At 39.1% G+C, this 121,498-nt stretch overlaps 1 protein-coding gene across 13 annotated transcripts; it reads right to left on the bottom strand.

Moving 5' to 3' along the window:
- Positions 1-10,987: 10,987 nt before the first annotated feature.
- On the bottom strand, positions 10,988-114,931 carry HERC1 (HECT and RLD domain containing E3 ubiquitin protein ligase family member 1). 13 transcript variants are annotated; one of them, XM_075764898.1, is made up of 78 exons: positions 114,792-114,931; positions 94,430-95,385; positions 93,788-93,883; positions 93,279-93,473; positions 91,386-91,697; positions 90,636-90,732; positions 89,576-89,719; positions 87,988-88,115; positions 86,961-87,105; positions 86,695-86,866; positions 85,388-85,522; positions 83,424-83,589; positions 82,514-82,639; positions 81,059-81,280; positions 79,700-79,852; positions 79,365-79,497; positions 78,670-78,861; positions 77,264-77,485; positions 76,228-76,401; positions 74,600-74,714; positions 74,376-74,496; positions 72,063-72,234; positions 69,665-69,971; positions 68,175-68,295; positions 67,843-67,894; positions 61,618-61,889; positions 61,078-61,293; positions 60,872-60,992; positions 59,673-59,910; positions 58,484-58,677; positions 56,002-56,157; positions 55,665-55,771; positions 55,313-55,423; positions 55,055-55,231; positions 53,867-54,106; positions 53,577-53,660; positions 51,962-52,482; positions 49,037-49,812; positions 47,730-47,928; positions 46,651-46,811; positions 44,944-45,060; positions 44,522-44,753; positions 43,226-43,350; positions 42,726-42,946; positions 41,388-41,656; positions 40,832-40,884; positions 39,339-39,539; positions 38,551-38,725; positions 37,531-37,801; positions 36,487-36,700; positions 35,499-35,758; positions 34,819-34,946; positions 31,085-31,212; positions 30,364-30,564; positions 29,381-29,511; positions 28,127-28,326; positions 27,528-27,642; positions 26,834-26,980; positions 26,189-26,290; positions 25,036-25,209; positions 24,410-24,703; positions 23,581-23,646; positions 23,337-23,462; positions 22,564-22,702; positions 21,870-22,051; positions 20,959-21,114; positions 20,343-20,465; positions 19,926-20,028; positions 19,275-19,444; positions 17,726-17,864; positions 17,274-17,443; positions 16,734-16,903; positions 16,362-16,527; positions 14,970-15,046; positions 14,286-14,538; positions 13,895-14,047; positions 12,594-12,899; positions 10,988-11,648 (listed from the first exon to the last, which is right to left on the bottom strand). In XM_075764898.1, the coding sequence occupies exons 2-78, from the start codon at positions 95,357-95,359 to the stop codon at positions 11,463-11,465; spliced, it is 14,646 nt and encodes a 4,881-aa protein (XP_075621013.1). In that variant the 5' UTR covers positions 95,360-95,385; positions 114,792-114,931; the 3' UTR covers positions 10,988-11,462. The 13 variants fall into 13 exon arrangements, 12 of the variants coding, with proteins under 12 accessions (XP_075621013.1, XP_075621014.1, XP_075621022.1 ...); XM_075764899.1 differs by having other exon boundaries at positions 35,499-35,755; XM_075764907.1 differs by having other exon boundaries at positions 35,499-35,704.
- Between the last annotated feature and the right edge of the window lie 6,567 nt (positions 114,932-121,498).

Here is a 121,498-nt window from a genome sequence, read left to right as displayed (position 1 = left end):
CTCTCTCCCTATAAAGGCGCGCGAAGCGCGCCCGAGTAAAAAAGTGTCGCGAGCCACTCTCTCCCTATAAAGGCGCGCGAAGCGCGCCCGAGTAAAAAAGTGTCGCGAGCCACTCTCTCCCTATAAAGGCGCGCGAAGCGCGCCCGAGTAAAAAGTGTCGCGAGCCACTCTCTCCCTATAAAGGCGCGCGAAGCGCGCCCGAGTAAAAAAGTGTCGCGAGCCACTCTCTCCCTATAAAGGCGCGCGAAGCGCGCCCGAGTAAAAAAGTGTCGCGAGCCACTCTCTCCCTATAAAGGCGCGCGAAGCGCGCCCGAGTAAAAAAGTGTCGCGAGCCACTCTCTCCCTATAAAGGCGCGCGAAGCGCGCCCGAGTAAAAAAGTGTCGCGAGCCACTCTCTCCCTATAAAGGCGCGCGAAGCGCGCCCGAGTAAAAAAGTGTCGCGAGCCACTCTCTCCCTATAAAGGCGCGCGAAGCGCGCCCGAGTAAAAAAGTGTCGCGAGCCACTCTCTCCCTATAAAGGCGCGCGAAGCGCGCCCGAGTAAAAAAGTGTCGCGAGCCACTCTCTCCCTATAAAGGCGCGCGAAGCGCGCCCGAGTAAAAAAGTGTCGCGAGCCACTCTCTCCCTATAAAGGCGCGCGAAGCGCGCCCGAGTAAAAAAGTGTCGCGAGCCACTCTCTCCCTATAAAGGCGCGCGAAGCGCGCCCGAGTAAAAAAGTGTCGCGAGCCACTCTCTCCCTATAAAGGCGCGCGAAGCGCGCCCGAGTAAAAAAGTGTCGCGAGCCACTCTCTCCCTATAAAGGCGCGCGAAGCGCGCCCGAGTAAAAAAGTGTCGCGAGCCACTCTCTCCCTATAAAGGCGCGCGAAGCGCGCCCGAGTAAAAAAGTGTCGCGAGCCACTCTCTCCCTATAAAGGCGCGCGAAGCGCGCCCGAGTAAAAAAGTGTCGCGAGCCACTCTCTCCCTATAAAGGCGCGCGAAGCGCGCCCGAGTAAAAAAGTGTCGCGAGCCACTCTCTCCCTATAAAGGCGCGCGAAGCGCGCCCGAGTAAAAAAGTGTCGCGAGCCACTCTCTCCCTATAAAGGCGCGCGAAGCGCGCCCGAGTAAAAAAGTGTCGCGAGCCACTCTCTCCCTATAAAGGCGCGCGAAGCGCGCCCGAGTAAAAAAGTGTCGCGAGCCACTCTCTCCCTATAAAGGCGCGCGAAGCGCGCCCGAGTAAAAAAGTGTCGCGAGCCACTCTCTCCCTATAAAGGCGCGCGAAGCGCGCCCGAGTAAAAAAGTGTCGCGAGCCACTCTCTCCCTATAAAGGCGCGCGAAGCGCGCCCGAGTAAAAAAGTGTCGCGAGCCACTCTCTCCCTATAAAGGCGCGCGAAGCGCGCCCGAGTAAAAAAGTGTCGCGAGCCACTCTCTCCCTATAAAGGCGCGCGAAGCGCGCCCGAGTAAAAAAGTGTCGCGAGCCACTCTCTCCCTATAAAGGCGCGCGAAGCGCGCCCGAGTAAAAAAGTGTCGCGAGCCACTCTCTCCCTATAAAGGCGCGCGAAGCGCGCCCGAGTAAAAAAGTGTCGCGAGCCACTCTCTCCCTATAAAGGCGCGCGAAGCGCGCCCGAGTAAAAAAGTGTCGCGAGCCACTCTCTCCCTATAAAGGCGCGCGAAGCGCGCCCGAGTAAAAAGTGTCGCGAGCCACTCTCTCCCTATAAAGGCGCGCGAAGCGCGCCCGAGTAAAAAAGTGTCGCGAGCCACTCTCTCCCTATAAAGGCGCGCGAAGCGCGCCCGAGTAAAAAAGTGTCGCGAGCCACTCTCTCCCTATAAAGGCGCGCGAAGCGCGCCCGAGTAAAAAAGTGTCGCGAGCCACTCTCTCCCTATAAAGGCGCGCGAAGCGCGCCCGAGTAAAAAAGTGTCGCGAGCCACTCTCTCCCTATAAAGGCGCGCGAAGCGCGCCCGAGTAAAAAAGTGTCGCGAGCCACTCTCTCCCTATAAAGGCGCGCGAAGCGCGCCCGAGTAAAAAAGTGTCGCGAGCCACTCTCTCCCTATAAAGGCGCGCGAAGCGCGCCCGAGTAAAAAAGTGTCGCGAGCCACTCTCTCCCTATAAAGGCGCGCGAAGCGCGCCCGAGTAAAAAAGTGTCGCGAGCCACTCTCTCCCTATAAAGGCGCGCGAAGCGCGCCCGAGTAAAAAAGTGTCGCGAGCCACTCTCTCCCTATAAAGGCGCGCGAAGCGCGCCCGAGTAAAAAAGTGTCGCGAGCCACTCTCTCCCTATAAAGGCGCGCGAAGCGCGCCCGAGTAAAAAAGTGTCGCGAGCCACTCTCTCCCTATAAAGGCGCGCGAAGCGCGCCCGAGTAAAAAAGTGTCGCGAGCCACTCTCTCCCTATAAAGGCGCGCGAAGCGCGCCCGAGTAAAAAGTGTCGCGAGCCACTCTCTCCCTATAAAGGCGCGCGAAGCGCGCCCGAGTAAAAAAGTGTCGCGAGCCACTCTCTCCCTATAAAGGCGCGCGAAGCGCGCCCGAGTAAAAAAGTGTCGCGAGCCACTCTCTCCCTATAAAGGCGCGCGAAGCGCGCCCGAGTAAAAAAGTGTCGCGAGCCACTCTCTCCCTATAAAGGCGCGCGAAGCGCGCCCGAGTAAAAAAGTGTCGCGAGCCACTCTCTCCCTATAAAGGCGCGCGAAGCGCGCCCGAGTAAAAAAGTGTCGCGAGCCACTCTCTCCCTATAAAGGCGCGCGAAGCGCGCCCGAGTAAAAAAGTGTCGCGAGCCACTCTCTCCCTATAAAGGCGCGCGAAGCGCGCCCGAGTAAAAAGTGTCGCGAGCCACTCTCTCCCTATAAAGGCGCGCGAAGCGCGCCCGAGTAAAAAAGTGTCGCGAGCCACTCTCTCCCTATAAAGGCGCGCGAAGCGCGCCCGAGTAAAAAAGTGTCGCGAGCCACTCTCTCCCTATAAAGGCGCGCGAAGCGCGCCCGAGTAAAAAAGTGTCGCGAGCCACTCTCTCCCTATAAAGGCGCGCGAAGCGCGCCCGAGTAAAAAAGTGTCGCGAGCCACTCTCTCCCTATAAAGGCGCGCGAAGCGCGCCCGAGTAAAAAAGTGTCGCGAGCCACTCTCTCCCTATAAAGGCGCGCGAAGCGCGCCCGAGTAAAAAAGTGTCGCGAGCCACTCTCTCCCTATAAAGGCGCGCGAAGCGCGCCCGAGTAAAAAAGTGTCGCGAGCCACTCTCTCCCTATAAAGGCGCGCGAAGCGCGCCCGAGTAAAAAAGTGTCGCGAGCCACTCTCTCCCTATAAAGGCGCGCGAAGCGCGCCCGAGTAAAAAAGTGTCGCGAGCCACTCTCTCCCTATAAAGGCGCGCGAAGCGCGCCCGAGTAAAAAAGTGTCGCGAGCCACTCTCTCCCTATAAAGGCGCGCGAAGCGCGCCCGAGTAAAAAAGTGTCGCGAGCCACTCTCTCCCTATAAAGGCGCGCGAAGCGCGCCCGAGTAAAAAAGTGTCGCGAGCCACTCTCTCCCTATAAAGGCGCGCGAAGCGCGCCCGAGTAAAAAAGTGTCGCGAGCCACTCTCTCCCTATAAAGGCGCGCGAAGCGCGCCCGAGTAAAAAAGTGTCGCGAGCCACTCTCTCCCTATAAAGGCGCGCGAAGCGCGCCCGAGTAAAAAAGTGTCGCGAGCCACTCTCTCCCTATAAAGGCGCGCGAAGCGCGCCCGAGTAAAAAAGTGTCGCGAGCCACTCTCTCCCTATAAAGGCGCGCGAAGCGCGCCCGAGTAAAAAAGTGTCGCGAGCCACTCTCTCCCTATAAAGGCGCGCGAAGCGCGCCCGAGTAAAAAAGTGTCGCGAGCCACTCTCTCCCTATAAAGGCGCGCGAAGCGCGCCCGAGTAAAAAAGTGTCGCGAGCCACTCTCTCCCTATAAAGGCGCGCGAAGCGCGCCCGAGTAAAAAAGTGTCGCGAGCCACTCTCTCCCTATAAAGGCGCGCGAAGCGCGCCCGAGTAAAAAAGTGTCGCGAGCCACTCTCTCCCTATAAAGGCGCGCGAAGCGCGCCCGTTAAAAAGTGTCGCGAGCCACTCTCTCCCTATAAAGGCGCGCGAAGCGCGCCCGAGTAAAAAAGTGTCGCGAGCCACTCTCTCCCTATAAAGGCGCGCGAAGCGCGCCCGAGTAAAAAAGTGTCGCGAGCCACTCTCTCCCTATAAAGGCGCGCGAAGCGCGCCCGAGTAAAAAAGTGTCGCGAGCCACTCTCTCCCTATAAAGGCGCGCGAAGCGCGCCCGAGTAAAAAAGTGTCGCGAGCCACTCTCTCCCTATAAAGGCGCGCGAAGCGCGCCCGAGTAAAAAAGTGTCGCGAGCCACTCTCTCCCTATAAAGGCGCGCGAAGCGCGCCCGAGTAAAAAAGTGTCGCGAGCCACTCTCTCCCTATAAAGGCGCGCGAAGCGCGCCCGAGTAAAAAAGTGTCGCGAGCCACTCTCTCCCTATAAAGGCGCGCGAAGCGCGCCCGAGTAAAAAAGTGTCGCGAGCCACTCTCTCCCTATAAAGGCGCGCGAAGCGCGCCCGAGTAAAAAAGTGTCGCGAGCCACTCTCTCCCTATAAAGGCGCGCGAAGCGCGCCCGAGTAAAAAAGTGTCGCGAGCCACTCTCTCCCTATAAAGGCGCGCGAAGCGCGCCCGAGTAAAAAAGTGTCGCGAGCCACTCTCTCCCTATAAAGGCGCGCGAAGCGCGCCCGAGTAAAAAAGTGTCGCGAGCCACTCTCTCCCTATAAAGGCGCGCGAAGCGCGCCCGAGTAAAAAAGTGTCGCGAGCCACTCTCTCCCTATAAAGGCGCGCGAAGCGCGCCCGAGTAAAAAAGTGTCGCGAGCCACTCTCTCCCTATAAAGGCGCGCGAAGCGCGCCCGAGTAAAAAAGTGTCGCGAGCCACTCTCTCCCTATAAAGGCGCGCGAAGCGCGCCCGAGTAAAAAAGTGTCGCGAGCCACTCTCTCCCTATAAAGGCGCGCGAAGCGCGCCCGTTAAAAAGTGTCGCGAGCCACTCTCTCCCTATAAAGGCGCGCGAAGCGCGCCTGAGTAAAAAAGTGTCGCGAGCCACTCTCTCCCTATAAAGGCGCGCGAAGCGCGCCTGAGTAAAAAAGTGTCGCGAGCCACTCTCTCCCTATAAAGGCGCGCGAAGCGCGCCCGAGTAAAAAAGTGTCGCGAGCCACTCTCTCCCTATAAAGGCGCGCGAAGCGCGCCCGAGTAAAAAAGTGTCGCGAGCCACTCTCTCCCTATAAAGGCGCGCGAAGCGCGCCCGAGTAAAAAAGTGTCGCGAGCCACTCTCTCCCTATAAAGGCGCGCGAAGCGCGCCCGAGTAAAAAAGTGTCGCGAGCCACTCTCTCCCTATAAAGGCGCGCGAAGCGCGCCCGAGTAAAAAAGTGTCGCGAGCCACTCTCTCCCTATAAAGGCGCGCGAAGCGCGCCCGAGTAAAAAAGTGTCGCGAGCCACTCTCTCCCTATAAAGGCGCGCGAAGCGCGCCCGAGTAAAAAAGTGTCGCGAGCCACTCTCTCCCTATAAAGGCGCGCGAAGCGCGCCCGAGTAAAAAAGTGTCGCGAGCCACTCTCTCCCTATAAAGGCGCGCGAAGCGCGCCCGAGTAAAAAAGTGTCGCGAGCCACTCTCTCCCTATAAAGGCGCGCTTCGCGCGCCCGAGTAAAAAAGTGTCGCGAGCCACTCTCTCCCTATAAAGGCGCGCGAAGCGCGCCCGTTAAAAAGTGTCGCGAGCCACTCTCTCCCTATAAAGGCGCGCGAAGCGCGCCCGAGTAAAAAAGTGTCGCGAGCCACTCTCTCCCTATAAAGGCGCGCGAAGCGCGCCCGAGTAAAAAAGTGTCGCGAGCCACTCTCTCCCTATAAAGGCGCGCGAAGCGCGCCCGAGTAAAAAAGTGTCGCGAGCCACTCTCTCCCTATAAAGGCGCGCGAAGCGCGCCCGAGTAAAAAAGTGTCGCGAGCCACTCTCTCCCTATAAAGGCGCGCGAAGCGCGCCCGAGTAAAAAAGTGTCGCGAGCCACTCTCTCCCTATAAAGGCGCGCGAAGCGCGCCCGAGTAAAAAAGTGTCGCGAGCCACTCTCTCCCTATAAAGGCGCGCGAAGCGCGCCCGAGTAAAAAAGTGTCGCGAGCCACTCTCTCCCTATAAAGGCGCGCGAAGCGCGCCCGAGTAAAAAAGTGTCGCGAGCCACTCTCTCCCTATAAAGGCGCGCGAAGCGCGCCCGAGTAAAAAAGTGTCGCGAGCCACTCTCTCCCTATAAAGGCGCGCGAAGCGCGCCCGAGTAAAAAAGTGTCGCGAGCCACTCTCTCCCTATAAAGGCGCGCGAAGCGCGCCCGAGTAAAAAAGTGTCGCGAGCCACTCTCTCCCTATAAAGGCGCGCGAAGCGCGCCCGAGTAAAAAAGTGTCGCGAGCCACTCTCTCCCTATAAAGGCGCGCGAAGCGCGCCTGAGTAAAAAAGTGTCGCGAGCCACTCTCTCCCTATAAAGGCGCGCGAAGCGCGCCTGAGTAAAAAAGTGTCGCGAGCCACTCTCTCCCTATAAAGGCGCGCGAAGCGCGCCCGAGTAAAAAAGTGTCGCGAGCCACTCTCTCCCTATAAAGGCGCGCGAAGCGCGCCTGAGTAAAAAAGTGTCGCGAGCCACTCTCTCCCTATAAAGGCGCGCGAAGCGCGCCTGAGTAAAAAAGTGTCGCGAGCCACTCTCTCCCTATAAAGGCGCGCGAAGCGCGCCCGAGTAAAAAAGTGTCGCGAGCCACTCTCTCCCTATAAAGGCGCGCGAAGCGCGCCCGAGTAAAAAAGTGTCGCGAGCCACTCTCTCCCTATAAAGGCGCGCGAAGCGCGCCCGAGTAAAAAAGTGTCGCGAGCCACTCTCTCCCTATAAAGGTGCGCGAAGCGCGCCCGAGTAAAAAAGTGTCGCGAGCCACTCTCTCCCTATAAAGGCGCGCGAAGCGCGCCCGAGTAAAAAAGTGTCGCGAGCCACTCTCTCCCTATAAAGGCGCGCGAAGCGCGCCTGAGTAAAAAAGTGTCGCGAGCCACTCTCTCCCTATAAAGGCGCGCGAAGCGCGCCCGAGTAAAAAAGTGTCGCGAGCCACTCTCTCCCTATAAAGGCGCGCGAAGCGCGCCCGAGTAAAAAAGTGTCGCGAGCCACTCTCTCCCTATAAAGGCGCGCGAAGCACGCCCGAGTAAAAAAGTGTCGCGAGCCACTCTCTCCCTATAAAGGCGCGCGAAGCGCGCCCGAGTAAAAAAGTGTCGCGAGCCACTCTCTCCCTATAAAGGCGCGCGAAGCGCGCCCGAGTAAAAAAGTGTCGCGAGCCACTGAGAGAAACCTTCTGATAACCGTTAAAAAAGTGTCGCATGCCACTCTCTGCCTATATTTTTGTACTTTACCTGTTTGTGCAGAAATGGTCAGTTATAGTGCTTCGCTGTTCTCCTCCTTGATTGCTTGGGCATATTTGTTCATGACATTGTAAAACTTCAGCACAGTTGTTCAAATTTTTCCAGCATCAATATGAAATGTTTTTCTGTTACTGATCCCATTTGAAGATTGAGTATATAAGACTACCTTTGAATTAGTGTATCAGACAGCGATGAAAGCACGTCAAGAGTTTTATTTCCAAGCCATTTGAGTTTTATCAGAGTTTTCTTACCTTTACGGAAACATTGTTTGCTCGTCACAGTCCCTAATTGTCACTTACCAGGTATGGAGGGCAGAAGGCTCGTTATCTATCATTTCACGGAAATCCTAAAAGAAAGGTGACGTAAAGTGAGATGCGTGCTCCAAAGCCGCATCATGGTATCGGATCTAAGCGGGAAACAAGACTCTGTTATCAAAAGTTTGCGCCTTTTCTGGCACCGTAGAGGCAAAGCGACGTCCAGAAGCACCTTCGGATTTCTGTTGCGATAACGTAGCTCAGCTTGGCAATAACGTAAAAGGAAAGTAAGTGGAATCCTGCCACACGGTCGCAATCGCTTCCTCGCTGGCAGCGGTACTTTTTTGCCGTTAAACTTCGTCGCTCGGTGAAAAGGGCCAAACGATAGGTTTAAGTCAGACTTCCAGCCCTGACCTCATCGCTTGTGTACCTCTTCTCTGAAGAATACTACTGTTCGAGAGCACATTCTGCCCTTTCTGGTCCCCTCCGAGTGTGACCGAGAAGCGTTCTGCCTACCGCTACGTTCCAGCTCCGTCAAATGAAGCAATGCTACTACCGCTAGCTCCGGAAACAGTGAGGCGACACCCAGTTCAAGTAACTTGCCTGTCTCTAGTCTTCGGAACCTGCTGTTCATCTTCTGTCTGTTGTAGCGTGCCTACCTGTTTCAAAGGGCCACCCACCTGTCCGATAGCCCAAACGGCTAGGGACAAAGTTCCCAGGTGGGAAAGAAAAAAAAAGTAGAAACTAGCGGTTGGAAACACCAGAGGCGGTAGAGAAGGTAGTATCTACTCTCAGGGTGAAAAACAGGATACAAGAAACAGAAAGTATGGGCTTCGAAAAGCAACAGCCTTACAAAGCAGAGAGAGCGAGCGCTTCTCCAGTTATTTGACATGTAAGGAAAAGGTTAGGTACTACTCACGTACAGCAAAAAACAAGCAGCAAGAAATAGCGGTTACATTCAACAAGAGACAGCGAGCTTTTGGCACCTACGTGCTTTCCTATATAATACCGACCTGGCATGTTACTTTCGTGGCTAAAGCTTTTGCAGCTGTTTTTCTCTAGTTCTCTTCAGAATTTAACAGTTCTAAGCTCACTGTGCCTCCGTGTCTCCTATTAATAATAACATTACGATGTTTGGAAAGAGCCTGCAGCCCACTTTGCCACAGCCGATCAACACCGCTGCCGCTGGAAGGCTTGTTACAAGATAAAGTTGCGTTTTTTTTCTCTTTAAACAGCTGCAGAGATGACCTACTTGTACTACAAAATGCAGACGTACGCTGGTAATATTTATTCCCCTTTCTATAGGGAGATGTTTGCATACATCAAAAAGATGTATGAGACATCAAGGTACGACTTTCTCAGAGGGTCTCCAACAGTAGGATGTCATCGGTGCCGTACATTCTTTATCTCTCTATGCGATTCTGCTTAAGAAGCATTGCGCGAGAAACTAGAACATGATTCCGGTCTCGCTCGGATGCCCGAGATGCAGAAAAATGTCAATTGGCACATTAAAAGGAATGCATGCGCAATGTAATTACGGTGAAAACAAATCGTAGGATAAAATAAAAAAGAACTATGTGCTTGATAGCTTTAACGATGCTAAGATAGAATATTCAAAAGGAAAGCATAATCGAAAACAAAAGTCTCAATTCCAGCAGTCGAGCGCAATCCTTTAATTGACATCGGTATCTACCGACATCGACATCCTCTTTCGCTTTACTGTAAACTGCCTCCAAAAATACCTTCATTACCCAAGAAGCCAACTGCATAGTCCGTACAAAACTGGAATCTTTAGGCACGGTTCTCTTATTTTCTGTGCCCGATTCAAACAGGCTGACAAATTACTAGCGCCGACTCGGACACATAAATGAAGTCTACCGCACGATAATACGGGACTTGCCGTAGCAGTTTCTCCTTTTATTTGTAACCTTATAACTGTTCTGTATTACACCCCTGACTTTAGACCGCGATGTGAATATACTCCCCCGCTACGTAGCCACAGGACATCAAAATCTCGGTCCGGTTTGGAACCGTAATACAAAATAAGGCGGGAAACTAAGCCTGCATCATTTCAGAGCCCCGCATCCCTCCTTCCCCAAAAACTGCTGAAAGCTCCCTGCTAGATGTTTCCTGTTAGTCTGGTCCTTGGTCCTAGCTCAAGAACCTTCTGTCTTTTTCATGAGCCGACGACTACTCCTAACCGAAAGGACTTCACCAGATAAAACCCAGATCTGCCAATTTTTACAGCTTCTCAAGTCAGCCTTTCGACCGCTAGTCGCTCGCAGCGATAGGTCGGTTCGGCCTCGGACAACCTGCAAGTTTTATGTCGATCCCTGCTAAGGTACAACAAGCGCGGGAGGGAAAACCGATGGAATTTCTGCCTTCTCCTCCAGACTCAGACGGACCGCTCTTGTCCCAGGTGAGATGAAGTGAATACGTTTTCTCGCTAGCCCAGGGGCTAGCCCTGGGGCCCTGCAGCATCCTTACCGAGGAGTTCAGTGAGAACGAGGCGGGGGACATCAGGGCAGAGCAGCGGTGACTCACCTGGGGACAGACTCCACCCTTTTCCTCAGCCCGGTTAAATCCTGCTCCTCAGCACCAAGCAGCGTTTCTAGTTCGACAGAAATCGTGTCTTTGACAGAGACGCTGCGGAATTATCTGTTCTTCAGTACTTCCCCGAGACACAGAACAAAAATTTCTTTGTACGGTACGTTACTGTCCTAATCAAATACGACCGTTACGGTGTAAGCCACGCCCTGCTGATCATAATACAATTACAGCTGTGACAAAAGGAGACCGAACGCGTGACATTTACTACAATCAAAGACGTAAACTAGGAACGTACGTAAAATCCATCGCCGGGCCGATTACTACCCTGTCGCTTTCATTTTAACTTTTTTGCACTCCGATCGAGAATCAGCTACATCGATCTGTATATTGAAAAGGTGGTTGGTTTTCTTGGTTTGGGGGGGGGGTTGGGTCTTTGTGGGTTTTGGGGGGTTTTTTGTTGGCGTTTGTGGGGTTTTCCTGACAAAATATTTAAAGGTTTCTGACTCGAGGTGGCAGGAATGCCGTTACTGTCAACGACCGCTACTCTGGAGGAGAAAAACGTTTACGTGAAAATCGGGAACAAAGTACGACGTTAACTTGTATTGCAGTAGGAGGAATATGTAGCGGCATATCTGAAAAAGCCAGTACCTCAGAGACATTCACAATTAAGAGCACAGTACTACGCAACAGGATTGTCAAAGAGAAACATTTTGAGATGCTTCAAATGTTACGTCCTGTCTACAGACTGTAATGCTATAATTTCCTGAGACAAAAGAGAAAAGTATTAAGACTGAGTAATCCAATCACAGTTCACAAATGCATACAAGCAACCGATTCTTGAATTTGCTTTATTTTTCTCTGCATAAGGAACCCTGCACAGGCAATTCAAATTAAAACAAAATAAATATGTGAATATTCATGTAAAACTGTCCTTGCTAATGAACAATTATACACAATGTACAACTCTTCGTGTTCACTGGGAGGGCTTACAAATGTACTATTCCCAACAAAAATGCACCAAAATGTCTCCATGCAAACTTATCAAAAGTGACCAAAAAAAGGAGAAAAAACTTACTGATCATACCTTTTTTGTTTTCCTTTTTCCTTTTTTTTCTTTTTTACAAACACAAAAAAATAAAAACATCTAATTTTTTGTTACGCTTAGAGTAACTAAAATGTGGCCACTGTCTATAACATCTGGTTTTATGCTCCTCAAACATCTAGGGTTACTGTAAAGTTATGTCAACGATGAATTGGACTTGGGGCGCTATTTGTAGTAAAAGGAAGATGATTTTGTTCACAGAACGTTAATAATCTGTGTCTGAGCCCTCTGCATTGTCCACGTTCCGTGAGAGCATGTAATTGTCCATATCTATAGACCTGCAGTTATTGATTGCATAGCGCAAACGCTCTGCCATGATTAGTTGACTGGAGTAAGGTGGGAGCCTCAGTTGAAAGAAACAAGTCTGTGAGGTAGGCAAGCTGTCGTAAGGCTGTGGAAATGGATAAAAGGTGGGACACTGTTAAGTCGTGAATGAAGCAAAAAAAGCAACATATCCATATTTCATTGCTCCCTCCCTTCCTTGCCTCAATCGTTCAGCATTTGCACATTCTACCTCAAAATTCCTTTGAAGAAGGAGGCTGCCCTCCCTTGTTTACATCGCTCGTTTCATCCGTAAGTATGTGCACAACTCCTGCCGTATCACCTGCTCTAACAAAATTTCAACCCGCTAACAAAATTCCGCTACTTGAAAAGTTGATCGCGCTACTATTTAGCGGCCCGCCGGAAGATACCAAACGACGTTCGAATTACGTACCGTAGCGTGCCTTCACATGTGGCAATTTCAGAGACGCCTAACCGATGATGACGGTCAAGCCACTGTTAACTTACATTTTGCCAAGTTTTTGATTCATGTAGTTCATAGAGAACATGCTTTCACTGCACAAAACCCAAAAGTACTGCCAAATGAATGCATCCTGTATATAAAGTAATGTACTGTAAACTCATTACAGTGGTTTTAGGACGTTAGAATTCACTAGCGGTCTTCGTGTTGCCACTTATGCAGATTTAAAACTTTAAAAAAGTTTCAAACTTTGCAAACATTATCAAATTAAAAAAGGGATTGGAACAGAGAATTACTGTGGACGAGTCACAATACAAGGAGGTCTGGTTCTTGTCCGAGAACTTGTCTTGACCTCCAGTTGTGTAACTATAGTAAATGTACCGAGTGAATTAAGATGCAACTCGTGCAGTGTACGGACTTCTACACAATTACAATGTTTGAATAGCTCTGAGTGTATCCCACCCCGTACTTTCTCTCTAACTTTTACGATTATGGAAACCTGCCTCCTATTGCCAAAGGACAGACTACGCTAGATAGGAATCATTAAAAAAACCCCAACCAAACCCCAACCAACAACCAAAACCAGTGTCTTACCCTATCAACCTTCATTATTTGGAATCGCTGAGAGATATCAGCTGTGTTAGCTGGCAGTCGAGATCTTCCTGACACAAACCTCATGAAAAGGACTCTCTCCTCATTTGAAAACTCTTCAAGGGTATGCCAGAACCACTGTACTAGCTGATGCTGCTCATCAACTTCTCTGTATCGCACAACTTTCTTCAGAACTTCAACCGATATTTCTGGCATTCCACAGACCATTTGCTCCAGCTGCTTGGCAGTCAGAAGAGACAACAAAGGAACCGGAACAATCCAAGACATTCCTTCTCTTACTGCAGCCACCTATTGCCCCAAAAAAGAAGAGACATTTGAAGTGCAATTGCCTCGCCTCTGCCGCTCACTGCACCATCCCGATGCAAAAGTAACGTGTCAGCTGAGAAATGGGATAAAGAGATACAATTATAGAACATCTGCCATATACAACGTCCCACACGTGCAGCTGTAAGGTCTGTATCCTCTCTCAAAATCCCGGAGAACAGTACAGGTATTTTTAATTGCAATTGCACATTAAAGTACGTGTTTTGCTACAAAACAGAGGGACTGAAGAAAAGTACAAGTTAGCAGCGCAAACGATGACGGCTAAACCGAAACACGGCGTATATGCTGTACGTCTGAGCTGGAACGGTCGTATTTGTAAGACGCCCGTACTTGTTCTACAAGATTCGGGATTTGGTACCTCTGAAAGGAAAGTTATTTTTCTAATGCTGATAATATCGTGCGTGCATCTGTATCTTGACAAAAAGGAAAAGTTTTTTCCTAGCATCTAATCAGTATTCTGTTTTCACAAGCTTCACTATGCCGATGACAAAATACACAAAACTATGCAAATAGGTAATTAATCCTTCTCAAAACATAGCATGAAATACATGTGCTAAAGCAGAAGAGAAATACCTTCCAGTTAAACAAATGTTTGTCGATAATACTTACTTTAGCTAGCCTCTACGTTGCTATAATGTCTGATTACGGTGGAGAGCACGCACAATTGCAAGTTATTTTCTCAAGCGGGGCTGATGGTTGCAGTTGGGCTACTCTAATGAAAGACAAGTTCTGGTTTCTAATGCTCCTTTGTCAACCGAGCAATTACTAAGAAAAATAGGACTACTTTACAACAAAACCTCAAAACAGTTTGACGGAGGCGGGGGGAAGCCACGGGGAGCCGGGTGAGATGCAGAAAGCCAAGCTTTTCTTATTCCCTAATAAATAGGAACGGACACTTGCAAAAATCAAAACCACCGTCCCCGCTAACGATGCGGATAGCGTCGCAATGACGTTCTTACCTGACGGTCCATTTCGTGCAGTCTGTACTCAATTGCCCTCTCCACATATTCTTTCCTGTTTGAAAAGGTAAGTGGGATACTGTTCCCTCCAGGAATTATGGGAACCATTTTACCATCAGCACTTTGGCCAACGAAAGAATCTAAAGGAATCATCTGTTATGCAAAATGGGAAAAGTATGGTCAGCGTAAGTCACTACAGTGATCTAAGTTTCCTACTTTACTATCAGTCACCTACAACTACAATCAGATCACAAACTATTCCAAATACACATAAAGTGCTTGTTATCCCAATAACGGAGACATTGAATTATATAAATGCTGATGTTAAGGTCACTCTGATAAAGTACCCGTTTTGAGAATAAACCTAAAAGCTCCAACTTTCCCATCTTACCTCATGGAAATTTTCTTCAGTAATCCCACTGTCTTCAATGTGAAGAATGCTGTTGAGGGTCTGCACATAGAGCAGATCTACCTCCTCCAAATCCTCCAAGATGAGTGGGATACAACAAAGTTGCTTCCAGACCATTGGAGCCAAATGAAGATCTAATGGCTTTTTTGTACGAATAGCTACACCCATGAGAATGCCCAAGAACTTAAACTGCATCAGATGTTCATCTAAACATGCTGAAGGGTTAAAGAGAAACCTGAAAGAACAAAGAATCAGTGAAAATACTCTAGTATCATTTCTGTGCTACTTCATTAGAAATAAAAGACAAAACATTACGAAGCACGGCATAGTAACTGTCAACACAATTATCAGCAAGGGATGTCCAAATAAGAAGATTATCGTTATCTTTGACCGTTAAAACCATGGAGGCCGAGACAGGCGGAACTAATCCTGACCGCAAAGGCTGGCCTTCTTGGTATTACTCTGAATTCTGCCATCAGCAATCCAAGAACTTCACGTTAAAACCGTACCCTCTCCTTCACAATAAAGTTGCACCGCAACCTCAAGGAAACAAATATATACTAGAGACAATTGTGAAGTCTCATCATGAGGTACAAAATAAGTAATAGAAGATTTTAATCCTTACCCGCTAACGTCTGCAAGAAAAGCAAATTCTGGACAACTTACCTATCCCTATTGTAGCCTACTTCAGCTGTAGCATTTGGGGAAGGAATAAGCAAGTCTACTATTCCAGTTTCCAGTTCCTTAAAAATCAACAACAAAAAAGCCTTCTTAGACACAGGGATAACAAACCTGTTACAGAAAAATTATGACATTATGGCATTACAAGACAAGATATTCCATTAGAGTGGTGATTACTTCTTACAAATTTCTGTGAAACCTTTAAGAGAAAGTTAACACGATAGGAATGATTTTTAGTAATAAAAACGCGTTTATTTCAAGACCTGCCCCTACAACAGACTATAATGGTTATTTTACTGTGACTGCTCTGTGATACATTCCCAGTACCCATTTCAGAAATAATCGGAAGCTGTAAGCTATACATACCCTACTAGTGCAGCTTTATTCAAGAACCAGAAATGAACCAAATTTTTCAATGGGTTCTGTTCTGAACCTTGATCATACCTCATATTTAATGTAAACCATCTAGGAAAGAACCCAAAAATTACACCTCAAGTCCTTACCTGAATCAACCCCAGCCTAGTCTTACAGGTTTCAGAAATTCCATTAACAAACACAGTTCTTCGGCTTCTTCCATCCTGCATCCTATCTCTAACTCCAATGACAGATCCAGCACTATCCACAGCTGTTGCCCTGCCTCAGATCAAGCAGATATGCTGATTATCCCCACTAATCTGCAATCCTTTGGGTTTTGAGGGTCCTGGAAGATTAAGAAACAACTGAACTTCTCCAGCCAGTGTTGTCTTAAATCCTTCTCCTGACTACAACCACAGTAGCATCACATGGCTGAGATACACCTTTAAAACTATAAGCAGTACACATTAGCATTGACCTGTTTTCTCTTAGTCCTGACAGTCTGAAGCCTTCAGTTTCCAGGTGAATCTGAAAAGACAGCTACTTGACAATTCTAACAATATCCTGGTTACAGACTGGCAACAATGTGCACTTTCTGCTACCGATCTTCTTTCCAGCACTGACCCTGAGAGGTGACACATCTGAGAAACACCTGCTTGAGGTGTACTGTAAGCATGGAAGGTACTGTAATCATGGAATGCAGTACTGCTTCTGTTATCAAAGCTACTGGCTGAAATGGGGGGGCTGCAAAACGCTCCCATAACGTGTAGGGGCCATCTCAGCATTCCAAGGGGCCTGTTGTAATACTTGTTACAGTGTGGCCTTATGGCATCTCCTTGCCACAGTCTAGGAAGATTTCTTTATCCTCAGAGACATCCCTACGTCGGCAGCTCTAGCACTGTGGCTCAGGACTGAAGAACAAGTATTTGCTAAGCTGCAAAAAGGAAACATGGAAAATACTAAAAGACACCAGAAAGAACACAAACTCTACTCAGGCATTTTGAACTACCAGATGTTTCATACCTGGCACATTTCTGTAATAGTGTCATCAAACACTCCGCCCGCATCATCAGCTCCTTCTCCAACCAGTTTCACTTTCCAGGCACGGGAAGGTAGGCGAAGGTCTGATGCGTTCAGCTTTACCACTTGTCTTGCTATCTGTACAAAAATGGGCTTGCATTTCCGACCTCTTTAAAAAAAAAAAAAAAAAAAAAAAAGACGACACAGCCATACAATGTAACTCATAAACATGAAAAGGGTACCGAAGTCACTTGATTAACAAAGTTGTACAAAGAGAGCTCGGTATGCCACAAGTTAACGTCTGAAATATAAAACACGTCTGAATATAGGTATTTGTCTGAGGTCTAACACAATGCTTGTGAAAACAATACTGACCTGGTTGATATCCTTTTCACAGTAATCTGTGGCCCATAGTTTTTCCCCTGAACCATAGTTTTTCCTATAGAGCGTACCATGGGCAGCGTGTATACTCGTGGTGCTAGCAAGGGCCTCAGCTGTCCTTGAACTATTCCCCATGTTCCAGCATTGTAATGAGATGTACTGTTCTGCAATAAATCGGAATGAGAATAAACAAATTAATAAGGAATATTAATTCCATTCTTTACAGAATATAAATCTTCATACTAATCACTAGCACTTCAGTGTTTCAGGAAACAGACAGGTTAGCACTTTTTGGTTTTAGCTTTGAGGCTAGTAAGCTTTTGGAAAAGCAAAAATATATAACAATACTTTGACAAAGTTCGGTTTTATCTGGATTTATATTTTCTTTTATTTATATCAAAAAATCTATAGAACCTGTTACTAAGACCCATCCCGATCCTGGTCAGAAACTCTCTAGCGACATGGCATAACACAACACAGCTAAGCTGTTGGGGTTTGTTTGTTTGTTTGTTTATTTTTCAAATGGAATTTTACCTGGTTATTGGGACTGAGGTTAAGTAATCTCCAGGAAGAGTACATGAGGTCAGAAAAATGGTACAACAGTCTTAGCCTTGCTCTTACTGTATGAATGCTCACTTCTTTCAGCGCCCCATACTGTGGTGGAATGGCATCAGGTAAACCAAGCTGTAAAGGCACTGAAACACCTACCACAGAAAAAGAAGAAAAAGCATTATTTCATAAAGCATAGCTGTACTGCTTTTGGCTGGGGTAGAGTTGATTTTCTTTGCAGTAGCTTAGGCGGTGCTTAGCTGGCTACTGGAGTTAAGCCACGGCAGTTGCAAAATTAAGAGACTAAGACCATTTGAAAATCTGCACGGATATAAAACAAATTTTGTACCAAACCTTCAGAAGTTCTTCTTGCATTCATCCTCCAGGAAGCACAAAGACTACATCAAATCACCACACAAACAATCTCAGCTCTTTACCTGGAGCTCTTGGTGGAACAGGCGGAGCTGTCCAGGCAGCACTGTGGCAACGTCCTGCTGAAATCTGTCGAACGTTCTTTCCTTGCAGGACTGTTACTAGGGTTGGTTCTCTGACGTGGTTGGTATGGCCCAGTCCAAGCTGACGATTTATAACAGATGTAAAAGGAACAAAGAAGAATCAACAATTGATGATACTGCTAAAATTCTCTAAGCAAAAATTCAGAGCAAATGGTAAACAAATGGTATTAGTCTACAGCTTATAATGGCATACAAAAATATTTACCATATACATATTATTATGCTACCATTTACCTTTTATTTCCAATAAAACATTGCATCCATACTCAATGGGAGTAGCAGATCCAGGTGTCAAAGAGACCTTAAAACAGCTAGATGTTTTTTGCAAGCTCTTTTGCAGACTGAGGAACTAATCTATGACGCTAAGTCATCTATGTTGCTCGGTCTCTCATGGAGAGTGAACGTGGGTCATATGTCTCTTCTGTGCCATTTAAATACATTTTTTGTACTAGCACATAAATTCCTAAAATAGTTTATCAAAACACAATTTGTGTAAAGAGAAAGTTTACTGAAGCTGACTTTTTACTGATGGTTTCATATCATAGTCTGATTTCATATTCTAACCATGAAAATTTCATATTACAAAAATATAATTTTTTTTACCCCTTCATATAAAACAAATTTTTTGCACTGCAAGGAAAAATCATATAAAACAGGCTGTCAGAACAAAGTTTCTCTCAATTTTTTACCCTAACATTTTTTTCTCTTCCAGAAACACAAAGTAAGCACCCTACTAAAAACAAAACAAAAAAACTTTGTTCTTTCCGGTTCCTCTCTGCAGTTATTTGAAACAACTTGCCCGACAATCCTTCTCAAAAACTTAATTCTGAAATACCAGAGGACAAATTGTGCCCAAACTTCCTGAAACACCAACAGCCAATGAATCGAGAGGTTCTTTCTTATATTTGTAGTGTGCAAATTGTCAAAAAGCTGAAGTGGTTTCAAAAATTTGAGTTAATACATGGGATGAGGGAGGAAAATGGACTTTTAGGGGCAGGGATAGAATTAGGTTCCCAAAGAAAAGAGAGGATTTATTATTTACTAATTTTTTTCTTGACTTTAAAACATCACTAAAAAAAGTGATTTTGTATTTTCTTTATGAAAAGCATCTACAGAGTTCGCAAATCTGATTGATATCAACCATAACTGTTATCATGTTGAAAAAGCTGATGACAGCTCAAGATTTAGGTAAAAATTTGTAATTTTTTAAAAAAAACTTCAGTTATAATACATTGGGTAGAATGTTTTCAGTGCTTTCCCAAACTACTACCATGTAAGAGCACAGGAAATAAAAAAAGACAATAATGGAAATGCCTAAAATGTTGTTATGGCTGGGGGATGAGGGGGGAGGGAAGGAGGAGAACAAAAATAAAAGCTTTCTTTTCCACAAAAGTAAAGGTATTCGAATCACATCTGTAAGGTATAATTATAGCCTTACAAAGGTTAGAAATAAACAGGGAACAGTACATACCTGCCCTTCAGAGTTGCTACCCCAAGCATATACATCCCCTGTCGATGATAAAGCTAGCGTATGCTCTGCTCCTACAGCTATGTCTTCAATGAAGATTCCTGACAGCACTGGAACTTGTTGGGGTCTGTTGTGATTTCGAGCTCGACCTTCTGGCAAACCTATCAGGCGATCTACAATTGCAAGCACACATCTATATCTTTCAAGAACATTAAAAAGTTAACTTTAGCTGCAGGCAGAGGTCAAGGAGGGACAAAAAGGAATTCTACACACTCTTGGAACTGGGACAGAAGTGCAATTGGTTAGAGAGAAATCTAGCATATGTTTCCTACAAAACAGTGCTCCCCACAGCGCTCGTTAATATCGCTAAAGCTGTTATTTTCACCTAAAGTTTGAAACAAGATCAAATTCTATTAAAACGAGACTTCTAGATCTCACTGTATGGTTTTATAATACATATGAATTAACTGACTCGAGAAGTTTGAACACGTTTAATTTGGTGCAATGCTGAAGTTCCAAAATTCAGATTAGGTCAGCACAAACCTAAAAAGGAGCATTAGGTCAGTCTTATAAATAGGTTTTCATATTCTTCCTTCTCACTTGCAATACACACAAACCTACAAATGGAAAGGTCTAAATACCAGATTGTCCTACCTTGTCCAAAAGTATACACATGACCGTCTTTTGTCAGTGCAACAGAGAACTGGGTTCCACAGGCAACTTTTTTTATTCCAATTCCACAAAGAATATCCACTTTCTAAGGGGTAAGAGAAAGGAAAAAGAGCTACGGTATTATGAGGATATAAACAGAAAGCAAACGTGAATTTAATCTGTGACTCCTGCTTCCAAAAAGAAATTTTATAATTCCCACAACGCCCACATTACAGGATTACTCAATGCTCCGCATAACGTATCATCAGAATTATTTATGCTAGATTGTATTAGAACAGTATAATTTATATTACACAGAATTAATAATTTAACTGCTGCAAATTACACTCTGAACACTGTGTAATATGCTTAACAACATTGAAAATTTATGCAAAGGACAATTTCTCTATGAATTCTAACCTGTGGTGAGGATTTTGCAGTGGAATTTCCCAAACCGAGTTTACCATAATCTCCATCTCCAAAAGCCCAAACCATTGAGCCATCTGTTGACACAGCTACAGTATGATTGAGTCCACAGGCCACCTGGTTGAGAGAAATACGTTGTTACCACAGTCTTTGCTAACTTACTATTAACTCAAACACCTCAACTGCCTTAAGAAAACAAAAATTGTGTTTTAAAAAATAAGTATCCTTTTAAAACCGTTAAAACCTCCATTGCTTATTACAGTGTTTTAAAGACATTTAGGACTACACTAGTATTTTTTAGGTATTTTCTTCCTCTCAGCTCCTAGAACCAAACAATAGTATTATGCTATACATGCTCATAGTTTAAGAATACAAAACAGCTCATGAATTCATGCTTCAATTACCTAAATCACGACATGTTAAAAAACAAGGGCACTTTTTCAGAAAGAGCATGAAAAGAGTCAGGAAAGTAATTATTTCAAAAATCCAATTAAAAGCCAAGGTTAAGAACCAAACCAAACCAAAACCAAACCAAAACCCAGAACACTTAAATATGTCGAAAACATCAGCTTTAAACCAAAGATACATTGTTAGTTTTAGATAACCGTGCCTGTCCTATCTGGTAACCTTCCAGCGCTGTCACTCTTTCTGGAAGTTTCTTATTGGAAGTATTTCCAAGTCCTAATCGACCATAGTCACCGTTTCCAAATGTAAATAGTTTGCCATCTGCTGTCACCACAGCTGAGTGTTTGAAGCCACATGACATCTGGAAGCAAAATAAACATAAGTTTTACATACGTTAGAAATTTTGGGGCGGAAATTATACTAGCTATTACATGTAAATATGTAATACCTTTTCCTTCCCTAAATCATATTCACTTTATAAAGAGTTAAAATACAGATATTTTACTATTAATGATTTCTTCAACAAACTGTCTCTTACTCTTCTAAACAGTAACGGTCAGGGGGAGGACAGGTGGGTATTTGTGTGAAGAAAGGCTTTCAGGTGTTTCATTTGTTTGTTTACTTTTACCAACTGCTGTTTTCTGCAAACAGATTGCTTTTGCTGTGTGAATATTTTATATTTTTGTACAGAAACCTCCAGTCAAAGCCAAATACGCTTTTGTGCTTTGTTATAATGAACACTTAATGCTTAGGAGGTGGTCTCGGTGACTAGTTTTCTAGGTCAAAGACACCTGACAAGGATGAAGGGAAACTTCTAAATCGTGTCTATATTTTGACAATTTTTAGGTCATCTCTGTCTTCCATGCTCTTTCTAATTTTTAGTCCTCTCCAGTAATAACTGTCAATTAACATCACACCTCAACATGAGCTCTGTGATATTAACATCCTTCAACTGGAAATTATCACTTGGTTCATAAAGCTCAGAGAAGTAAAAAGTTGCCTGTTTTCATTCAGTATATGAATTCAAACTGTCAAGACTGACAGTGGTTCTGGAACGTTCCTAGCACAAGGTTACCATGCCTGCAGTTTGTAGGAGACAAAAAAATATTTTGGAACCTGCACCACTTCTTCTCCTTGCAGAGCCTCTATTTGTCTAGGCCTGCGCTGTCTGTCACTGTTCCCATGTCCCAGTTTGCCATAATCTCCATCTCCCCAGCTGAAGACTTCCCCGCTTTCTGTTAAAGCCATGGAATGTCCATCAGATCCACAAGAGGTCACCAGCTGTGTTACAACAAAGCCTGGTAAAGAAAAATGAGAAAACACAGTTTAGAATACATTAGAATAAACTCTTAATGTACATTTATCCAAGTGCCCCTAGCGGTAGCCACTTAAGTCTAGTGAAAGGAACCAACCACAGTAACAGTTTTCTTGTTACAACAATTTATTTGTTTTTATTTTGAACAAACTCTTCATCTTCTCATGTACAACCTACGCTTCTGGCCTGCCATTAGTTTTGAAATGAAACGTTCCTACCTTGAGCAAACAACTTTTCCCTGAGGCCTTCTTAAAATTAAGGAATTTTAACATATTACTACTTCAATCTTACAGAGAAATAAACACTTAGTTTATTTGCTCAATTTTTTAATTAAAGACTATTAAAGACTTTAATTAAAGACTATTAATTTTTAAGGACTATTATTTTAACGTGTGAATCTGCAAAAATAGCATCAATACAAAGAATTATATAAACTACCTAAATGCTTATTTGTGGGTTTTTTCAATTGACTCATATCAAACCCAACAATTTTACCTTGCAGTGCTGAAATGACTGTTAACACATGAAGATCATCAGAATTTCCTTGTCCCAGTCGCCCATAGCTCCCTTCTCCACAAGCCAAAACCGTGCCATTAGCTTGAATGACAAAAGTACAATTCTGACCACAAACCACCTATTTTAGGAAGACACAAAGGAGTTCTAATCATTTCTGTGTTAGATGCAGCAACGTTGCAATACCTGTATTACAATGTACAATCTTCTTTCTTCATTTTTTTTTCTTTGTAATTTTAGCAAGACAACCGACTCTTTTGTCACACCACAAATAGCTGTGTGACAACCCAATTAATGTAAGACTTCACTCACCCCATGCTTAATGGCGTTTAGTTACCCAGTCACATCATAGTAAAAATTACTTGCTACTAGTTTTGGCAAACCTTCTTCCAGTGAGAGAAATCACAACATACTTCTACCTGAGATTTTGTTTTGATGTTTCCATGCTGAATGTCAATGTTATTTCAGGGGGGAAAAAAAAAAAAAATTGGCACATGTATTATATTAAAGCTGTGCAGGTATTTTCCAATCATGCTCATAGCAAACAATTTTGTCAGATTTCAGCAGCTTCTTGGTTTGCATTTGTCAAATAATTAAAGAATTCCTCTTCAGTGAAAACGCATGTTTTGGGGGTACTTTATAGTACATTCAAATAACAAATTGAAAAGACATTTAGAGAGATTTTGACAAATTGTACAACGAATACATGATACATCATTAAAAATAAAAGCACATGGCTCTTTTTAAATGATCACCTGCTGAGCCTGAGAGAATGAAGGTGCTGCTACTGGTATCATGACATTTCTACCAGCTTCTGCTAACTGTCCGTGTCTTCCTGCTCCCCACAGATACACATCACATTTGCCTCCCAAGTGCCAATCCTATGAAATAGCATGAAACAATGCTTTAGAAGAAGAGTACTTTCAACAGCTTACAACGTTTTTAAAAAAAAAAAAAAAAAAAGTAAAAAATGGCCAAAGCCACATCAATTTTACTAACCTCTGGCCTTGATGTTGCCCATGACATTATCTGTTCATCCATACCATTGATCCATTTACTGTTATCCTATCCAACAAAAGCCACAGTTACTACATTCAGTTCAAGAGATGCACATTATTTTGCTGTTATGTAATACATATTATCCTTTGTAGCTAAGAACACTATTGACATTCAAATTATTCTAAACAGTACAGCAGTAAGAATGAATGTGTGCCAACTCAAATATTTTCTTTTTGTCCATAGGCCAAGTTTGTTTCCTTACTACACCTATCTAGCAATGATACCGTTATCCGTGACTTGCAATCAAAATAAAAGAAGAAAAAGAACGTTCATGATGAAGTAATATTTTCCTATTTACTGATGCTTAGGGCTTTTTGAATTTTTAATTGCAAACACTGGCTTAAAATGTTATAAGCTTGCCAATAAAAAAACTCTTAATCTAAAATTTCTACTTTGGTTTACGTATCACAAGTCATAAAGACAACTGACAGTAGCAAAATAATTTGGTGTAAAAACGTACCAAAATGCTATGCTAAAAATAGCATTGTAAAGCTCTACATTTCTTGCTTCTGTCATATGAGAATTACTGTCAGAGTTTTGGGTTGTTTTTCGCTTTGTTTTTTAACATGCAACTGAGTTGCACTCATGACTCCACATACAGGGAGCAATCTTTACAGTATATTCCAACCAGTTAATTAAAAATAAACTTAGACTTATTGTTGGTGCTGATTTTAATGAGTATAAATCTTTACAGTTCAGAGATGTTAACTGCATCATACCATATGCTCAACAACACGCTTCACTGTTGAGATAATATAGCACACTTTACCATTAGGAAAGTAAGCTCATCCTCTGGAACAGGCTCCAGGTCCGGAACAGTAAAGGATTCTGGGAACTGTGCTCCCTTGGCCAGAGCTTCAGCAGCTTTTATGGTAGTAGAGAAACACTCTAGCCAGGCCCATTCTGTGGGATTCCAGGCTGAAGGATCAGGGAGGCAGTGCTGGTGATGAGGTGGTACTGGGGGATTGCACAAGAGCTGATCTAGGTGAAGGCCCACAGCGAGTGATGCCAAGCACTGCATATAAGGACTATGAACAAGCTGGTCTCCACAAACAACATGGGGCTAAAGGGAGTTGGGGAGAAAAATGGAACAAGCAAAGTCAGAAATATATATTAATCAACTCACGAACAGGAGTCCTTCAAAGCTAGTCCTGTAGAAAAATACCTTCCTCCATCCTTAATCAAAGTTTTTCTAAGATTTTAAATATTCTCAAATTAGGAGACTTTTGAGAAAGTCTCCAAAGTCTTATTATCTTTGAGAATACTGAAAGACATTTGCAAACAGGATGTAGGAAAACTCTTCTGGGTTCTCTGTGGTGAAAGACTGAGACCAGCTGAGATTCAGTGATCCCACATCAGACATGAATTTTAAATGTTCGCATTTGCTCTTCTTACCTTTTCGTAAGCATACTGTTCCTGAAGCATTATTGGCAAACGTTCCAAGAAAGCTCGCATGCAAGGAGCCATATTTAATCCCAGAACTCCTTGCTGTTTCAGTGCAGTCCTACACGTTGCAAGGACGTGATTGGAAGATATCCACTCTGACGTACAGTTCACTACCAACACATCCTGTTTAACAGGAGTCACAAGACACGTTAGGAATTAAAAAATCATAAAGCAGGACTATTCAGCTCCCTTGATTTATCACCAATTGTCTTAGTTTCCATAGGGGCCAGAAAACACACAAGCTTGAACATTTTTGTCTCCGTTGGTGAATAATCTGATGACAAATGCTACGGAGTAGCCATCTCCATTTGCCACTTCCTCACATTCCCATGGCAATACTACGATTAACACTCCAAGGAAGAATACAAACATGGCAATAAGCAGAGTTCATTTCAGTGAATGCTGTAACCTTAGTTTAGTATTCAGTTTATGTGTAACCTTAGTTTAGGATTTGCCTTGTAATATGACCTCCAACATTCGGTCTGAATTCAGAAAAGACTTTCAAAGAATCCCAAAATACTTAGAACTACATGCGGCGTGACTCTACTGACAGGAGTCATAACTTGTGCCATATTTATCTTCATTCACAAATACCACCATCTTTTGGAATAATCAACTGTTATCAAGCTTCTGTTCGGATGCTAGCAGTTTCTGACACAGCAAACACTGCAGTAAATTCTGCTGCTCCTTAACAACTTCTGAGGTTCAGGCTGCTTTAGATTAAGTTAGATCACTGAAGTATCTTAATTGCTATGGGAAATGAAACATTTCTTAGTGCTGCACAAAGGAACAAAATAACAGTATCGCTGCTGCCATTAAACAGATAAGCTCATCTAATTGGTGTGCAGCAGCCTTTATAACTGCTGGTTCACAAGGATTTCACCCTGCCCCCCCCCCGCCCCAAATTAAGTATGGGATATTATTAAAAAAACCCCAGTCTTTTTAGGGTCAGGTGATCGTTGAAAGCCAAAACAATGTGCCTTGAAAATATGACAGACTTAGACTGATATTTCTATCTGCATATTTCTAGGAAAAATATAGACAGACAAATGGCATTTTCTTTCAGGAAAAAAATTGAAAGAACATTAACAGATAGTGTCACCTTTGATCTGTTAGAGCAAGCAGCTACTCCAACTTCAGGTATCCATACTGCAGTCTGAATGGCTCCCGAACCTATCACAACACTCTGTAATACTGAACCATCCTAAGGAAAACAGCATTTCGAGTCAGTGTGTATACACAGCTACTTTCCTGTTTAAATGCATACAATCACACGCCTAAGGGATGATATTCTCCCAAGCTGTTCAATAACTATTTAAAAATGGAAATATTTATACTAAAAGCAAAAAAAAAAAAAAATCTAGCATTTTTATCATACTAAGGAGATAACACAACTAAGGATTTAGAAGTGTTTAATAATCTACCCTATCTGACCCTTGGAAAAGTTCTCAAAGTAAGAGAATATCGTTCCCAACTTTAAAGAGAGAGTGGCTGGCTCCACAAAGCCTAAGATGACAAAGTCTACAGTATGAATCAATAATAAAACCATAAAATATAAAATATTTCAATGTTAAGTACCATTTCAATTTATATTTTATTATTTGTAATTTTATACCACCATTTTATACTATGCCTTCTCTAACGTTTCTAACATACTGGGGAAAAAAAAGAAAGCTAGTCTGATGCCTTGGCCATTTCAGATACTCATACTAAAAAAAGAATCATGCCACATCAAAGATGATCTTACCCGTAAAGACCAAATATTCATGAGACCACCAAGTCCACCAGATACTAATGCCAGTCCATCAGGACTGAATGCAACAGTCCGAACAGGAGTAATATGTCCTCTCAGCTGAAATACACACTTGACTTCAACTGCTTTTCTGTATCCATCCTGCAAATTGTTTCATAGTTATGGAACACTGTGAACTATTTACAGAAAACGCAATAGCAGAACAGCTTCTGTATTCTGCAATAAATACTGATCATCTGTAGAGATGGGGTCATTTCCATAGGATAATAATAAAGACCAATACTATGATCATATTTCATAAATATCTTTATCACATTATCTTTTCTCCCCTTACAAAATGCCATCAAGATCAAAGACCACATTACAATTTACATAGGTGAATTTAATCTTGACTTAATTTTATCTTCAGTTTTAAACTCTTACTACATTTTCGTATAAATTTATCCACTTTTTAAAAAATGAAAACAGATAAAAATATACTCTTTAGCCAACTAAAATTAATTTAAGCCTGTGAGTTTTCATTTCCCATTCTGAAAATGCCTACACATACAAACGCAATATAAGCTTCTTTTAGCAAATGTCTTTTCTCAGGAAATGTTGAGATTTCAGTAACTTGCTTACTCTTCTCCTCTCACAATTTCGGAACGAGCAAAGAGAATTTCTTAAATACCAACTTCACTCCTTTTACCTTGGCACTTGTTTCCTGGTCCCACCATCCTTCTGAGCAAGTTGAGCTAGACTGCAATGTGATTACTATGTCCTGGGGAACAGTCCAGACACACACCAAACCATTGTGGCATCCTCTAAAGGAAGGCAGGATAAATCAGAAAAACAAAGTAAAGCTATTACCTAACAAAATGTCAGTGGTCTAGTATTAACTTAAAATATCAGTAGTCTTCACCATCTTCCACAAAACTATATTGTATCAATTAATCTAAAGTGGAAAGTTGTGTTCCCAATGAATAAATGCATTTTTCCCTATTCCCCCCACCTTGCTTTTCAATTTTTATTAACACCATATTCTCAGAAAAAATATTTGGATGAAACAAAAAAACTTCAAGCAGGACCACCACACACAGGTCTCAGGGCATGGAGAAACTAGCTGGTAAAATGATTAGAGCCACTCTTTTCATTTGAATTTTGAAGCCTTATGGATCTCATGACAAGTGGCTTACTGAATTAATGTTATTTACAAAAAACGACCAACTTTTTATTTATTCTGGACACTAAAGACTGGTAGAGAAGACCTGCAAAAGAGCTGTAACAACAATTAAAAAAATCACATACGTAGCTAGTAAAAGCTGCAACTTGGATCCTTTTCCTGGAAGAGCACACCAGGCAATGCCATTCACAAGAGCCAGGTGGGATAATGAATGCAGACATCTCCAGCATCCTCCCATATATCCCCAGAGTTTCACTGTTTCTTCTTTGGCACATGTCAGGAGAATCTTACCAGTTGGATCCCACTTCATACTAACAATCATATCCTATGGGATTTAAAAACATCAGAAGTCGGTATGAAGTCACACAGTAAGAACAGAGAAAATTTAACTCTCAGAGCTAATGTAATGTTTAATTCTTAATAACAAAAAACATTTTATTCTCAAATAAATCGTTACAGAGACAGTGAGTTGCAACTATGAAATCATAACAATACTATTCAGAACTGTCAAATTAAGATAAAATCCTAGGATCCTGAGAGAACCTAAAGGAAAAGCATAGAAAAAAAGAAAAGTTATCTTCTCATTGCACACTTTTCTTGAATTTTTTTCCGCCCTCCCCAAAAAGGTAGACAATTTTTCCTTCTTTATATTATGAAATTACAGTATGAATTACCTTAATGGTATATTGTTCATAAACACACCAGGCAGCTGCCCAGATGTAGCTTTGAGTCTAACTAAGGTAGCAAAGGAGAACAGCCTATAGTGGAAAAGGCAAGCATAGTTGTATTGTCACAGCATGCTCACTTCTGTGACTACCAGGCTGCAAATACCACGACCAGTTCATGGAAGCACTACACCTACACTTGAGGAATTCTCCTCTTAGCCCAACAAATCACTTACAGACTATTAATGACTTATTATTGCATACTAGCCAAGCAAAGGATCTAAACCTTTGTGGCTGCATATTTAGAAAAAAACACCTTTTGCTTTGCACAAGAATTTCAGCTTTACAAAAGCATGTGACATAACCAAAATTAAAATTTAATTATGAGCACTTTTACAAAATAAAAGAACTACAGTCTTTTAAATCCAGACATGCATAGTTGTGCCCTTAATACACTTCTGTCACTGTATGTACATACACTTTACAATCTCTATTAGCAAAAAAGGCTATTAAATTTATTTTTCCTTTTTTTTTCCAAATTCAGTAGACAGTTCCTTCAAAATATATTGTGTTTCATATGTGCATCTGAAATAGGTATGTGTTCTTAAAATAATCTGCATTTGACTTTATAAATAGATTTCAAATACAGAAAATAGCTTAAACAGACCTTTACCTACAAAAATTATACACGAGTTCTAAAAAGACTACCTCTACCTTATGTGCATCAACTAGAACGATTCCTCCTTTTTCAAGTGGTTCCTTTGTTCCTATTAGCAATTTTCCATCTGAATAGCCAACTGCAAATGGTCTGTCTTCACTGAACCAGGCAAGGCACGTGACAGAAACTACGTAAACAGACAACATGAATATTAAGCTAAATTGAACTTCACTCCTGCCAAAGAAGTTTTTGCAGTGCAATTGTCTAAAATATGAAGTGCGTAACAGCTTCCCCCACCACAAAGGCTACTTAACATATTTTGAGTCTGACAGTTTTCTGGAATTTGTATGGTAAAGTTAAAACTGAGTGCCACTGTAATGACAGCTGTTCAGATTATTTTGTAATAGTTTTTTCATTCTTCTTCTTTTTATTAAAATAATTGAATTTATATTCCCAACATGGTGAAAAGAGCTATGCTAGGGAAAAGAAAAAAGTAGACTGAATCCTATACATGTGTCTGAGATAGGGATGCTTCAGAGAAAAGCACAGAAAACTGGAGCCTTTCTTAGCACATCAATATTGCCTCACTTGATTCTGCCAGAAAATCTGCAAATTTCCTAAAGAAGCAATATGCAAAACTTCACAGTGATGTCCTACTTGATGTCCTCTTGGACTGGAACTACAAAGGAAAAATGGCAATAATTCATTAATTCAAATGACATGGACTACACGCTATCTGTAGACAGAGCAGACACTGCAGGGAATCTATATTGATTTTATATGATAGCAAGGAATGTCACGATTTCACTAGGTTGCTACAAACTGTTTCCCTCTGCTGTAGGGGAATCAGGGTGCAGATGGAGATCCCACAGACTTTCCTCCTCCCATGAACGCAAGTGGATGATGCTTGCAGGTAAAGTACCAGAAGTCATATCCCATGAACAATAACAAAAGATTGAGATTATATGCTTGCTTAATAAAAAAAAAAAAAGGGGGTGGGATTTTAAATTTCTACTTAAATACTGATACAGTCACCTACCATCCTTTCTGTAGCAGTGTTCCAGTTCTAGCCGGTGCATGGTTGAAATATCTACAACTTCAATAAGACCAAGAGATCCATCCATACGACCGATTAATAATAATTCTGGAGCATCTCCTGTCCATGCTGCAGCTGGCCCTTCTTCTGGCCAAGCTAGAGCAGATACCCAGTGAGGCTGAAGATCTAATAATCCTTTTCCCCCTAGGAGCCCAAAAAGTCTTTTAAAACTACTTCATCTTCATAAAGAAAGGAAAACAACAAAAATACTTTCCATGGGAAAATATCAAGAGATCCTATTTAGAGCTAGGACATACTACAAATTCATGTAACTTACAAGCCTATGAAGCAATGGTCCACTAATCTATGCAAACACAAAATCTAGCTAACAAATCTCAATTACCAGCAAAGTTACATAGTTTTGTTAAGAAAGGAAGCTACATTCTTCAGTACTCAGGAAATCTGTACTTCTGTTGACTGCCTATTAACATGGGCAGTGTAATTGGTGGTCTTCAGAAGTACAAAACAAGAGAATGAAGTTTCAGAGATTACAAATGACAAAGTGATTAACAGTCTTCCTCTCACAGAGTTCTAAAGGTATTATGCTGGATTAGTCAATTGCAGTGCAAATGTTAAATACCTGGGTAAACAAATATTCAACAACATAGCAGCTTCCCTAGAAATATGTTGTATCATAAAGTGTCACAGGCAGCTAAGAGCGTACCATTGACTTGCCATATGTTCACCATCTTCTCCGTAGCTCCTGCCAGATACTTGCCACTGATGCTCCAACAGACAAGTGACAAACTAAGGTCACTGGGTGATCCCAGACTTTCTTCAGAATCACCTTCTCTACAACAGATTAAAATAATGCAATTAAAAAAGGGCATTTCCTTTAAGCAGACAGGAAAACACAGAATTAATGAAATATCTGAATTAAAATCTGGAGTCCTCCTGCCATCACTGCAGATTCACATAATATTTTTTTCTGCTTATAGTTCTATTTATATTTAAAACCACTTCAAATTATAGCATAGGGATACCAGTTATTTCCACAGTAAGAAATTTGAAGTTAGGTTTCAATTAGAAGAAGTAGATTAATTATCTTTAACTTTACCTATTTATATCTCAAATTTAACATCTTTGTCAAGGGCTAAACCTTCTGGGAAGTCATGAAATGAAAGAGAACGGTTTGGACAAAAGAAGTGAACGAGGTACATCTTGCTCTCAATTCTAGCTTAAACTCTTCCTGCTGTTACAAAGCTGTTTCACTGTTCTAAAATTGTATGTTAAAGTTTGCTTTGGCTAACTGTAACGGCACAACTGGTATGCTTTATTGCCCTTAAGGTCATACATGACAGGCAGATTTTTTAGTGATTTCAGTAACGGGAAAATGAAGACTACAACATTGCCAGGATCCATGTCGTAGGCCAAATTCTATATCAACCCTGTATTTTTGAAGATACAGGAGACATCCCTTTGGTTTGTTCCTGCTTAAGCAGGAGATGTTTAATTTGTGAATACAGCAGGTCATAATGGCTGTTGTAGCTATTATTAGCAACCTTAAGTTACTAACGTAACACATGCAAATTACTAACATAACACATTGTGTTGGGTTTGTGTGGCAAGGTTTTGGTAGTGGGGGGGGCGCTACAGGGGTGGCTTCTGTGAGAAGCTCCTAGAAGCTTCCCCTGTGCCTGACAGAGCCAATGCCAGCCGGCTCCAAGATGGACCCGCTGCTGGCCAAGGCCAAGCCAATCAGCGCCTCTGTGATAACATATTTAAGAAAGAGAAAAACAGTTAGAGAGAGCTTTTGCAGCCAGAGAGAGGAGTGAGAAGATGTAAGAACATCTGCAGACACCAAGGTCAGTGAAGAAGGAGGGGGAGGAGGTGCTCCAGGCGCCGGAGCAAGATTCCCCTGCAGCCCCTGGTGAAGACCATGGTGAAGCAGGCTGTCCCCCTGCAGCCCATGGAGGGAGGATGAGGGGGTGTAGAGATTCCACCTGCAGCACGTGGAGGACCCCACGCCGGAGCAGGTGGAGACACCTGAAGGAGGCTGCGACCCCGTGGGAAGCCCGCGCTGGAGCAAGCTCCTGGCAGGACCTGTGGATCCGTGGAGAGAGAGAGGAGCCCACGCCAGAGCAGGTTTGCTGGCAGGACTTGTGACCCCGTGGGGGACCCACGCTGGAGCAGTTTGCTCCTGAAGGTCTGCACCCCGTGGAGGAGACTCACGTTGGAGAAGGCTGTGAAGGACTGTCTCCCATGAGAGGGACCCCACGCTGGAGCGGGGGAACGACGAGTCGTCCCCCTGAGGATGAAGAAGCGGCAGAAACACCGCATGATGAACTGACCGTAACCCCCACTCCCCGTCCCCCTGTGCCGTTGGGGGGGGGCGGAGGTTGAAGCCGGAAGTGAAGTTGAGCCCGGGAAGATGGGAGGGGTGGGGGGAGGTGTTTTAAGATTTGGTTTTATTTCTCATTCCTCTACTCTGTTTTGCTTAGTAATAAATAAGATGAATTCCCTCTCTAAGTTCGGTCTGTTTTGGTCATGATGATAATTAGAGAATGATCTCTCCCTGTCCTTATCTCGACCCGTAAGTTTTTTTTTTCATTGTACCTTTTCTCCCCTGTCTAATGAAAGAGGGGAGTGATAAGAGTGGCTCTGGTGGGCACCTGGCCCTCAGCCAGGGTCAACCCACCACACACATGTAACAACAGTATAGAAACTTAGCATAACAGGTAGTAGTATTGTATCAGGGAACAGTAATCTAGTAGCATTTAAATTATGTACCTCCAAACTCATAAAACCAAAAAGTATTCTTGCAGAAAGAGGAGATTGTTGGTTGAGTAAAAGCTCAATATGAGCCAGCAATGTGTGCTTGCAGCCCAGAAAGTCAGCTGTGTCCTGGGCTGTATCAAAAGAAGCATGACCAGCTAGTTGAGGGAGGTGATTCTTCCCCCTATACTCTGCTCTCATGAGACCCCCATCTGGACTACTGTGTTCGGCTCTGGGGCCCCGAACATAGGAAGGACAAGGAGCTGTTGGAGAGTCCAGAGAAGGGCCACAAAGATGATCAGAGGGCTGGAGCACCTCTCCTATCTGAGACAGTTGGGGTTGTTCAGCCTGGAGAAGAGAAGGCTCCAGGGAGACCTTATAGCCACCTTCCAGTAACCAAGGGGCCTACAAGACAGATGCAGAGGGACTGTTTAAAAGGGCAGAGAGCAATAGGACAAGGGGCAATGGCTCTAAGCTGAAAGAGGGTAGATTTAGATTGCACAGAAGGAAGAAATTCTTTACTATGAGGGTGGTGAGGCCCTGGCACAGGTTGCTCAGAGAAGCTGTGAACGCCCCATCCCTGGAAGTATTCCAGGCCAGGCTGGATGGGGCTTTGGGCAACCTGGGCTAGTGGAGGGTGTCCCTGCCCATGGCAGGGGAGTTGGAACTAGATGGGCTTTAAGGGCCCTCCCAACCCAAACCAGTCTATGATTCTAGGTGACAATTCTATCAAAAAGAAGGGATAATGCCTTTTCATCTGCTCATCTTTAAGGGCTAAAAAAAATAAAAATCTACCTTTAAAGATGAACTTGCACTTACTCACTGCAATAAAGAATGCAAATAGATTTGCATTGCATTTGTGCTTAGAGTTATTATTAAGTTAGCAATGAAGCCCATGAAAGTACTGCATTCTGAATCTACTATACAGGAAGTACACTTTTCTGCCGCATCAGTAATATTAGATCTCTGTTAAAGGAAGATGGTGCTCTCATTACTATCTTGTGAAGTCAAGTTACACCATTCTGTTTATTCCTTTTAAGGCAGTATCTAACAGTAGCAAGCAAACAAGAATGGAAATGACCACTAAGAAATCATCATGAAACAACCTTCTAGCTCACTATTGTTTCTTCATTCTCCCAAGTTAAACTCACCTAAGTTGTACTAAAGAATTAGATTTTAATCTTTTCCTTTTTTTGGTCTTCTTTTTTGGACACATCCAAATGACACAGAAGTACTTCCCAGACACTCTCATGAAGAAGAAATACACTCAGATGCTGAATCCCAGAAGTGACAAATGCTTTCTTCACACTTGACTCAAATGACCACACTTGTCATTCTCATGTTACACATTGAAACTGTTCACTGGAACTGACTGAAGGGATATTCACATTTTTTCCATATGACAGTCCCTTACAGTTTTTATTTTACCCATTTCTCATTATATGAATTAATTAAGAATATCTTTAAACAGCTTTAATGTGATCTCTTTATACTGACCCTTATCAGCTTGATATTTAAGTTCTGGAAAAGTTTTAAGCTATTTAATTTACTTTGCCTGCTGTAAACACAGCAACAGTCCCAGAGAAAAAATGAGAGAACGTCTGTGCAGGGTTGGCTCTTTTCACTATCTTGCACAGTTACAGCTTCAATTAAATATCTGACTATTACAAAGAATCAACTCACAGCTTGTTGAGCACACACGTTTGTTGCAATGAATACTGCTTCTTCGTAACATTCCACACTCTTATGGTGCCATCATTTCCACTAGTCGCCAGAAGTCCCTTTTTATTGCACCAAACACATGTCATGACCTACAAATACCAAAGTGATCATGGCAAAACAGGAATTTAAATCTGAAGCTTAAGTATGTTTGTTCACTAATATTAAGCAAACATCAACTGAGGGGACAGAGCATAGCTACATTATTGGAATACATTCTAACAATCAAACAATATAGATTTTTCTATTTCTACAGTACTGTATACTGTAATTAAGTATGCTTTATAAGGATGTTACACTTTGTTCAGAGCCATGTTCCACAGGTCACTACTGCACAGAATACTGAAGACGTTAACAACTATGACAGAAAAATTAATCCAAATTACAATCTAGTCTAAGAAAAGATTTAAGGTGATTCTGCTGACTTCACATACTGTGGGAATACTATCATGTCCCCTTAATGTAAGCTTCAAAGAAGCTAGGTATTTTTCTGCATCTGAGCAATAACTTTATCACCAAAAAATTACTTCTTGTGGGAAATAATTTCAGTCAGTATATTTGTAAAATAATAGTATTTTACTTTTTCTGTATTCTACAAAAGAGAATGTTAAAATTCATGCAATTTTGGGAGAAATCACGCTTACCCTGTTCTGATGAGCCTCTAATTTTATGAAGGAACATTTGCGTAAGTCTCCCCCCATATCAGCGAGGGTCTGAGGAATAGTTTGATTATCTCGATCGTGTGCTGCAAGAGTTCGCACCAGCTGCTGAGCAGCCCACTGCCTATGTTGTGAAGATAACCTTGACGAGAGGCAGCAAGCTGCTAGTGCATTAGCCAGCTCCAGAGGGCCTACAGCAGAAGGATCATAGGAAGGATGGGCATACAAATGGGCAATTAAACCTGCTTAAACAAAACAATGAGATGATGCCTAGATGAGTACCAAACAGAATTACACAAATGAACACAGCATTAGCCATAATTTCCCGAAAAAAAGAAAAAGATTAACAAACATCTTATAAGAATGTTGCAATCATGTTAACTATTAGGAAAAAAAACTTCTTCTGATACTAAGAGAAAAATAACCCCCTTTAAAATTTCACAAAACCTCCTTAAGAACAGAATTACGAAGTCTTATTCCCACCATATGGGAAACGGTTGTTCAAAGTGCAAGTGCTTTCTGAACAGGAAAATGCCTCCTCTGACAGAGGACAGCAACAGCCTGGTGTTGAGGCACAGCAGCTGCTTTTGGCTCCCTGACCTCTCACAGCGGAGGCAGCACAACTCTGCCTCAGACACGAACAGTACACTTTGGTGGCAGTAGTCAACTGTTATTCCCTTTAATTTCATTAGGTGGCAACACCGAGGCTAAATGTCTTAGTTATATGGCTTGGAATACACACACGTTCAGGTGTTTTTTTTCTTTGAAGTGGCAAAAGATGCAACTATGTAATAAGATCACATTTCTAAGTATAATTTGTGTTGTAAACTATAAGATTACTTTGATTAAATCAAGTTTTGTACATTTTTGAGACTATAGTTATTTGTACATTATTCTAGGAAGTCTCTCCTTAAATATAAACGAGAAATTGAAGATTTAATAATTAACATTTAAAAACAAAGCTATATCATACCTTTCTTTTCTATTTCTGCTTTATCATAATTTGGCCTCAGTTTGGCCCCTTTGTCTGCCAACAATGCTACAAGTGCTTGAGTAACGACAAAATTCGGAGATGTGACAAGTTTGTTTTCTTCTGCAATTCCTCTTAAAAAACTTGGCAAAAATTTTCGCTGAATTGGATCATCAACCGTTGTCAAGTTTACACCAGTTGCTGCAGAAATCAGATTCTAAAAATAAATAATTAAAGACAATAAATAACCAGAAAAAACCAGAAAAATCGATTTTGGGAACCAGTTTTAGTTGAACAAATCATGCAGAGTTTTAAAGACTTTTATTTTAACAGGCAAAGATCATGTACTACATGGAATTTCAGTCTTCTGCCCTGGGGAATACTTGATCCTAATGGAACCAACTACTCAGATCCAGGGATTAAAAAAAAAAAAAAAAAAGAAGAAAAAAAGAAAAAAAAAGTATCAAGTAACCAAGAATACCAGCAAGAACTAAGGAGCTCATAGAAGAACTTGTTCTAAAGTTCTGCACCTGGTGGTAGGATAAAAAGCAGTAACACACATAACAAAATTCTTTATCCCATCCAACACTTGCATTTCTCCACAATTATATTTCAAACTCAGAAGAACAAAATAATTACTCTGATTGCTTAGAAGTTTCCTGATACATATGAAATCCTGCTGCATGTCCACAGCTGTAGATCATCTCTTTCTAAATATAAACAATCTGTGCTCCACAGAGTTGGGTCAATTAAAAAATACAGAATTTTAACAGAAAAACCCCATCAATACAAAAAGCACATCCATTTTTCTCCACATGAAGAGTACTCAGCAAAAAAAAAAAAAAAGTTACTTGATTTGTATCAACAATAAAACATACCCTTGTGCAACGCCATAAACAAGAACTCTAAGGAGATTCTCAAACTGAGGGCAGTCTCATCACAGTTCAGAAGATAAGAGCACAAGTTATCAGCATGCACAAAATGGCTTGCTTCATCTCATATATAAGTAGTTTAATATAAATATTTTTGTTGAAATAACAGTCCTACCTGTGTACATAACTGTACCAGCAGTTTTGCAGCACTAGGAGTGTTTGATGCCAAACAGCCTACTGCGGTACTCAGATAGGCAAGACAAGATATAGGCTTGCTTGTTTTGCTGTGTATTCCTCTAGATCGCTCTGTTGAACTTGACACAGTGGATGGACTCGTTGAGAGGCCTGCTCTCCCTGCTGCAGCGAGGCACATTAAACGAACCAAAGTTCTGATGTCGGTTAATCCCAAGGATTCTAGACCAGCTGCCAGGCTACAACTGGAACCGCTGTCAAAAATGAACATAAATACTCTTGGTTTTGTTAGTATGTTTTAAATGAAAGTTGTGTTTGGCTAGAACTGTTCCTAAACCACTAGCGAACGCTGCCTATTTGTTTAGCTGGATGTTGTTACCATGCCGGGGGAAGGGGAAGAGACAGAAATGAAGCTGCAGCCCCTCCACTCATTTTCTTTCAAGCTGAAGATAAAACCACATTACAGACTTGCCCTAGCAAAAAACCCGTGACTTTACCTGGAATCACTCATGAACAAAGTTGTATGGATAATTCACATTTAGAGTTATGCTATGACAATATGCACACGTACATGTCAGATCTCTGCAATGTATTCATAGTTGCACAAGTATCTTGTACAAAGTCAGTTTTTAAATCCTCATATCCCTTAAATTCCTTCACTTCATCTCCTTTCCTCTAATGTTTACTTCTAAGTTCTAATACTTGCCTTGAACAAAAACTCACTGATGAACACAGCATCTTTATGTTCTGAATGGCTGATACTACTGGACTCCACTTTCCATATAAGATGTAGAACTTACTTTCATGAAGTTTGAAGGTAGGATTCAAAAGAACAAAATCAGCAGAACTTTTTTCTCTTAACAGTATGATGTTACAGATTTTATGTAAGTACATAAAATGAGAATCACTTTCCCAAATAGCTTAAAACTGCACCCCTATCAAACAAAACTTGATAACTGGTTCCATATGGAAAGGTGAAAGTGTTGCCAAGGATGCCACAAACCTGACAGACAGAAGCGAGAGCGCTCTCATAACCATAGTTCTTGCAAGGAGGACTTGGGCGGCAGCTGTCACTCTTCTTAGAGCCATAACACGGTCATGTGGATTTACTAAGGCAGCTGCTTGTTCTCCTAAGGTTATCCTGCCAGAAGAACTTTTTTCTATAGAGCCATGACAGCCTTGGAAATAATGATGATTTGCGTTAGTGCTTAAAGAAAAACAAAGCATTATCATATAGTAATAAGTGTAGAAGCAAATTTGGCCGGTTTGCAAATCACTCATTAATTTTTCAGCATTTCATACACACAGAACTATAGTGATAATGACTGAGAGGAAAATATACTGAAATACACTCCATAGTTTAATTATTCCTCATTTTCAAAGATAGATGAGCACAACTGGACAATACTCAAGTTAATGTTAATTCCTCTGTTTCCCTTTTCCATTAAAGGGGCCTACAATCTTACATATTGATACTGCATTTCAATAGGCTGGTCAATAAGTCCCAACTTAAACCCATGAATCCATCTTTGAGTTCTGCAAAACACGCTAGTGACATCCACTGTAGGACTATGGTGACAGTTTTATTAGTAAATCAAAGTGTAAAGCCAATATAAATGCCTCACAGTCCTCTCTCTAACTCCCCTATAATAAAAGGACAATTTAGAACCCTGTCTTCACTTTCTCATGGTGGAGGCAGGGAGGACTGTCAAAATATTTCTGCATTGCCCCTATAAAATCACACCAAAGGGGAGGTACTTGTTCACTGAATGAAACTTATTTCAAATGTACCTATTTGCATCAATGTTTCTTCCATACTGTTGGTGGCTGTCACCATTGCAACTGAGGCACCCAGAGGGTCACTGTCAGGGAACTGTACAGGTTCAGGAACAATACGTCGATCATTTAACCCAAGAGGTCCAGCCAGTAATTCAAACTCCTCTTCTCCTGTCAGCTTTTCATCTTCGTCTACATCTAACATATCCCAATCTTCTAGAGGTGAAGAAATATAATTAGACTTGGTTACGAAAGCTAAAATATTAAATAATTCCAATTACTTAAAAAACCAATACAGAATATAAAACATAGATTGTAATCTGCAACATAGTACTCTTAAAAACTCATCTTCCAATATTGACATAGACACACAACATAGTAAATCAGAAAACCAAAATCCTACTCTTGCCCCTCTCCATTAAATTTGATCTTAATTTCTACTGCAGAGAAGTTTCAGGGAAGATTCTCTGAAGCATTAAACTAGCTGGTTTTTTTACCACGCAGAAATGAGAGGTCATCATATCTAGCACAAGACAACTCCAAATCCTGCAATATTGTGAAAAAGTGTAGACATACAGTTGTGCTTCAAATCATGGTAACAGGTGCATATTCCAAAGGACTGAATAGTGAAGACAGATACTAGAAATCTCTAGTCTTCGTATTTATCAAAAGCATGCGTGAGTTCTTAGGTCATAATTGTACACCCAGGCTTTTGCTCCTCCTTCCTAGTGGAATCCCCGACACACCTCCCACCCCAAAAAAAAGAAGACAAAGAGAAAGCACTATAATTGCAATTCCGTTCTGCGTTCCATTCATTGCCCAAACAATTACACAGATGTTAACTTACATTTACTGATCCCACTCACTCTGTCTCACTCCCCATACAGTCAAATCTGAACACCTTTTACCTACTGGAAGATGGACTTGCTGTTAAGTTCTGGAGCACTCCTTTACCTCATTTACTCTTAAATAGACACATCTGGTAAATCATACAATTGTGATCATACAAGCTACAGAAAGACCCAGAATCAGAGAAACATCTGGGAAAGGTTTTCTACAACCACTAGACATAATCTGTTTAAAGTGAAAGCCATCCTCAGGACACTCTCAAGTAGTACAGAGGGAGCAAAATTAAGAATAAGCCTAATGGCAGACTTTTGAGACTCTAATTTATGCTAATTAACTTCTACAAAGGCAGCTGAAGAAACGTATTGGAACATAAGGCTCTGTGCAGCTCTGGATATAACATCTACCCACAATATATTATCACCAAAGTTAAGTATTTGCCATTTCAGCTACTTAGATGAAAGACATGGGAAAAAATGTCACTGGTTTTCTTGCCATGTGAATTAAAAAAATACTAGAATACTACACCTAGCCTGAAGAATATTTTAAAGTATGCCTTCATGTACAGTTTCATGACTGGTTTATTTGAAGTACCTTTACAGAAAAATAAAACACTCTGCAAGTGCAAAGTATTTAATATCTTCAGCAACTTAAAAACATACCTTCATAGACACTGTCTTGTTTACCTATTAAATCAGGAGCCTGGCCTTTGTACCTGTATGAAAAAATAACAAACAAAATAACTGAATGGATCAAATAATTTACATATATGCGTAATAATTTTCAACTTAGTTTACTATTAAGTTACTTTACTGTTAGGTCAATGTATATATGATTTCTGTAACAGACAGATAAATAAAAAGGGCTTCTAAAAGTGTTTGTGGAGGGGGGAAGCATTGTGCAGTACTAATGTGAGAAAGGCTCATAAAAAATACTGGAATTGTCAGACAAAATTGAAAAAGGAAGTTTTCAAAAGTCAACAGGAGTAGGCAACATCCAAAGAAATAATTCCTTATTTTTCACTTAAAAAAACAGAAATATCAAGACAACCTTTTTTGTTCTAAATATGCATTTGTTGAATACAAAGAACGATTTTAAGCCTCAGTTAAAACAAATTCTGCTAGAAATTTTAATGTCTTAAAATGCTGATGCTAGTAAACATTTTTAAGTTGTTTCCTTTCTTTACACAGAGTACTCCACCATCTTGTACTTCTGTACCTTTCAGAGACTGACGTTTTAGATTTACTCTTCAGGGCTAAGTATTTCTCTCTGCAGATGCCGCACAATAAATAGTAAGGATTTCCGCTTCCACATTCACCACCAAACCATCCGTCTACATAAGAACCATTGCTACGATAGCCCTGGCGATTTGCACTACGACCACAGCCTGGGTGGTTTCTTTTCATGTGTTGATTGAAGCTGACAACACTGGATTCACACAGTTCACAAACCACTACTTCTTCTCGGTCTTCAGATTCACAAACATGCTGCACAGTAAGATTTCCACATGTTATTTGTACAGAAATATCTTCATATTAGATAAAAAGACAACAATATTCTTCGTGGATGTTCCTGCCCATTTCTGTTACACACACAGAGTGATATTTACATGGTTAACTTGCACAAAAGCAAAGCAGAAATAGACAATTTATGACATAATGACGAGCAGACCATCTCGGAACAGGAAAGACATTTGGAGGTAAAGTTTCAGAGGATGAGATTTTCCTATTTCGTTTCCTACTTCTGACTCAAAATTCTTGACAATGTAACTTTTCACATATAACTCTGCTAGTTCACATTCAATGCTAAGTTATCTGGTTCTCCTCAGAATCTGACTAGACTAGATCCAACAAAGAAAAATGAATCCTTTTTTTTTTTTCATTTGGACTTTACATTTACTGAGCAATAATTATGATTTGCGTCAATAAATTCTGAGGTTTTGTCTGAATATAAAGTTTATTTTTCTATTATTACATTTCTGTCCTAAGTCAGTAATTTCATTGTGATGTTTCAGTGAAACAAGCTCTCTGAAAAATTCAATACGCATACTGAAACTTGCTTCCCTATAGATCAGGTAACATCATAATTAGGAGACAAAAGCTTAGTCTTATGAGTTGCTTATCTAATTTGACATGCATGATTTGAAGATTAACAAGCTGCTGCTGTTACATTTCGGTTCCAACTCCAACATATTTTTAGTGGGCTATACAACTGAGTGAGGACTGTCACTGTATGCTTCCCAGAGCATGAAATACATGACATGACTAAATGAAGAAAAACTAATTAAAGAACAATTACACTAGTTCTGTTCTCAGCTTTCAGAGGAGGGAGAGAAGAACCCTATGTACATGTAGAAGTGCAGAGGAAGAAACACAAGAAAGCACTGTTCTTAATCTAAAAGTGAAGCTACAGAATAAAAGAAGATTTTAAGCATTGCTGGCATTTAGCAAGATATTTTCAAACAGGCTCTAAGCATATGCATGTTACTTTAAATTTTAAAATATGAACATGCAAAAAGCAGTAAGTTAAAGCAGCCCCCGCTGCAGTCACACACACCCAGGTAGGCCAATCCAATACCTCTGGGATCCACATTCCCAGAATATCATTATCACTAGCCAGGTCTTGCCCAAACATAGCTTCCATTGCTTCATCATCAAGGTCAATTTCCAACTCCTCATCCAAGTTGAAGTCATAAAGCGCCCCAGGATCCTGCTGCAAAGATATCCCTTCTCTTCGAGTTTGATTCCTGTGGGCCTGTACAGAGCGGTATAAGCCCGCTCAATTAAAAAAAAAAAGAAAAAAGAAAAAAAAAAGAAAAAAGAAAAGTAGTACTTTTATTTTGCATGTAATAAAGATGACTGTACTTTCGACTTCCTTTTGCTCTGGTTTTAACTCTTCTGCTAAACATAATGCACCCATTACCACATAAATCACTTAAATATACACTGATACACATATGTAAATGAGAGTTTTGTAACTTTCATGCTAAGAAGCAATCCTCCTCCTCGTCATTTACTGGATAAGCAAAGACCTTGGAAGTCTTTCAGTACACTTACCAGCACGTGCTAGCAACGTTCGGGCAGCTAAATCAAACTTGTGTCTTCTTGTTACAGCTGACCGACCTCTAGAAGGAGGCCCACTTGCAGAAGCTGCATTATCCACATGATCCATATTATCAGGGCTACAAGAATTTGTAATTCACAGGTAAATCAAAGCAAGTTTTAAACAGCCAGATACAGTAAATAAGGAAAAATACTAAGATCGTATTTATTGGTCTTATTTTCTTTCACAGAAGGAAAAAGGAATTTGGAGTTCAAGATTTTCAGTTCCACTGCAGCAAATATTTACTGTCTTTTTGACTGTGAGATTGACCTCAAACAAATTAGATGCAGCAATGTCAACACCTATTTCTGCTTAAGCATTGCATAAATTTTGGAAGAGTGCTTATTTTATGCTGTCAATGTTAACTACAGCTCGAACTAGGTTTCTTCTCCTTTTTAAAAGAAATAAAATCAACATTTCCGTTATTGCTGCCTCAGTCATTCCCTCTTGTGCCCAAAATCTTTTGCAAAATATGAATTTAAGTTACTCAGTAAGGCTTGCTGCTTAGTTTATTTCTCCCAGCTGAAACCTCTGAGTTGTCCGCGAAATGACAGTTCACCTGGGACAAAGTAACTGAGGAAACTTAAAAATGCCTATCTCAGTAGGATAAAAGAATCTGAACAAAAGTGTTCTCAAAATATATCTTGTAATTGTCATCCTCCCTATTAACAAAAAAGCTGGTATGATTCCTAATAGGAATCATAGGTGTCACTCTAAAATATAACCACTACTTTTAGGATTAAAAACAAAACAAAAGAAAACCAGTCACCTTTCCTCCTTGTTTAATAGATAGTTCAGATCTAAAGTTGTGAAGGCGACTGAGAATGTAAACTTCAAGTTTCATCCTCTCTGGACAAACCAGGAATTCATTTAAAAAGAAAAATGTAGAAAAATACCTGCTCATGAATACACTGAAGAAAAAAAAAAACCACCTCCAATGAGATTTTCCTTTATTACTAGGTCTTTTAGGTAAAATGTAAGCTATATGTCCTCATTTTTTTTTTCGTTCCTCCCCCTTTTATTTGAAGGAAGGATGCTCGGTTACATTTTTCCCCAATTCTCTGCACAAACAGTACTAGAACATAAATGCACCACATGCACCTAATTTAGTTGCATCTTTGCTTTTACTCACGTTGTAACAAAATTCAAAAGCAGCATTACAAACTAATGTTGTGTCAGCAACAATGAACTTGTGAGATTTTCCGTTTCAGCAACAGATTATAAGCGATTAGAAGAAAACTATGTATTACCTTTCACTAAAGCCTTCCTCCATTTCAGTGGCATCAGCAGAAGGGATATCACCTGGTGACTGCAAATAACAATGTTCACCAGATTTTCCACCACTTCCAGAGACTATTGTCCCATGTCGTGAATCTGCAGTTCCTTCTGACTGGGGCTCTTCATCGTCTTCATTTCCAGGGTGCTCTATCATCCACATGGCCAGCACTGTGATATTCTGTGCATCTGCTTCTCCTCTGGCACCTGAAAGCAGGAAAACCACACCTTAGCATTCTATTATATCATTGATGGTGAAAAAAATCAATTCTTTCCCCACAAATTGTTATAAAACTTAAAAATTAAGTACTCCCTGGCAAAAAAAAGCGTTTCATATTTATCTAATTTTTCAGTTATTTTTTAGTTTTTCAGAACTGATATTGTACTTATAGATTACCTGTAGCTTCCATAGCTTTTGCAATTTGCCTGAGGGAGAACCCCATTTCTAACAATGGAACAGCAATGGCAGGAGGAGGAGGGGATGTTGAAAGTCGGCTGCTTGGATCAGACAAAGCTTAAAAGACAGAAAACATTGAAAGTAAAGTACATAAATTTTTCTTTAGTGTTACTTTACTAGACTTTAGACTTTTTGATGTATTAGCTTCAAATAAGAGAAATAATTGCCCTTAACAACTTCCCTCTCTACTACTTTCCACAAAGAAAGATACTTTCTGTAATGAACCCAGATGGAGTTCAGTCTTATTGGTAACATATATATTATGGAGGCTTCTGTTTAATCAAGTAGGATACTGATGATATTCAAAGAACTATTTCTTTTAAGATATTCCAAACAAGTTTATTTCCATTTAAAACTGTATCAAATTATCCATTTGATTTACATTTAGGTATCCTAGATAACATTATCCTTGTCTGAATCATCAAGTTTCCCAAATGCTATGAGATCACACCAATACATATGCCTCTTAAGGTACAGAAAGAGACCTCAACTAAGCTGGAGATATATCTGAAAAATTTCTTTGCAGACGATGGCTCTATTTCTGTGCAAAGAGCCTTTCAACGGACTCCAAAAAGGTCAGTTACTGACCAAAAAACACAGTTTCCTTAACATTTGACATAAAAGTGAGATCTGATCAATGAACGCATCAACAATGTACTGACAAACACTGTTGTAAATACAGTATCATTACTTAAAGGAAGTCATCTCATTAAAAAAAAAAAAAAAAAGATGTGAAACTGAGCAGATGAGTTGCTATGCAACAAATGAAACAGCTAAAAGACTCAACTACTAGCATGGATATAAGAGCAAGAATAAAAAGTTGTATCAGTCCAGAATTTTAAAACATGGACTTTGTTTCTTAGCACTGAGTATGAAATCTGGAGAATATACTTTCACTCAGACTCTTCTATTCATTTAATACAAACCACACACATATGGACTTGTATTTTTATTTTTAGTATTATCTCCTTTGCATCACAGTACTCATTTATGCTCTTTAGAAGCTCAAGATTGTCACATAACAATTTGCTCAGCCTCCTAGCTATTCCAATCTGTACGTACACTGGAATAGAGCAAGTTTCTGTTTTGAGTAGTACAGTGCAAGCAGTAATAAGACTTCTATGAACAGAAGTCTCCCATTATCTTCACATGATTCCAGACAGCAGCCTGAGGAGTCCCTTGGGCAGCCCTTTCTATTTCATTACACAAGATTAATTGGAAGGAGTTACACTGGTGTATGTATCATAAAATACACCAATTCTTGTTTTGTGCATGGTATATGATCTCACAAAAGCTAGAAAATTACTGCACTACACAGTGGCACACAACCAAGGAAACAAGCCCAAATCAGATTAACATTTTCAAGTAATGACCAATTCTACTGCATTCTCGTTTTATACATGTAGTTTGTAATCCATTCCAGAGCTTTTAAAAACTAATTTCATTTGCTTTATAAAGTCTACAGCTAGACAATCTACAGCTTTTTGTATCTTAAGATACTCATTGAAAGGATTTCAACAATGCTTAGCACGTTAGGTTGCATTAAAAAGAAATCCTGCTGGTTTTCAATGTCTTACAAAACTACACTGAACTTCTGCAAATTTACAAACTTGTCCACGTTTCTATCTATACTGACTACAAGTTTACCTGTACGATTGGCAGGCCTCGCAGACTGGGAATCAGGAGAAGTCAAACTTTGTCTCCTTCCAACTTCATCTGAAGGAGATGTTGGTAAAGAAGATATTGGAGGAGTCTGAGCACGTCGTGCTGGAAGTACAGTTGTAGTAGGGTAACTGGAGAACATTTGCCTTTAAAAAACAACAATATACATTTATATTAAAAAGAGTTATGCTGAAAAAGGTCTGACACAACAAAAACATCAAATTAGAGCGCACTTGGGAAGTCACACTTTACAGCATTTGAGTTTTGTAAGGGTAAGGTGGAATACATACATTGGGGCAGGCAGAAAAACCCTGTCAGAACAGCTCATTCCTACCACCCTTGCCTGGAAAATTAAATTCTAAGTATGCACCATTTCCCCACTTTGTTCAGAACTCGTCCTGACTAATAAATCACGTGAATGCTTTACTTTCACTGTCCTGGTAACAGGACATTGTTCTGGCTTTTGTCAAATTATATCTGCAAAATCTCTAAGAACAGAGGTCAGATACATCAACAGAATTAATAAACTTAGAACAGGACTCTATTCAATGTAAAACAGATTTCCTTCTACATCACAAATAGCCTCTGCAAATTAACTAGCTTTATCTTACTTCCATTTCAGTGTTTTAGGGTAGGATGAAATGAAGTCTTAGCTTGCAGGATGTTACCTTCAAACTAAGATCTACTCTAGTTTGAGAATCAACAACTATTCGTTAAAAATACAGAATTTCAGAGATTTAAACTATACCAAAAAACCACGAGAACTGAAGGACAACATAAGGAAGGCATTTTCTCCTGTCCTGAAGAATTCAGATGTTACATATATATATACACACACGGTGTATACTAAAAGCTTAACAGCTTTTTATTTCTAGTAACACATATCCTGTAAGGCAAAGTAACAAATTAAACTCTGTCCCCTGCAGAGGCAGTTCTTGACAGTAAATACAATCACTAACATTTTCAAAGGCTTAGACAGCTAAAGACATACATTGCATATAAACCAACACACCTGGTTCCCTACACCTGCAAAATCACATATGCTGAAAATAAGGATATTTTACCTAAGAAGACTGAGGGGCATAACACCAGGCGATTCCGAAGCTGGAACTGTTTCAGTATCAGTTACTGGAGTAGTAGCAGTGGTAGTATCCTCCAGAGAACTGCTCATGAAAGATGTGGTGCTAGAAGCAGAAGGGCTGGTTGTAACTGGTGTTTGGGCTTGCTGAGACTGATCTCCTTCTTCTACTTGCTGATCTACTTCTGCAACAGAAAAAAGGATGTTACGGGAACATTAATACAATTGTGTAGAGCAAAATAGTAGCTGTGTCTAAACTTTCAAAAATAACTATCATTATTTAAAATTCCCCCTAAAGAAAGGGGTGTGTAGAAACACCACACAAATACTTCTGCCAATAACTCATGGACTCATGTAAAGATACCAGTCTGTCGATTCTTGCTGTTGTCATACTGATACAAGGTAAATAGTGAATGAGTCTTTCCAGATGATAACAGAAGCCATTTACTTGGTTAGATCTTATGATACTTAGATTTAGATTTACAATTGTAACAGCTAGGATTATTCTCTTAGGCAAAAGGGAAAGAAGTCTCAGATGCGGAAACAGACCCGATTAACTATAAAGCTACTTTTAACTCAGCTGAGTAACAGATTTTTGAAGGAGTTCTTTGGTTAGTTTGGAAGAAGTCCTTAAGACAGTAAAGAAACAGATAATGCAGTAATTAGCTTTAATATTTTAGATATTTTTTTCTTTGTTTAAACTGATTTAAATGGTTTCCCTGAAAATGCAGACTGTAATACACATACTTTTAAGAAGAAAAGGAAAAATACACATTTTCTCTTCAGCTTCTGTGCCAAGTAGCTCAGAAAAAACCTCACAAAACAAAACCCCAAACCCCCACAACTAATTTAGATTGTCATAGACAGAAACACAGGTTGATTACTCCCTGAACGTACACATGCTCAACAGTATCTGTTAACATGACTGCATACAATCACATTTAACAACAGTGAACTTTGATATTTACATCACATGCAAATCCTTCTGACAAGTATAAACAGAACTGCTATTTTTTAAAAAGTATTGAAGACAAAATAGAAACTCTTATATTTCTGACTGATATGCATTCCCATTTAACATAAAATAAGGAAGTGGGGAAAAGGCAAGAAAGTCAGTGTTACATCTACAAAACAGTAGAACATCTTTGTAAAATTTCTCTGTCCAATTACGATTCCTCCAAAATATAACCACTACAAAATTATAATATTATTTGTACTATCATTGTTACTGTTAATTTTAATAGAAATTAAAAAATAATTTAGCACTATACTTCCATAATTTTGAAAATGTACCTTGCTTAAGTCTGCCACCAAACTGATCCTCCAGCAGCCCATGAACCACTAATTTGTAGATCATGGCTTGGGCTCGTTCCAAATCTGCCAGTCCTAGAGCTCTTTTAATCGGTGAACGCATGACTGCCCGTTTCACCATGTGTCGCATCAGGAACTGCAAGGCAGCACGCATTTCAACGTCTTCATGAACAACTGGAGAACTAGCACAATCAGAGTTGTGACCATTTTCTGCCAGGACTTTTGGTATTAAAAGTAGTTCAGCATATTTACTACAACTAAGAAGAACACTAAGTGACTTCATAGCACCAAGATAAAGATAAGATAGCTGTACTGCTCTGATTTCTGACTGTACTATGTCATGATTTCTTGGAGTATGTTCATGATTCTTTTTTCTTCCTTCAGCAGGTTGGTGTTGGGATTCCATACCTAGTGTGGATGATTCTAAAGAAAAGGAAGCACTTTCATTTTCCAACTTAGAGCTTGTAGTGCCATGTCCTTTGTTATCATCAGCACTTTGTCCTAATCGCATATCTGATCCAACATCACCCTCCATTTTCTGGTCCATTTCTCCTTTATCTTCAGATTCATGTCTGTGTTTTTTCTCATGTCTCTTGGTGCTTTGCTTTCCGGTATCTTCATGAATACCAGTCAGATAGGTAAGGTCCAGCAACACAGTAGCTGTCAGCCCACGAAATCTTGAAACATCAAAAGGCAGTGGTTCGCAGGGTTCCAGATTATACAACGGAGTATCACTAGGCGACCAAAAAGTTGGGAAGCTTTAATAAAGATCAGAATGACACAGGAAAAAGCAAGTGAGGGAGAGACAGGAGGAAAGTACAGGAAATAATGCAGGCAAAGTAAGATGTAAAATATATTTAATAAAATAAACAAACCAATTCTAAAAATTAAATGTAAACAAGGGAAAATGAGGTTATGATCAGAAAATGGGGAGATACGGCATCAGAGCAAAGGCAACAAAGCACGTACAGGTTTTCAACAAGCAGCATTAAAACCCAGAAGCATCGTAGAAGCTATCAATACTGTGCTGACAGAGGTTTCTGCTATATTCCTCAGAAATATGTAACAGACTTCTACTAAGAAAAACTACCTTAAGCCAAATTTTATCATCAATACCTGAACTGAATTTGTGAATAGGTATAAAAGCTTAGAAAGAAAACACTCCTAAACTTTTTTTCACATTAAGGAAAAACTTTGATTGACCTCACATTCCTGTTCAACTATTCATCACAAGGAGCGCACTACTAATAGCTTATGATAATTCTGTCTCTGGTTACGTCAAGACAGATTACCTAGAGAGGACAGGGACTTTGTAAAAACACAGGTCAGAAAACCCAAAAGACACACATAATAAATGTTTGTTTATCTGTCCATTTATACTCAGTGATATTTTTTTGTAATATTTAGGACTGTTACACTTGACTAATTTTCACTCTAAGCAGGACAAAAATTCACCAGCCTATCTTTCCATACATCTTGTATTTTCCATACATCCAGCAGATGGACTGGACTTTTAAATCTTCCTTTTATTAGCCCAAAACGTTCTCCCATTTTACAATGCAAACTTCGACCCAAAAATGAAAGCAAGCTTTAGCCTGGTTTTAATTAAGAAGGTACATTCTGAACTTAATTCAACGCATTACCAAGAGCTTGCCTATGTTCAAGCACTGTACCACTTCACTCAAATAGTATTTCTAATTATTTTAAGGGCACACTTACTTTAAGCCTATACTGTCACATGGGCATACTTGAAAGCATTTATATCTGGAACTAAATTTGACAATCAACTGCACTTCAGTATATTTAGTTAAAATGACAACAACCTTTGCGTAAAGACAAAATAGGCATAACGTTGCAACAGATCTAAGAAATGAACTGACCATGGTTGTTTCAGAATGTAATCTTAACTGGTGGCAAAAAAAAAAAAAATTACTGCTCAATTTCTCCAGAAGATTATGGTTCAACTATAGCCAGAAGGAGTTTAAGAAATTTAGTGAATCAAGTCTCTTCCACACAAAACCACAGGCAACTCCTGCGAGTGCGCCAGAGCGCCCGGAGAAGCCACTAACTTCATTTCAGAGTTTCCTTCCGAGTGCCTTCCCTTTGAAGGCACGTCTGCAAGAGAGGTGGAAAAAGGAGTATGTCCTTCCAGTCTCCTCCCCAACTCTCACCACCACCTGCAGAACAACTTCAAAGTGTTAACATCTAATACATGGGGATTCCTTTAGCTCTCTAAGGCAGGTCAGAGAATGAACAAACACTATTTCAAGGCAGCATTAATTTGAATACCATCATCCAACCCACCATTAAGAAGAGAGAGTCCTCCCATGTCCTAACCTTAACCACTCCTCAAGCCCCACAGAGCAATTTCCAGTCCCCTAAGAAGGGAATGACAATGCAGCAAAGACACCTGCTCTCAATTCTGATAAACTGAATCAGATCTCTCTTCAGAACCAGTTTTACCATTTACAACACAAGTGTGCACTAACCCCCAGTAAAAATCTCTGTTCTTTACAGACATAACCAAGAAGCTGTAGTAAATTAAGACAGCAATAATGTTTCAGTTAGCTAACACATACCAATTCTAGAACAAGCAATGCTCATTTCAAATCTAGGAAAACTGGCAAGTTGGTTGTATCCCAACTCTGAAACCTAGAGGCCAAATTGAAGAAGTCTAACAATGCTCATCAATTCAAAACTATCAAATTTATTTTTGATATACAAGGCATTTTATTACTACATAGCATAAAAATTTAACTCATAATATTTGTTTGAGAGCGCCGAATTTTGAAGTTGAAGCTTAAAATAATTGATCAGCATGACTCTAATGCAAAATGTATGTTACTTCTGAAGACTTCCAAGCACAAAACATCACTAGATTGTGAAAAGTACAGGAAATGAGCATACCTGATAGTAATCTCTGCTTCATCCCATTGAACCTTGGCAGATGTACTGCCTTCCTTCACTACTCCAAGCAAGGTGGCATGACGTCCAGTTTGCTTGTGCACACATCGACCTCCAACTCTAAGACCAGCATCAACTCCACCAATTACTGCTAGAACAGGCCACACTTCCACACAGAGCATCTTCAACTGCAGTTCAGAAAGGTCAGCCAGACCATGCCTACCATGTTTGCTTTTCTCTTCCTCTTTATTTTCTTTCTCCTCTCTCACCTCGTTCTCTTCTCGACTTTGAATTGAGCGACTTTTCCTTAGCTTTTGGCCTGCTTCTTTAAGACATGTTTTGATTTTATTCAGTCTTTCCATCATTTTTTTATTGATGCAGTGTGTCCAACGGTCTGTGCGATGAAGGATACGAATGAGTTGGATAGTGGCTTCTGCCAGCACTGCAGCAACAGGACTACAGATAGGGTCACCAGGTAGCAAGTCTCTTGGTGTGCCACGCATCTGCATATCACAGATTTTCACCTAAGTGTTTAAAGAAAACAGTTTAAAAGTTATCTTCCAAGATACCTGAAAAACTCATTTTATAAATACAGGAGTCTCCTGGTGAATAGAAAAAAATACCAGCATTGTCTTTTTTTGCACGGGCTCCCTCAGAAATCCACCTTAACACTGATCAAAACCTGCATCCCTTCAAACTCAAGGATGCTGAAATTACAGTGGTTCATGGTTTCTCACATAAGACTATCTGGAACTCCTAATACTACATTCTCCCTGGTTTCTGGGGAATGACATTTTGTGCATTAAGTGTGTAAATCAATTCTAAATAATAAAATACATTTTACATTTACAATAGATTACACAATATAGGAATTTATGAAAAGTCTAGCTAGTGTGCAAATAATGTAGTGATACGTATGTCATAAACCAAAATGAATAATCAGTGACATTCTCAGCACTTGTTAGCTACCACTCCCCCCCCAAAACAACATCCATAACATTAACACAGAGGAGAACAGAAGAGAAAGTATGATAAACTTATGACCTACTGTTGAGGGTTAACCCCTGTAAGGCAGCTAAGCCCCACGTAGCCACTCAACCACTTCCCCCAGCAGGATGAGGAAGAGAATCAGAAGGGCAAAAGTGAGAAAAGATAAATAAAGTTTCACAAATAAAAGAGGAAAAAACCCCCAACAACAAAATAAAACAACGACAAAAAAAAGGTGATGCAAAATGCAATCACTCACTACCAGCTGATCGATGCCCAGACAGTCCCTGAGCAACAGAAACCCCTGGGAAACTTCCCTACAGTTTTACTGCTGCGCATGATGTTATATGGTATGGAATATCCCTTTGGTCATTTTAAGTGGGCTGACCGGCTGCACTCCCTCCCAGCCTCTTGCCTACCCTCAGTGTACTTTGCTGGGAGGGACAGAGTGAGAAATCGAGAAAGCTTTGATGCTGTGTGAACACTGTTCAGCAATAGCTAAACCACTGCACGTGATCAACACTGTTTTGGTCATAAATCCAAAACATAGCACCATATGGGCTGTTATGAAGAATACTGACTTTGTCCTAGCCAAAACCAGTACACCTATCCAGATGAACGTTTAAGTTACCTTTTCTCCTGGATTACTGCTATAGAACATAACACAAGGGTATAACTCTGCTGCATCCACATCTTCAAAAGCTAGTTTTGGCTCCTAGTTAAAAAACAAAACAAAAAACCCCAAACTTAGAACACCTTAACAAGCAAAAATATGAAATGTGACAAAGTTATTCCTGTATTATAATCCTTGTAAGCACTGAAACTGCCATGTGTCTTAACTGTCATGCTTAGCTTTATATAAAATATCCATGCCAAATTACTGTTGCAAAAAACACCAAAAAAAGAAATAAATTTAAATACCTCTCCATTTTTACCAAAGGAAATAGTTCTTGCTTCCATATCTAATACGCATGTGATGAAATCTCCTTGGGTAAAGCTGGACAGAGTCAAAGTTTGCTCTCCATTGTGATAGAGGTTACCACTATAAGCTCTATATAGCCACATATCTGAGGTAGTCCGATGGTTAAAATCATGTACTGGCCAGCGAGAAACTCCTACACATGTGCCTTCATTGCCTCGATTCTCCTTCACAATGTAGAACTAGCAGGCAAAACAAAACAAAAAAGAACAAGGAAAAAGTCAAGAACATACATTTTAACACAATAAAGCAATGAAAATTTACCTTACACATAATTATGTGTACTTTTCACTGTTTTACTCAGAAGCTTCTAATAAATCACAAATAATAAGCTAAAATCACGCTCTACCTCTAAAATGCCATCTTGGTGTATCAGGTCAGTCATTAACGAGTCATTTAAACTTAACCTACTAGTAATTAAGAAAACTGTACATAAATACACAAAGAAGTTGTTTGTTCTTTTCCAGACTCAAAACGTACACACCCAGAAGTTGGTTTACAAGTGCTTCAAATAATATTACAGAAATAAATAAGCTTTACTCCTCATGTTCACAGTGAGTGATTTACACAGATTAAAGTAAAAAAAAGAAGTGTTACGCTCCAAAATGGTACTAACAAGGACTACAACTGTGTGTGGATCTATATCCCTAAAAAAATCACTCCAGGTGATGCATTAAAAGCTGGTCTTGTCAGACAGGCTGATGTATCTTTTTGCACAAAACCAAAATGTTTCTAAAGAAAAAAATCAAAATTTATATACCTCAGCAGGTAACTTTTGCAAGACAACGGACATTTGTGCTGTCTATGGATCTTAGAGACAAGTACTATCACCTCTACAAATACCTAACACACATTCACAGTCTCCAATATGTGTACTGAAATATCCAAATGGTAATGCTCAAAAGCAGCCACAAACTCTTCACTTTGGATGGAAAATCATAGATTCATTCAGAATGTAAAAGACCCTTAAGATATTTGAGTATAACCATTAACCTAACACTGCCAAAATGTCTTTTACTCAAGAACGTTGTCATAAGGGAAAAAACCCTATGTAGCCGTTGTTTATAAATCATAGTCTATTTCCACAATAAATGAAGAGAAGTTAAGAAATACACTTTTATGCAACCTACCTTCCACTGGTAACACCCAGAAGTAACTCCAGTGGATGCTAAACCATATCCTTTACCTCCACTTCCATGAGTTAGAATCTGGCCATTCTCGACTATGCAGCACTGAGCTTTCTCAGGGTCAAAGGACACTTCCTGTATGGGAAGATTCTCATCTTCATCTTCAGACTCTCCTTGCTTCTGTCAGAAATAGGACACAATATCTGTGGTAAATGTAGCTCAGTTGCATTCAGTCAAAAGAGAAACTAAAAGCATCATTACCTGTAGCTTCATTTCTTGTTCTTTCTCCTTTATTTGAATTGCATGTTTAGCCTGAGCTATTGGAGTCTCCCACATGCAGTCAGACAGAAGTGAGAATAATCGTTCAACAACCTGGTGTATTAGAGTATAATTCAGATCATTTTACATCCAAGATGAGGACAACAAGTAGTATTATATTGTTTTACTTTGCTTTGCAGGTATAAATGTCAGAATATTTAGTGCTCTTAGATAAGCAAATATCTACACTGAGGCTCACCCAATTTACACTCTGAACAAACTTATGAAACATTTAAAAGTTCAAAGAGACTTTTTGAAGAAACAGGTGTAAAAGCTTATAACAAAATATAAAGACCTGAGCCATTTGATCATCTTCAACGCCAGATTCACAAGCAGGTAATACAGCTTCTAGTACATGAAGTGCAAGAAGTCTAGTCCTCAAATTGCCAACCAAAGGAACTCCTAAAGATGGAACAGTATGTTAATAATCTGTGACTCCTGCATCAGGCACGCACCTATGACGCCAGGTGCATGCCACCAGTGCACAATGCTCCAAAGTGTAACGTGTGTACATCTACTGAAGTTGGGTTTAGTTGTTCACTATGTAACACATGTTCTAACAGGACCCATTTTTAGGAACTGCACTACAGAAATGCAAAGTAACCACTGAGCACATTTTGAAAAGATCATACCTGAGCAACACTTCTGAGAAGCAATGTTAAGAAGTACTTCTGTCCACTTTGGAGATGCCATTTTTGATTGAATTGCTTTTGAAGACACAACTCTACGCAGGAAAACAAGAAAGTCTCCCAAGTGTAATTCTGCTGCATGTTGCTTTCGGAGGGCAGCTAGAAAGTTAAATTACAAGTTTTCATTTACAACCTTACTTTTACAGTTTCTGCAAATAATAATTTTTAAAGTCAAGGTCAAAGGAGAAAAAAGCCCCCACAATAAAGCAGACATTCACAGTCGAGTTTTGGATGTTTCCATTTTTGAGAGTAGTGAGTTCAGAACAGAATACAGCCAATTGATATTGCGAGGCTACACTATGTGGACTAGCGTGCACTTGGAAAAATAGCTACTCAAATAACACACAGTGCAATATGGACCACATGTACTTTGGTATGCTAATATTTACAAACAATTGTACAGGAAATTACTGTATATATCTTATCAAAAGTGTGGCTATAGAACCACAATTCAATATTTGCATTCTCTCTACATTTAATCTAAAATACAGCCAAGCAACTTAGAGACAGAAGTAACCATTTGAAGACTATCATAGACTTGAATGGAAGGTAACAGAAAATATTAGCAGTCTTTGTTACTGCCAACACACAGTTCTGTCAGCAAAAATACAATGATCAGTTATTACATGGTGACTGGCTGTTAACCTTGACTGGCTGATAGGTGCCCACCAAGTTGCGCTCTCACTTCTGCTCCTCAGCAAGACAAGGAAAAAATAAGAGAAAAAGCTCCTGGGTCAAGATAAAGGCAGTGAGATCCCTCACCATTTGCCATCATGGGCAAAACACACTCAAGCTTAGGGAAGACTGATTTATTGCTAATGGAAAATAGAGTAGGACAGTGAGAAACAAAGACAAAATTGAAACGCCTCCCCCCCCGCCTTCTCTGCAGGCTCGACTTCACTTCTAACCCTTGCAGCCCCCCGCCTCCGAGAGGAGCAGGGCGATAGGGAATCTGAAGGGGTTGTGGTCACTTCTTAACAATTTGTCTCTACTACTCCTGCTCCACAGTGGGTCCTTCCCATGGGCTGTAGTTCTTCAGGAACAGTTCCACTGTGGATCCTTTTCCACAGGATACAGTCCTTCAGGAACAGACTGCTCCATCGTGGGTTCCCCAACAAGCCAGTTTCTGCCAGAATCATGCTCCTGCACAGGCTCTCCACAGACTGCAGCTTCCTTCAAGGCATATCCACTTGCTCCATCCGGGGTCCTCCATAGGCTGCAGATGGACAACCTGCTTCACCATGGTCTTCCTCACTGGCTGCAGAGGAATCCCTCCTCCACTGCCTGAAGCACCTTCTCCTCGTCCCCCTCCTCCTTCACTGACCTGGTGTCTGCAAAGTTATTTCTCTCACATTTTCCCCGCTTCTGTCTCACACAGCTGCTGTGCAGTGTTTTTACCCTTTCATAAATACGTTATCACAGAGGCACCACCAGCGTTGCTGACCAGCTCAGCTGTGGGCAGCAGTGGGTCTGTTTTGGAGCTGGCTGAAACTGGTTCTGTCTGATGTGGGGGCAAACTGCTGCTTTCTTCCCAGAAGACACCCCTGAAACCTCCTCCCACTACCAAAACCTTGCCACATAAATCCAATATACACGATTATTTATAAATGTCCCTGTAATATAAAATGTAACCATTGGTTTCTAACTATGTTTTTGTTTTATGGGGATTTTTGATGCAAACCACGATACTTTCTCACACCCATGATCCATATTCCAAGGCAATTTTAACAAGAAAATGTTTGTAGAAAGAGAAGACCTTATGTCATAATTTCTAATTCATTATCTTACAAATTCATCAGCCATTGCACTATTTATAAGCGAAGACAGTTATAAGCACAACCAAAAACATATGTACACCTAAAACCAAGCCACAGTTAAAAATTTCTTCAAACACACAACTTCCACAGAAGTTCAAAATGCTCATTAAAGGACTGCAAATTATGTTAGAACGCTAGTATTTCAGAAAGTCTTTCGTTGCAGATTTTTTAATACGACAGAGTAAGGTCAACCTCTTCCCATCCTCTCAGACTGCAAAACTGCATAATACAAAGCAAATGCAACAATTTCCCGAATTAAGATGTATTTATTTGCAGTTTGAAACTTAGATAATTAAATTCCTATGACCTCATTTATGAAAAACACTACTACAAATAACTCATTTTTTGAGGAAAACAGTATTCTCCTCCTAATTCCAAACCAGATGAAGTAATTCTTATTCTCAACCTGCTCCTACCTTTAAACTGATCTATGTATCAAGTCTATATACATCTGAATTGAGCACAAAATGATTTGATGACTTTCTTTAATATAATTTACAGATTTAAGAATGACCTAACAATAATCAATACAGTAGACTGGGTGAGGCCCTCAGCATTCAGTGGTTTCTTTTACTATGTTTTCTGGTATTTCAAAATTGTACAATTACCTCTGAAGTCTCTCTTCTCATTATCTCCATTTGATTCTGACTTTTTTGAGTCTACTTCATCTTCCTCACCTTCCCCTTCTCCAAAGGAAGCCATAAGCATCACACCAGCTTGTGATAACAAGTTCTTCAGCTGGCTGCATAATAAATCCAGCAAAGACTGGACCACCTTTGGGCTCAGTTTGTCAGCATAGGTTCTATATACACACACACAAAAGTAAATATAAGAGTATTTGAGAGTTGATCCAAGGAACAATAACATAAAGACACAACTATAAACTCAGTGCAAGTGACAACTGGGCCTAATGCAGCACTAATGCTAATTCATTCTATTGCAGCAGGTTACTTCTCCTCCTCCTCCACCATATGCTTGGCGGATTATTCTTATTTGAACCCTATTTTTAAGACACTTCAAAACTGTCCAATCTTTGGAATCAAAGGATACGTTTCCAGTACTTCCTAGGGAAAAAAGAACAAATTAGTCAAACATAATCCCATTCTAACTCCCAAAGATAGGGTGTTGGTTTTGTGGTTAATTTTTCTGGTTTTGGTGGTTTGTTTTACGTAATGGATTTAGCAGGTAAATGTGATGTGTTGTATGAACACTGAAATGAAGATGCATATACTGAATATTAAATAATACTCTTGCTGTAAATAGAAAATACTTTCTCCACTGCTTTTTTCTTTACCAAGTTAAACTAAATATTTAAGTGTTGATAGGATTTTGGATGCTGTTCCCTGGTCTAGCATAAGCCAGTATTCCTCAAGAAATTACTTTGTATTCCGAAAAAAAAGCACAATGGACTGCTCTGAAGAACTCCTACCACATTATTGGTATCGCTTTTACACAAACAACTTCTACGCAACAACAGAAAGCCTCATCATATCAACTAAACAGATCTAGATGCAAAGCCAAACGAGAAAAATGGTGAATACGAGAATGCACTGTTTACAGACCATAAAGTTCTAACTATTCTGGTCCAAACTCCTCACAATTTAAAAATATTTATCAGTCTTATGTGCATCTTTCTTATGAATAATGCGACTACTCTTTTTCCCCCCCTTCACTTAATATGCTTCTAAACATTTATTGTCCTAAAGAGACGTCACACAAAAGAAAAGTTATTTTTAAAGGATGCTGTAAAGCTTAATGATCAAGTTTTCTGAAAGCAAGGGAGCATTGTGTCCTTACCCTGTGGTGATAGCGAGGATCTGAAGTAGTCTTGTACTGGCTACTTTCAAAGCCGTGCTGAGCTGAGAAATACCAGTTTTGGGCAGCAACTGCAGCGGTTGTCCTAACATGGTGTCTGTGCCACACAACTGTGATAGCACATTTAGCAGACCAGTGGAAATGGCCAAGGAGACGTCAACAGGCTGATAGTGTACACTTAGAGCAAAGACTGTTACCAACAGAAGACGCTGTTGTGCTTCTAAGATTAAAATGAAGTTGGTTTTAATTAATAAGCTGTTCAGAGTAAGAATACTAAGAACAACAGCAGATTATTTTTAAAATAAAATTTAATTCATTGATTTATCAAGTAAAGAGCTAGAATTCTTCATCAAACACTTTGAGGTAGTCTTTCTGATGTACCATTGTAGCTCCCTTTAACTCAATGCAACCTCTGTGTCAAGGTTGTCCAAGGAAGAATATCATGCAGATCTAGTTTGTGATGTATATGTTCTGAGGCTAAATCTCAAACCGGAATCTTCTCTCCAGGGTAAGGATAACTGGGTGAAATACTTAATCTTCTACTTGTACTTCAAGCTGCTTCTCAAGAAATTTCTTTCAATTCGATTTCATTTGTAAGTGAAACAACAAAACAATTCAAGTAAGAGTGCCCATTAGGCTCTACCAACAAAGTAAATTATAGAACACTCTTCTGTACTGAAGCTCTCAGTCAGGGTATGTACAAAGGCACAAAGAGCTCCAGATATCCCATAAGGATGAAAGCACACAGTAACACCTGGGTATAGAAGGCCAGGAGAATGGGATTCCAAAACAGGCAAGATGCCCTGTTCTTTGGGTTTGGGTTTAAGGACAGTTCACTTAAACGAAAGAAAAAAGATTGGAAACTCTTCATAACTTCAGAAAACTGCTTATCCCTGAAAAAACTAAAAATCCCTTTGAAGCGCCAAAGACATGGGTGACTGGAATATTGTGGTATGTGGAACAGAAAGGCTGACAATACTTAAATGTCTTAAAATAAAAAGGGCTAACATTTCAAGAAAATTCAGACAGAAACAGGTTAAAAAGCTTCTCTCTCAGGAAATGAATTCAGACAGATACTTCAATGAATTCTGGTGACTAATACCAAAGTCTGCTTTGTTAAACATCTACGCTGTTGTACTGTATATGAGAGGACATATTTTGCAAATCTGGTTTTCACTTACCTATGTGATGTTTATTAGCTTGCAGAGCTCTTTCTAACGTAGCAGATAATTGCTGGTAAATTTTGTGCACAGCCACTTGTATTTCAATTTGAATACTTCTCTTAGCTGCTCTGATACCATCCTGGTTCAAACAAATAAACGTTATAAGGACTAATACATTTTTATCACCCAGTTATTGAAACAGCAGAAACTATAAAAGTACATACCTGGTAGTGATGCAATCTTACACTCTCTCCTTTGGCGCCTGCATGTCCTACAGTGCCCAAACCAAAGCAGCCAGCAAGAAATTGTAGTCTAACAGAAGTAAGCAATGAAGAAGACTGAAATCCTGGTACTTGACGACTTCCCATTACTGGCACACTGCCTTTTTCCTCCATCCCTGATAGAAGCACTAAAATCTGATGAAGTGCTTCCAGACGAAGCTAAAAATAAAGTCAGGCAAAAACCAGTATTAAGTACGAAGTATCCTTAGAAATTAGAATTAGATCATCACCAACCACAAGTGAGAACGAATGAGGCAGCTGTTTTCTCAACGCTTTTTTTTTTTAAAAATAAGGGAATTCTTTAAGTTTTGTTTTAAAGTTTATTCACATAAGGTTCCCAGTTCCTGTTAAGATATTTTATCAGAAAAGAGAAGAAAAATGTCCTTAATAGACAGAATTTGGACAATGTTTAAAAAAAAAAAAAATTCCATAAAATGAGCATAATGTATGAAGAATAAGAAAGGGGGTTAAACTGATAATTACCTCAGCCCTCAACTGCTGCTGCTCCATTGCAATTATTGACGCTTGTGGACTGGTGGACATACTTTCCTCTGGTTCTTTAAATCCTGGCGAGTTTCCCACATCTCCACTTACAAAGCTGACAACATTTTCAATCAGAGTATGAACTCCAAGGGATCTTGAGAGATCAAAATCGGACTCAACAAATGAGTAGGAAGAAGTGTGTAACCAATCTCTGCTGTGTTTTAGTCGAGCCCATGAGTCACTTAAAGGTTCCACTTGACTGTGTATTGCTCCTAAAAGCGTACATAATGAAGTCTCATAAATTCCAATTCACCAGGTAACACATTTTGACAGTAGGTAAAGACTGAACTGCTGCTAGTCATACAGGTGGAAAATGGATATTCATGTTAATTAAACCATGCATTAAGCAACTTAGAGCAAAACACTTGATTTAAATTCACAGCAATTTCCCTAAAGGAAAGGCTGTATTTCTTTTAATTATGTTAAGCAGTATTGCAACACGCCGCCAAGTGAAAAAAACAAAAAGATAGAAGCCACTCAAACTGCTCAGCTTTAAGCTAGAACACTGAATAAAAATGCTTTGCAACTAAATGACAAAATAGTAAGGAAAAGATCTGCTACAACAGAAACTGTGCACTTGGTATATTTATTTTAAGGTCTAACCATAAGCATGTTTTTTGGTTTTAATCAAGTCACTATATATTTTATAGTTTTGCAAAAGCACAATGTTATTTTGGATGAGAATTTTTTTTTTACAGAATTCATGACTGCAGAAGGGAACAGAAAATTTTTTATTTTAGAGTAACAGAGAGCATTTACTTTGTTATGATTCAAGATAGAGAGACGTGTATATTAAATACTACCTACAGCATGTATTAGATCTATATCTTCCATCATCTAGCAATTTCACAAGTCTATTTTCAAGTATTTCCTATTACAGCAGCATGTCACTACACTACCTGAACCTTTACTGTCAGTAATAAATGTAGTTCCTCAACGGAGCATCAGTCATCAATCTGCAGCACTGAACTTACATTTGATCTCACTTCCAAAAGAATTTTGCTAGAACTCTATCCCTGGCACAAATGAGTGCAATGTCATTGAAGTCATACCTTCATCAGCAGTTAACTGATATGCATCAGTTAAATATACATATCAACAGAGAAGTTGGTATTTTATTGTTTTTGTAAATGCTGTTAGCCGACTTGGAGCTATGCAAAGTTTTACAAGAAGGGCAGACCCTGCGCAAAGGAACTTTCCATCTGTATAGACAGGTAATGTCTGGAGACCTACGTGCAAACCTAATGTATATTTAAACTCACTTTGAAATTCTAGTTTGAATTATCTTAAATAATCTACATAGTATTTTTAAATATTAACGACTCTTGTGAACAATGAACTACAGATATAATTTGGAGAACCACAACCCACTCACAGTACTCATACAAATCTACATTAACACTTCCGTTTTTAAAATCTGTCTGCAGGGTATCGGCCTCAAGCATTATTAAACACAGCCACTTTCAGGAAAAAGTCACACAAATTCACAGATATTCATCTGTTGAACGCTTTCTTTCATCAGCAAGGCTGAGTTCCAATGGTAACAGCTGGACACTTGTTTCAGGGCCTCCTTTAAAGACCGCCCACTCTGCAGCAGCTCTGTAAGCAGCTGCTCGTAGGAACAATGAAAGACAGACACATCAGTTTTTGAACTTAGGACAACTCTCCTAGCAACCATTCCACACCATTCTTTTCCTGAGATAAAGGCAAAATGCTATTATTCTGTCAACCAACCTGTCATTGCAGGTCACAATTTGCACCTTCACGCAACTTACCAATGCAAAACACTCTGAAATTTTGCTTTTCCTTTGCAAACTAGGTCATTAATCTCCACTTAGATGACAAAAAATGTAATTGTCAGGGCTACGAACACCTGTTCACATTTCATGCCCTTTTCTGTAAATAGTGTTCATGTGCATTTGCATGGTATTCCTTACACTTGCTACTAAACAGACTGCAATGGCTTCAGAAAGAACCATCACGGTACTTAGGTCTTACTAGGTATTTGGCAAAAATATACATACACAAATTTATTTTGGATAATGCAAAGATTAAGGTTAAACACAACTTTTCAAAGTGTAATCTAATTTCCTTATTTCTGCTGGTTTATGTAACACAGCAATGTTACCAGGTTTACAGAGAACAATCTATTTTGTCACATTTACTGTGAAAGAATTTAAAGAATTTTAAACAATTCCAATTGTTTAAATTCCAAACAAAACCAATATTTAAAATTTACTCAATTTTACAATATATACCTGGAGACAATATTTAAAACAAAATAAAGACAGATACCACCTTACCCTAATTTTAATATTAATTCTTTTAATACTTGTTTTAAACCTCTCTAATTAAAAACTAAGTTATATGCCGAAGTGACAGGTGAGAAACATAAGATAAACAGGACACAGTAGAATAAAAGGGTGCTAAAATACTCAGCTTCATGTAGGAAGGAGTTTCCTAGCATATGCACGGTGAACAGAGTCCAAGGGAGAGGATAAATGAAGCCTCAGACTTCCTACAGGAAGTATAGTCAAATCATTATCAAGTCCACAAAATGTTGCCTACATAGTAAAAACTACCTCAAAAGCCTCCTTAAACCCTAGTCTTTCAACAGCAGGAGAGCTGACATCATCCCAAAGTGACATTAGCTTCCTATCCTCTAACTGTCCTACACTACGTCACTATGAAGCACAGCACAGAACCAAAGGATTTGTAAAGAAACAAAAAGCAATTCCAATGTCTTAAACCATAAGCTTTAGGAGACCTTTCAAGGATTAACAGAACATCTGAAGAAAACTTAGTAAGAAATCTTGTAAGAAAAAAACCCCACCATATATTAATAAAAACCTAAACTACTGAATATTTGAAAAACAACGAGGTCTTAGCTAATAGTTTTAGTATTAAATGCAAGAATGTTTAAATGTGAGAACAATTTAAAATTGTTTCAAATTAGGAGAAAAGTCCAACATTTATGAGATACCGATTAAACATAAAACAAGAGAAGTTACAATGAAAACTGAGTTTAAAAACAAAGGTGTCAGAAGTCCAAGTAGTATACTTCACAATTAAAAACATTTAATTAGGGCACACAAATCTAAAACAAAGTAGTTTTTTTCCTTCAAGATGTTAAATATCAATAGAAGATTCAAAAGTATGATTGTATATTAGAGCTTAGCATGATTCTGTGTAATATCAGTTACACAGAATTGATTGCAGCTTAGCACTTCCATAAGCCTCTACAATCACATGAACAGAGTTGCACATAAGAATAAGCTTTAAGCTTACAGTAAAAACCAAAAAGTTTACTTGTCTTTATAAGCCAGCTTGTAAGAATGAGTTTTCTAAATGAATGTGGCACAGCTGCAATACACACTTCATAAAACAAAATATGTAGGGAAGCTATAGAGACAAAAAATAAACATGCCATCAGTTACTTGCTTGAAGCTCTTCTTTTTTCTGGGGCTCAACTGGCCAAAAACGAGTAAATACACTAAACCACACAAGAATCAGAAGACAAAAGCAGACATTTGAAACAAAAGGTAACATATTCATAAAATCTCTTCCTCACATTATTTTGACTTAGACTTAAATGATGAGTCTCATCTCAATCAATACAACAATATATCAAGCGGCAAAGTTTTGGGGAAAAAAATATTTACTCTTGTTTTGAATTAGTATAGCCTAGGTAACAGACTTTCCAAATTCTCCACCTTCTTTTCAGGGGGGGAAACTCCTTTAACACAGTTCCATGCATACAGCGATACATGTTTACAACCCTTACTCAAGCACAATCTTTCAATCAAAAGTTTACTAATTCAAAAATAACTAAATAATAGCAAGGAACAAGATACTCAAAGGATCCTCGGACTGAAGTAGGAATACCGCAGTTGTATTTCTGAACAGACGCAATAAATGAAGGAAGAAGGCAATTAGATTAAAGATTGGACTGAGTGGCTAAGAGTAAAAAGAGAACGCATTCCATTCATACCCATCTGCAAGACCATACTTACAGTATTAGTAGTTTTTCTACTGCTAGTTTTCTATATTGCAATTTATGAATAAGAACTGCTTCCATACCATAAAAATCAGACTATAACCAATAAAGAGATTCAATTATTAAGGAAATGTGATCTGAATTTGGAATAACAAGTTGCTGCATTCAATAAACTGAAGTTCTAAAATAAGCCAGTCCACTCCAGAGGGAATTACTCTCTTGCCTGTTACAAAAGAACAACTCACCGACACCCTATACACACTACATTAATTTGACAACTTTGCAAGGATCAAATACTCTGCATAGAGTACAGCTGAGGATAAATTAACCTCAGCTGGAAACATCCTGTGTGGCCATGGTTCTGTAACAAATAGTGTGGATAAATTCTCATAAACTTGTAAAAGAAAAGATGGGAGGAACTTCGTGTCCATATAGTAAGGATTTTATTTTTTTTAAGTGAAAAGTCCCTCTTAAGTCTCAAAAATAGCACAGCCTACAGGAAAAAACCAGTGGTGATAGAAGGAAATTTCTTCAGGGAAAAAAAAAAGTGCTTTCCAATTAGCTCTGCTTGTCAACTTCCTTCACACAGTTTACAGAGACACACTTAAAAGAACAAATACTTTCAAGGAACTGCTGCAAACTGCAGTAAGGTATTACTCTAAACACCACATGTGAAAGGAAACATGATTGAACTTGTTGAATAATAAACTTCAACTGAAAGAAATGAGAAGCAGTTCCTACGGTGCTTCTTTAAGATTCCACTTGTTTTTTTCCCACCTAACACTGTCAAATCTACAGTCAATCCAATAAAAATTTGAAAAGTTCAGCTGTAAGTCCCTTAAAGCAACAATGTTTACTGTTGCTTTGTATAAAGAAAGACAAGAAAAACCAGGAGGCTTTCCTTTACTAATTGCAATTTGAGAAGTGTTTCCCATGTATACTTCTGTTGTAACGCACAACTATCCTCTGCACTCAAAATAGAGATCTTCTCTAGCATCTATATGGCATACATGTTTCCTTCCTCTCCCTCTCCTCATTCGGAGGGGCATAAAGCCCTCCACGTCTTCCACTCAAAAGGAGATCTTATGTGGAAGTCATAGCAGCACAAGCTACGAATGTGCGTATGGAAAGAACATCTTAAAAAAATCCCTAACAAATAAAAATATCCTGCTTGTTTCTCAGTAACGTGTCTAATGGTTGCTTCAAGGCAATCTGACTTTGGTAGCACTTAAAAATCCAGCTGGAGAACATCCTGAGGAACAATGCTGTAGGCTTCTGTAGGTCATCTCTTCTACGGTGGCTTACTTGCCATGAACAGGAAACTAGTTTTTTTCCTAGTCCTTCAATTCTTAACAAATGTAGCAAATTCAGATGCTCTTACATTACCAAATAGTATTAAGGCTTCTGTAATTAAAGCATATCACAACCCAACCTAATTCTTGTTATCCTCTTCCCAAGATTTTTACAGACACAATAGACATAAGTTGTGATTCTAGCAGAGACTCTGTATCATCCAGAGTAAAGCAGGACTTTTTGGCCTTTGTGTACACAAACATCCTTTGCTCCCTCCACTACCTTAGTTGAATAAGCTCATTGAGATTCCCCAGAATGAAGCAGCAACAAAAAAGAGTACAAAAGCTAAAAATCTGATTTATATTGGAGTAATGGAAGAAGCAGTTGCTTAGTTCTGTAGGTGTGCTTGTGTTGAGGCAAAAATTGAAGCGGTATTTTCTGGATACGAGTTCTCCATGTTCACAGCACATTTCATGGTAAAAGTTCATTGTTAGCACAAGAATAGAGTGTTCCACTTGATACTGAACTTCTCTGCCAATTTTTTCTTCCTGAAGTCACGTGAGTGAAAACAAAATGAAAGTTCCTAATTCACCTGACCTCACAGAAATCCTCACTTGCTTCATAAGAGTATCGCAAATCTAGAAACTAAACCAAATAGTTATAACCTAGGAAATACTATAACCAAGCCACAAAGCAATGGAACTCAGCACAACAAACAGTAGGTGATACTTATTTTAAATGTTACTTATAAATGCTCAGTTTTAACATCCCGATTGCTATTACGTACTGTATTTAACTGCAAATACATTTTAACTTAAGAAATACTAACATATTTATCAGGTCAATATTCACTAGGTAAAAAAAATAAAACTTACCCCTCTTTCTGTGTGATGATGCCAAATCCAAATCGACATTTCGTCTTCCACTCTGGATTAAGAGATTAATAAAAGCCTCATTTCTTTATGTGAATGTATGTGGTGCATAATATTTGAGTATTTAAAATGCATCCCTCACCCATAAAAGTGAGAAAGTTAACAGAGCTATAATAATTTCAATTCATTTTTAGCACCATTACTTTCTCTTAACAATGGTGGTTATTAGAAGAGATTTCTATACCGAAACACAGTACTAAACAAATGTTTAGGATGTACTTCCCACCTAAATATTGTATCGACAATCTCAAAATACATAATGCTAGTTTACTTACCAGTGAATAACCTTCCTCATCTGATTCTGGCTGAGATAAATCAGATTCACTTCTTGACTTAATCAGTCTGTAATTCGAGTTTGCATGGATTGAGCGACTTTCTGCAGTAAGACTTTCACTTCTGCTTCAGGTGCACGCGCATTTGTGTGTGCATGCACACACACAGAGAAAGAAAATATTGACATTAATTAGGCAAAAGTAAGAGCTGATAGTCAAATTTAGTGGGTACCACAGTTTTATTTGGGAGCAGACTATCACAGAACAGCACAAGACCACACCAAAGAGGAAAAAGGTGGTCTGATGGCTTCAATTATTATGCTTATAAAGGGTATTAGTAAACTTTGTTACTTCTTAACACCCTTATTGGTCAACCAAACAAAAGGCAACCTGAAATGACTGATCATTCAAGTACCTTGGTAAGTATTACATACAGTATACAGAAACACTTCTGAGCTGAGAGGACAAGAAAACAGAGTAAGTGGGTGAAAAAGCACTGAACTTATTAAAAACCCACCCATAAAATGCATCCGAAAGTTGATATGCTGGAGATGAAAGCCACTTTGACAACGACAGAGGCAGCTACCCATGCTTTAGGGACTAGATTTCCAAAAAGAGGCAAAAAGAATAAAAGGGTACTGAACATATATAATGTCTCTCTGAACTTGCCATCAATATCTTCATTTAAAATACCAGAGAAGAGTTTCTGCACCCTAGAAGCTTAAACAGACTCAGGAGCTCACTAGTAAGCACCCACTACGCAATTCCTCCGTTTATTCTAATACGCTCGCACAAAGGTATCTAGAATAAAACTTTAAATGGGTCAAGTTTAGAATAAAACTGTGTTACCAAGAATATATCAGTTTATTAAAATTAAAATATATTATGTAGTACTTAAAGTATTTAAATTACACACTTCTCTGATTCAATGAGCTGCCTGGCTTTATTTTGTTATTCTCCAATATCTAACAACAGTGTCTTGCATGTGCCAATATGTTAGGAATATTTAAAAAAATCAGTCATGAATGATACTTTTTTTCATAATAGGCTTTGAAACTTCTGCTTTTAAACATATCCTACATTTTTTTTTTTTTGATGCTACTACATAGGACTTTGCTAAAGTTCAAGAAAATACAAATGTGGTCATAAAAATCCAAACACATAAACAAATTTTAGGAAAAATAAAGAATTTTTCCAATTACTTCAAATTATCTGTACACCTGATGATCTGGACTTCATTACTATTTATCACTAAGCTCAACTTTGAAAAGTAAATATGGTCCACAGAGAATAAAACTCTTATTAAGGTTTAGTTAGTGTGGGCAAAGAAAATTGAGAAAAATCACTATTCTCAACAAAAGCATAACACTGCTTTAGATAAAAATATTTTAAAAAAATTTTCTAAGAATCCTCAGAGGAAAACTGAGGTTATTTAATCAATTAGAAAGGGAGCAGAGAAGAGTTAACTCTTCTAAGCAGTCAGCAAACCCCACCTTGTCATGAGTCCGATCCCCTCTGGAGTAGTAGAGGGATGCTGCTGTAACTGTCCATCTTCCCTTCGTTTCTGGAGCTCCTCGATAACAGGGCTTACTCCTAAGATCAACAAGGCACATCTGTGGATCACAGAGTTGCATGCAGCAGTATATACATCTTGGCCTTCTGTCAGATCAGTGCTGATTCTTCGTTCCTGCTGAGACTGAGGAGCTGGATCATCAAGTCTAGTCCCTGTCCCAGTGTTCATCCTATCTCGATCCCGACTGCGAGCTACTTCACGGGCTGATAGGAAACATTGAAATATTTCTGTAACATGCAACACAAAAAAAAGGTCTTAACTTCTAGACAAAGCTACATAGAATGAAATATTCATCTACATCTTGGGCCAAAAACTGCCCCACTAAAAAGAACAACGAATATTTTTCCAACAGTAGAAGAATACATTAATAAAACAAAGCTATAAAAGAAGTCATGCAAACAGGTTAAATGAAGCATTTGCACAATGTTAAGTTTAAAATGAACAAGACAAAGCAATTTCACAGAACACTAAACACTCTTTCATGCAACCCAACCACTGTTTGGATAGCATCAAAAGGAAAGAGATTATTTCATGCTTGCCTTTAGCAGACACATATAAAGTAATGCTTCTGTAAATCTGTATTCAGACATCAGCATATCTGTAACTCAATACTGGAACAGTTTCAGGCTTTTATTAGAATGGAATGGGTTGCGTTGGAAGGGACCTTAAAGATCATCTAGTTCCAGCTTTAGCTTTTTAGCTTTGGTCAGTACAATGAAGATCCTATTAAAATTCATAGCCTTCACTTTGCTTAATTCTGCTGTTTTCTTGGGTGCCAGATTCTTCTAAAGAAGCTGTGTCAGAGACTGCATCATCTCTGTCCAAAGACCTAAAGCTCTCTTGACTTAATCATTTTCATTTTAAAGGTTCAGTTCCCCTTTGGAAAGGTAAAGGTAAATCCAAACGCTTCCTCCATTGATCTGAATAGTTAGAAGCAGCAAGGCATCAAGGACACAAACTGAACTCTGCATGTCAGGATTAGCTTCCCTTGGGATCTCCAGTAAGAAAGTCATCATCTTCCTACTCATTTGTGCATGTAACATTACTGTCTGGCTGGCTATTTCTGGATACATTTCCTTTATTGTACCCAGCAACTCTGTCCAGGTAGAATTTGAGAACAGTGAGCATTTGCCCAGGATAATTGCCTATCAAGCAGCAAAAGCATTTTGCATCTACTGAACAGGTAACGTATACGTACACCTTCCAGAACCATAAATCATCTCATGAATGTGCACTTCAACACCACGGTACACTTTCAGGAAAGCCTGCTGCACTGTGGATATGATGATGCATCGTATAGAAACTAAAGGTGTAACATACATTTTGGTCTATAAGATCCCAAGCAGGAATGTGGGAATCCTAATGGGGAACATTGACAACAAAACAGGTGACAAGAGCAGCGGCTGGAAAAAGAGAAACGTTCTAACAGTACCCAGAGGAACAATATTCGGAAAAGAAAATTATCGATCTATGGAAAATATTTCCAGTCAGCCAATATTCTTTTTTAACCTACGTACATTCCACAGTAATTTTCAACAGCTAACATGATTTCTGTCTTTGAGAACACTATGGTAACAATAGAAAAAAAAATTGAGTGTGACTGTACGTTGCTTCACTAAAATTGGAAAAATTATGTATTAATTACACCATTGAACCTGATTACAAGCCCAGGTCAGTATAACAAGTGTGCGAAGTTCACCTTTTTCAAGCTATCTTCTGAAGAATTAAACAAGTTTTTTAGACAACCCATGAGAAAGTATTGCAAATAGCGCTACAAATACCAAACTTTGACTAAAATCTCAAAGTTATTAATAGATTCAAGAAGAGATATTCAAAGATACAAGTGTATTCCAACTCAGCCCATTGCTATCCACAACAGTTTTGTTTCCAAACTTCAGAATCACATTACCCTTCAAAGCTTATTACATACAAGATTAACACATACAAACACAGCAAAACTTCTACATACAGATACTGTTGAAAACTCGGAGAAGTTTAAATAGAAGTTTAGAGGAAACAATATGAAACCTAGTAGTCTTGTAAACAGTGCATGTAAGAAGAGTTGGTGTATGTCAGATGGCCTAAGAATTGCCCATAAAGGCAGACCACTTGCCTAGTATTCACATGCCCTTGTATCAGAAGACTCTTCTGACCCAATAAAAGCACTACACCACTTCACAAAAACAAACTTCTCACAATCTATATGCAGACAAATCTTTCATAATCTTTTAAATAATTTCTCCATTTTACCTCACAGTCAACAATACATTGTTCTTCCAAAGCACATTATATTATTGTCACACATAACTAGTACTTACTACCAGCTGTCATAACTTCATGTTCTCTTTCCTCCTCTTCATCTTCTTGTTCTGGGTGTCCTTCTTCTCTGTCACGTTCTGCCTGCTCCTCCATTTCTGCTTCTTCATCAATTGTACGAGTAAAAGAATGTTCTTGAGTATCAACATCAGCAGATTCTTGGTTATCTAACATCTTGATTAAAAAAAAAAAATATACAACGAAATTAATTCTCACCAAAATGAAATATGAACATAAAAGGACACAGGGATTTAATAAGGTTTTTTCCCTATCAAAAAGATACTTATGGATATTGTGTGAAAAAACCAACAGACAGCTGTTTACATTCAAGGCTTTAAATACTTAAGTTGGAAAATTTAATTTTCCTTTAATAACTGTTAGTCAGATTATTTGCAGAAAAATGTCTCCCTGTGATGCTTACTTAGACTCTATTGTCAAACTTTGATACTTCAGCATCAAAACCTTTAGTAACCACATGTTGTTGTCTCATAAAATTTTCTGCCTTTAAAAAGGACATGAATATGACAAAACTTACTTTGATGGACAAGATTTTGTTACTTGCAGTGATACTAAATATGTTCCAATTTTTATTCTTAGCAGTCCTTTTCCTCCCTTTTATTTCAATGAAATTAAACAGATGCATATCCCAAGATCAAAGATTAGTATATGAGGTGCACAAGAAGAATAATAGTCTTAGAATTTGAGTTTAAAGAGGTTTTTTGATTGAGTGGATATATTTGGGTTAATGCTTTCCTTCAATTTGAGGATATAAGCGCTGACCAGTGAAATACTTACAGTCTAATAGACAATTTTCTAATGCAAGAAACACCTTTAGACAATCTGAAGAAGGCAAAGCTTTAAATATAAAACATATAGTTACATTAGAGGGTTTAGAATACTTTTGAAAGTAATTAAGCCTACAAACCTTGGGACATCCACATCCCACCAGCATAATTCACCTGCCCTCTCCTGGCAGTTTTCCTTACCAAAACAACAGGTGGTCTCGATAGCAGCAGATCATGGGTCACCATTTTACAGGCATCTCTTATTTGCTCTTTTCATTCTATCATTAAGCCTGTGTATACTATGCAAATGCAAACCAGCTATTTTTTCCCCAATAGCATTATATCTGAGATCTCCCTGAAGCAACAAATCTACTGCATACATTTAGATTTGCTGTATTGCACCTGCACAATAAGCTTGAGGATTTCCGGGAGTAACGGAATTTATTGCACACACAGAGTACACAGTACTTGACTGTAAGCGTACACAACAGCTACAAGATGAACATGAAGAAACAGGTTTATTACGTGTGTACAAAATGACTACTCATTTGCTTGTTAAGCCAGAGAACCACCAAGCTTAATGTATGCATACTGTACTGTGTACACATACTACACCCAATGCTTTCAGAAGTGCAGATATGTTAGACCCTTACCATGAGAAAGAAAGGGGCAAAGACACATATCCCTTAATGTTAATTAAAAGAAGGAAACAGACATGCATGATTTTAAAAAGCACCACTAGTGCTTTACAATGTAGCTAAAAAGCCTCGTAATCCTGATGCCACATGAAAATTTCCTTGATTAAAATTATCCCGCTTGTATATTGTAAACAGCAATTAAAAATCCTATCAGAGAAACCCTAATGTTACTTTAAGGACTACCTTGTAATGCCTAACAGTCCCCAACCCTGAGTAATTCAACAAACACTTCCATTATCGATTCTGACCTGGGTTAATAAAGTGATTCAGAAGTTGCCATCATGTTAGTTTCAGGCCCAGTCCTATCATGTCTACTATTCATATAGGACTGACAAGGACAAGAAGCCTTAAGGTAATGTTAGGACTAAGAGGAGAATCTGGCCAGGGAGGAAGGAAAAAGGGGTGAGTAAGGCAGGGAAGGGGAAGAGAGAGATACAGAGAGGGACAGAGGTCAGAGAGCCAGATAACTGCTGGGCTCAGGAATGGCAGCCAGATTAAGCTGTGGCCTGGTCAACACAGCTAAGCAATCTACATCTAAGTTGCAGGCTTCTACGGTACAGAATACTAGTGCTATGTTTACAGGTAAAACTAGGCTGCAGACTGTGCTTGAGTCATTGTTAATCGATCATCTGCTTCAACTGATTTAGTACCACATGTACTACAGATTAATGGACTCCTAATTATACATTGTCCACTTTGACATGAAAACTCCTGGAAGTGTTTCAACAAGGTAGAACAAAAATACCAGCAACATATATGCAACTAACATTATGTACTATTTTCTTAATACACAGTAAAGCCTGAAGAACTGGAAAGAGATTTACAGTCTTACCCATCTGTCTCTTGAGGATGATCTAGTCTGGATAAGTTCCATGTTCTTGCAGGCAAGCAAGCGACTTCGAACTTTATATACACAACGGTATACCTCTGCCAAGGCTTTGCCAGGCTGGTACCTATAAAAAAGAAGACCCAAAAAGGGGAAAAACAAAAAAAATCATACAAACTTTCTTTTTAAAATTGAAGTTGTACTTTTAAAAGCAGCTTTAAGTTACTTGCCTGCTCTCACCACAAGCTTGACTAAGTAAACTTGTATGTTTCAGAAGAGCTGCAAGAACAAACCTGGACACAGTATCTAGGAGCGATTCATTACTTAAAGTTGCAGTATCCCAATCTGAAAATAGAAAAGATTCATCAAAACTAGCCACTGTTTCCAACAAAGAAATATATTTTCAATGACATCATAAAAAACCCCAACCTTCAGCCATTTCAATCTTTCAATTTAGAAGTATTTTTAATGCTTAAGAAATAAGTTTAGCATCAATAACTCAAAAATACACTGCTTCAGACAAACGTGTTTTGGTCTGCTCAAGGTACTTAAGTCTAACAGCCAAGGGCGTGCACACAAACTGCCAGCAGACTCAAAGAGCTGAACTTAGGGTGCAACCTCTCTTCAGGCAAGGATTCTGAACTGGAGCGCTTCTCTTTACTGAGCCACTAATATACATGGAACTTGTTTAGAAACACACCATATTTGAGACTTTCTGCTATTTTACACGTGGTTGAAACCACGTTCAAGAATTATTTCGCTGACCCTCTTGTGATGAAACAGCCTTATCTCCGGTAGGAAAGCCAACTATTAACACAAGCACAAGCTTCACTGCTAATATTAACAAGAGACGTTTTCAGGTCTCAAAACTAAAGTTCGTCCAGTATTTTCAGAAACTGACTTCTTAATTTCAAAATAATTTTCCCCCACTTTAAAAAGAACCATTATGAAAATAATATTCTTCTACTATAAAATAACTGAACTGCCAAGCAAATCTCCACGAGGCACCATAATTTTTCTTGAGGGAAAAAATATTCCTGTCCCACTTCCTTACAAATATCCTCATGATACTTTTTTCAATTAAATACTATCTATGAATGCTTGCAAACTGCTGCAAAAATCACATAAACTCACCTGGCCACATAAAGTTTAGTCTAACATACCTGCTCCTCAGCAAGTTCCATTACTTTGCATTTGATGCTATGCTAACTGTCACCACACAACTTTCAGCCAGCTTGCATTGTGAACAGAGCAGAACCACATCAACTTCTAAAACATCCAATTCCACAACCAAAATAAAACATATTAGCTCATTCATCTCAGATTTTGCAAACAGTTTTTACTGGAATTACTACTTCTGTGGAATTCTGCAACAGAATTCCCTGTGTTGCTCTCAAGAGGCACACCATTTGCTGTCTTCTTGATCTGGACTAGCTTGGCCAGATCTACAGAAAACTATCTCTGGATCCAGTGGAGAGTTACACTGCAACCGCAATGCTTAGTGGATCTCATTAAAAGGAGACCTGGGAAGCTTGAGCAGGAACCCAGATTTTAGGCGATAAGCATGAAGAACCATCAATACCGTCAGGCCAGCCTCTCAGAGACTTGATACGCAAAAGATGACTTACCCCTTCATCGTGTTCCTAACATATTTTGCAAGTCACTTTGCCTACCCCCATGTCCCCCACATCAATTTGGCTTTTTAATTCCAAGTTTTGCCCTGCTCTACTCAGAGAAGAGAAACATCAACAACTGAGTAAAAGTAAACAAGAGTCTCTTTTTTCCAGTTTGGAGGGGAAAAGAACATTGAACTACACGTTTGCCAAACACACACAGACACACACTTTCAACATCTTACCTTTACTAACAGCATAGTCTTGCATACTGATCCAGAGGCTCCTTGCTGGCTCTTTTGTACAACCCAAGGCCAAATCAACATAGACAGAAATCTCAGGTCTCAGCTTATAATCAAATGGCTTTTGTTCCTCATTTCCAGACAGGGCCACTTCTAATAAGGAGCTCATGCATTTGTCTAAGAGAAGGGAAATACATAAGAAGTTAAACTCCACAAATTTTGAGGATTTCATGCATCTATCTAAAAGCACATAAAGCAGCTTTCACTCTCCACTTTCTTTTAAAATAAAAAAAATCAAGACATCTCATTGTCCGACTACAAACTCACGGTAGAAAAGGAACAAAGTGACTTCGAGTCACAATTTACCTAAAACGTATGAGGATTTAGAAGCATTATCCAACTCTGCTTCAATAGCATAATTCTGTATCATTAATTCTACCTCAATTATACAGCCATACGTTTGCAATCCTTGTATTTTCAGAGAGGGACCCATTTCAAAATATTATGTCTTGTAAATAAGTCTTGAAGTAGTCTACTCAGAGGAAGGAGGAGATGTGAACTAAGAGGCCACAGAAAAGCAGAAGTGTGTGCATTATTCAGATAGGAAGGGATGACTAGAAATACTAATGCTGAGTCCTGTTAACACTTCGTGTAGATCAGAAGAATTGAAGTTTGTTTTTAACAGCATTTAAATTTCATTTTCTAACTAGAGTACAATTTCAGAGAATCTTTTCCAATAATAAATATGAAGAGGAGTCCCTGGTCTGTTTGTTAACTGCTGAGCATCTAAGAGTAAAACATTTAAAATGAACTCAGTGAAATCTATGTTCCTTCCTTCATGGAGAAATTGCAAATTTTTTTCCTCCATATGCATTTCCAAGCCCCTTTGTAAACTGCAGCATAACTTAATAATCCATTTTCCAACGTTTTGTATTACTACAAAACCTTAAGTACACAGACCTATTCAAACATCATCAGATTTCAAAACTGAACACAAATATTTACAGTGACAATTAGACACTTGCACTTAACAGCTTACCTAAATGAGGAATATCCATTTCCACTCCATCACTGAAAAGTGGAGTTTTCAACCAATAGGCTGTATCTTGTTCCTCAGGGGACACTGGAGGTCCCTGAAGCATGCCACCAAGACACCGCCCAATAAGCAAAGCTACAGTTCTCTCTAGATCAACAAGCCATACCCAAGACTGGGCAGGCTGCGGTAAGGGCACTCCAGCAGGATCAATTAATTCAGGTCCACCTAAAAGAATTAGCAATGAATTGTCAAATTAGTCACTGTTGCCTAGATGTTAAAAGCAATTCCAAGATTAGTAAAATTAATGGCAGATGTCATTAATATTTCCCAGTTAATAGCAGATTTGCCCCTCAGTCAACAACCTCTGAACTGAAGAAACAGCAGTTAGGACAAATTGTAGGACATTGTAACTTCAGCAGCAGCAGAGGCCATCACTATTCATGGTACAACTGTTCGTACTCAAAGACGTAAAGGCTCTTTTAAACCCTGTCCAAGCATCTATTTTGTCAAATACATGTTTCTTTGCATTCTGATAAACATACATTGATAAATGATGCAACTGGAAACAGCACTTAATAAAAGCAGAAAACTTTGCCAAAAATATTAATAAAAAAACTAAATGAATGGCAAATAAGTATAGCACCTCCTATCACAAATTTTGGTAGCTTTACCTCTGTGTTTATATCTCTATTTCATTGACAGCAGAAATATCTGGTGGTACATGGTCAGGAATTTAGCAGGTAATTCATGATTTTAAGTTAAAATTCTATTATGCCATGAAATGGAAAGCCAAAGTAAAATTTGAACGTGAAAGTGAATAGATCATAACAAAATTATCTATTAGCTGCATGAGGGAAAGTTCAGATTGGACATTAGGAAAAGGTTCTTCACCGAGGTGGTGGTCAGTCCCTGGAACAGGCTCCCTGAGAAAGTGGTCACAGCACCAAGCCTGTCAGACAGTTCAAGGAACATCTGGACGATGCTCTTAGTCATATGGTTTAGTTTTAAATAGTCCTGTGTGGACTAAGTAGTTGGGCTCGATGATCCTTATGGGTTCCTTCCAACTTTAATTATTCTGTGATTCTAAAATCAGGGTTTCTTTTACAAGTAAAGAATGGTATTTTTATGTATTAAAAACTTAGTATTTTCAGTTCAATATTTATTTCCCATATTGCTCTTGGATTCCCACTCCAGTCAATTCTGGGTTGACAGAATAAAGAAGTTTGCCTGCAGCTCAAAATATTTCACAGAAAGGGATGTTAATATATTTAAGAATTTGAAAAGGAGATGTAGCAAGACAGCTTAAAAAAAAGTGCCATCTTTAAAGGGAAAGTTAAACTTCTACTATAAAAAGGTGGTATGTCATTCTTTATTTTTCAGATTAAAAGTGTGTTAGTCATTATACTTACCATGAAGTGGCCACTGTAATTCTTGATCTTCTAAAAGGGCTGCAGCAGGTAACAGTCTATTAAGACGATCTAAAGGTGGCAACAGATCTAGCAGGTAACTCAACAGAGGCCGAGCTACTGATACTGGCAGTAACAATAATGAGTTGACAATCTGAGAGAGCATACTACCAGCAGCTGATACATAAATCACATCTATAGAGGAAAAAAACCCACAACAACTATAATTATAATTCAAAATGTAATTATATTTCAAGCACAATTTAACAAGTCAGAAAGTGTGTACATAAAAGTGTTTCAGCTGCCTCAAAATGTCTCAATGTACATGTTGAATTGGGGGGGTGGTGTTGTTCAATAATTATTAATCCATTCCATATTTTACTTCCACACTTTTCAGTAATCTCAAAAAAAGAGTACTTTTAAAAAGAGAAATCTAGAACTAAAGAAACTGAAAGAATAATGCACAGAGTCAATATCCTCTCTATTCTGTATTTTTCCTGTATGCAAAATGTTCTATCAAAACCATGAACCAGATACTATCCTTGGGTAGACATTTAATCTCCTCCTTTGGGGAGGGCTTGGGATGTCTCCTTTATGCAGATATAAGGAAAATAACGTATTTTCTTATTCAAAACCAACCAAACAAGAACTGCCCTAAGCTTATGGTGCCACCATACTGACTTTTACATGAACTTTACCTCTCAGTTTTTCCCCAACACTACCATTCCAAGAGCTTTCCTTAAGGAGCGTTGCAGAACGGGAATAGATATCTGTAGCATGAGGCAATAAAAGCTGAAGGTGTTTGTGAAGGAGTGCCACACTGCTGGAATTCTAGAAGGAAATAAATGAACATAAGAATAATTCTGTAAATGTATTTAAGAGGTTCATTACTTTTAAGAGGTTCGTTACATATCAGTTTAGTTTTCACGAACTCAGAAGATTTTCAACAGGAATCTCTCAACATCCTGGTGCTCATGCATATTGCATTAATTTCCACCCCCCCTCCCCGAAAGATAAAAATAAGGACACACACCTCACTAACACTGTTGATGTGGCAATAAGCCAGCAACTGTTTCTGCAGCGAACATAAAAGCTCATGAAGATGAGCAGGTTGGCTGTTTTCTGATGATGATGTACCCAGTAAAAATTTGTCACTGTTTTTTTCCAGTTCTCCAAAGGCTTGGTCCTATTAAGACAAAAGAAGGGAGAAGGGCAGGGGAAGAACAATTAACTCAGTAAAGTATTATAGCATTTGAAGACAATCACCTTAAGAACAAACTTTTTCACCTTTACCGTGTGCACCTGTGAGTACCAAAGAAATCAGATCATGTCAAGTGTATCATGAGATAACTAAACTTGAAACTTCAATCATTTGGTAGTAATTGTGATAGTTGTCAAGCAAACATTTCTATTCTAAAAAGGGTACTTTCAGATGGAGAAATATTTTTTGTTCAACTCACCAATGATAACTGGATGCAAGAACTCACTCCGCACCCTGACCCCCAAAATCAGAATATATTGAAATAGAATTTATTGGGGGCTGATACATAAAATGTTTCAGATTAGAATCCTTCCTTGTATTATCTGGGATGGTAATAAAAGAGGCAGAAGGTATATGGCTGCCTGACTTCCTTCTGAATTCTACTGAAAAAATGAGTTAGTTTCAAGTAGAAAATTAAAGTAGATAGCTCAACCTAGAAGGCTGGTGGAGGTCTAGAGAAAAGAACGAAAAACTTACCAACCCTCACCCTCAGGAGATAGGGATACTATGCCAGAGAAGTAAAAATCTCTGATTTCTTTTTGCTGTTGTATTTAACTGGCTAGTTGCATAAAAAGGTGAAAGAGTCAGTTATTTGCTGCTATGCTCCCCTAAACTTTTCATCAGCCTCTACTGCTATACAGCTAAGAACAATCTTTTTGACCGACTAGATATAATAAGATGGCTGACCTGTACTTGCTGAACTAGTTACCCCAGTGAAGTTAATTAAACAGATTCACGTTCCTGGTGTTCGCCTATCTTTCCCTGGTGGCTGAGGTTATACTGACAAAAAGAGTTTCATACAATCTACTTGCTTGATGTGTTACATTCTATCTTCCAAAAAATTCTGAAGCCAAAGTAAGAGCAATAAAATATTTTAGTCTGATATGAAACCACCTGCACTTACATAAGCCAAGTTAAACAATAAATACCACTACAATAAAATTAGAACCATGATGTTAGACATGATTTAACTGATTTTAGTCCACCTCAAGACAAATACATATGGCAATGTTACTTTAGATAAACAAAAAGAGCACCATTTTCTGGAAGTGGGGAAAAACTTTTAACTTTTCTAAGTATTCAAAATTCATTACCATTTAAAAAATAAATAAATACAAGGCCTATACATACTGTATAAAATCCCAAATTTCTTAAAAGAGTCTTCATTAAGATTTCAGCTAGATGAGTATCTGGATGACTGCTCTGGACAGTATACGTTTGATCAGAGAGATTTCCATAGCTGATACATAAGGAGGAAGTTTCTGTGGCATCAGACGGTGAGCTATAGCCAAGTAGGGAAGCTACATGGGTGTGATCCTGCAAGCTTGTCAGAATAATATCCAATTGCATTCTCTAAAGAGAAACGTTTAGACACAAGAAATACTCTTAGTTAACGAAGATAAAATAATGAGCTAAGAAGAAAAAAGCATCAGGCATAGTTATGCAATAAAAATATTCTAGCGAGATGTGAAAATAAGCTAGAGGACTGTACGCCAAAACAATCCAAACAGTTTTTTGTGCAGATTTGTAGTACTCAAGAACAGATAAATATACCAACTTACATGACCATACCTAGTAAAAATCTGAGATTAAGAGAGAAAGATTAGACATTGGATCAAATGGTTTCTCCATTTTGTTTTAATTATCTGATTACTTGGGGTGTGGGGGGGTGGGGAGCAATTATTCTAATCTATACATAAGAAAAAGGAAAAGGGTAAAAAGCAGGGCAAGCTTATGTTAGACCAAGGGAGATGGCAGATGCAGAGTAATGACCTTCAGTTTCAGTACTGTTCCCCACTGTTGCTGGTTCTGATTCCTGAAAAACCTAAACTTGCTCTACCCTAGTAACAGTTGGGGGGTTTAGTTTGTGCCAGTACTAATCTTCATAAATCTTTAGAAAATTAGAACCAGAAGATTCTTCTTCATAGTTTTAGTATCAGTGTAAAACAGTCTATTCCATAGTTTACAAAACAAAGGATTTGACCAGGATCCAACGTGTACAGAACTGAATAATAGTTTCTCTCATTTTTTAACCTAGGTCTACTGCTGAAGCTTCAATTCCTACTGCCCTGAAGGACAGGAACAAATGATCGCTGAATTTCTTTCCTTCCATTTGTAGGATACTGAGCAAGTCTCCTAACCTACATTAATTCCTGTTCTTTACATTCAAGAAAGAAAAAGAAAAAAAGGGACATCCCAGTCATCTTTGCAAAGTAGGGTGAAAACCATGTAGGAAAAGCATTATACAAGTATTCTTCCCAGAAAATAGTTAATTTTCTGTTACCAAGACTTAATAAATCAGCCTAGTACTCAAAAATATCTGACCTTTAAACTTGTCTAGATACAATAACACAGCAACTCCTAGCCTTTCTGTAGTCAAGCTTCACTTGAAGAAACACGTAGTGCTCCTTACCTCGCTAGATTCTGACTTAGGCTACAGATTTTGTTAAGCTGGGCTTTGCACTGCATCTCACCAAAAACGTGCTTGCACTCTGCAAATGAGGCTCACTGTTCAAAATGTTCTAGCAAAAAATAAATAAATACAAAACTGCTTTCAAAGCACAGCATATTTTTACTTGATCTTACCTGTCCTTTTGATAAGCTTTCCCATCTATCAGGACCTTGGGGTAGAAGAGAATGTAGCAATTCCATTCTCTCTCGCAATGGAGGAAGTAGCATAGTTGCTCCTACTGACAGAGTCTCAATTACGACCTAAAATTAGAGTAGCAGAAAATACTTTTTCAGTGGGGGAGGGAGGGGAAAAGCATAAACTCAACTGTATCTTTAAAAAATACAGTATATCACACATAATATATCCGAAACATCCACTTCATTTCATTTACCGTCAGAATTCCATCACACAAGAGCACATTAATCTTTTATTCTGTAATGCAGAGATACGTGGTACACTGAAGGAGTTAAATGAGACCAACGTACTGTCAAAACAATACAAAATTCTTTCTAAGTTGCTTTTTCCTTTAAGAGTGCCATCTTAGGAAAAGTTACTCAAGAAAGTTAGTTACTCAATCCACAGTATTAACATTTTAGTCTCATAATTACAAGCAATCATAATTACAATGTTGCAAACTAAAAGTAGCTTTTTAAAATTGTCATGAAAACATTCTTCTCTGTTTTCAGATGATAAAACAGTGATGGTGATTAAATTTTAAAACTTTAATGAGTAAAACCGGTATGTCAGAATCATGTTCATCAGAATGCCAAGTTCAGAAAGTCAGAGAAATCTCTAATTACACAATCAGAGAGGGAAAGAGGGAAAGAGGGAAAGAAAGAGGGAAAGAGGGAAAGAGGGAAAGAGGGAAAGAGGGAAAGAGGGAAAGAGGGAAAGAGGGAAAGAGGGAAAGAGGGAAAGAGGGAAAGAGGGAAAGAGGGAAAGAGGGAAAGAGGGAAAGAGGGAAAGAGGGAAAGAGGGAAAGAGGGAAAGAGGGAAAGAGGGAGTAGTAGAATGTTCACATGTAAACAAAAAAGCATTACTTACTTCCTGAATTTCATCAGGGACAGAGGAGTCCATCAGTCTAAACAACAAATTTCGAAGAGGACCAGCTTGCCGGCCAAGAATGCTAGTGGCTACACCTCCAGCCAATGCAAGTGCAAGATGATTAGAAAGCAGTTTCAAACACAACTTAAGAAAATTATGATGTTCCCTGTAAAAAGAAATACACCCCTGTTAATCTCTCCAATTATTAGCCTTACTCCATTTTGCTTATTTGTGCACTAAGCTTTTAATTAATTTAATTTTTAATCAATCTCATTTTATTTTGCATACCGGAAAGGTAAGTAAATTACAACTGGGACTTTAAAGAAACTTCTCTGAAAAACCTACTGCCAATCTTCTTAAAAGTATAAAGACCAAAAACAGAGTAGAGAAAAAGATCTTTGTCGACAACAGTTCCAAGAGGCATTTTGTTTAAAAAAGGAGTTCCCGACTCAAGAGGCAAGATCATCCCAAAATGCACAAATAGACAGACAAATGTATTCTTCACATAAGGAAAAAAAATAAACCTTTTAAGTAACAAATGCAAGCTTCTCTCAGAAGATTTAGGAATACAACAATCAGATTAAAAACAAAAAGTCAGGATATTAATTTCTAGTCGCCTTGAAAAAGAAAACTTTCTAAAAACTTTGTAGCCAGGACAAAAGATTCATGAGGATCTTTGATATTGATAGTGCTTTTTTGCAAATGTCAGGGAGGAAACATTCATGCTTTTGTATTTTATAGCAATGTATTTAAAATGTCACTGTTGGTGAAGAGACTTAAATCTGCAAGCTGTAATAACAATTACTGATGATTTGTCCAGAGGCTGTTTTAGTCAACACGGCACTTTCAAAATAGGCTTAGTTTTGTTGGATTTAATTTTCTGGAGCACCTTCCAGAAAAGACAAATTCGTACAAATGCATAAAGGCTCCCCAAATCCAAAGCAAGGAACATGCATCTTGCATATATATTTCAGATCTAAGTGACATTTCATGTCTATGAATCTCACGTTTGTGAGAAGCAGCTTGCATTCTCAAAACTAATGGAATACCTTAAAAAGCCAAAAAAAACCCCCACCAAAAAACCCCCAAACCAACCAAAAAACAACCCATATGGAACTGATCATGAAATATCCCAAATTGTCCAGTACTAACCTCTTTCTGTATCAGAAGCAAACTGCTGTAACTATAATACTACGCATCATTACAAAGTTTCATAGACAAACCAGTTCCTGAAAAAAATTGAGCTGCCTTTCTCCATTTTGTTCAGATGGAACACAGTTATGCTACTTGACATAAGCTGAACAGTGTCATACACGACCTTTAAAAAAAGTCTTACATGCATTCTGAATGATTTCTATTTCTCCAGTGGTGATCAGAGACCTTGAGATGCAAGAAGGAAATAGTCTACCCTCGACAAGCTAAAAATGTTTGTAGAAAAATATCCTAATTCCTTTGATAGAAACAGGGCTTTATCAGAGCATCGATCCCAACTCAAAACGCAATGGCAACTACACAACTCCTGGTATGAGCATCATACGTGTGTTAGTCAATACCTCGATGTATGGATTGATGGATTAGCACTTGAAAAGGAGGTTTTTGCCCCAGCTTATCAATAGATTAGTCGGTAAGCATCCACTGAAACTGGTTACAGGAGGAAGAACTTACAAAGCAGAAATATGTACAGAAATAGTACTTGCATTTCAACTATATAGAAAAATGTATTTTAAAGGATAACTCTAAAAGAAAATATTTAATTCAGTGCATAATTAAAATAAATTCCAGACAAAAGATCCTGCTATACCTGAGGCACTATAAAGCTCCTGTGTTATACGCACACAGTACCTGAAAGAGCAAATAAACCAGACTTATGCTTGTTAAAGAAAGACTAACCAGGAATAAGCCACACACCACTGCTGTTAAAAAAAAATTTATAAAAATCTATAACATGCATATGCTGTATATACCTTGATGAAGGAAAAGGAAGAGGGGGAATTTCACTGTTAATTTTGTCACAGTAGTGCTCAAGAAAAGAACGAAGATGCGAAAAGGTACTTTCCTCAAGGTCTACGCAATAGGGTCTGTGCCATGCTACAACTTGCCTGGAATCAAACATAAAAAAAAGAAAAAAAAAGTTAACTACTGAAAATATTCCAACTGCTTTAATAAATAAACAGTTTAAGTAGGTAGAGTACACAGTTGACCGAACCAATTTTTTTCTTAGAACAAACTAATATGACTGAGGCAGACTAACTTCCTGGTCCTTGAAAGTATGGTCTGCTCTCTTTTCTGTAGAGGCCTTTACAAATCAAACACTCTTCATTTATGAATAAAAACACCTACAATGCCATAAATATAAAACCATCTGTATTTAATCTGACTCGTGCAAAAGCTGACCAGTACTCACAAAGGTGGCTTTAGTACAAATGCCGGATTATAAAGAAACTTTGGTATAAAGTAGGGAGAATTCAAAAGGGGTAGTACCACTTAGTACTATGTGAGTCTCCCTATTTTTTTTTAATTGATTTTTCTAAGATAGCTCCCTTTAATACAGGACATTTGAAATTCTTCCTCAATTATCTTCCAAATATTAAGTTGTTCTATTCCTTTGTGTTAGTCCATGCATAAACTTGAAGTTTACCGATTCACTTCAATCACTTGTTCATGTCTTTGGTGTAAGAAAGCGTTATTTCAGTCATTGTATATTAATAACCAAACTATTTATTTAGGTGTCTTTTTTTAATTCATGTTAACATGTAACCATCCAGAGATTTGTTAAGATGCTTAAATCCACGTCAGTAATTTGTCTAAATTTCCTCATTTCCCCAAGTCTTGTGCTTAGTTTACCCCTTGTTACACTAAAGGAAAGTATAAGCATATGGCTTTACAATAAGCCATAAAAAAATCCTGTCACACAGAAGCACAAAATAAAAAAATACTGAGTTGTTTCTCCTCCCACTGCCTAACTTGTCGATTTTTAGTAAACAGAGGTAATTTTTGTTAAACGGCAGGTAAGAAATCTTCATATATAGATAACTAACACCCAGATCCTTGGTGTTGCTCTATTTCCACTTGGAGTCTGTAACAGTTTAAAAACAAGAAAGAAGAGGAGGAAAAAGAGGAAGAGAGAAGAGAAGAGTCTCCAGTACAAAACATTACAACCAGAGTACTTGAAACGCATGACATGGTTAACACCTTCAGGAAAGAGCTACAGGTTTCCCAAAGTGGACTTGTATAGAAAACATTTATACCTGTCACCCAATGTCATTGTTACCTGTCCCTTGGAAGAGCTGTCCAGGCAAGACTATGGGACGTTCCCGCTGAAATTTGTTGAATTGCAACTCCATCTAATCCACTTACTTTCTTCGGTTTAGTAATGGGACCAGTAGAGTTTCCCTGACCACACTGTCCCATTGAATTGTTACCCCAAGCATAAACTTCATTATCTATAAACATAAATAAAGCAGAAAACAAAACCTGAGACACAATTCCTTTTGATCAAGAGGAAGATTATTTATTTTTACATCTTATTCTTTTTACCATGAGAAAGTGCCAAACAGTGACTGTCACCAATTGAAATATCAACTATTCTCGTAGCAGCCAGTTCTTCAATAAGCTTGGGTCTGAGAGCAGTTGCCTCTGAAGAGCCACAGCCAAGGCATGCACCACAGCCCCATGCATAAACCTAGAGCAATCAAACCACAAAATATCAGCATGTCGAATTTCTATTATTGGTGACCACGAACAAACAAAATACCAGATAACCACTTGCACATTAATTGCAGTTACGCTTTCAACAAAACATGCACAGTACTTTCATGACAACTAATGTACGTGTCATATAATCTACATTTCTTCCCTCCAAGCACTCAGATCACTGGCCACAGAGCGCATCAATAGGGAGGCTGTTGCAAGAAACGAAACTGCTACAGCAAACTTCAACACTCCTAAATTCATACTTTAAAAACCCATTGTCTGTGAATCACAGTGGAGTGTGTGTGGGAGGGTCCGTTAGGTTACACGTGTAGAAATGCTTATTGTATTACATGTATATACATCATGCCAGTAAGGGCCCTCATTTACCACCTAAACATTTATCACCGAGCTCTCCTGAGATTTTTCAGATAAGAAATAAATTTTCAGTTAACACCTATATTCTAAAATAAATATACATTTTAAAAAACTATTAAATCACTTAACGACCCGAGTTGCTTAATGCATTACAAATTACAAGCATTTCACTGCTTTTTGCTTCTAGAACCCACTTGGCTTCCCGATTCTAATTTGGTTTTGCACTGGTTACGTTTATTAACCTAAAAATAATTCATTTTCTGTGACTAAGCAAGACTCTTGAGAAGTGTACTTTTACATGACTCTTCAGCACATTTGGAATTACTCTGGCACATTAGGATCTCAGTACTTAGTCAATCTCTGATCAAGAACTTTACTGATATTTAAGTGCTAGTTGAATATTTTCTCAACAGTCAAAATAATAAATGCTGAAATAATGAACCCACACCATCTTCACCAACTTTTATCATTTGAGTGAAAAACTGGTTTTGCCTACCTGCCCGGTTGAAGTCAACGCAAGTGAAGATTGGCTCCCAGCACAAACTTTTCGAATAAACATTCCTTGCAAGGCTTCTATAACTTTAGGTTTATATACTCTATTTGTATCACCATGACCAAGTTTGCCTACAAAAGGAGGAAACGCAGGTGGAAGGTATTTTCAGTACATAAACTATGACAATTAGAAGTACCCAAAAAGAATTCTTTTTGGATCTCCAAAAATTTCAGAATATATTTTTAAAATTAAAACATATTACATTTTTTGTAAAACCTATTCCCTTTCAATTGCAGTAATTATAGACTTCTGGAAATACATATTTATCATAGTGTAATTAAAAAAACCCAAACATTAATTACATATATCGACACTGTTCATTGCCTGCTGTTTAATTACTAAAGCCTTCCAAAACACTAAACCATAACACATTTGGCAAAAAAACATTAAAAGATTTCTCTCTCCTACTTTATAAACTGACTTGAAAAAACCTAATTTTTCTGCACTTTTTTTCTTAACAGCTGTGTGCATTTCTGTAAACATTTTTGTTTCCTTATTCCTCCTTTACGTTTCTCTTGAAAACAGCTATTCATCTCCACAACTTCCCCATTTTCAATCAATGACCTCAAAAACAAGGACTGTCACTAGACCATGTCAGTGTGTTGACAGAAAAACATTCCTCAAAAGGAAGGAGAAAAAGAACAAAATCAAATGTGAAATATATTACAAAGACTTGTAATTTCTACAAAGGTTATGCTTTGATTCACGTTGGTTTAGCTTTCCTACAACAATATTTTAGTACCACATTATTAATATCCAAAAGCCAAATTGTTTATAATTTAATGAATCAGAAGAGCAAACTCCAATACTTTGTGAAGGCTAAGATGCCTGTCATGTTAAAAACTGATTTTTCAACTGAAAATACAGAAAGAGAGAGGACAGAGGAGTGGCAACAATTCTACAGGTGCACGTCAGACCTAGCTTTCAAATGAAATTCACATTCCTACCCAGTTCTATTAACCACCAATTTGATGATGAGATTTCTGTAGTCTGCATTTTCCTCTCTTCTCATACAAGGCTAGGAAGCAATAATACAGCAATTTTAATCTGAGTTTTAATTTTTATCCAGCAGCATAACCAAATTTAGCTAAATACAGTAATGGTACAAAATGAATGATTCTATGTTTGCCAAAGAATCTACTGGCAATGAAGCTCAGAATCCCTTCATTTTTTAGACGGGAGACGTTTCTTCAAGAGGCAGTTTAAATGCAGCAGTTTCTAGTACATGAATACAGTTATTGCCCTATCAAATAAATGAATTTATTTGAAAGTTATCAGCAAAGCATTTTTTCCAGAATTGTTTATGCATTCATTGAGCTTTCTGCTCTGTGAAACTCTTCATCCTTCTGATAATCTGTTTTTAAAGTCTATAATCTTGCAGTTAAACTTCAAATGTTTTATTTAGATTTTACTAAAATCCTTTTCTTGAACAGCTACCAAATGAACAAAAATACCCCAAACTGCAAGTACTGAGGCTGTAAGATAGGTGGAATAAGACGAAAATTACTACCAAATTGTTCATTTTACCTACCATTATCTCCTCCTCCAAATGACCATACTGTTCTCCCATCTTTGGACAGAGCTATTGTGTGTGAACTGCCACAGGAGACCTCTCCTACATTGCTAATATCTTTTACTAAAGTTGGAATGTTGCGGCTGTTGCTGTCACCATGACCTAAGGAAAACAGAAAAATATTTTTTCTTTTAGTGAAGATTTAAGTTCTATCTATGGTTTGTAATTTCAGTAAGATTTTGCAAAACCCATATACATTGTAATTATGACAAAAGATAATTTCTGCCCATTTTTTGGGAAGATTTGTAGTAAGGTTTCGAAGAGATCTGTAGTAAGGTTAAGAAACATTTCATTTAAGACATATTCCAAAACACTTGTTCATACCTCACTGCCAGTAAATCATAGGCCTATTATCTATCTCGTTTAAAAGAAATTCAAAGAATCACTAGTACAACTGCCTTTAATACTAGCTGATTAACTAGCTTAGCTATACCTAATACTGGGCAGCAGGTAGACTGAACAGGATGAGGAAGCTAAAATAAGAGCACACTCTTACCACTGTAAATAAAAGCATACATACTGCACAGACACATACAACCAGCAAACTAGTTAGTTTTAGACAGTCATAGTTCTGACTGGTCCTTTCTGCAGAAGCCCAATACATTACAGTATCACCTACTTCATAATAAGCATGTCTAATAAACTACAGAAATTCTGCAGATATGGAAGAAAAATGGGTAACCGAGGGAAAATAATCCTACATGATATCCATAACAGATTAAATGTGAACAAGTTACTATGACCTAATTAAATGCTACTTTTTAGCTGCGCACTGGAACTCACCATTGCACACTCTGAGCTCCTCAAAGCATGTAAAAATTTCACATTAACCTAAAACTCAACATTTCCACAATTCCCCCCAAAATTTTAGGTTACCTATATACACACACCTGTGTACATGTGTGCATGTATATGTGTATTTAGAGGGGATAATAAGGGAACAAGGCAAATACACGTATAGTATCATTACCAGACACAGAAATTCTTCCAACAGCATTTCATGAAATTTTAAAATTACCTAATCTTCCAAAGTCTCCTTCTCCCCATGTATATAGCTCTCCATCTTCTGTAACAGCAGCGCTATGTCTGTATCCAGCTGATACACATACAACAACCTACATTACATGCAAAAATAAAAATCAAGTTTTTATACAAATTGAACAGAAAGTTTGAAAGCTTATGAAAAGCAAGTTTCAGAAGCAGTCTACATAAATCGACTGGCAATTTTTTCTATTTAGTATTTGATAAGTGGAAATCAGTACACAAAGAGACAAGTTTATATATAAAATTGGTCATGATTTATCAAGCAAATTTAATATAATGATATCCTAGTCTTACAGCAGCAAAAGGAAGTATCAGTGGATGTTTAAAACACTGGGTAAAATATAGAATGATAGGGAAGAGAAGGCCTTGTAGGACAATACAAAGCTACTTTTCAAATGAAGCCACTAAAAAGTTGTATACAAAAAGTCCTAATGTTACAGCTAACAAAAGCAACCATCTCCTGGAATGTCACTGCAGTTCAGCAAAAGCACATGAGCAAGTTTCCCTCTTAAGACTATGAGAAGGTTTACTGGCAATGTCATGGTCCAAATCACATGCCTACAGGCAACCACAAATTTTAGTGCTTTGCTGAAAGCAGATGCAGCTTCAGAGAGACATTTAGATAAAACACAGAACATTTTCTTAAGAATTTATATATTTCAAATTTTACACAACATCACAACTGAACAGAACAAAAACAGGTGTTCTACTGCACAAAACATACCTTTCCTTGCAGAGGACCCTGAATAAGTTTGGGATATTTCTGAGTTGAACTATTTCCATGTCCCAGTTTTCCATAGTCACCATCACCCCAGCTGAAGACTTCCCCTTCTGTTGTAAATGCTAAAGTGTGACCATCAGATCCTTTTGAAGATGACACTTTTTTAATAGACCTATGAGGCTCAAAAGTCAACTTTTTCAATGTGGACTGATTATTGGAATCACCCAGTCCTAGTCTCCCATAGCTGCCTTTACCACAGGCTCTAACAGAACCATCCGTAGAAATAACAAAAGTACAATATTGTCCAGCTTCAATCTATAGAGAAAAAGGTTAAAATAGTAAAAAGGAAAGATTAGATAAACGTAAAATTCATGTATACGTCTAGAAGCCTGTATTTTTAAACAGAATGTCAGATTTCTTTACATAACCCTTTCATATAATACGATGCAAAAATTATGCAGAACTTGGACTTCAGCAAGCAGTAAAATTCAAATTCTTGAAAAATATTTTGAGTAAATCTATTTTCTTGAGGTAAAGGATGTAAATAGTGATTAATCTATTTTAGTTATTTGCATCTCTTCTACAGACTACAGAACTCAGGCTGCCTTCAGATCTCCAAGACTCATGGATGGTCTTTGAAGGTATCTTAATTTCTTAAAATTAAAAGGACAAAGTAGCAGGTCAATAAAGCAATGCAGGTTTTGCTTAATTTTAACCAGTACCAAGTGGTAACATATGCCAAATGCTAAAAAATCCACTACCATTTGAGACTATGCATTTTCATTACATAAACACCCAAGAAATAAGACCGAAAGTTTTTAAGAAAGAACAACCTTGCCTCTATCTGAAAGTCAGCGCACAGCTGAAGAATGACCCAATAGCAAACCAACTAACCCTGCAATAATTTCCTATAGGAATCTTAACACACCATACATGCAAAGCAGGTTCAAATCTAAAGCATAAAGGCACTGCATGTTCATATCATAAAATGGCACAAAGCAGGTGGTGGACTGCATGGTGACAGCCCTATTTACTGTGAATTAACTTCTTCATATAGACAAACCCTATAAAGATTGTCAATAAAGGTTAAAGAAAAAATTCTTTATCCCACTGGGAAATCACACAAATATTTTGTATGGGTGTATACAGTACTATTTAAAGAGTAACTCATTCAGATCACTCATTCCACTCTTGTGTGTTAGTGTTTTGAATGCATAAACTTGCTTTATGATGCCTGGTCCTGAGTCCACTGGCATATAAAATACATCAATAGAAACAATTCCAGAAAATGTACCTAAATTGTCTAGTGACCAAAGAAACGCTTCTACTTAAGTCAACACTGCAAAGCCAATATAGTAACAGAAAAACAAACTGTTCTATTCTGTGTCACACATCAACAGAAGTACTCAGTTGCAACTGCAGAATCTGTGACTGAGAGCAGAAACAGCATACTGTATATTGATTTTCACAAAGCTAATTAAGGTTGCTGTGCCAGCAGTTAGCCTGGTTTGGAAATTTAAACTAGGCAACTTTGGTGTGAAAACCACCAATGGAAAATAAGATTGAGTAGTTAAGATACTTCTTAAAACAACAGTTTAAAAAAAAATACAAGCAAGTAAATTCATCTCTGCAAATGCATTTCATAGCAAGTTAGATAATTCAATCATTCTTGTTACATGGACATTGATCTGTGGGTCATTAAAGAAACAGAATGTTTTTTCCAAGCATCAATAAAAGTAGTGAGAGACTTTCAGTAAAATAACTTATGTGATTAGTTCTGATTATCATGCCTTCATGCAACTTGACACTCAGAAATCAAGTACTATTTTCCAATTTCATACTGTAACTACGAAGCTGTTAAACGTTACATAACGTACCACTATAAATGTCACTCACCGTCTGTGCATCAGAAAAACTTGGAGCAAGCTTCGGCTGAAGTATTTTCTCTTGAGTTCCTTCTACCAGTTGATGACTGCTGTTGCTACCCCAAACATACACTTCGCAGGTCTCAGAAACGATGGGAGCATCACCTGTTTGAATGCTGTCAGGGCTGGCACACGTTCTAGAATAGTCTGATGCCATTCGACAAACCTATTAAAATGAGACATTTATTGCACAGTAGCACTTTAATTCATTTCCATATAGTCACAATGTTTAATGCAACTTTAATTTCCCCTCAATATGATTCTCTGTCTAAAACACAAATCATCCGTCACCATATCATTAGCTCACCTGAATTACTTTGTTTCTCTACATCTTAGTTTTTCAGCCTTTTTTGCCTTCCTTTTCTACTCCACAATAACTCCGTGAAGACTGGACCATACCCACATGCACATACCAATTAGGCACGTGAGGGGGAAGTAAACTACAATTACCTTAAAGTCAAGGTTCATTTCAAGACATACCTCTTCAAATAAACACAGAGCTGCCTCGTAAAGAGAACATAAGCCATCAGACGTTCTAGTTGGCTCTCTCCATTGACTTCGATCAGCAGATGATCCCTACAATTTTTAAATGCTGTTATTATGAGAAAAATACTTCCATAGAGCAACAGTGTATCTGTACAAAATACATTAGGGATTTGTTCTTATGGTTATGCAAAATTTAAAGCTCTTTCTATAGGCATAAGTAAATTACCTTTCTCCCCTGACTTGTGATATCTGCATACACTTTAGGATAACAAAAATGTGACAAGTGCTAGTTAAACATTCTTATTTATTGATTTTTGTGAAAGTATCTGGGTTTAGAGTTAATTTCTCCTAATACTGCTTTGTTCCTGAAGTTAGAGCATAAAGCCAAAAGTTAACACAGTGCTTGCTTTGCTGTTTCATCTCCTTTACCTATGAGGAAATGTGTGGGCAGGGAGGAAGAGAGAGACAGTGGTAACAAAGGAAAAACTTTTTAAAAAAAATTTCACCCCCCAAAAAAATCTTTTTAACATATTAAGCATACTATTCAGCAAACTGGCATTCAGCATTGAGAAACTATTTACAGTTAAGAATGCCACTACATTCGCAATGTAGAAAAATCAAAGCTGGTATACCTACCAAAGATCGTCTCATCTGTGTTAATATGCTCATAAAGCAATCAAAGCTGATCATCCCTTCTGGACTCTGCAGCAACCTGGTTTTCTCCATGGTGTTTACTACAGCTGAAGCACCTAAAGCCATTTCTATCCATTCAAGAAGATATCGCAAGGAACCTCGTTGGGCAGCCAAACCAAGAAGCAATTCAGAAGCTAATCTACGACCTAAAGTGTCTGCCCCAGAGTTTGGAATTGTTACTCCTTTAAGAAATGTTGTTACTTGTGACAAACAGTCCAACCCCATTGGTGGAATCTTGCTTTCATTTGCTAAAGATAAAGGTGGTAAAGAGCTCACGACTTCTATTGCAGTATGGATAACATCATTGCAAAGACTGAGGCCAGGTCCTGATGCAGGCATCATCCAACTTTGTCTTAGCAGTGCAAATAGCAAGCTTAATCCAGTCCGAACTCCCATTTCTATGAGTGCATCTGTACTTGATCTAGGACGTTCGCTGACAGAATGCACATCTGTTGATCCAGAACTGCTTTCTGGTGAATGCTGCTGTTGTTTCACCTTACCCTTATCATGATATTTATTAGAAAGTGCATAGAAGACACGCTGCAACACAAGGAGACGTTTTCGAAGTGCTCCAGCAAATGGAGAGTCTGAGCATACCATCTTTGCCAGTGCCAGCTGGCTGCTAAGAAGGGCATCCAAGTAGTGGTCCTGTTCATCACTAGATAGAGATTCCCGCTCAAAATCTGGTAACTGAGGTCCTTTGAGGCACAGAACCTGCTGGGGCAATGGCACGACTTCTTTATTGCTGACTAACTTAGTGTATAAGATAGAAACTCCCTCCCTTGTTGCAATAGATTCACTGTCTTCTGTGATCCAGGAGCTGTTTAGATGTTCAAGCCATTTCAGCTTCACAGGTGGGACCATAGCTGCCATATTGGTTTACTCCTTTGCCATTAGTCCTGAAAAGGAAAAAAAACCTGTAAATAGGTGTGCAATATTATCTACTGAACTTACTACTCACAGCAGGACAAATCCTGGTAATCCTTTACGAATGCAAGTAGCAAAAAATTAATCTCCAAGAATTACCAAAATTCCACTACTTTACCCATATAAGTGCTGCAATCTGGAATTCAGGTCAAAACCTAAAAGAATAGTTTAGAAGTAGTATAAAAAAAGATGTTTTGCAGATTAATTTTTATCTTAATTAAAAAAAAAAAAAAGTACGTGTATATGTGCAACTTCCTTAACATGATGTAAGAATTTTAGTGTAAGCCTGCATTCTGTAAATCCACATGCACAAAAATTCACAGAAAGCATATTTAATTCTGCTATCTTTTGGTGAAAATACACTTTTAATATTCTCTAGAAGAAATAATATTCTTTTTACAGACTGCAAAACAGAGGACAAAGACTTCAAAAAATGAACAAGATCACACACAACTGTGTACAAGTAAATTATTTTACAACAAATGAGACTACCATTTCAGGCCATAACTAAGGACTCAACCTGTCAAACACATTTTTAAGTCCTGCTGTCACAAACCACCCTTTCCGCTTTCTAAGGCAAGCTAGAGATCTCTTTACAATTCGTGTCAGAATGTTAAACGGAAACCAGGACAGATGGCTTGACTGCTAGAGTGGCACATTATGTAGATCCTATTCATTCAGTGAATAGGCTCTTCAGAGCCAAATACACAGCTACTCTAAGTAAATTTACAGTATCAAAAATTATGTATTATATTAATGTATTCTATAACGTATGACTTAGAAAATATTCAAAGCTTTTAGGATGGATTTTTAAGGAAGGAAACACTAACAATATGGAAGTAAAGAGAAAATTTAATAACGCAACAACATTGGTTTACCAGGAAACTTCTAATTGGTTGCCAAACCGGTTTGACAGCTTACAACATTCTTTCAAAGCAAAGATATCAATTAGTTTAAAAGATCTTTTTTTCCTGACAATTTTCGGAAAAAACCCCCAACACATTATGAATCATGATGCTTTTACGTGGCTCAATGAAACATTATGATGAAATTGCTACAAAATTCCTGAGAATCCTACAGATAAAATGGGATTCCTTGCCACATACCACAAAGCTTTTTTTGGCTAGCACTAGCCCCTGGAACACATCTCTTTTCTGACTTTTGCACTGCCTGAACTCAAGTCAGCTTATTTAGCTGAACAGAAAGATCCCTCTTTCCCCTGAGAGACACAGTAGGGTCTCAGTTCTACACAGGTGGTCGAAAACCTCAGTTACAACATCCATTAAGCCATTTATAACTTAAGTGAAAAGTAGTTTCAAGGTTTGCAATTAATTAGATGGGATGGCATTTTTTGTTCACTGTTATAAAATTCAAAATCTAAAAGAAATCAACAGATGGAAAAGTTACACTTAAATTACAGAATATCAGACCTTTTAGAAATTTAATCTGAGTTCATCAACTTTCAAACTGAACATGGCAACAAGTCCTCTTTGATCACTTTCTGAAGGGACAACATAGCGTTGGAAAAGCAGATTGTTTTCTCAACATAGTCCTTCTTTTGGGACGACATACCAAAGGTGTATAGCACGGACAGTATGGCAAATGTGCATATGGCCTTGTAGTTCCCCAATGCTCAGTCACAGCAAACCTCAACCATACTACTCAAAATGAAAGCGTAAGTCATTTACAAAAAAAAAAAAAAAAAAAAAAAAAAAAATCATCAGAAGAGTATCTTGTATATTCAAAAGCATATACAATTATTTAGGCAAATGATGCTGTAATAAACTACTTCCAGAATTTAGGTGGTGTAAATTTATAGAAGAATTGTATGTTAGGAAGACAAAATACGGAGGTAAAACGGGGAGAAAATCAAGTTAGTTTTTAGTTAAGTTTTGAGAGATCTTCTCTTATCTTGAAACCAAGAATGTAATAATTTGGTTAATGAGTTGGTAAAACAATGACAACACAAAGTGCAGAGGCACCTCTATCACTGTAGAGGAGTACGTCACATGGGAAGAACCATATGTAGGTGAGAAGTAGCAAGATTCATAGCTTGAAATTTAATAGTAAAACACGCAAGCTTACACAATTATAGAATAAAAAGTTCTCCCGTACGTAGTGAATCTATTATTTAGAGATTCAAAAGTAGAAGAATCTAGTGAATCACAGCAGGACCATGAGCCACCATGAAAGAAAAAGCAATCCTGAGTAGTGTTAACAAGCATTTCCAGAATGGTTAGGGAAGGGAAGCATTTTTGCACAGTTTTATAAAATGCTAATCAATTGGATTAGCCAGCTGGATTTCTGTCACCTACGTCCTGAATTCATTAAAGATTAACACTGGATCATGCAGAGAAAAAGATTATTCTTCTGATCTACCCTAATAGACTATCTAGCCTGAAGGTAAGACTAGGAGTGTGACTTTTCAACACAGCAAATCAAAATAAATACACAATAAAAATGAAATAAAATTATATCTGGTCTATAAATATAGCATAGAAATAAGGGCGTAGAGTGGCTAAACAAGCAAAAGGAGAATATTGGCATAAGAACAAATGGGTATGAAACAATCGCAAATTAATTTAAACTGAAAACTCGTAAGTTTGTTCCCAGTTAAATTCTGCAATGAGTTTCTAACAAAAATAGCAACCCTTTTTGGAGTATAATGAATTCTGATAGTGTCATGTTGTCATTCTATTAGGGAAACATTTACTTCAGGCTAACAAAAAGATCTTCCCCAAAGAGATTTCTATCACAAAAAGAAATCCTAAGTAACCTGCAGCAAGGACACAAAGTGAAGTTTGTTCCAATTTTGCGGTATTTACAGTAATAAAGTAAATGAATTGTTTTTTAAATTTATTTAAAAAGTGCCTTTCTTAGTGACTGCTCTCTCAGATGTATGGGGGAAGACTGTGCCATATAAATGCAGCAGTGGATGGCGTTTCTTCTTTGTCATGACACACATCTCACCATAACTCACTTCTTCCAAGTACTATAGAATTGTATTTTAATGTTAGTAACCACAGTTCTAGCTTACCTGGTTATTATTTAAAAGTACACACGATCAGCACTTATTTAACAGACAAGGAAAATCAAGATTTAGCTCCGAAGAACTAAAAAGTTGCAGAATTGATAGGCATGCGATATTACAATGATTTATGTCTGCATTGAATTATACAATGGGTGACCCTGCTCTCACGTTCTGGTATTTTATAAGGATAAAGGAGGTTAACCTAATAGGGTAGCTTTTCTGACAAAAATGTACACTGCTGAACAGTTCACATCTCTCATATAACAACAAGAAATTCCACAGACCAAAAATCAAAGAAATACAACTGACAGTACTCTCCCAAGAGGAAAGCAATGACTAGAACTCCTATACTATACGTATTTTTTACAGCTCAGAAATGGAAGATGTTAGTATTCTTCAAACAACGGTTCTAACCCAACCCATTAACGTATGCCACTGATACCCAAAGGCAAGCTGCTGCAGAGACCAGTGTTTGCATGGTCTGGAAGTGTTTATGAGACTACGTTGAGATACAAGCAAAGCTTGTATTAGGATAGGTTCTTAGCAGGGCTTATTAGCCCAAGCACAGCACCATGTTGATACCATCATCCTGTTTACCTGATCCAAGCAAGTTCACATATTTTGCTACAGCACAGAATCATAGAATATCCTGAGTTGGAAGGGACCCATAAGGATCAAGTCTAACTCCTGACTCCACACAGGACCAGCCGAATCAGAGCATATGACAGAGCATTATCCAGATGCTTCTTGAACTCAGTCAAGCTTGGTGCTGTGACCACTTCCCTGGGGAGCCTGTTCCAGTGCCTGACCACCCTCTTGGTGAAGAACCTTTTCCTGATGTCCAACCTAAACCTACCCTGTTGCAGTCTCATGCCGTTCCCTTGGGTTCTGTCACTCATCACCAGAGGGAGGAGATCAGCGCCTGCCCCTTCGCTCCCCCTCGTCAGGAACCTGTAGGCCGCGATGAGGTCTCCCCTCAGTCTCCTCTTCTCTAGGCTGAAAAAAACAAGGGACTTCAGCCTCTCCTCATACATCTTCCCCTCTAGACCCTTCACCATCTTTGTTGCCCTCCTTTGGACACTCTCCAATAGTTTTATGTCCTTTTTGTACTGTGGCATCCAAAACTGCACACAGTACTCAAGGTGAGGCTGCACCAGTGCAGTGTAGAGTGGGACAATCAGTTCCCTAGACCGACTAGCAGTGCCGTGCTTGATGCACCCCAGCATACTGTTGGCCTTCCTGGCAGCCTGGGCACACTGCTGACTCATGTTCAACTTCCTGTCGACCAAGACCCCCATGTGTCAATAAACTCTTCAGTCCATTTCTTCTCATTTTTTCCTTTCATCTTGGAATTTCAGGCTGTTCTGTCAACACTTAAGACTAAAAAAAACAAATGCAATATGGTTTTGGAATAAGTATCTTTTGGGATTTCCAGCCATTTAAAAATGAAGCGAGGGCTTCATTGCCAAATCCTATTCATAGTTCTGGATCAGAAGTAAAATCATTGATAACATGGCAAAAAAAACCCTAAATCCAAAGAAAACAAACCACTGAGCTTGAAAAACTTCTCACATACAAGAATGCAGACTGATCACAACTAGTTGAGCCCAGGGTTCTTCTAAGTCTAAGCCTGGTAAAATTTTTAAAAATTAATAAATAAGAAGAACACTCTGCTCCCAAAGAGACACTTCAGTTATTAACTGTAATGCTGGTAGCATTTAGAACTCCAGTTTCTTCAGGAGTCTTGACGTTAATTGTAAATTTTATCAAGCTATCTTTTAGCTTAATATGTAAGGAGGCTTTTTCAAAGCCAAAGAGTGTTTTCAAACTGCTCTTTTTATAACAAGTGTTGTTTAAAGTAATCCACAAATGCTCTACTTCTTATTGTACAAAACAGATTTGTTTGACTCCTGTTTTATAATAATTAACCATGGGTTACATAGGTTCTGAATGGTCAGTTTCTGTTCTTTGACCCTTCAAGTTCTAATGTATTACAATTTCATCAAAAAGTAATATAATATTCTGAAGGAGAGGTTTGTGTTGGTAGTTTGAGCCCTGTTTGATCTAATTTAAAACTCAGTCTCTGGGGGCTGGAAGGAATCTCTGTGCCATCTAGTGAGAGGATGTGCTTACTACACAGCTGTAATGCTTGTAGTGCAACGGACAACATATAATGCAACTTTGTTCTCTCTCAGACTTGACATTTCATACTTTAAAAGAAAAAAAAAATAATAAAAAAATCAGAACACTATATTACAGCTCTTCTGCCAATATACCTGCCAAAAAAGCACAATCTGTATTATTGAACACCTGCTTTTATTCCAGAGAAATTTTCTCTAAAATAGATTAGCACCTTCATCAAAAGCCTTACTTGAGCCTCAGTGAGCCTTGCCCAAATAACTTCAGTTGTATTACAGCAGACAAAATCCTTACACATCTATCACACAAAAACTGGAGCCACAACTGTTAACTACCATTCAGAGGCAGTGAGCATTCTTTGCATTTCATACTAGACACACCTTCTGTTTACTCATACTACAAAACACACCAACAGCTGAGCCTCCAAGTGACACAGATAGGTATTACTACATCCAGGACCTTGTTCATGAAGAAAAGGCAACATTTTCTCATTTATTAGGAAGAATGGATTTGCTAACTACCATCTGATCTGAACTGCAACTGTAAGGCCAATTAATGCAAACTTCCAAACTCTGGTCTTCAGTGACAAAGTTAGCACCTTCTCAAGAAGCAATACATGGGGATCTAGCTACACCAAGATGTTCCCTGAATAAAGACTCATTTGTTTGCTTTATGTTATGCTTACATCAGCAATTCTTCATTCAGAAATTTCAAGACTTGCTCATGTACCTCAAAGGTGCAAATACCGCTCCTCTTCCTGAAAACTGATACATTTTTTCTCTTCCCCTTGTATGCAGAGATTGAAGCTTGATCTGAACTCTTAGTAGTAACCTACTCTCCTACCGCCACTTGCAAAAGAAATATGTCGGTCCATCTTAAAAGTAACATTCAGTTTGATGTGACAAGTAGTCTTTAACCAGACACACTGATGGCAACAAGCTGATTTGATATAATCCTGAAAATACTCTCTGAATACAAATGTAAATTATCTCTTTGTGTGGGGTACAAGCCCAGCAACTACGTATCACTGTAGCTAATGAGAAACAAGGTAACAGTGGCTAGCACAATTTATAGGTAGGGTTCATTTCCTCCAGCTCATTGGCTAAGGACCACAAATATAAAGTTTCTAATTGCTCTGGAACATGGGTAAGGACATCTCATCTTCAAGTGCAAAAAGAAAATACATTTGACTTCGAAAGACCATGTGAACATACGCGCTGCTGTTTTACTACATCTAACCACTACAAGGGTCAGCCAACAATGTGGAAGGTACCAACTCTGCAATGTGGGCCAACTTTCTAAACAAGCTGATCATATGGCCAAGCACCAGACTAAGCACAAAGAGAGAAGGTAGAAACCTGTGACAAGAAGTGGAGAAAGGAAGCAGCAGCAGCACAAACCTAAACCAGTCTAAATGTATAGCAACAGCTTTATAAAAGTATTCCATCACTGGAGCACTTAAAACACTTTGAATTCAAGGTTCTGAATTCAAAGTTCCCGGGGGGGTGAGGGGGGAGAACCCAAAGATTTTTTTTAAATTGCAACTATTGTTCCTCCTTAGAAACAGCCCTATCACATTTTGTATGTGTTTATATTTTCATAGACTGGGACTCCACTTAAGAGAAAATATTCTTTTCAGCAATCTGAAAATAACTTATTCTACCGTCAAATCACTAGTCAACATTTTACGTGTAGTAAAACTCCAAATCTTCCAAGTGAACAGCTCTCAGTGGTTCAAAAAAAAGCTAGGATTTAACCGAGATGACGCCTTGAAGATTACCCATTGCATAATTTCTAGATATGTAACAAAGTTTTAAAATCAGAATTATTACAGAAAGTTTTGATATTTTACTTTATATAAAAATGTATCAGTCCAGCACCAGGCGCAGAAAAATCTATTCACATTAACCAGACATGAACCACAAACGCCTAGCTCTCCTTCCCTTACTCCTGGTTTTCTCCTCCTCCTCGGGGAGGGGGGGAAGAAGTAGTAAATAGCAAGAATTTGCGACACAACTCACTTGTCATATCTTTTAGAACCACAGTTCCTGTTGGGCAACCGGCCATTTTGGGAGGGCACACATATTTTACTGCTGCTGATCAGTAAGTCAACTAAAATGGACTTAGAACTCATAGCTGAACAAGGGTTACAAGACAGTCTTACCAAATTTAACATCTATTTAAAAATCTCACTCTAGGGAACAGTTAGCACAAAATGAAAATATCAAACCCTAAAAAAGAAGTTCTATGTATCCTGGATGTGGATTTTTTTTTTTTTTTTTTTTTCCCCAAAATAGCAGTGACAGCAACTTGCAGAAGAAGAAATCTGAAGTTAACTTCAGAGCTTGGTTGCTAACTCAGAATTCCAAGTTCTTTGTTATAAAGTTAGAAACCAATCTGGAAAACCTCTGCCTAGGAGTTGACTCTGAGAAAAAAAAATAATTCAGGAACACATTTAAGTGGAACCACTACTCAAGTGCAGCCAATGAAACTTCGTTACGCCACGAGCAAACAAGAAGCAGGAAAGAAAGTGAAGCGAAGATACAAGCATGAGACTACCTTCAGCAAAACCCAGGGCAAGGTCAAAGGTCAAATGCATTCCTTACAAATGTTATTTGGACAAAAGAATTTGGGTATTTCTTACCCAACTTAATGGCTGCCAAGAAAGCTGTTTTCATTAACAAGTGCTAGGAGGAAGATTCAGAAACCTACCAATACTACTGGCAGTTCCAAAAAGAAAACTGCTGCCTAATTGAAGATGAAGGAAAAAGCATTTGTCCACCACCTTGTTAGAAACTACTGTTAAAGCTGAGGGGAAAATGATGCTTAATAGCTCTGTGAGCCACAGACAGTGCTGCAGACTTTACAACTGAACTGAAGAAAAGGCTTAGATTCATCGAATACTCCACTGGAATATTTGCAAGCTGTAGAACAAAGCTGTTAGTCACCCTTCGCTTCAACTGGGACACTAACTGATGTTTTTCTTCCTCTTACATCACATGGAAGAGAATGAGAAGAAAAGAAGTTTAAAGTGAAACCTATGAAAACAAGAGGAATATAATCAAAGTGGGTTTTTTTCTGAGCTAAGAGGACAGTAGATTAGTTAAATAACAAAAGAAAATATGCTTGAGCTCTCTCTTAATGTTGTAAGAAACATGGAATTTACCTGCAGCATAGACAAAGGTTCTTTTTCTTTTTATGGGTCCACCTTTTAAAACGTACCCAAAGATGAACCTACATCTTCCAAAGCTATATCTCACCGCGTAATGAATGATCATCCCCCTATGTTTCAGAGTCTGTGTTTTCAAGCACAAAAGTACAAACCAGCTACCTCATCTGGTCTGTTCATGGTTTTCCCCATTATGTAAACAAACTAACACCAAATATACAAATTACCTCATGCTATTATCACTCAAATTCTAAGCTCAGGATGAAGTTGTCACATCTTGCAATAATTAGTAAGCATGAAAAGAAGATAATAGGCTGCATTTCAAATTCAACTAAACCAACTTACAAGCAATTCTAAGCATTATGAAATTACAGTAATTAAATGGTTGACACACACTTCCACATGGCCAAGAACTCAGAAAGAAGGAAAGTTTACAATATATTTAATTTCCCCTTTTTCCATGTATTTCTCTTCATCTATTTACTTACATGATGATTTTAAAGAGGTTTTGGTTTAGACAGTGTTAGCTGCATCTAGGAAAAAACCGAACACAAAACCAAGAGCCTGCAAGTGTTTGTCAGCAAGACAGAGTAAATGCTAATAATAATTAATATATTTAAGATCTTCCCTTTTGAATTAAAATACAGAGAAAAAGAGGAAAGTAACCATAATTCAGGGACAGACTGCAGCCTTTAGTGGCCTAGCAAATATTTTTAAAGAATTTAAAATATTCAGTGTTATTAAAGAGTTTTGTTTTCTTAAATAGGAATTAATTCAGCCTGAAACCACCAACTACTCATTTAAAATACTTATTTTTGAGATGTAAGCTTGTCTAAAATAACTAATAAATGACATGTATTAAAATGCGAAAGGCCTGTTGCAAGTAATCATTAAGTACAACAGACTATTGAACAAAGGAGCTTTCAAATAAGACTAAGTTTATATCAGTAATGAAATAGGCCAAACAGCACATGCTTTTACTGAGGAAAACTGCGTATTTTCTAAGGAAGTAAGAACTACCCACATAACTTAAGTAAGAATAAAATAAGAGACTGGAGATGCATATAACTAAATTTACAAGTTATTTCCATGAAACGGAAATAAATTATGAAGTGATAAACTATAAATACTGCTCCTTTCTTATCTCTATCACCACAGCAATTTAAACACTCAGAAACTGAAAGAGGAATTTGATCTTGCAATTAATCCCAGCTGGTTTATTTTATATATACAATACCAAGCCACTAACTGCATGGATGCATGAGTAATACCTTGATGTAGAACTGACTAGGAGATATAACAAAATAAGTATTCTACTAAAAATGTTTCAGTATTTTTTCCGTATTTATAGTATATACCATAAATATTTCAGTATTCCATGAATATGTGTCTGAAGCACTACTAACTTCTGTATAACATTTATTTTCAAAAGTGGAATAATTCTTTTGAAACGTCACAGTTAACAACAAAGTGAAATTGTAGAGAAAATTAGGTAAAATGTATTTTTGTGTTTAGATAATGTGCCATACAAAAGGTAAAATGGGATTGGAAAGTAACAGTAAGTTTTCCAGCCACTTACCACCACCTCCTAAACTATCTATGGAAAATGTAGATTTTTCTAGAAGGGGAACTAAATAAATGCTAAAGAGTTCTGATAAATCCGCTTGGTTGGCTCAGATATGAAGACTGTCACATCTCTAAGAACGAATTTTTTTTCAGATTTTTACTACAGCTTCTGGAAACCATGAAGTTTTTAGGTCTTCTCACTTTGAGGTACATGGGACAGCTTTGATCAAACGGAAGTGTAAGAACAATTCACTACAGGGGAAAAAAACATTACAAAACAGTTTAATAGGAGTTCTCAACTTCAACACAGTCATAGGACTTCGGAATTTGGAAAGTGCAGCAAATATTCCTATATTGGGGGGGGAGCATGGAATAATAACAGCAATTAAGAAAAGACTTTAGTATGGGGTTGAAGGTCAAAGCTTATAAGGTTATAAAGGTCCTTTTTCTGAGCTTAGCAGGAAAGATTGGCCCTGTACAGAATGTATACACAACTTCCCAGAAAGAATTTCCATAGTCCTCCCTTTCCATGTCAGCTTGGAAATTATGGGAGATACTTGAATTTGTCATCCAAGAACTTCCTGCCCACAGCTGACAAATTTGTCCTAATATAAGTAAACAGAAAGCTCCCTTATAGGGTTTAGATTTAGAAAAAAAAAACCCAAACCAAAACCTACACACCACTGAGAAGGTGCTGCGAACAGATCTAAGAGAAAGATTGCTGTGATAAATTAAAGAAAAGTGGAGACAGAAAGAAGCTACATAAAGTGATTACAGCACACACTGTAGCTCCTTTTTGAGGGAGGAACAGGAAGATAAGGAACAGCTCCATGCAACTCCAAAGACATAACTCTAAATTCCTGCAAGAAGAGATTTAAGTATGAGAGTCAAAGCAAGAAAATGTAGAGGGTTTTTTTGTTTTGTTTAAAAGAAGGTTGTACAAAAGATCATTAAAAGGTGGAAGATCGGAATATTATCTTACTATTTTAAAAAGTAGAGAGTGTAACAGTACAGTTGCCCCAAAAAAGGTGTTTTGTTTTTCAAGTCCTTAGCAGATACATTCAGCTTACCAACAGACAGAAACCACCTAAATGTGTGGGAGGAGCTGACTTTAGGGGGCTTTTTTCCTTTTTTTTTTTTTTTTTTTAATAAAGCAGCATGATCTCCAACACAGTGGTTCCACCTCATTACCAAATGCAAGTAATCATTGGTATTCCATCAAGAATTTCAATAATAATAAAAGCCCACAGACAAGAGGGAAGAAGATATAACGACTGCCCAGACTGCTAAAAGGAAAAATCGAACAATCAACTCAGAAATGTAGCTAAAACTTCAAATACAGTGATTTCCCATTGCCTGTTATACCTGAATCGTCCTGCTTAATTGTTATTTTACAAATTTGTGCTTTTCTCTCTGTGTACAAGGTCCAAATAAGTAAACATTGTAATAGAGGAATAAAAAGCAAAACTGATCTTACATAAAGTGTGGTCAAATGGACACAGTACACAAAGCGAATATATTTTAACCTAGTCTTTATGCACCACTTTTTACAGTCCATGGAGGTTTTCAAGCTTAGAAAAATCATTCTTCAACTAACACCATTATAAGTTTCAAAGTTTTCTATGGCTCATGATAGTCTATTCCTCTGCTATGTTTCTCTTAAATAGTAATAATACTTCCTGGTAAGCATACTTGATCACATTTTTGCAGTCTGCTACTCAAACGGCAGGGCACAAATCTTCTGTTTACTTTTTGTTGCTGTTGTAGTTTCAAAAGAAAACTAGATTTTTAAGAGATTTTGCAAATATTTCTTTACGACAATCAAAAATACAGGAAACATTGTATCTTGTACAAGGTCCATCTCTTTAACACAAGTATCTCATGACAAGCTAAACAACTGAGGAAGGATGACTATTAGGTCATCATCACAAACTCCTACAATTATAAACATATACAAAACACAAAAGCCTCTTGCTTGAAGACCTGGAAAACACTGTCATATTCTTCTGCTCAAAAAAGCATGGCATGTCAGCCACAGAAATAAGAGGAGAGAATCATGTGTTGTAGGAAGCAATAGGAGGACTCAATGGGAAGTTGCTACAATGTTTCTGGAGACAAAAACCATAGATATTACCACTTGTAATTATAAAAAGATTTCAGCAACACTTAGATTAGTAGAAGAACGAAATTTAACATACTATCCACATTCTACTTCAGCTAATTTTATTCCTCCCTACAGTGTCAACTGAATAAGATGTAGGATGATTCACTCCCTGTATAAACAATGTATTAGGCATAAAGCAATTAAAACCAGCTTCAACAGTCTCCCTCAAAAGCTAGAAGATATGTCGGAAGAGCTAGAAAATTACTTCAGTACTTATAAAGGGTTAAGTTATAATATCCTGTAGCAAAACCACGATTAATTTCTGGAAAGTGAAAATATATATTAGAAAGGAAATGAAAAAAACATTTAAGTATGATTCAGAAGCTTCTCAACTCTGGAAACATGAAGACAGCACCACTTGATGAACCACAAACTGAGAATCAATATGCATAAAATGAGATACAATATCTTCATTATTTAAGAAAAATGTATTTTCTTCATCTGTGACTAGCACACACTGAAGATATTAACAAGGTCAGAATTTAATGAAGCTACTATTACCACATTTTTCTATAACTTAGTTTGACTACAGCAGAAATCAAACACAGACAAAACCAATTATTCTGACAGAACCTAAGTGGTCAGACTCTTACAACTGCTACAAAAGCAGTTGAAAGCTTTATTTTCTGCAAAGCTCTTGAAAAACTGCACGTATAAAGCTGCAAACATTACAAGTTTTCTCAGAGGAAAAATAAACCTCAAAAGCTCTCTCTCTCTCCTCTCTGCAATTAGCAATTTCAGCAAACTTTGTAAGATGCTGACTACATTTAATTTTATTTTATGGGAACCTAATTACAAAAGCTTGTAACACAAGAACCTGAAGTCTGTACAGTCAAATCAAAGGCAGGAAACACCAAAACTAAAGAACGCGCAAAGAACTGCTTGTGAAACTCACACGCCTGAATTCTATTTACTGCCTCACAGTAATGTTATACCACCTTTCCCCAATGAATAGGTAAAGATATTTTCTAAACAGAATGCAAGAAAAGAAAATCTTTAACAAACAAGCAAAGCAAATAAGCAGATTTGTGTATTTCTATAGGACAGAGTTCTTCAGTGTGTGTTCACTGACAATGATCTTTCTCAAGTTCACAGCAGTTTCATTTACTATTTTCAACATGAGTGGTCCTAGAGTAAACTGTGCTAGAAGTACTTTAAGCATGATGTCACCTGGGTTATTTCTGAAAAGGATTAGAAACTTTAATATTTAAACAGATGGGAGCCAGGGTGCACTACAGGTCTTAATATTGCTAAGCGTAGTTAAATGTCTGCAACAGTGAGAAATAATTTCTGTGGATGGGCCAGAAAAATCAAGCTTTTTGTGGCTTACACAAAACTCAGGAAAGATTTCACAATCAGAATAATCAGTTAATTCTACTAGCTCATTAAGGATATCATTCAATTCATTCACTGCAAGTGAGACTGACTATTCAAAAACTTCTTTTTTCTGGGATGTTATTTTACATGGGTTCTTAAGAAGGCAGAAGTTCTGTATACATAGCTGATCATGGGTCTGGAACAGTTTATTTATTTGAAATATGACTGAAAACCTGACGCAGTATGTTTCTATTTCCTGCCTCACTTTGATGGTAAGACCAGAAACCCATTATGCCAGTGGAATCTCCTCAAAGTTGCAACACTGTAGTATTGTAGTATAAGCACTTAGAACCCTTATAAATTATTTTGTTAATTCATGTAAATGTAACATTCTTACCAGTAAATCAAAGTCTTTATTCTGTATCTAAGTCTACTAAATTACAATCTCAATATTCTGTCCAATTCCTAATACAACTATGACACATAAAAAAATGTGGTTATTCCTCCTCAGCACTATCAACTGAAACCAGACTCACACTTTCCACAGAAGCACTGCATACCTCTAATCATCCATACCATATTCCTTTGCCTTTTTCCTCGTTCATTTATTGCTATATGATCATCTATATTGCTACGACATACCTCTAGCATCAGTATATGCATCTGTATGTTCATCTGTATGATTCCAGAACTGAACATGGAATTCAAGATGCAGATGTACCTTGAATTTGTTCAACAGAAGGACTGTTTTCTGGTTTTGCTGCATTCCAGTCCTAATAGTTCCTAACATTCTGTAAAACAACATATCACCTAAACGTTTTACGATTCCAGTCCTTCATCATTCTCACAAAGGGGGCACAAAGTCCCAGTAAGAATCATGCTTCACACGCTACCAACTGTCAGAATGCAGCAATTTTTGCAATCCTTACTAACGTTTTACATATCAAAATAAGCCATGGTCTCCTACGAATCTGGAACAGCAAGACAACAAGCAAAAGTAACTAAACCAGAAAAAGCAAGGAAGAACAGCAACTACAGAAGATTGCTCTTCACTCATAAGAAAAACATTACAACGAAATACACACGATCATTAATTGATTTATGTGAACGTCTGTCTCTATTGGTCACAATGTCCACTATCTTCCCTCCTTGCATTAGCCTTCTGTTCAGCACATGGAAACCAAATTACTGATATCCTAATACAGATTAATTCTGCAGCCAACTATCAACTTTTCTTTCCAAACATTAAATTCCACCTAGCTTCATAATATCCATCAGGTAAGCCATGCTGAGGTTCTACTGATATTCTTCCAAATTTAGTCTTCCTCCATGATTTTAGGTTCCCTTAGGATTATTTACTTATTATCAGGTCTACTATTGAAACTAATATAACCTTATGCCTTCAGCTGGTCCTAACTGGTCACTCTCAAAATCTTCTGGGAGACAGACGAGGTTAACTTTAAATTGATAAGAAATTGAATCTATTTGCTCTTTTGTCCTTATGTTTATAAAGAAAATGATACAAAAACCTAATCATGGTTTGTGAATGTAAATCCTCACAACCTTGGGTGCTGTACAAAACCTACTCAAGCAGAAGAGACATAAAAGTTTATTACTATTCAGCAGAGAAACTTACAAAACTCTATTTAATCCATTACTTGTTCAAATGCATAAAGACAAAATAAAACAAAAGCTGAGAATGTAGAAGACAGTCCACGTACATAATTATCAAAAGCAGTTAGTAAAAAGGGGAGCTGAGAAGCAGACATCCCCATGCATCAAGTACATTCCAAAAATTTGAGGGAAGAAAGGTGCCTGATCTTGCACCCGGAAAGGGCTGAAAACCCTAGTGAGGTTTTACCACTACCACTCTCCCCAAAGGTGTGATGATTTGTACCGCTACTAACTTGTACTACTACTAACCATGTAGTCATAGTAATTCCAACCACCACAAGACACGGGAACAGACATTTTCTTGTAAAAACTAGAAAAATTATTAAGATGTATGTACTAGCAATCATGATTTTAAAATGAGAAAGTCAGCCACGGATAGGAGACTGCAAAATCTGCGTATGTATATATATTCAAAATTTAACCAGATCAGTGATCTCATTTAACTTTTAAGTTAGCTCTGATGTAAGCAGAGAGGCAGACTGTAGCCATTCTATATACAGGAAGGGGACACAGAAGAAAAGATGGAGAGAGACTTTCCATCAGGGCCTGTAATGACAGGACCATAGTTTTAAACTGAGAAACAGTAGGTTTAGATTGGATATTAAGAAAAAATTTTTATTGTGAGGGTGGTGAGGCACTGGAACAGGTTGCCAGAGAAGCTGTGGATGCCCCGTCATTGGAAGTGTTTGAGATCAAATGGACGGGGCTTTGAGCTACCTGGCCTACTGAAAGGTGTCCCTGCCCATGGCAGGGGGGGTTAGGTTAGATGATCTTTAAAGCTCCCTTTCAACCCAAACCATGTGATGACTCTATGACTGTATGACCTCCAGAGGTGACTTACAACCTAATTATGTGATGGTCCTCTTAGCAAGCTTTTGAATCACTTCTCTCTCTGGAATACAGTGAATAAGGTGTAGGTAATTCTACTTTAAAATACAATTGAGCTCACTGTTGCTTTAATATGCATTTTCTTATTTCAGAGAGTAAAAAAAAAAGTACTCAAAAGTTAGACTGCAACTTAAATGCAAAATAAGCAAAGTATACACTTTGTGTTAACATTACCATTTCTTGACTCCCATTGTAACTAATTGAAAATGAAACTTTTGTGGTATGAATTTGTGCATTTGCAAGGAAATGTTTGAGGATTAAATTACTGTCTTAGGCAGTGCTGACAGCAAAGAAAATGTTATTACCAGTAAGGAGGAATCAAACTGTAGGTTCTTCTTTAAACAGTAAATTAATTCCAGCTCCCAGCAGAGAACATGATTGCTTGAGCCACCTGAACATACTCCCAACCAGCTTGATGACATCAGGTCAATCACAACAGGCAGTAAAGGCCAGAGAATATACCTGGCCAGTTCCCAGGCCACAATTGCACTTCTTGTTGACTGGCAAATGCCATAGCCACTGGGTCCCAGGGTATTTTTTTTTTTTTTTTTAAATCTTCACAAATTATACGGGTTACTGCGAAGTTACTATGATGCACAGTAAGCAGCTGCAGCACACTGCCAGTTACTTCAGCAGCCCTAGGAAAGTAGAGCTTCATTTTCTAAGGGCTACTTTAGATGTTTTTAAAGAGAAAACACCTACTAGATTTCAACGTTCCATATAACTGCCAACCACTACAGGGAGACAGGAAAAAAAAGAAAACCTGCCAGCAATTTCAGAGTTTGAGTACTCCAATCATGAGAAAGAAACATAACCAATACAGTACTTGCCACTCACTAAGATGACTTTGACACCAGGAAGTCAAATGAGCCATAGACAAATGCACCCTACACTTCACTAAAACATACTAGTGTAAGATAAAAATCTTACAAGTTATATAACCAGAGGAAGATCAAGCATCTGTACGGTATCTGAATGAAGACTGTTATATTGAAAGGATAATGACTTCGTAACAACCTATGACCGGAACTCAAATGCCTGCTCCACCAAGTCTTCCTGAAATACGTATAATTTTTGTCTCCTTTACTTATTTCTAAAATGGGAATAAAAGTGTTTCACTACCCCATGATAATTATGAGAATAATTACATTAAAAACGGGAAGACTGGAATACTAAAAGTGAGTCTTAAACAAAAGTATTTAAATGTATATACTTCTAATTTTACTACCAAAAGAGAAAGACTAATTTCACATGTAGTTTTTCCCATCTGTAAAATGGTCCCTTTCCAGTCATCACTGATACTTTAAACCACAGAGAGCACCCCTGCACTGTTTTCTTCAAAAAAGCAAGATTATGGCTATCTGAAATTGGCAAATTAAAGACAAAAAACGACCAAGATTTTTAGTTAGGCCACTTAAATCCTTTCATAATCAACTAACATCCATTTAATTCAGTTCTGAAATAACAGAAGAAAAAGCTTTCAATGATAAACTATCTTTCAGTTCAAGGATTAAATGAATAAAAAATGCTGTGTTATATTCTTACTATGCCAAGCAGTCCTTCAGCAAAAATAAGTCAAAGACTTTATATCCCTGTTATTCTTAATTAACAATTAGGTATCAATACCTCCTTTAAACAGCTTGCAGAAAAAAATTTCAACACCCCCCCCCGCCTTCAACTTATATACTTCCAGCCACAAAAACATGGTTATGCTTAGTGTTAAGACAATGAACAAAACATACACAGTACACTTAAATAAGAACATAAGAGCAGAGAGGAAAGCCACAAACATATGTGGGTTTGTTTATACTCTCAGACAAGGAGCCCTAAAATGTTTCATTCTGAGACACAACTACTGTGTATAAAGCCACCTAACTAATTCCTTCTAAGTACAAGGATACAGGAGACTGGCAATGCCCTCCTTCCGTCCTGTACCACGTTAACATTGTACAGCTTTTAATCTTTCATACAAAATTAATAGATTCCACTTAGAATATTAGGAAGTAGTAGCAGGCTGACCAGGTATATAATCTACCTTTCCAGATTAAATGTCTGTTGTATTTTTGCCCATAACTATGTGAGACTCAATCTTGACATCCAAGTCATCCGCAGTCCCACATCCCTGTGCAATGGAGATGATGTGGTTTATAAGGAGCCTCTAACAAGGAGCGCTAAATTCAGTATGTGTAAATTTATAGCTTTGAGCTTTCGTTATGAAGTAACAGCACACAACACTTTGCTAAACTAAAAATCTGATCAAGCTCATGACACAATACGTACACATGTATATATACGTGTACATATATGTAATATGTATTCATGTATATAGAGCACATGGTCCCAGCTACAGCAAATTAAACAGTCCATGAAGCAACAATCAGCTTGGATGTGACGTGAAGAACACGTCTTAAATAACAGAAGGTGAAGATGTTTCATCAACTGCAAATAAACCTCTCCTATGTACACTGTGAAAGGGAGACAGCATAACAATAGGGTTCTGTCCCTAAAAGACATGAAAAGCAGCTTGCATACAGTAACTTCTAAAAGAAATTAACTGTATGTAGTTAAAAAACCCAACCACCTGCTAGAACATCACTTTAGAATGCAGAATAATTAATTTCTAAGTAAAAGTATACATTTAAGGTTTCAGTACTGCAAGTAAGAGCCAGCAAATAAGCCACGGGAGAAGGATGCAATTCAGATGACAGATCTGGAGATACATGGAACAACCTACAGTCATACAACAATACGCACAGTTGATAAAGGCCAACATGACAAATTTCAGACAGAATTTTGCGGCACCAGCCAGATCCACCTAGAATGCGTATAGCCAGAGATGCATTTAACACTTCAGCAAAGAATGCACGGCCACACTACGACCGTATTCATAAGGCTCAAGGGGAAAAGCACAGGCTCCGAGGATCTCAGCTGAAGCAAAACGCAGATTTTGTACAGCTTACACCGCTTTGAAGAGGCACGAAAAGCCACCTCCTACTCTCCCTGCAACGGAAGAAGAGCTGCTGGACGCCCGTCTTTCTCTCGCCCTCAGCAACAGGGCACTGACATCTGACCGGCCCCACCTGCCTCCTCCTTTTCTCCATCCCCGCCTGCACCTTCCCCCGTTCCCAGACGCCCGTGGCTAGAGAGCTGCGGCCTCGCCTCCCAGCCTCCTCGTGTCCGTCCCCCCCCAACCCGTCGGTAGCACAGGGGGTGCAGCCGCCCCTGCATGACAAGGCGGGGGGCCGTGCCGGGGTGCAGCGGGGCTGCAGCCGCCTGCCCGCGGCCGCCCCCCGCGAGGTGGCGGTTGGTTTAGGAGGGGAGCGGCGCTGAGGAGAACCCCCTCCCCCGCCCGCGCCGGGCTCGCTCAGGCCTCCCACCCTTGTCCCCACCGGGGTCCGGGCTCGTCAGCCCCCCGCAGCCGAGCGCTCACCAGGCAGCGGGAGGGGAGGCGGCGGACCTTAGTCCGGGTCTTCCGCGAGGCTGGGGCAAGCGGCAAGTCCCCGCCGGGAGCCGCGTCCTTTCCTGCGGCGGCGGCGGCGGCTTGTCAAAGAGAAAACATGACGCGGGCGGGGAGGGGGAGGGAGGCGGCGAGATCTCGCGGGGCTACCGCGCGGGTCTCGCGAGGCGACGACCGCTCCCCGCCTCCGCACGCAGGGCCGCGAGCCGCCGCCGGCCGCGGGAAAACCGAGCGCGTGGCCGCGCGCTACGCGCCTCCTCTGCGCGTGCTGGCCTGCAGGCGGCTCGACGCGGGGCGCGCAGTGGCGCGGGCGGTGCAGCCACCGCGGCGCGGCCGCCACCCGGGGAGGCTGCGGTACTGGCCCCGGGGCGCGGCCGACAGCCTAGCTCCGCGGGGGAAGAGGGCACAGCCGGGGCCTCCGGCCGGGCAGGAAGGCTGCCCCGGGCGAGGGGCGGCCGCAGACTGTCCTCTCCCTGGCTAGGCAAGTTGCAGAGCAACCCGCGAAGAGAGGGACTGTGGGCAGGGAAAAGGAGCACACCACCGCGCCCCAGTGAGGCCTGCAGCAGCCGAGGCAGAGGGACAGGGCAGCACCATTGGCTGCCTGGCACGCCTGTGGTTGCAGGTGCGTGTGCAGCACCAAGGCAGCAGGGCTGTGCGTCAGGCACCTGTTGCTGAGCCTGCAGGAGCTTGGTGAAGCCAAGAGGCTCTTGACAGGGCCCTGAAGGGCTCTGGAGCAAAAGCCATGGAGAAACAGAGAAACCGAGAAACAAACCAGCAGTAGACAAAGAGAGACCAAAACCCATTGCACAGAGCAGGGCTGGAGCAGGGACAGCACGTGCAGCAGGGATGGCATTTCCTCACTTCCACTGGGAGTGAAAACATTACCAAAATGGTTGTTTATTTGTTTTCTTAAGGTGTGAGGAATAGTAGACAACTGGTCTTGCATAAAAGCAATCTCAAAAACATCTAATTTAGACGAGGATACTGATCCAATAGATGTATGAGAAAGTAAGTGAAGGGAAGAGAAGTGGATGCTGTATGCAGGGATAGAAAGTGTGCAGGAAAGGCAAAACAGGTCACACCAGTGGATAAGTGGGAGTGTATTAAAAAAGAAAGCTTTGGCTTAAAATGATCAGGATAACAATAAAATGAACAACATAACAACAAGTAAGAGTGTCACTGGGGATTGAAATTCTGGGTCTAAGATAGGAAAAGTATACTTTCAAGACTGAATTACAGGCTAAGATGGTGGCAGCAACAATGACATGCTAAGTAAGATCACTGAGGCCACACTGGCAAGAAACAAAACAACGAGAAATTTCAGTTATACCCACATCGACTGCTTATGGTCCATACAATGGTAGGGATATCATGACTGAATTAGTATACATTGTTAATGACTTTCATCAAATAAAGAGGAAAAATGACAAGAGAAGCAAGAGAAAAACGTCTGTGCAAGGGGCAATTGCTACATGAGCCTAAGGTAGGAATATAATGGAAGTTTACCAAAGACTGGTGACATGAAATAGGCAAATAGGGAACAACCGTTTACTGTCTCTTCCAATAGAAGAGCAAGAGGATAACAAGTGGAATTAGATGTCAACTAGAACAAGCAAAAGAGCAATTATTTCTTCATACACACATAATTAAGCTGTAGAACACCTTGCTGTAGGACACTATGTAGCAAAAGTTTACCTGTACTCAAAAAGGGACTGGAGAAAGACAAGAAAGAAAAAAAAATGTATCACAGATTACCGAAGACATCTCCTCTCGTTGAAGAATACCCTGACCCGCATCTTCCCTAGGCATCTGCCGATGGCTGTCGTCAGACACAGAGTACCAACGGACCAGTGTTCACATTCTTACGTCCCTGTCCTACAGCCCATCTTTACTGCATCTCACCTCAGTATAAGCCCCCCTTGTAGCCCAAAGCACTTATCCTTCATAGTTTATCCTGAGGTATAAAGTGGTTCAGGGATTTACTAAGGGTAGAGCTTAGCTCCCTGGAGAGGCTGTTACACTTCACAAGTTCCAACCAAAATAAGATCAAATGCCACTGGCAGCCTTGGAGGCAGATCCCAGCTATTCAGGACTCTCTATTCTGTCCCCCTAAAAAGCTACTCAGGGATTCGTAACTCTTTGCAGCAGAATAAAACCCAAATGCCTTGCTTTGAAAACAGTCTTTGACCCAACCAAGCTAAAACACACAGATCAAAAAAAGGTCTCTGTTAGCAATTTACTCATGTAGTATCCACACAAAACAATCATCAAGACAACCCATTTTTGTTAAAGAAGTCTTAAGGTTTTTAGTTTTGTACCTCTATAGCTGCACTGGTTAATCTTTTGTCTAAAGCCATAGTCAAACTGTGCTGTGAATCAGCAATTTCTTGGTTGATGAGACCACTTGTGCAAACAAACATCATCAAAAATGGTGTAAATTATAAAAACATTTTAAAGCACTCTAAGTATTTAAAATATGCTAGCTAAAGGATGCTGTGTAAGAAATAAAAATTTCAACAGATGTATCAAAATACATTCAATTCAAAGGTCTCCAGCAGATCTGCCATTCCACAGAACAGAAAGCAGAATAAACAGACACACTAAGCAGTACTCTTCAACATGCTAACATGCCCCACACCCACATACTTATGTTAACCGCAACATGAAGGCAAACCTTATTGATGCAGGTTTTTATGGCTTGCAGGCTCCACCAGCAACCAAGTGCTGTACAATTCTCAAGGAATTCCTTTGGTTTGCAAACGTTTCATGTTTTTAAGTTACACACACTTAGATATTAAGTTCATAAAGCTGCAAGAGTTTCTTGTTTTGTTTGTCAAGTCTTGACACAGCCCATCAATCACCTTGCAATACTGAGAGTCTAGGACTTTCACCTTGCAATTTGGCTCTACGTGGGTGTATCTGTCTGTTTCCACAGATTGATCTCAGAATCTAAGTTACACTGGAGACAGTATGCAGCCACTCTCCAGACTAGGACTTGAGGTGCCAAGAACATAAGAAGAATCAAGGAAGCAAATTAATAGTAGTGTTCCAAATTAAAAAATCTTCCTATCATTTTAGAATATATATCTTTTTAAACATACACGATGACTATAATATAGAGTGTTATAATCAAAGTACCTAATTCTCTCAGACACCTTGAAAATCTTTGCCACGTACTTTCCGACCACTGATGTTGCAAAACAGCATGCTGCCAACTAAAGGTGGAGGTAAGAGAGGCAACAAAAAAAAGGAAAAATCCAGTTAGGCATACCCAACCTTCATAAGGTTTTCAGCTCACAGAGCGCTGCCAATGTCCCAAAGGACCATTGCAATTTATCTTTTTGAATTCTCATGTGAAGCTTGTTTATTAGGTAGCAACTGTTAATATTTGATGCTAATCTGCAATCTTTGATAAGTCTCGAACAACATCTAGAAGTCAAGTGACTTCCCCAGGTTCTCTGGGAGTCCAGGAGAGCTCTTTTAGACCTGGAGCCCCCCCACTCACTGGGGGCTACACTGCCTGCACTTAACAGCCGGCTGGCACTCAGGACCTCCCTGACTCAAAGAAAACACAGGATGGCAAGTGATGCAGCATGAGGAGGCCTATTCCATCTCCCTGTACTGAGCAGGCAAGTATTGTCAAAATTCCCGAGAACCTAAATGAAGCCAACAGCATCCTACTCTACAGCAGTACCAGTAGGTCTAAAAATAAGCATATAAATAAGGGGAACAAGATCTACATTTGCTCTGACATCGCCTATGGCTGTCACTAGAAATCAGCCGCTTCATTTGAGAGTCAAACTATCATTAAATGAAAGCATAGCACTTCCATCCTTTGGAAATTGCAGAGGCTCCTGAAACTCTTTTGGGCACCCTGAGGACACATCAGAGGAAAGATTAGCCCTCCAACCATCTGCAGCCACATATTAACAGGGTGAAAATAATGAAGGAAAAAAAAAATCTTGAGAAGAGTTTTATGGGAGAAACCCAGACACGGGCCAGGAAAACTTGAGTCACAGCTTCTCAGTGGGCAACACCATTCATCCTCTCCCCCTCCTTCACAGCAAGCATAACCAGAAGTCTTCAAAACCTACAGATTTCTGGAGTCCAGCAGGTGATGACCCTGACTGCAGTATATTCATGCTCAATTTCCATTTCCAAGACAGCCTCCATCTTAGCTTCAAAGCATAGAGGGAGGCCAGGAGAAAGCCCATACAGTGATCTATGTTTCAAGGGAAAGGAGGCTGTAGATACTACTGCCATTAGCTCAGTGCTCCCACCTCTTTTTTTTAAAGCAGAAATAATCCCTCCTGATGACTGCAGATCTCTCAAGTCCCACCCCCCCGGCTTTCCTGCTTCCCAGCTTCACTTGGACTAAGGCTGATTTCTTCTAGCCTTCAGCTCTACAAAAGACCTGTTTTACATCAATGATTTCACATTACTTTATATGAGTTGCTGCATTATTTATTACTTTTAAATGTATGGTTATATAATCCCATCAAATGTACTTTTAATCTTAGCAATGATGAGAAAGGTATGATAATGAAAGAACAATGCACACTTTAACATCAAGTCTTTCTTTTTCTAAACCTGTTAGTAATTATCCTTTATTTTTAGTAACCACATTTAACTCTTTATCCTTTTCTGATCCAGACATTATACGACCAATTCCACTGTCACTATTTTTGTAAGATCTTTTTTGTAATGCAGTGCCTGGGACAGGACCCAACACTCAGCATTATACTATGCTATTTGTCTAGGGCTTGTTCTTAACCACTTCTCCACAACGCAGGATAATTTTGGATCATTACAGAAAATTTGATTTATATATATGAAATATCTCAGTTAACCATGTTTTTCATTTATTAGCATTTTTTCCTCCAGCAAACATTGCTAACATTGGCATGCCTTGCTGTTGTCATGGCAATGAAAAGAGTCTACATGTTTTTGGATGCAACTTAAATCATTTTATACAGAAATGGGACAACAATCAGAATAATGGACATTGGATGTTTCTGTGCCACCAGTTAATAAATGGTCAATGGGGAAAAACAGAAAGAGCCCAAACCAGCAACAAAGGACACTGAACATAAGCTCCTTCATTGGATACAAGACATCAAATTGCTACTTGTGACCCCATCTTGCAATTAGGGCTGTGTGGGTACAGCTTTGTCACTCTCGAGCATTCTTAAAATCACAACGATCTGCCTGTGCAGTTATTTAACTAGAGCAGGACCTGGATTTGCCCAAACAAATGCTGCTCTTCATGTTCAGAAATACATGAGGAGAGTCCTGTATTGTATATTCATCCCAATAAAGAAAGGTCTTGAAACAATCATTTCTCTGTGAGGGTTCATTCAAAGGCAAGGCACTTCTCCTGGCCAATGAGTTCACAATTTACATGAGGCAAAAGAAAACAAAAAATATTTTAGAGAGGCCAGTTTGCCAATTGAAAGATGAGGAAAGGAGCTTGTGTCAGTCACTGATCAGGTGTGGAAGAAGCAGTTGCAAACACTAAAGAAAATGACTAAAGCCAGCCTACACCAATCTACGAAGTGTCTGGAAAAGTTGATTGCTAGGCTAAAAATACTAGTTGCCTATGTCTTCTGCATGTTACTCATCACAAACACTAGCTCTTTTGCTGCGGATCCGAAGTATATGAGGGTAGCTGTTATTAGAACATTTTGCCTGTGCAGGGATGCCAAATGTGGAGGCACTGAAATATATGTATCTGTGTCAGTCACTAATTTCATCTTCTGACTCATGTTCTGGAGTGACAGTTCTTCTGCATGGCACTTCCCGTTCATAGCAAGCTGAGCCATACTAACTGTTATTTATTAGAAAGCAATCTAAAGCCACATCCCCACGGCCAGCTGGCTTTTACCCCAGTACAAATCATCACTGCCACATAATCAGCACTTTCAGAGCTCAGGACTGCAGGTGGCTGTGTCGCTTCTCTTCTACTGTTGGATCCCAACACACTGTGAAATGCAGAGTAGGAACCAGTTGAAGGAACCTCAGATTTAAAATCTGATTCAATCCATCACCATCTCTCATTTTCTTTAGCTAGCTGGTAACTTTTTCAAACTGTTACAAGCCAGTCTGGGTGAAAAGTGTTCTGCACCTCAAATGCCCTTGGCCAGGCCAGAACAGGAAACATGCCAGAGAACAAATGGGAAAAACACATGGGAAACAGGGAAGGTTTGCACTGGAAGATAAAGAATGGGAATATTAAGGGGAAGATAAAAGGATTATACATGAACAACTAAGTAATATTAAAATTAATATAGAAGTCTAATTCCAAACTAATCTACGCACGAGTACAAAATGTTTTGAGCCTATATAGCAAGAAGGTTATTAGAACTTCAAAAGTAATTCACATTAGCTCAATATGATAGCATCCAGTGCATGGCCAAAATGCAGTTTAAATATTGTTTCATAATAATAATTATATGCATAAAGATACTAGAAAGAGTTAAACGATAAATGACCAATGGTGAAAGTACCATTCATAGGATTGCTACTCCCCAGCTGTACTCTTACCAATTGTTCACAATACCTAGGGTCTTATGAGTGAGTTTTGGTCCTCTGCTTTCTTTTAAGAACCACTGTTGCACAATCCTGCAGTTGCGTCCCCAATTCATACCCCTTCAGCAATACAGTTAGGAAAAGAAAACTAC

The sequence above is a fragment of the Balearica regulorum genome, chromosome 12 (assembly GCF_011004875.1).
Source record: "Balearica regulorum gibbericeps isolate bBalReg1 chromosome 12, bBalReg1.pri, whole genome shotgun sequence".
NCBI classification, from domain to species: Eukaryota; Metazoa; Chordata; class Aves; order Gruiformes; family Gruidae; genus Balearica; species Balearica regulorum.
The sequence above is the reverse complement of the archived record's forward strand: the minus strand, read 5'-3'. Positions and strand labels throughout refer to the sequence as shown.

What these genes read in the sequence shown, in the direction of transcription:
- HERC1 (XM_075764898.1), bottom strand. Translation starts at nt 95,359, where the DNA reads ATGGCAGCTATGGTCCCACCTGTGAAGCTGAAATGGCTTGAACATCTA. An exon ending in CGTTGACTTCAACCGGGCAG is followed by an intron (nt 87,106 to 87,987) that starts GTAGGCAAAACC and finishes TGATTGCTCTAG; the next exon opens with GTTTATGCATGGGGCTGTGG. An exon ending in ATCCTCGCTATCACCACAGG is followed by an intron (nt 58,678 to 59,672) that starts GTAAGGACACAA and finishes GTGTGTATATAG; the next exon opens with AACCTATGCTGACAAACTGA.